The sequence below is a fragment of the Brachyistius frenatus genome, unplaced genomic scaffold, assembly GCF_029030835.1.
Source record: "Brachyistius frenatus isolate BFR_SWC_R1_liver_20210118 unplaced genomic scaffold, ASM2903083v1 Contig_13, whole genome shotgun sequence".
In the NCBI taxonomy this organism is placed as follows: Eukaryota; Metazoa; Chordata; class Actinopteri; family Embiotocidae; genus Brachyistius; species Brachyistius frenatus.
The window spans coordinates 294,655-438,833 of record NW_027210612.1 but is presented as its reverse complement, the minus strand read 5'-3'; the positions used below and the strand labels follow the sequence as shown (position 1 = coordinate 438,833).

The window sequence follows — 144,179 nt, the reverse complement described above, 5'->3', positions numbered from 1 at the left end:
ATTTACGCATTAACACTGAATGTCTCATGACACAGCCATATATTTTAGCTGCTGTTGGTTGCAGCACATAATTGGAGCTGTCAGTTGCCAGCAGCAGCAGACGACTTGGAAGTACGAGTGAACTGTGCATAACTGAAAGAGTTTGACGTGTTCCATAAGACCACGTGTTCTTAACAACCCCTGGCCCGATAAATGAAGGTAAGAACAAGCTCGTTAATTGTTAAATACAATGGTGCTTTTCACTAATGCAGTGGGCAGACATGCTACTGTACTGTGTTAGTGGAAGAACAGCAGTCTCACGTTGGCAGCGAGGCCACTGTTCCAAACCACCTCATCTGTCCTCTTCCAGTCTGGCTACCATAGACCTATGCTAGTTTTGGACAACACAAACTTTGGAAGAAGAAAAGCATAATTTCCTCCTCCCTCTTGCTCTCATGCACGTTACCCCACACATACCAATTTGCACAGATGAAAAATGTCAAGGGCAGACCACCTGGCTATTCCATGCCTGGTCAGAGGAAAATCTTCCCGTCTTCATCAATGAGGCGCAGTGTGCGGAGTGTGCTCTGTCCCACTCACATATCACAGCCATTAGACAGGCATGTGTTGGGCTGGTTCCAGGGCAGGGCCTTCTGCTCCACTCACTGAAGTCCCATTCAAGGTAATCCACACCAACCCAACCAATTTTGCAGGTGCAAAAACGTGTAACAAGGAGAACTTGAAACATTATTGCACTGTTCAGATGATCCCTGGGTGAATTCAGCAGGACGGAAAATGCTATTTTACAGCCCCAAAAGCTTTTGCATTGAGAACGAAAAAAAATAAATACATGGGTTTCCTTAAATGTTTCCACTCAATGACGCAGCATTCAGAAATGTCTGTCATATAACAAAGAATCAAAACGGTAAAAAATAGAATCGTGAATTTATTACATTTCTGTTCAAATCACATGGTTGGTGAATCAAAATTAAATATGTTTTTGTTATTCTGCTCTCCTGCTATTTCATGAAAAACATGAAAGAATAGCTAAAAAGGTCTGCAATCAAATTTGTGGAAAGTTAATTATTTACAAGGTAAACTAAACTAATATTAAAGTTGAATTCATTGCCATATTATTACATTTAAAAAAAAAATCATTTTACAACATTTGATACCTTTTCTATCCATAAACAAATAGTTGTTTCTGTCAAAATGTCAACTTAAAGAATCAATGATTAATATTTTTTTCAGTAGGAAAGAGATCATTTATAGTGATGAACTTACAGAGAATTATCAGCTGTTGCCCCCCTCAGCTTTACACATCTTTATGGTAAGTTCTGACAAGCATCACTGTCACCATTCCCGTAGTTTTCTTTCCAGCTGCATTCAGCAGGTCTCTTTTAGTGAGAAAGCTCCAGACATGCACTGGTCTCTACCTGCTCGGCACTAAAAGAGAGAGTGAAAAGAAAGCAAATATTGTACTTATATTCACCCCAGGTATCAAGAAAAAATTATGTCAAATGAATTATAATGTGATGTTAGTGTGTCTAAACCTTATTTTTGCCGGCCACTAGTGAACCAGAATAAGCAGCTATTGTGTATTGTGTATTGTGTATTGTTTGAGATCCTATGTTTTCAAATCTTGATGCCCTCCTGTTAGCTGGTCAATGGCCGGTCTGTATTCATTTTTGGAATTGTTATTGGTAGCAATGATTTTATACCACACCATGTCATGTGACTCATACTGCCCACCGTCATGGTATAATTGCCTTTTTTTGCGGCCACACATACATGTAGATACTAATACAGACAGACACACGTTACATTTTCCTTTCCCCCACTCGTATTGGTCGACATCATGGGTGACCTGAATAAGCATTGAATACAAAGAATAACCCTCCGAAAAAAAGATGAAAACCGTTTAGCTTGGCAAGAATGTGTGCATATTTACATCTATGAAAATGTTCCTGTGTGCATGTGAGGCATGTGGGTTGGCTTAACATGACCCAAATGGTACACACTGTGCTGTATGGTGTTCTGCCCCTGAGCCTGCAGTCACAGTGTGTCCACACAGAGTGTGTAGATGTAGACAAAGTGCTGCAGGCTCTAGAAGTCCTGGTTGTAAACAGCTGTCTGAGCAAGGTGAGAAGAGAACCTGAGCTGCTGTGGTTCCCTCTTACAGATGAAACATTCTCCAAAGAGCCAAAAATCATACAATATATGCTGTTTTTGGATGGATTTGCAATTTGGCACTGCTGGCATTTCTCAGACAAAAGTTTAAGACTTTTTCTGTCTTGCTTTGTCTTTGTGTCATATCATTTTAGATTAGCAGGCTAAACTCAGTACTCACTGTAATTAATCTAAATCCATCCAGATGGGGAATAGTTTCAGTTTCATCTACAAGGAAGAGCTATTAGATGCCATGTCCTTCGGGTCCTTCCTCTCATTCGCTCTTTCTTTTTAGTGACAAGCACAAGTAATTTGAGGACAGGCTCTGAGTCACAAGACAACTGTCCTCCTCTCTCCAATTATTCAAGTCCATTTTGAGCACTGACAGTTTCTCCTTCCTCTCTGTATATGCTTTTCTTTTAGCGGGTCATGAAGAGGTGTCTTGATCTTTCTCCTCACCCTCATCCCTTACCCCATCCTTCCTTTCCTTTTTTTTGTTCCACTTGACAACTTCTCTGCATGTGACTGCTGTCGTCCTGTCTGTATGTTTTTAAAAATGTTTTTTTTATAGCTCTTATTATTTCCATTGGATACAGTACATTATACATTAACCATGTTGCTGTGAACTATGAATGCACAGTGACCACTTTGTCCTGTTCATATGATCAGAAACAGAAATACCCATTAGGAAATTAGTGGAAATAAACCAGAAAAAAATTTCAATCTGGATTCACCTCCTCTTGCATATTTTGCAGTTGCACAGAATGAGACGATTTGATTCGGAGGACCGTCTGGAAAACTTAATTGATTAGATTGATCATCACTTCTGGAAGCCAAGCATTCGCCTGCATAAAAACTCATTCTTTCACTGCAGACCTTTCAAGTGGAATCTTGGCAGAATTTGAACCCCTGCACGGCTACAGAACCACATTCAATAACCGCTTCTCATGTTCTGCACAATCCCAGACAAATTTATGAAGGTCTCTGTGCTAGTTCCAGATCGAATGGACTCAGCGTTGGCTCACACAGTGAAACAATCCCACAGTTTCTTTGCATTATCCTGCTATGATGCTAACATGTGGACACTAATGGGGTGCTGCCAAAACACAAATCTGTCTCCTTCTCACTAAATTGTGGTTCCTTCCTTTTTGCTGTGGTCTCACAACTCTTTCCCTTCCTCTACTCCCTGTAAATAGATTTCTGCTGATGGATGAGGGGTCCACTAGTTTGTCTCCATCACAGTGAAGGTGATGGGACATTTGGAGGACAGTTAGAGCTCATGTTCCCTTTGAGTCAGAAAACTGGAGAAGGTGTAATTTCCTGATTTTAAGACCCATGTGGGCTCTAAGAATAATCTGGGCTCACTCTTACAGTTTGGAAAATGACTGGTTGATTAACAGTACCTGAGCCAAGAAATTCTCTGATCTGGTCTGGGGCCACCCTGTGCAGCTTGGTGGGTAGACCGTGGCACAGAGACAACCAGGTTTAAGGATTACAATAATAGAGATACTCCAGGAAAGAAAATAAATCATAAGCACAGAATATTAATGACATTTCTAGGACAATCTGAGAATCAGAAAGGAGCGCGATGTAGCAGCAAGACTGGGGAATTGATGATTATACACATGTGCAGGTACTCACACAGGCACAAATACACACTTGGCTGTAATCACCAGAATATCTGTGTTTGGCCCTTCCATGTCAGGCCTGGGCCAGAGCTCAGCACAAGACTGGAAGGCTGTCTGAGTGTGGAAAGCACAAAGCACTTTAAAGCTACAGAAGACTGGCAAAGACAGCGAGATGACTGGGGAGATAGAGAAGGAGAGGCAGCATGTCAAGAGAAACAAGGGAAGAAGAATAGCTCTCTAAATTGTACTCAGAAAGAGAAAAAGGAGAGACAGGAGAGGCTACCCGGTGTCATGCCAAAGCATGTTACACACCTGTCAGTCCACTAGACGATACCGTGTCAGTGTCACGTTTTAAAATAAGATGCCTTAGGCACCAAAAATAGCTTGTTTAGGTTTAGGAACGGGTTAAAATAAGTAACTTAACATACATCATGTAAGTCAAATATGTGACGTTACGTAAACACCTTACTTGCGTTACTTTGTGACTAAGTGACTTTTGCTTCCTCATCGACTTGACAACATTAATCTATGCGTCTGACCACAATCATTTCCAGTGGTTGCATCCTAACGAGTATAAACCTTTTGAAACTATTGGAGCAGTCTTTACCTAATCGACATTGACCACCCAAGCGGCAATCAACCGTGACGTCACCCACTGGTTTGTGAACTGCATATGTGAAGCCTCGAGTTCGGTAACATATTTGGACGAGCCGGGGCGGAGCGAGCAGAGGATCGGACTTTATCTGCAAGGACACTACGGCACCACCGGCATGTCAATCAAACAGAAAGGGCCCCAAACATGCAGTTTTTTTAATGATGGGATTATTTTCAGACTTGACTTTGTACTTCAATAGAGATGTTAAATGAGAAGCCAGAGTCCTTTTTGGAGCCAAACCCTAGTGGCCCTTTGTGGTATTGCAGTTTATGGCACTTCTGTACCAGAAGCTACGTCCAAACTTGCATACAGTGGATGTGACCACCAGATGCACCGAAACTCTACCACTGCTGCAATAAAAAAATAATTAAATCCCACCAAAAAAAAAACGCTCGACTTCACCGTGCTCGTATTTCGCCCTCCGGTCACTGATTGGTCCACTGTTTTAAACTATAACGGCAAAGAAAACTGAAGCAGTGAGCAACAGTCTGCTGTCGTCAGGCCATCGAGTACCAGTCGTCCAGGTGAAAGTCCTGCATTTTACTTCCATCTTACATGCATCTTGGACTTTATCACTCTTTGTACTTTGTCACATGACCTCCTTCTTTGACCCTGCTCATACGTGCTTGTATGTGACACTGACACAGTATCTACCACTGGACTATCATGTATGTTTACATACTTCCTTGAAGAAGGGGGGAGAAATCGAACACTGTGAGCTGAAGCTATTTGTCTTTTTGTTTGTGCTCTGTGAGAACTGATGTTCGTTTAATTGGGGGAAGCTTACCAATACATGATCTACCCAATTGACTTAAATTACCGTAAATAGTAATGTGCATGCCTGGCCCTTTGTGTGCCTCTGTCTCTGTCTCTGTCGCTCTCACACACTCACACTCTTCATCTCTGATGAAGCTCGAATAAAGTAGCCAGCAGTTCTGGGAAGAAGTGAACAGGGTTGTGGTTTGTGTGGCTGCTTCCAAGTATCTGCGATAATACAAACCCTGTGTGTCTCTGTGGGTGTCCATGTGTGCATTATTGTGTGTCTGTGTGCACTTATTCATTCATTCATTCATTTGTGCTCACGCTTGTGTGTGTGTGTAATGAGGCCTGACATTCACCTTCCAACAAAGAGTGCAGTGAGTGTTCTTTATTTCATTTTTAAAAGCCTGTAAGCTGACAGCAGTTGCTGTTGTTGTGCTTGTCATCTTCAGTTCAGTTTTTTTTTTCTTTGCTGTCTTCACAGATAAGATGTGGATGCGTCTTTATTTGTTTTTTTTTTTTCTTCATCACTATTTCTGACTGAATAAGAGCTTCCTCAGGGCTTCCTCTCCATGTAGGTGTACAACAGAAAGAAAGTACTTTGACCGCATCATCCCTAGTTCCTTTCATAATAAGTCTGATAGTATGAATGTGATTTTTCAAACAAAGCATTCAGTATCACTGTTTCTCTTTAATCTTTCAAAATATATGTTTCTATTAAATCATTAAAACATTAATTGTGGCACGCAAAACAGAGGATGGCGGTTTATTAAAAACAGGCAACAACAGTCCTGTTTGATGTATTAAGTTCCTTCAGTATTTTCTTTCCCAGATGAAATGAGCCTTTTTGTTCTTTCCGTTATTAGTCTCATGTTCTGCTGTTTTCATGTTGTTCATTTCCGAAACGCTGATACATGGAAAAGGATTACACATATTATGTATCAGATAACCAATCACTGATTAAATTTCTCTTTGTCTGAACAATTTTTTAACAAACACCCAAACCACAGGGCTCAGTATTAGCATAGATTTAAGGAAAAAGGATAAACTTGCATGTATTGTGTCATTTTGTCCTCTTCTTCTAATTCAGTCCATTTGTATGACTTTATCTGTGCTTGCCCACTAGAGGGGGACAATGGACACAGCGGATCTTTGTCCTCTGGCTAACCTGTTTTGCCAGGATGACTCTGGATCTGAGGACACTTTTTTCACAGTACACATTTACATTGATACCTCTGTAACAATTGAAGGGATTAATCTAAAACTTACAGTAATTACTAGAAAAGTTTCACGCCTGGTGCTTTAAGAGGCAAACCGACCTCGACATACATTGTTTGCGTCCTTGTGTGTGCAGTTTGTGTGCATTTTTAATCAGAAAACACCTCGTGTTTCTGTAAGCATTTCTCAGTCATATCTGTTACTTCTCAATGGTGAGGAAGTCGGTGCTGATGATGGAGAATTGGCTGTAGTATCGGCCCTCAGGACTCGGCCATCTGCTCTGCCATCTGAAGGCAGGAAACAGGGCTGGCTTCATCTTACCTTCTACTACAGTCTCCACCACTCCCTTCTGTACTTCAGCCCCAGCACGAAATAAGCTTTCCAACAGCCTGAAATTCTGCTCTCACTGTGGGCTACTACAAGGCGCATTTGGCAAACAGCCTGAAGCCTCACTTTCATTTAAGATTACAATCATTTTCATATGGCAAGAGTGAGAGTGAGGTTATTGTCTGATATAATTTAGGAAAAAGTGCAATAATCTGTTTCTCTGGCAGCTGATTACTTTCTATTTAGAGGATTGTTTTATGAAAGTTATTATTGTGACAGTAGTAAAAAAACAAAAACTCTTCTGCTTTACCAATCTAACACCTGGTGCTGCATGCATGCCAGAGCTCCTCACCAGCAGATCAGCACAGACCTGCTCTCAGTCCTCATTCGGAAAGAGCTGAATCCTCCCACCCGGTAAACAAACAGCAGCTGGATAACTGGCAGGTTGCTTTGCTGGACGTTGATGGAATAAGTGCATTTTAATCTGAGCAGAGTCTTGGCTGCGAAAAGCACATCTCCAGCCAAACTGCACATCAAAACTTCGAGGGGGGGATTTTTTTTTCTTCCGTCTCTGTCTTTTTCTTTTCTCTCTCCTGACAGGCTCATTTTTCTTCTCTCAGCAGGATGGCCTGCTGGTAGTGGTGTCATTACACTACACACCACATTACAGAGCACTCTATCATGGGGCTCAGTCCAACAGCTTTCATGCTCGTTGCTGTCAGTATCACTGACAGGGCTTTACTGTGCAAAGTCCTGAAAGCTCATAAATTCTGTATGTTTAACAAGTCAACCTTTTGTGTCTGTTGTCTCGCTGTGTGCTGCCAATATTCTCAGAGAAACGCTCCAGGAGGACAGGAGCTCTTATCTACACACAATGCATAAAAGCCATGACTGTCATTAAGTGAGTGAGAACTCTTTTATTGCAGTGTCGGTGTCCTCTGCTCACCCTCGCATTCATTCAGGACGTGAGTGGACGCAGGAATCCCAATACTCTTAAAATCACCTATTATGTAAGAGGAACAAGAGTCTTCTCTCTTTCTCTCTCTCTCCCTCTCTCTCTCTCTCCCCCCCCTGTCTCTCCTTCCACTGAGGGAAGACAAATGCAGCATCATCTGCCTCCTGGCGGGACCCTCTCTCTTCATTATTGGAATAAGGCCCTTTTTCCTGTCATGTTTCCACTTCACTGCAAGTCGAGCTCCATGTGTATTCCTCTGTGTGTGCATTCGTGTGCGCACACGCACACACACACACACACACACACACACACACACACACACACACACACACACACACACACACACACACACACACACACACACACACACACACACACACACACACACACACACACACACCATAATCAATGCTGAGCACAATCTGATTTAATACCAGCAGGTGGGAAATCATAGATGCTGCATTCTTGAAATCTTGAAGCTGTTTTTATCTGGTGTCACTGCAAAATTAACAAAATTTAGATGGAAAACAATTCACATTAACACAGTAACACTGTGTATTTTGTTGGACTGTGTATCACAAATCTTTAATCATATTTCTTTTATTTCTTGAAATCAACTATTTATAATCGTCCTTCTATGATGCAGAACAAACAGAAATTCAAAACAATCCAACCTAATTTAAATAAATCCGCTACTTCAAATTGCCTGGCTCTGTAAATAGACACAAATTTAGCCAACATCATCTGAGAAGAAAGCAACAAAAAAAAATGGTGCTTGCAATCTTCAGAATCCCCCAAACAAAGCAGGAAATCACATTGTTGCATTTTAGCCCGTAATGTGGCTTTTTGTGAGTTCATGGCTGTTGTTTAATGATCATCATGGCAGCTTTGATGCTTGTTCCTGAGGGAGGTTGCATTTGATCAAACAACACTGTACAAGCAAAAAAACAGCACAGACACAAAGCATTTACTTTAGTTCTGTGGCTGAATTCTAACAGTGCTGAAAATAGTGGCGCATAATAGTCAGCGAGACAGAAACACTGTGTGAAGTTGCAGGGCATCACCAGAGTGAATGTTCTCTCATTGATTATTCATAAATATTTATATATTTCCTCTGCAATAGGAACTATTTTTAAAAGGAAAAATCCCCTCATGCCTCAGTAATACGTTTTATTTTGGGGATTTTTACAAGGCAGGAGGCGCTAAGGTGAACGAAACCATGGCAACAAACAAGACATATACCTATGTGAGTTCCACTAGCTCAGTGGGTAGCTATGTGTGTCTCAGTGTCCCAGCAGACAGGGATGTTTTTTCTGCGGTGAAAGCCTTTCCACGTGTGTCCATCTCAAACCGGCAGGTGCTGCGAGATGTGTCGGTTTGTTTTTTGAACACGGCCACAGAAAAAGAAAACTCATATCACCTCTGCAGTGATTAGCGAGGTCATCATTTAATTGGAGCCTGAAGTAAGAAAACAAACCCTGTCGATTCAGGATTTGAGCTGTAATCTTGTTTACAAATCTAGTTTCGTGATTTTACAAAGCTCCAGATTAAAGCTGCACTGAGTAACAACGTGCCAAGCCTTGCATGCTGATATTGTGATTGTTTCAACAGGGAGAGACGGTTATTCTCTCCCATTAAACAAAGACCAATGTGTCTTTACTGTGTATGGCAGTGCAGCAGTGTACGCATGAATGATCTAGGCAGGAATCTGTTGGCTCATCTCATTTCAGCTCATCAACTTCCCTCTGGCGGTGGGCATACTGAGGGACCCCATTCATCAACACAGCTTACAGTGAGAATATTTGTATTCGATAAGACAGCGAAAAGACTGTGAACCATCATTTTAATGGGAGCGCGAGGAACACAATCGATGGCCTTTTACTGTGGGAGTAAGATGGAGTGTTTGTGTCAGTTTTTATCAAAATATAGACTCATAACCATCGCTTGTCATTTGTCATTCAAGTGAGGATGCCGAGCTTATAAATCATGGCTTCACAGTGCAGTGAGCAACACGCATTACAGTAATATTTCTTATAACTGAACTCAATTCGTGACAAGCACGTTTAAATTAGTGTCATTTCTACTCTATTTATTCAGACAACATTTGCATAATGTCAGTTCGTTCTGGAGCCTCAAACTACCTTGAACTGACATGGAAATTGCATTTGTTGCACGTTATCTGCATCACCTCTAAATTAACTATATTGTCGCTCGCAAGGGATTACTTGCACACAAATTACATCCTCTCTGTCTTTCTGTATTTGTTTTTATCTTGTCCCCTCTCCTTCCCCCTCCTTTCTTCCTTTGCAACCTCTGACAGCTCAGAGGAACTAAATCCTGCTGATGTGTCTCCCTTGATCTGAAATTTATTAGAGGAAGATCTGTTTTGCCTCTGGCGCTTCATTCTGCCTGCCCAACTGTCCTATTCAGTGGCATTGTAATATTTTTTAGCATGGCTTGGAATGAATACACATTTCTATACAGATGGCTTAATACACAGTTTGGTTTGTATTGTCCAACATTTCATTGTAAATCCACCTGCCAGCCAGTAGGAAGCTGTGTCTCAATTTGTGTACTTCCGTTAGTACACCTGCATGTTAGTACACCCGCATGTTAGTACACTTATTTGTGTCATCAAAGTGTACACAGCCGTTGTGCACGTACCAGAAATGACTGTAACAATTTGAATGCATATCTGCATAACATTTCTGCTGGCTTTTTTGGGGGTATTTTTTCCCCCCAAAAAATTGTTTTCTTGCCCTCTGTTTCATGCACACATTAACATACTGATAGTGGTACTTACTGAAAAATTATCACTTTTGTTTGGATTTGTACAATTTGTACATTGTTCTGCATCTGCAGTTTCGTCGGCTGCTGCAGTCTGAAAATATGTTGGTGGTCCTCCCTTTCTGCAATGTAGCCATACTGGCAACTGTTAAGGGGTAAATGTGTCCAGTGTTTCATATTAAATTGCTCAAACTATTAATAGTAAATATGCATATAGAATATGTAAGTATGCAAATTTAGACACAGCCAGAGTGTCTGTACCTGCCGGCCCCTTCGCCTTACCTGTTACCTGTTCTCCTGTCTCCAGGATTACCTGCCTGCCTGCCAGACAGTTCACCTCTCCTCCCAACCCCACAACCCTGCCTTGCTTGTATTAATAATAAGACTCTTTTTTATCCTACCTGCTTATATTTTTGTGTGCATTTGTGTCCAGCCTTGATACAAGACACAAAGAGGACGTTTTTATTTCTTCTGATTGTGATTTGGCACAAGCAGGCAACATATGAAGTTGTCAGCCTCTTTGGTTTTTCCGTCTGCCTAAGCTGCAGCCAACTCTTTCATGTTATTCCTCAGTTAGAAAAGCAGGCCCTCCAATGCTCACTCTTTCAGTCTGAACCGCAGGTCCTCCACCTCTCTCTAGGTGTCCCCACATCCCTTTCTCTTTATTTCAAATATCCTGTAATTAGCCTCTTTCTTTCTCTCTTGCCATTCGTTCATCCTTTTCTTCAGTTTCTCTTCTTTAAATGAGCATTTTCTTTAAAATGTCTTCCTCTGATTTCTTTGAGGTTTTTTCTTGACTTGTGAATCAAGATGATGAAGTTGCTTAGACAGAATCTTGTTTTCCCAGCTCATAAACCACATTTAACTGGACAGCACTGATATAAGATATGAGAACATCTGTTGACTCTAAAATGAAATCTTCAATTCAGATTTTATTTACCAGCGAGTGAGACAGATTAACATTTCTGCAGGAGCAGACCAACTGCTGAAAGAGCAACCAAATAATCCAGCCTGTGTTTAGGAAACATTGAGACTTGTTGAGTTTTATTTAGCTCGACTTTGGTATCCAAACTATTGGAAGGCATTTGAGGAGATGTTTATTTGCCTTGAAAGATTCCAAGTTAATATATTTTTTTGGTTTCAAAGTTCTCATTTCCTGTCATGTTGGAAGAGAACAAGATCTCTTTCACTGTGTCCCTCTGACAAAAATCTGTGTATTTGTGTGTGCGAGAGATTCTCAACTTGTGGTTAAGTCAATAGGAGAAGGGTGTTTGCTGTGGCACAAAGCCCAGATGTCTCCGAGATAGAAACCCCGGCGTGCATGAACACAAATACCATGCATGTCCAGGTAGCGTGTGCATACAAAAGTAGAAACGGTTGACGCTGTAAGACATATACGAACAGCGCTACATAAACAAATGGGTTCCAGTGTTCAGATCTCAGCAGCAGCGGATAATTCAGACTGCCTGCTTTAGGAATGCAAACCTCCCAGGAAATACAATCTGCTGTAGATGTTTTTCAGCTCCGATTGGATTGCCAAGAAGGGGGACAGGTCAGCATTCCAGAACGGCACGGTCACACACACACTTACACACACACATACACGTACATGCGCACACACACACACAACACACATATGACAACCAATCAAATATCATCTAATGCAAAGTTTGCAAACACAGACACAAATAAACTTTGCACAAAGATATAATTGTTGATTGCAACATTTCTTGGTTATTTGTTTATTTATCTAAAGGAGTATCTGTCTTAAAAAAAAAAAAGTTAAAGAAAATGCTACATCAGAGCAGAGTACCACATAAATGATCATTTTTACTTACTTTTATATTCCATACTCAGGAAGAATAAAGTCAAACAACATGAAATATAAGGACCGGTCAGCTCGACAGTCTTCCACAGTACAGGTGATGATTTGATTAATTTGACAAGTCAAAACCACATTAACCAAGAAACCCTGACAAAGTGTTTAATCCTGCCTTAACACTGTGAGTTTAAGGACCCGAAAGCAAAGAAACCACAGTAATAGTTGCTGTTTTCTTTAGTTCTTTTATTCATTGCAGGGTCGATATCACCATCCTCAACGTTTCACAGCACAAGCTTCAAATAGAAACTGGCAGTTTTGGAGTGAAGCAGAAACCAAGAATGCTTTGCTGAAATAAATATTTAATGAAATATGAAAAAGGCAATATTTGTGTGTGTGTGTCTATGTACAGTGCTATGGGTCATTATGATAATTTAAGGCTGCGGCAAAGTTATTATTTTCTGCTGAAGTGCAGATTCAGACACACTGAAAGACCAGAATGAGATGTAATATGAAGGCATTACTTTCTCAATATGAATAGGAATGCGTATGTTCAGCCACGATGGAAGTTTGAATGTAACAACCCAGTAATTTTCTCCAGTCTGCTGACATCCGCTGCAAACCCAGAAGACAATCAACCCAAAACCAAGACCCAATACCTTTCCCATCCCAGTCCACATATACCCAAATATATATTTCTGTGTCAATCTTGTAACCAAATGTAAACACACACACACACTAACACTAGCTAGCAAGCACAGCTGTGTCCAACAACCTCACTGCTGGCCCCATCTGCTCCTTTGTCATGCCACTACCCGACAATATTCCTTCTTAGGTTGCTAGCAGCATTGGGGATGGTGACGTTAGTCTTTAAATTCTCCATCTAGGTTCATTACACACCTCAACAACTATCTCATGGATTGTGTAACTGTATGGCAGCACTTCCCCTACCATTGTAACCCTTAGGTGCAGCACCCAACTGTTTTTTCACAGCATCTATAAGCCACCATAAGTTTTATTTTACCAATGTTTGGTGATTATAATTTCGTATGGCCGACTGAAGTCTTTAGACAAGTATGGTTGTTGTTTTTGTTTTTTCAAAATTAGGTAAACATTTATAGTTTTAGGTCATAAAACTGCTCACCACCCCCCATTGCTACCACAGCACCTAAACCCTCCAAAAACCTAGACAAAACCCTGCTCTATGATACAGGCATTCATGGTCCACTGAGGAAAACAACAATTGACTTTAGATACCTTTAAATTTAATGTTTGCATTCTTGTCTACCTCAACTACTTTGAGATCACTACCAGCATAGCACACCAAAATGCTAATGAAGGCGTAATATCATGCTGAACTGGACATTTTATCATGCCAGCCATATGAACATAAATGTTCCATCATCTGGGCTAACACTGTTAACATTCTGATCTCAGTATGTTAATATGTTAAACCTAATTACAGCTAAAAGTGATGATGTTCACATCACGTTTTGCTTTTTTTTTATTTATTTTTTTATAAACAGTCTGTACTGAAAAGAAACACTATCACATAAGACATTTTCCTGGCAAGGACTTCCAGTGTGACTCATGAGTCTTTCCTGTCAGGAGAAAAGGTGGAGGTAGTCGGACTCACCTGATGTAGAATGTAGGTGTGAAGATCTGTGTGTACCATTATAAAAATTCCTGTCACAATGGGAAACAACAACATCTCAGCTGGTGAAATACTGGCTGAAAATGGTAAGTGGCACAAGGCTTTTGGTCATTTCCAGGGTTGTATTCACTTTAATGTACAGTTCTCCTCTCCATGTGCAAATGTTCCACCGCAACAAGCTCCCCTTGACACTATTTTGCAAGGGCACTGGCACTGCCCTCTGGACCTATGGTTATGATTGGTTTAAAGTAAACAACCCAGAGCACATTTACCCCCTACAGCAGAATGATATACATCATGGATGCAGCTAGACCTTTCTTCATCACTAGCACAGAGCAGTGGAAATAGTTCTGTCTTTGCGAGACTAAGATGGAGGTAGTAGCATGCTGTCTTATCACAACAAAACTTTGAAGGGAGGATGTTAGGGTGAACAAATGTGTTACTTTCACATGACGGACAACTGTTCTTTGTTACAGTTTTTCACAGTCAACATTGTTTTCTGTTTTAAATATTGCCAGAGTTTTTATCAAACCTTACCCAAGGGCTTTTTCTAGCAACCACAACAACCACAATCTCTTCCTTTACCTAACCAGGCAGTTTGGTAAATCTAATCAAATCTAACCTTGTGGTGACAGATCGTAAGAGACTCAAATATTCATTGTTTGATGTTATTTTGAAGGCCTGTTTTGAAAGACATTTTTTCTGCCAGGAGCATCAGATCAGAAAATGCTTGTATGGGTGGTTGTAGAATGAAAAAATCCACTAATTGTGTTGTTTGTTTGAAAGGACTTATTGTTTTTGCCCTAGTGCAGTAAAAGTCTTGGAGAGTCATCCGACTGTTAAACTCCCTTCCAATAACTTTGTATTCTGGTGTGTAACGAGCATTACTGCCTGCTGCAGGCTTTCACTTCTCTGCATATATAATAACCATTTATATTTCAAGTTGTATCAGAAGAATAGGCTTCGGCTTATCTTTATGCGATGCAGTGAGTGTGTAGTATATGCACGCGTATGTGCGACTGAAATAGTTGGAAGAATGTCAAATGCATAATACACACACAGATTCACACACATATAAAAACATGTGAATGTGGATATAAATACACACACCCCAAAGGAATCTGTGCCAGTGTGTGATTAGATACGCATCTTTTCAAGCAATCTGGAGCAAGCAGCGGGATCCTGGCAAATATATATTAGTTCTGCATAATTCTAATTTTGTTAAAGCTCTTCCGCCTTATTTGGGGATTCTGTTTCCATTCATAAGCGTCGGAAGCTGTTGTGTAAATATATTTATGTGTGTCTGTGTGCGATATGAGTGCCTCTGCCAGCAATGTGATCTCGGCTCACTCCAGGGAATGTTCATTGAAAAAGTGACTAATTTCAGCTCGTCGTGGCTCGTGGTGTCAAACCAGCAAAGGAAAAGAAGAATTTCACCCCCAAAGTAGCATCAACCCAAGTGGTTTCACTCACTGGGTTTCAGGTCAAAAGCACAAAAAGCACAAGCTTTTATCTGGCTGCCACATTTTCACTCACCTTCATTTTAAGCCAACCTTTTAAAAATTCAAACCAAGTAAGACCTTGATCTGTTCATGAACTGGAAGAATTTGCTGTTCTTGACAGGAAAAAAATGTGGCAATATAATACATCCTCTGTTAAATGTTTCATATGAGCACTTTCTAGTGGTGCATGCACATGGGCTACCGGATGAGTCACTGGAGGATGACCACTGCACCACAACCAATCTGCTTTTAAAGGATAGCAGAGCTGGCTGCAGTAAACACCTATCTATATGCCTAAATATGAAAACAGGCTTTGATTTGAATAAACAAGAACCTTGCTGCATGCAGCAGTAACAAGGGATTCATGTTTAAAAATTAATTCACTGTCATGTTTCCCTGGGGACTCACTTTGTCATTGACTGCTGACTTAATTATGATCCAATATATTTCCCCATTGGGAATGAGTAGAGACTTACGCTTTGATACTACTTTTACAAGCATTATAGACACACTGCAGACATGTAGGGCAGCATTTGTATACATTAATATTATTATTATTTCTATATTTGTTTGGACACTTGCTTGAAGCTCTGAAAGAAGCAGATGTTTGATACTCCTGGTTTTCTGCTTTCTTGTGAAGACACGTGAGCATTTGTGCAGAGTGGTCGCAAAGGCAAACGGAAACCAAGGCTCTTTATTTGAATTATTGATAATCCATGAAATTATTAATAGCGCGCAACAACGAGCCACAAAAAATAATCCCGAAGCTAAATAAACCGCTGATGCTTGAAAAATCAGCTCCATGGGTTTTGAAAGTCTGACCGCGAGGACTGAAAGCAAATTATTCTCGCTTCATAGAAATTCATAGCATAGCCGGCTCCAGCCTCATCCCGCGGATACAGTCGCAGGCGCGCAGTCACGCACATACGCGCATATGCACGCGTGCTCGTGCGTCCAGCCTTCCTGCCAGGCTCCACAGTCGCGTTTGTCCCGCGCACAACGCGAGCAAACGGTTGTCGTCTTCAGCACGGGACAGATCCTGCACCCCCTTACTGCAATATGGCGACAGAGGTAAGAAACAAGCTGCCTCTTTCTTTTTCATGCACTAAAATCTGAAGAATGATTCCGAAGCTCCTTCTGGTCAATTCCTCTGAGAAATGCAGGTTGAGAATTGCAGCCTGGTAAACTGAATGGCTTGCTTGTTGTGCCTCCAATGGCTGTGGCATATCGCGATTCGGATGTTTGCTGGCTCAAATCAATCAACGGATGAATAAGAAGTCTTCAGTGTCACGAAACGTTATCTTTACGCAGAAAAAAAAAAAAATGTTGTCCAGGAGCTTTAAATCCACTTACTTTCATCTGTAATTTCTATAATTGCAGACATATATCCTCACACATATAACTTTTAGAGGTTGTTTTTTTTGTCCTTCTATTTTTAGCAAACATTGCTTTTTCTTGCATTGCCTCAGAAACACAGACAGGTGTCATTGAGGTAGAGCATATGCAGTAGGACTCAGCTGAGGAGACTGATGAGAGTGGTGATGATGATGATGAAGCAGTCAGCACCATGGACAGTGACAGTCTCTGCTTGTCTCACCTCCTGTCACACTTCTGAATCAGCTTGACACACACTTCCACTTCCACACACTTTGGTGACCCTCTCCCTTCATGCCTGTCGTACATGCAGTTGTTTGGAAACTGTAAAAGGCACTAAAAAGAAGATGCATAGTGCAACTAGTTACTCCAACCAGCTTCAACAACGTTTGCTGATGTAGTTTTAGCTTCATTAATGCCTGGTAGCTCTCAGGCCAGCAGCAAGTCCTCCGCTCCCCCCCCCTTGTGTCCTTGGTGATGTCACCATAATGCTGGAGACATAACTGCCTTAGTTATCATAATGATGATCTGAGTAGAGGAGACAGCTATTACTTACACTCATGCATGCAGTAATGTGCCTGCATGCTAATTTATATGTGTGCACTGGATGTACCTGCAAGCCTCCAATTTATGAGGAGTTGAAGTTGTAAGTCAAACATAATGACGCTGCAGGTAAAGGGGGCAGCGGACAGGAAGCTGGACAAGAATCATGATTATGTTTTTTTTTTTTTTTTCTTTGAGCCTGAAAGACATGGGCAGATTGGCTTTGATTTCCTCTGGTGGTTTGCCAGTATCCCTGTCCAAGCCCCATCAATTACACACACACATACACATGCATGCATGCACGAAAACACACAACAGTGTGTGGACCCGGGACAGGTTTTTATGTCCAAGACCCATCAATTATCCATGGCATATTTAATGTGAACAGGCTGCTGCAGTTTGTAACCATCAGTGATTGGAGTCTGAGATGAGCACCACAGTTTGCTTCCTCGCCATGCATTTATTCATCTGCCTCTCTCTCCCTCCATGTCTCTGTCACATATTATTTTAGGACTCACTCTACGGCATTTATTGTATGCCAAGTCAGCAAACAACCGCGTTAAGTGAGTGAGCAACAATCAGCTCGCTCTGCAGACTCTTGGTGCTGCATGGACGCTCTCTTGATCCGCAAAGCCCACTCACTACGCGAACAGATCTTCTGCTCTGAGTCAGTAGACTCGCTCTGGCTCAGGTATTGCACTGTTGAGGAATAATGTGTCAAAGCACAGTCATCATCTCACAGACAGGCGCAGGCTCAGCTCCCCACTGAAACAATGTTCCACCTTTTTCCAAAAAAAGATTTCTTCTTTTAGCTTTGCTCCCACAGTTGCTGATCTTCCTCCATGATGTCATGGAAATGTCACTGTTTTGTCAACACCGCCTAAACATCATTGATTTATGAACCTCTGGCTAACACAGCTTGGCAGTAAACATGAGAAATCCTGCTCTCAGTGGCAGGGGACCAGTTAGGTTCTGATGGGATGAAAAGAGATAGCTGACAGTAAGAAAAACACTGAAACAGAGACTGACTTTTGAGTGCATTTGCTGTGCGTGCTGTAATTGTGTGTGTACCATTTGCGGAGTCTGCCCACTGGCAGCACTCAGCAATGTTGTCGCTTCCTTGAGTCGGAGTGACTTAACTAGGAAACATGTCATAGCAGTGAGCCTCACACAGACCCACAGATCCAAACTGGAGGAAGTAGAGAGCGGGATAGTATCAGAGTGGAGGAATGAAAATAAATGACAAAGGAAATATGTTTGCAGTTCATACAATATCTTGTTCATCTACATGTTCAGTCGTTATGATCAAACTTTTTAATGAGCTGTGTATGAATTGAATTACTAATTCGTCTTAAAAATTGGTAACACATAGTTTATGGAGTTACAGTTTATTAAAGTATTTTAATTAATTTAATGTGCATTGTTGCCGTTTCAGATTTAAACATTTGGTGTCTTTGTACTTTGGTGTTTTGTTCACCTGTTTGTTTTTACAAGATTCCTGCTACCTGATAAAATCTTCCTTCTCTAACATTTTTTTTACTTTGTGTTTAATCAGTGTGCAAGCAAACATTAACAGAGTTAAAAGTAACAGAGGAGTGGGTGGAAGGAGAAGTCAGATGGTGCAGCGAGATGCAGAGCTTCTTAATATAGTCCTGTGCGATCAGTATGACACTTTAACATTGCCGTCTGCCTGCAGACTATATTTAGACGCAGGAATAGACCAGATTTGAACCCCGATCTCCCACACGGGAGTAAACATCAACAGTCTGCCAACAGAAATCACTTATTTTCAAGGTTTAAATGGACACAGACAAGTCTGCCAGTAACATCAAAGCCATGTGACAAAAGAAATAGTTAATGGAATAACTAGGATCAATGCAAAGTAGATGACTTCTAAGTAACTTTAAGAGAGTACAAACTCCATGGTTATTCAGAATGAGGTTGGAGGGAGGCAAGCCAAGAGGAATTTACTGTTATTAAGCTGCAGAGAGTGCATATTCTTTCCTTCATATGACAGATCATGAACAAAGGATGGAACCTGTTTGATTTAGAAACATTTGTGGGTTGTGAATTTGAGAGTTTATGTGTCTGAATGTGTGTTTTTAGCAGTCATTGTTTTTTCTCTGCTCCCTTTACCATATTTTCACCCTTTAAATCCACATAACTGGACATACCCAGGTTTACATCTGGAAGCAAAACTGAACTCTTTACTCTTAAAGTATTTTTTAATGTAAACACATTTAGCCACTTCAAGTAAATCTCTGAATGCAGGACGTCTACTTTTATTTCACCCTGTGGTATTGTTATTTACCTAAAGGATCAGAGTACTTAATTACCAATGCCTCACATCACATACTTGCATGTATATGTGGCGCTGTCACGGTCACAAACAAAGAACCTGTGTAATCCTAATGAACCTGACTCGTCCTACTGATTCCAACTTGGATAAATGATGCTCAACCGTGTGCTGATAATTGCTTCTATTATTAGAATGACTTGTTCATCATGATAGCCCGAAGATAACATGGGGACGAGTAGGGGAGCGGTGTTAGACATGCAGAGAGAGCAAAAAAAGAAAACGGATATTAAAAGCTCTGACTGTGATCTCATTGTGGCTGTTAGCAGCTGAAAATAGCAGCTCTGATGCTATTCTTGGCTGTGAGTGATATACCCCAAATAGAGATGAAAGGCTGCCACTGTACCTCATCTGCTTACATGGAATTGAATCTCTTTGGCTCATTCATGCAAGTAACTTACCTTTTGATAACAACAACAAGGCTGTAGCTCACCAAACTTTAGCAAAGATACACACTGAATAATATTTTGTCAAAAAAATAAACAGCTGCAGAGGTGTTGAACTGATCTTGTAAAAATATGGTGTTTTTCTAAAATGATCTGAGGCACTGATATGAATACATCCTCATATTTCTCACTTTTTTTTCTCCCCTTTTTGTAGCTTCCTCCTCCACTTCCTCCCTCCCTCTATACTCTTACTGTTTCTCTCTAATTACCATCCTCTTGAGGAGAGTAATTTACATCAGCAGGGGACACGTTTACACTGGCCCACTTGCTTTCTGCTGTATGCGTCTAAAGCAAATGACTGTTTGGGTGTAAAACATTTACCACTCACCACCAAAGTGATGTTAAGAAGAGTGTTATTACAGCAATTGGGTCTATTGATACTGGAGGAATGCAGTGAGAGTGTGAACTACAGTAAGCCTGCACTGCTGTTGGCGTAGTAACATCTCTGCCCCTCTCTCATAGTGGAGCTCGGTTGCACCTGTGTTGTCTGGCAAAAATACAACTCCAAACTGTCCGGAAATATTAAATCACACTATTAAATATCCTATGGGCCTCGTTATTGAGAACTTCTGTGCAAAAGTTAACTTTAAACTATAATGGTGGATAATGAGACAGGCCTAAACTTTGACATATTGTTTAATAAATCCAATAAATCTGTTGCAAAAGTGAAAAACATTCAGAAAGAATCAACGGTGCAGCTGTTCTATGTATCTTGTGTAGAGTCACAGCACAGCACAGTGCCAAAAAACATTATTAAAAGGCAATTCTCATACCTACATGGATTTAAATGTATTTTAGGCCACAGATGTAACATTTCTGTTTTTCTCCTTGTGTCACTCCTCAGTTTCATAACCTTCAGGAGCTGCGGCACAGTGCATCGCTGGTAACAAAGGTGTTCATACAGAGAGACTACAGCGAAGGCACCGTTTGCCGATTCCAGAGCAAGTTCCCGTCAGAGCTCGACAACAGGGTGAGCACAAACACACACACTCGCATAATATGCAAGTGTAATATGCTGGCAAAATCCCAACTCGCCTGAAAAAACTCACAGGCTTCAACTCAGTGAAACGGATAGCTCAATAAGGCTTTATAAAATCCCTGCAATGGTGTATCCTAGATGACAAAACACAAGAGATGGATTTTGGCTTGTGCAGTAACTTAAACACTAACACACGTGCTTAGAAGATACTTCCGATACTGAGCAACTCCTCACTCCTGCCATCCTTTCAGGTCACAAAACGGATATTTGAAATCCGAATAAACAGAATCACAAAATAGATTTACATTACAAGATGCACTTTTTCCAACCCATCCACAGAAGGAGTGACCTCTAATGTTGTACACTCCTGACTGCAGAATAAAAGTGTCACAACTGTATTGAAAGTGTGAGTGCTCAGAAGAAAGGTGAATCAGGAGAAGAATAAGTCGTAGTGCCTTGATTTTTCCACTGAGCAATAGGCGGGAATGTGCCTTACATTCAAGGTGCAGATTTGCACTTTTTACCCTGCTGTATTGGCACCTGTGAATGATATTATGTAGAGGTATTATTGTAGATTTCTCTGGCAATTAGCATGTGAAGCAGACAGACCACACACAGAGAGCAAACAGTCTGAGTCGGTGCAAAGGGGCTGTTAGAAAATACTTTTTTTTAAATCTGCATCACTGTAAATGTTCTCCCTGTCAGCTGCTCAAACCACTACCCATTGCTGTCATACTTCGAAGTCATTTTTCATTTTTAGCCACAAGTTTTTCCATATCCTGCAAGTGAGGTGTGTTTTCTAAATTGCTTGACAAAACAGGACTGTTTTTGTTTGAGCTGAATGCAGCTGATATGTTTGGCAGGTTGTTTTATAGCTGAACAGCTTGCTCCCCGCACTTATGCCAGAGCACTTTTTTACTCGTGCAGTGCATATGGTGTGTGCATGCCTCTGTGTCTCTGTCTGAATGTTTGTTTGTGTTTGTAAGTAGATCGAGAGAACATTGCTTGAGGAGACGGTGAAGACCCTAAACTCCTTTTATACGGAGGCTGAGAAAATTGGAGGTCAATCGTACCTGGAAGGATGTCTGGCTTGTGCAACAGCTTACATAATTTTCCTCTGCATGGAGACACGCTATGAGAAGGTAATAAATCTGTGAACACCTAAATGCTAAGTGCACAAAGTGGCCATATACTACATGTTGTCCAAAAAAACTGTTCGCCTGCAAAAGGCAGGGTGGATGCACTTTCATAAAGTTCGGGATTTAACTGAGAACGTCGACACGTCATGTCTGTATGATGTATGTGTCATGACCTCAGTTTTTTTGTTTTTGTTTTGTCTTTTCTTATTTGGCTTTCTGCCCATCTACTCTATCTGTCTCCTGCTACACTAACCTCACCTGCTCCCTGTTCCTCAATCAGCTCGAAGCTTTGTTTGTGCTCCCTACGAGTCTGAGTCTGAGACCAACGAGTCCGCAGCCTATATTAACTAGACTTTGGATTTTTCCTCAGGCTGGCATTTGTTATTTGTTTTCCTTGTTTGTAGAAGTGCATTTTAGCTTTTTTTTTTTTTTTTTTTTTTCCATTTTCCCAATCTACAAACTGCCTCCTGTGGCATGTATGGGCCCTTCTCCTTGTTAAAGTGTAACAACTTAATAGAGCTAAAGTCAACAGATGTTTAGCTTTGCTCAGCATAAAGATTGGAAGCGAGGGGATACAGCTTCTCCAGCTCTGAAATGAAAACTCCCTAGAACTTGTAATGTTTACATTTCAGTTTATATACCAATTATTAATTAATAAGTGAGCTTTAGAGTGTAAATAATGAAACTTTTCAAACGTGGACAAATCCAAACTTGCTGCTTCCCCTGCCTCTTTCATGCTAAGATAGACTAACTGCTTTTGAGCTGCATCTTCAAACTCATTCACACTACAGACATGAAAGTGTTACCAATCTTCTCATCCACTCTTAAAAGAAAATGAATGGGCAAATTCTAAAAATGGATTATTCCTTTAAGCTTCCACAACTTTTGTAGGTCAGTGTTAGACCTTCTGTTTAAAAATACAATCATTATTCAGAGGCCACAGTCTTGAATAACTTTGACCTGTTGTTCATTGCAGAGAAAACCTAACGAAGCCTGAGGAGAAAAGCACTGTTTGGCCCAGTAAACATTTGCTGAAAATATGATAAATAAATAAAAACTCAGTCTTCTAAATAATGAATCCTATCAAGGGTTGCAGGGGTCTATAGAGTCAGCTTACACTGGATGAGAGGCAAAGGGCACCCTGAACGTCTTTCACAGTGAATCTACTGTGTATAGTTAGATAAACAGCCGTTCACTCCCAGAGGCAGTTAATCTGTCCCTGCAGGTCTCAGGACTGTAATGGAGACCGAGTCACCTGGAAGAAACCCACATAGACCCCGGCATCAACATGCACATGTAAAAAAGATCCTGACCCAGAGCCATCTAAATGTCAGGTGACAGTGCTCACCATGCAAACATTGTGCTTTCAATTTAATTCCAAGATTAAATCGTTTTTAATATTGAAATGTTAAGATTTAAAGATAATTGAATGGATCAGGATCCTTTTATTGTGTACTAGCAATCTGCAATGTGCATCTCCAACTTATTTCATGCCCTATTTGTTCATTTTAATGGAAGCCAGCTCACACACACACAGAAGAAGACATGTGTTTGTATGTATGTCTCTAAAAGCAGAACACACAGTTATTTAGACTCTCTTACAAGAGGGAAGCCGAGCCAAAAAAAACAGGAGATATGATCGGATTCTCTCTGGCACAAAGTTCCCCCCCAGCTGTCCGTCCACTCCATTTTCAAACCCGCTCAGAGGGCCACACCTGTGTGCCGGTGGGCAAGGCACGGCACACCAGCTGTAACAAGATATTTACCCTCAGCACAACCAAGATGTCCATCTTGAGAACGGGACAGGTGGTGAAACGTCTGTACGGCTGCGATGCTGCTTGTTAGTCGCTGAGATGGAACAAGAACACACACACACACACACACACACACACACACACACACACACACACACACACACACACACACACACACACACACACACATACATAACACAATTCGCAGAGTTAGTGTGCTTGATTAATCCTCTTGTGATTTTGTGTGTACCTGGCAGTGGCCTCAGATGAAACAGGAGTAGCGTGAAGTTCCAGCATGCCCCTTGGCTCTGATCTCCGTCACCCACGACATTCATCTCCTGAGTCTTGTTTGCTTTTTGTAAACATTTCTTTATCAAAGCAGCACAGATGCACTGGGAGCTTGACCAAGAGGCACAAAAGAACGTATTGCTGTGATGAAGCCATGCAGAAATGTCTTGGTCTGAGGCTCCTTTCATCTCCCTGTCAGCTGGGTGCTGCTCCATTGACATGCTCAGATGCTATCAGCTCCACAGGAGAGTCGTTTATTTACTTGTTTAACTTCATCATCTTGGCTGAATGACGCTATGACTGACGATGATAAAACATACCCACCCAAGTAGAAGCTGTGTGTGCGTGTACGCGTGAGAGTGCCACACAACGGCGATCGTGGATTCATCGCAGCACCTCGCTGCTCACATCTCGCACCATCAAAAGACACTGATTGCTCTCAGCATGTCAGAACAGCTACATGTAAGCACAAGCATTCATAACACTTCCCTCTCGCTCTCCATCTCTATTGTTCTTCTTCTATTATTTACAAGAATGTGGCTGTACGGCGTTGGACTCGCACGGAGGCATGTATACGCACATGAATACTTTTGTATTGCATTTGATAACATAGGCAGAGGATTGTGTAAATATCCTCACAACCACAAAGCTTTTTTTCAGATAGGCTTCCACATACACAGCAGCAGAACAGAGGCACAGCTTGGAAACTTGACTGTCATAGTATTATGCTGAACAGGACTGAGCTGCCCTGAGAGCTGGAGGGACCGGCCTTTTCCTTGGACCACAGTAAACCGATTAGTCAGGGCTCCACTCTGAGTCTCTGCCTCTTCACTGTGATGTTTGACCCTCTTTGATTGAGTTTAAAAAAAAAAAAGACACCGCTTGTATTGTGTTTAGAAATGTACTGGTATAATGACATTGTTCCAAATCCAATATTGATTACTTATTATTCACACAGATCGGACCGATTGTCGAAGCGCAACGAACCAAACCACTGCCGTTTAATGGCCTCAGTTCAACTGCTTTTCACTGTGAAATCTATGTCTTAATGTTTCCCAGACATTTTATTACAACAGTTTCTTATTCGTCTTCCAACGGGAGACAAAGAAGGACTCTTTTGTTGTTTAGTGTCCACTCGCAGGGGTCACTATATCAGCAGCTGTGCCTGCAGCTGTAACAGGCCTTTGACATCCCCGAGGTGCTCAGTGTGTTGCTGAGTCTCTGTTGTTTTAATCTCTCGAGGCCGAGTGCTGCAGTGACCTTTAGTTAACTCACAAAAGAGGATGCGAATCTGTCATGCTCAATAAATCAGAGCGGGAATACCCACAAATGTGTTACATCTCCATAGAGCATGCGTCAAAGGATGTTTGTAGCTTGTTACAAATTCAATTCTTTTGTAGTTTTAAAATGATATGTACAGTATGAAGTTTCCTGACACATTGACAGACACTCATACAGGTTTAACGGTTTAACCAGACCTCCAGGTGCTGTCCGTTTTGGTTTAACCTCCTAATAATGTTGTAGATTATGTAGCTAAATGTTTAGACTAGATACACAGATGCGATAAAGATTGCACCTTATTTTGTAGGAGCGGTGGCTGCCTTCTCAGTGTACTTCAAGCCCAGTGGAGTGTGGTTTAGCTGACTGACATGATTAGGAGTTTAGGAGAGGCATGGCACATCAGCATTGTTGTTGCCCACAGAGGCATAGCTGAGGCTGAATAAGCTGTCCTAATGATGCCACTTTAGCTAATAGCTGTCCATTTAGCATGACTGGCCATCAGTCTGCAGTCATTTGGTTGCTATCAGCAGCAACCTCAGACCACATCAGTGCTTTCAATTTGTGAGACACTACTCTTGTCTCCAGGGCAAACATTGTGTGCAGTCGTGAGGCGCAGGAGAACATATGCATGCTTGTTTGAATTTGTGTGTCTGCACTGCACAGATTCACTCCACTGCTGCTCTGTGGCTTTTGCACAGTTGATGCAATACTCACTTCCAAAACTGAGAAATACATTCGCTGCCAATGCAATCTAAATAAACTGTTCACTTCACATTTCAGAGTGGTTCCAAATTGTCCCGACAGTTAACCAAGGCATGACATTTAGCCTGAGAGAGCCATCTTTCAAATTAGGAACTAAAGCTTCCAAATGGAAAACTTAAAAAAAGAGAGAAGCTCGTGCTCATCAGTTTTAGTAATTCAATTCATACAGCCTTTCTTGACATGAGTGGCTTGGAAGTATGTATGAAAAAAAAACCAAAAAAAAACTGCTGTACTTGGAGCATAATGGAATTACTTTGAGTTTGGATTATAATGCTCAGGGAAAATAAAGACGGGCAGTGACTCGAGAGAGTTGGTATCATATGCCGTATGCTAACTATGCACAGAAGGACTGCAAACTCATTTCTTCCATTTTTCATATTTTCCACTCAAGACAGTACAAGAGAAGGTTAAATTAGCTGTAGTTTGGCTAACGTTTAGCCTCCTTTAGGTATACGGTTATGACATGTAACACAGGATTCACTTTAATAAGTAATATGCAGGTAATGGATCCCCAGCTGGAATGTCTGTTCAGATTATCTTCTGCGAGACTGCCTGTTCTGCTTGTGTTGTGCATCGTACCGCCAATGATTCTAATCAAATCTGGATTACCTCTAGATGTACCTCAGTCCTGTTCTAATCCCTCTCCTCTTCCTGTTTTATTCCAGGTGCTGAGGAAGATATCAGGCTACATCCAGGAGCAGAATGAGAAGATCTACTCTCCTAGAGGTCTGCTGCTCACAGACCCCATAGAGAGAGGAATGAGAGTTGTATCCTTCTTTCATCTGCTGCTGTGCTCTCTGTTCACGGTGCAGAAAGAACAGCCTAGCATGTAGAAGACAGATTTGAGGTGGCACGTGAAAAGACAGGTTAGAATCACTGCTTGAAACATCTGGATTGGGTAAATGAACAAGAAATACCTCCTCTTCCTCATAAATTACCATCAAGGTGCCATTGAACAAGGCATTTAAACTCCAGCTGCTGTAGACTTGCTGCTCAATGGTCAACTATTGTTCCCGGGAGTAAATCTAAATCAGGACAGGGCTGCAAAAAAACGGCATGGCAGGTCAATCAGGAGCCTAAAATGTGTATCCACTTGTGATGTTGTGTTTTCTTTTCTCAAGCCATCGAAGTAGTTTTGTCATTCCACAATAAGATGTTACATCACAGCCTGTTCAAACACTTCTAGCTCTTTGTGAATGTTCTTTTATAGATGAGTTGTGTCTCTCTTTGTTGGTTGGAATGATCCCAGCACAGGCAGGATGGGAGAGAAAATGTGTCCAGTAGACCATCACACAGGCCTGGCCCAGACTGGCTCAAAGCACAGGCTCCAATTCAAAGGGCCAGCCTATTACCAACAATTATAAGTCAATGCACTCCTATACACTTCGCAGTCTGTTTCTGAAGGCTCATTAGAGACTTCATTCTCCCAAAACACAGCACAGCGCGTGTCCCGCTTGGATCACTTTTTTATTGTTTGCATGAGCTCGTAGCCTGAACCTTTATAATTTAAGTAAATTAAACTTGTTGTCCTGTTAGCCATCATTTCATAGCCTATCAGACTCGGTCCGATGGTTCATCTGGGGTGCAACTAAGCCCAGCCCTGTGAAGACAAAAGGACTTGCCATGATTTGACTGTCTACAGTAATTTTATGAGATCTGAGTTTTGTTAGAGCTGTATTAGAGATATGATGACTTTGTTTCAGGCTTCTCCAAACCTTTTCAAACATGTTGGATTTGATCAAAGCTGTGATGTGATTGTATTTGGTGCGCTTCGGAGACCAGCCTCAGACAGGAGAGAGGCAGTATGCAGTGAGAAAGAAAGCAGAAACTGGAGACACAGTGGAGACACTTATTGTGTGTTTTCTAACATTCACACACATCTACACATCCTCTGACATCAGTTGTCCAGGTTGCGAGATCTCACATCGAAACACTGTGAGCAGCTCAGAAACTGAAATTGTTTTGATAATCTTGTAGGCTGCTGGGGCCTCATGCATTTAAAAGGGTTTGGATATGACAGGATCCAGAGCTGTGAGGCAATTGTGGAACTGTAATGCTTTCGAATCCCCCCTGCACTTTGGTACCCTTTTCATCTTGATGATCCTTGACATTCATTGTGTCCTCAGCTCGAGATCAGTGTGTTTGAAGACCGGGGCTCTGGCGGCTCCAGTCCCAGCAGCACCATGTCGTCTGGCAGCAGCGCTCGGTGACTGGAGGGGCAGCACCAGGCTTACGGGTACCACCACAGGGGCAGCGGGACACTTACCAACATCCGCATGCTGAAACATGAGAGCACCAGGTTCTAGGACGAGCAGAGAGAAAAAGGCGAGGAGGTGATCTAGAGCATTCACACTCTCCCTGCTGGGGCCTACGATGTACCGCCTTGAGAAAGAGGATCTGGCTAACACAAACATACTGGATACAGAATAAACACAAGTGCAACAGAACCCACACTTTAGACACATACCATCATCCAGAGTGTCTGTGAGGTAACATCCTTCAGTCTTGAACACATTCAAACCAAAATAATCATGATATCTTTTGTTCCATTTTTTTTTTTTCCATCCACCTTTTCTCTCATTCCTTCACGTCTGTTTCCGTGAGTCACACCATCTCTGTGTTGTAGCTGATTCAGCAGGCTTAGCCTTTATTCGACTGGCTGTCAATGTTTGATTGTTTTCGTGGCGGTCACCGTCACTATGCCTATCTGCTTACCATTGGCAGCGCAGTCTTAGGTCTGAAGTCTGAAAGGAGGAAATCGACCAGCCTCCCAGGAGACCCAGTGTTCTCCGTTCTCGCTGAATGACTCCATTCTTGTCAGGTGGTTGAGGTCAAGCCGCTTGAATGCTGGCAAATTGGGCCGGCTGTGGGACTGCTTGGTTCTATGCTCTGTTCACATGCATTTGGCTTCAATATCAAACGGCTAACAGAGAGCACCTTGAATTATTTATCCTTCTCATTCACAGCAGTGGATACTGGTGATCCACAACACAGCTGTAAGTCACACTCCTACATGCACACACACACACACACACACACACACACACACACACACACACACACACACACACACACACACACACACACACACACACACACACACACACATATGCATTCAAATGCACACAACCATGCACAAGTACTCGTACAAAGAGGACATGGGTTCACGTGCATATACACTGACACACACCTGTAGCTAGTGACCGTGCATTCCTGCATACGCACACATATTCTGGCAGACGTGGAGTTCGAGTCGAGCCAGACAATATTCTCTGTGGTTTCAGCTCATTGAGAAGGCAAGCAAACCCAGACCCTGTAACGCGTAGTCATGCTAGTTTTGCCTGGACGTGTGTTCATGCGTGTGTGTGTGTGTGTGTGTGTGTGTGTGTGTGTGTGTGTGTGTGTGTGTGTGTGTGTGTGTGTGTGTGTGTGTGTGTGTGTGTGTGTGTGTGTGTGTGTGTGTGTGTGTGTGTGCCATCAGTCCCAGCGAGATGAAAGCTTGCAAATGATTAAGAAGACATCAAAGATCAAGGATCAATGCCCTAAATGAGACCCCAACACTCTGACATATTTGGTTCGGAGATAAATGAAAGAGCGTGGGCTCTTTTCAGTATGGGTGTTAATGACAGACGTGTGTTTACATGTGAGAAAAGGTACGTGCAGGTGAACACACAGAGGTCAATACTTAAACCTCTTTTATTTTTTTATACAGCTTTCACATAAATGTACATTATATTTAATTATACAAGATACTAAATATAAATAAAAACAGGAATGACAAAATAGACCCCTGAAAAGAATTTTATATGACATTGACACATCAAGAAATTAAGAAAGCTGTTGATTTCACATTTTGTGTCATCAAAGTGTTTCATTTTGGTCTGTGAAATACAGCTGTAGCTCCCTCTAGGGTCAGACTGAAAAAGTTTTGAACTTCTGAATGAAAAAATAACTCACCAAATTGAGTTTTAAGACAAGAACACTATGATTTGGATTGTTTTTAGCTACTGATTCAAACCTTAGATGAAGATTCATCTAACACAGCATATCCACATTATACCGCACTGCTCCGCAGTTAACTCATTAATACAAAATAATAAGTACAGCCTGGGGAACATAAATTCTGTCTCTCTTTGGGGAAATGTAGCATCCTGTCTGACTGTGTGTGTGTGTGTGTGTGTGTGTGTGTGTGTGTGTGTGTGTGTGTGTGTGTGTGTGTGTGTGTGTGTGTGTGTGTGTGTGTGTGTGTGTGTGTGTGTGTGTGTGTGTGTGTGTGTGTGTGTGTGTTTGTGTGAGAGAAGGCTGATGAGATGAAAGGTGATCATTATGTAGCAAAAATGTTGATGCCAATAGACAGCACACCCGCCCATCATCTAACAAAAGACGAGATCCTCTGAACAAAAACATATACCTGTTTCAGTGCCTGCATATTTTATTTTCGTTGCCACAGTTTGTCTTCATCTGTCTTTTACCATTGTCAGTTTTGTGTTCTTTAGACTCATCGCATGATCTCTTAACTAAGTCTGTAGTGTACCCCTTTGCCTCTCTTTTTTTTTTTTTTTTGCATAAATAGCTATTAGAAAAGCCCTCAGCAGAGCCACAGCCTTGCAGCTTGCTTTTACAGTGTCAATGTAAAGTTAAACTGCTCACTGGAAAGTGACTGGCAGAGCTGGTGATGTTTCGCTCCATGCCAGTGGATAGTTTATTTTCAACATGACATTATACATGATGAATGAGATGCACCTACACAGACATTTTACCACAGCAGCTGAGTTCAGTTGTGCTTGTGTTCGGCCTCCTGTGCTTTTTTGATGCCTTCATGTTTCATCCCAGTGAGGTGGATATCCGACCTGGGGCTGACGGACAATTTTAAAATGACTCAACACTGCCAATAAGCGAACAAAGGAGCTCATTGGACAATGTATGAAAGGAAAAAAAAAAAAAAAACAATGAGTGTAAATGAAGTGTACAGGACAAGAACTCTACTGCTTGTCGATGTTTATCCACACAGAGTTTGTGAACTGTACAGACGTGGATGGAAATGCCATCAATTTATTTAATTCTAATACATCACTGATGCCCAGTAACAGTCCTTAAAGTCATGTTTAATGTTTTGATATCCTCTCTGATTTGGGCATCAAGTGTATAAGCAGCTACAAAAGCATATTGTCTGTACAGCTGTAAGCTGCACGTAGTATCGTCTGCCATAAAAAGGGTATGTTTCGTTTTGTCTTCAATTTTATTTTAAGTGTTGAAAATGTAACTTCTAATGTTAATATTAAGAACGATGTCAGTTACTGTTGGAGGTAAACAGAAGGGTGACGATAGTGATTCTCAGGGGAAAGTCTGAAATGTGCCAAATTCAAAGGCCTCTTAAAAGATAGGTTCATATTTGTGGCCATGCTCGCAGCTTTAGTGATGTTTCTCCATCACGTTAACAGACGGAAATATTTCAACAGTCATTGGATGGATTGATAAGAAACTCGGTGCTGATGTCCAGGGGGCCCAGAGGACGAATCCTCCTGAATTTTCTTCTACAGCCACCTGCAGCTCAGTCTTTCCAAATGTTAGTGGTATACAGTATCAGTTCAGCTACATGATGGATCGACACTGATGGATCGGCATGTTACCAAGCTAACATCAATATTTATCTCAAAGCACTGCTGTGCCAAAGTACAGTCTCATAAAGCAGCTTGCATGGCTGTTGACTGTTGTTTTAAGTATGTCTGAAACTTTTAAAGAATAGCTGGACAGGATAGCATCTTATTAAGATTAAATCTGAACCTACCTTTAAAAGTGAGGTGAAAAAGACGCACCATGTGCCACATTATGCTTTATGTAGCTTGTTCTTTCAAGAAAAGTGTTTGATTAATGAAGACAGCCATGGGAGTGAAGATTATGATAAGGATTTAAACGTATTCTTGTAAAAAGAAAAAAGTACATTATCACAGAACAGATTATACTTTGGACTCTATAATGTCTCTGCTAGATAAGAAGAAGATAACCTCATTGCCAAAACATGTCTTTGGAGGAGAGGCTGAGATATAAAACCTGAGCCAAAGGAAGATGTACAGCCTCTTTCCGTATGTAAATTGTCACATGCCATATATTTATCTTGTACTGTATTTGAGAGTGCAGCAAGTACACTCAGACACGTGGAAATCATCAGTAAGCAGATACTGTTTGTGTGTGATGCTGTTACAAGTGAGAGACTATTCTATAGTGCAATATGATGCCTTCCTAAAAAATATAAAAGACGATGTGTCGAGTCTTGGTACAGCCTCTTTGAGTTGCTTCGAGTTCTGAGTTGTTTTGCTTCAGGGAGACTAAATCTGCATTGATGTTTAATGCTGCATGATGTGTGTGTGTAAACAAAAGTGAGTAGCAGATGACAAGAAGCGAAATCCCTGATCAACAAAGTCCCCAGTTGTGCTGCCGAGAAAGAGCAATTTATATCTTATCTTGATGCTATTTATGTGTTTACATTGGGTTATTTACAGATTCATTGAAATGGATTCATGTATTTTTTTCAAAGCTGATTATTATTCAAAGCCTGTGGAGAAGAGTTTTAACTGTTTCCGAGGGTTGAATAAAGTATCTGATAAAAGCTGACTGACTGCGGGCTGCTGTTCGGATCTAAAAGGTTGTTTAGACACTCAGTCCACGATGTGTCTCCGCTCTGAGTTCACGAGAAGTCGACATCTCTCACGTTCTTACGCACATTTCTCACGATACCTACTGAAGGAAACTCCACAATGAGGTCAAGTCATGTCACCTGAGGGCCCGAGCTCCAGGTCATCGGTACTGGGAGGTGAACTCTTGGGAGTCCATGTGTCTTGTTTTCCCTTAAACTTTGGATATTTTGTTCTGAACATACATGCATAACTTTGGGTAAATATTCCAAGAGTCTTTGATTTAATTCAACTAATCAGTCTTAAAATCTCAGAATAACTGTTAAGCAAGTGAAGAAAGTTCATCTGTGGAATAAAATAATATTTTGGGCCACTTGAGGCAGAAGCTGTAAACACAAAGTGACACTGAGAGAGAAGGTCTTTGTAAATGTAATCGTACATAAACAGAGACAATATTAACAGACTCATTCAAATACAACACTCTCCTTTCATCCCTGTTTTGGTCTCCCGGTTTTGTTGATAGGCTAGTCGTTAAATTTCTCCATCTGCCATTTAGTGCCAGGCTGGTTGCTGTTTTTTGCTGATAACAGCTGTGTGCTGCTGAAAATGATGCTGGTGAGACAGATGAGAATGAACTATAACAGGGGAGTTACTAAAAGCCTGAAAGCAGTCAGATGAAACGAGCCTGAACATAATCATGGGACTCAATGGTAAGTATTGACTATTGCAGCTTTAAGCTCACATGGTTTTAGTTTTGAGTGCATTTCTTCCTGTATTTGTTCACTCATTTGGATACTTTCTTTCAATGATTGGATAAACACACTTATTGAGAGTCTTGTATGCATGAAAGTATTGCTCCTGGAGCCCAGAAAGAGACGGCTGAAGCTCATGACTGAAATCAGATTGGCTAATTAAACACAATGTTCAGCTGACCGGTAACCTGACGCACATGATCCAGTGCTCTACAAATTTGCCTCAAGGATCAATAAATGTTTGAGTTTTTTGATTTTGGAGAGTTTTGTATCAAAAATATCTCAAACCTTAACCTAACTACAGAAATGAATCAATATTAAGCAACCAGATAATTTTCCAGCAGGTGTGTCGATAATCCATCCTTCTGTTAACTATTTATGAATATTATTTATATATGTTTTGTAAGTTCCTCTTTATATGTTGGTGGTCGCAAGGTTGAGACAAATGTTTTGTTGTGCCTGTGACACAAGCATTATATAATTAATTTGACACTTGCAAATTCTGTAGTTATAAAGTTTCTAAGCACATTTTTGGACATTTATTTGCATCTCAAGATAAGAGTATTGTCAAAAAATGGTAAGTGCCACCCAATCTAAAGGCATCTTCAGATTCAGAGTAAGGTAACTGAGAAAAAAAAAAAAAATCCAATTTTTTTTTTTTTTTTTTTTTCATTTTTAATTTGCAGCCCATGTCCAGTTGGTAAACCTCAGTGCTTCCTGCCCAGCACCAAATGGCAGACAAACACCGTTGTCATTTCCCTCAGAAGTTGCTAGAGACACACACAAAAAAGATCTAAAGGAGATGTTTGAGGGAAAGTTGAACTTAAAATGTCAAGTGGGAAGAATTTAGGAGGATCTATTGGCAAAAATGGATTATGATATTAAAAATTGTGTTTTCATTAGTGTATAATTACCTAAAAATCCATTGTTTTTGCCACCTTTGAATGATCCCTTCGTTTCTACATAGGGAGTAGGTTCCTTACCACACAGCCCGCAATGTTGCACCATCATGTTCCTACAGTAGCCTTGAAAGGGACAAACCAAACACTGGCTCCAGAGAGGGCCTTTCAGGTTTTCCTACATGCCTTGAAAGAGAAGGTGAGATGAGGGGTGCTCAGTTGGTTACAATCTCCAACCTCACCACGAGATGCCACTAAACCCTACAAACTGCTCCTTTGAACTCAATAAGTACAGTGAAACACAACCCCAAGTTAGATGGACATCTGTTTGTTAACAGCGACAATCTGCTCAACTTGTTTCAGTGAAATTCTTTGCAGGGATGACAGCCTGCTTTTTATATCTGTGTGTGTGCGCGCTGTGCGTTTGTGTGGGTGTGTATGAGAGGTGTACAGTCGATCAATCATAGCCTGCTCATAAAGCCAAAAATTAGCGATAACGTTCTGGCAGACACTGAGGCTTAGTTAAGATCACAAGAGTGGAGACAGAGGAGGAGCGGTGAGAGTGAGCTGATATTTTGTCAAAGACAGCAGAGGAGTGAAGAAACATCTCAACACCTGTGGCCAAAGGTCATGCTCATGCTAACAAGCCACTCTCTCCCACACAGACCTCCTTTCTTCTTTAAATACTTTTTTTTTCTCCTTTATGTTTTGCTGGAAGGTCGTTGCTCCAATTGTTTTGAGTTTCCAAGTTTTAAGATTTGTTGTTTTTTTGGCTGAACAACAGTGTTTCTTTCCATTCTACTCCACACCCTCTTCCTGCTCTTTCATTCCTTGTTCTCTCAACAGAAGAAATGTGGCCTGCCTCCACTTTTTCTTTTCTGAGTCACAGACGGCAGCAATGGAAGGAAGTCACTTTCTGGTATTGATTGGTTTAAAATGTTTATTCCTGCAAATGACAGAAAAACCAGTATCCCGCCGCTGCCTCTGTGTTCCAGAAATATTTTGACTGGCAGCGGTGCCTGGCAAACGGAGAGCACTAGCTACGGTGAAGTTTACAATTGTGTGCTTGCGTGTAATGCGTTAAACATGGAGCCCCTGGAGAGAATTGCTGGCATCAGAGTAAAGTCATGCCTGTAGTGACATTAGCGGAGGACGTTCTCTCCTGCATTCAGCTATTGCGACTCATCTGTGACTGAATTCACAAACAAATACACATTTATTTCCGTTACATCAACAGGAATTCAGTGAGATAAATAATGTGTTAACTCTGGCAGCATCTCATGAGGCATCAAAACTCTGACTGTGCTCACGCAGTTCATTTCTCCACATCTGCCCGAATTCAAGCTCACGGTGGGTTATGAGTGAGCATTAAACCGCTGTGATGCAACAGAGCTTCAGTCCGGATGCTCTGTCGCACCTACACAGACCTTTATGGCTTATTGTTTGAGCATGTCTACATCTTGTATCTGATTTTGAACATTTGTTTTGAAATGCCTCCACGAAAACCGCAGTGCTGAGACACCCTTTGAAGAGTGGAGAGAGGTATGGCGGAAATGCCAGGATTGGTCTCTGTATTTTGGCTACACTTCATTTATTGTGCTTGCTCCAGTTTTGGGGTCTCTCTTTAATGCAGAATTTTTTTCCCCCCGTTATACTGCCGCCCTGCCTGTTGGCTTTGGCGTGACTGTCTGCTCAGTTTGTTTAACCTCAGCATGATGGACAGCTCTTGTGGTGCGTTTGTTGCAAGTGCAGCCCAGAATGCTAAGTAAAAACACAATGGAAAGCATCTGAGATGGGGATTGTGTGTTTCCAGTAAAAATGCCACATCAGATCACGCTGGCTAATTGTGAGACAGAGGATTTTGTTTGTCCTTCTTATTTGATCTATTGTGAAAGGAAAATAAATAGTACTGCGTCAGTCAGTGCCCTCCTAATAGAATTTAAATGAATCAGGAATGAGATCCTGCAGAGCGCAGGGGTGAAATGGAGATAAAGGGCGGCAGAGGAAGAGCTTTGAAGCATTGTGTCTTGTTTTTTATTCTCAACACGAAATAAAAGGCCAAGAGCATTGATAAAAGAAGATAAATCAGAGTATTCACATCATCCATACGAAGCACAAAGCTCTCCCACGGGTTAAGTGGTAGAGGGAAGAGGTATTCACATGGGAATCCATGGGAACATGATGGTAGTACGATTGGCAGTGGTCCACATGTTGAAGTGTCCTTGATTAAGACACTGAACCCCAAGTTATTCCCGATGGCAGGCGAGCGCCTTGGATTTGGATGAGTGTGTGTTAATGGGAGGCAAAACTTGTAAAGTGCTTTGTCGACTGCCAATGCAAAAATATTTACAACTGCTGACCATTTACCATAAGAAAACTGCAAAGACAGAAAAAAAAAATAACTGAATGCAGTCACTGATTTTTTTTTTTTTTTTTTTCTCAAATCACATCTAAGCTAAACAATGGGTTGCATCTGCAACATGTCTCTGTCCACCAGATGGATTGAAAAATTCTTATTTTTGTTGTTTGACTCTTTCTTTATTTTAAAGGAGTAAAGATCTGTGATAATACTCAAAGGCTCTTTGCTGCAGAAGTGGAAAAAACATTGGTCTCTTTGTCGATCCAACAGGGCAAGAAATATCAGAAATCACAAAGTCTTAAAGCAATCTCGCCGATGAGCACAATCTATTTTGGAAGAGAAATTGAAGGCAAATTGTACATAATACAAAAAATGTCTATATCTATTACAACCCGACTTCCTAGCTTAGCTTTGATGTTCTTGGCACAAGTGCTTTTTCTGTGCATTGAGAGTGTTACCAACATTGTGGATGTTTTAGTTAATCTGATTAAACTGTTGGCTGCTCGTGTTTCTTCCCCCGTCAGACTTGTCGCCCCTGGGTTTCCGCAGTAACTTCAGTGAGTGCAGTGTCCTTATAATGCTCAGCAAAGAAAGGCCAACGCTACAAAAACAAATTATGAAGAAAACTGAATTGTCACAGCAAATTGCTCCACCCTCTTGTGACCCTACAGATAAAGAAAAGCATTTTTCTGTCCTGTGCTGAACAAATGACTCGACATGAGCAGCAATTACAATAACCTACAACCGAGTTAAGCTGTTCACTGTGATGCCATTCTTGCTTAAGTGGTTGTTGAAGTACCTGTAATGTTATTGACTTATTTTAGTGTTCAGGCACAATGAAATTAGTTTGACAAATTGAAATCAAATTACTTTAAATGTACTCAGGCAATTACAAGCACAGATGATAAAGCATTCATTTTCATCTAAGGCTGCAATGAACCCCAGAGGACCCTTACTGGAAGTAGGCTTTTGTTGGCCCGAGCAGAGTTTGCACACAGCGTTACTCTACTCGTGAAGCTCTGCGGAGACAGCTTGCTTGTTTGCATCAGGACAGGAGAAAATAAACATATTCTCTGGCTGCAGCTAAAAAGAAATGACCACCACAGTGTATACATCCACATTTATACAGGTTTTTTTTTTTTTTTTTTTTTCTTCTGGTCTCCTTCCGCTCCTTTTTTCTGGTCATTTCCGTACAGTACAAATGTTTTCTTAACAAATCCGTCCATATCTGATCCTGTGTCATTTTCTGTGAATGCTTCACGGTGTGTGAACATTGTGCATTTGCTGTTTGTGGGACATTTGCTGGTTTGAAGCAGGAAAATAAGGCCTAATTTAGATGATCTTTCCACATGGAGCGAAATGCCTGCACGTAAACACACACACACACACACACACACACACACACACACACACACACACACACACACACACACACACACACACACACACACACACACACACACACACACACACACACACACAATCGCACACAGCCTGGATTCCCCTGAAACACATAAATTGAGCATTGTGTTCCAGGTTTTATTTTGCACAGGGACATCTCCAGTCACAGTTCATTCCGGCAGAGAGAAACACATCTGGAGCCGCTGGGACGCAAACAATGCAGTGCCACTGACCATGCCAGAGAGAGAGACACACACACACACACACACACACACACACACACACACACACACACACACACACACACACACACACACACACACACACACACACACACACACACACACACACACACACACACACACACACACACACACACATACATTTGTTTGGCTATCTTTGTGAGGACATTCACAGATATAATTAATTATGTTGCCCCCTAACCTATACCATCATAACAAATTGTTGAACCCAAACTTCTAATTCTAACCTTAATCTTTAAACAGCCCTTTTTTGAATGTTATTACTTCAATGGTCAAAAATTAAAACTGGTCGTCGCATAGATAGTTGTACACAGTCATACACACACACACACACACACACACACACACACACACACACACACACACACACACACACACACACACACACACACACACACACACACACACACACACACATGCATGAAATCAGAGCATTCTCCCTGCTGGTCATTGGGCATCATTCATTTGAAATGTTCACTTACATTATACAGATAAAGAATTTCTTATAAAGCTTTAATGTGTTCTTTTCTCTCCTTCTACTCCATCCCAGAAATGTGTGCTTACAGGTATGATTGAACTGTATATTCTACATTTTATTTATTTTCTTCAGCATTAGCTCATCCCTTGAATAAACTCCAGTCTCACTGGACACAGAAAAGCTCCACATCTGAAGTGACTGTTTTATAATAACCTCCAATTTCAGAGACACCCTGCATGTTTACGTGTGCAGAGTAGATACATCAAATACTGTACACAGTATATTTAGTTGCATATTGCATGTACATATAGTTCAGAGTTGCCAAATAGTGAACCATTTTCAGTTTCCTTTCTCTGTTTACAAACTATAGAATAGGCTGAAATCCCACATCCAATTTCAACACATTTATAGGAAAGTATACAAACTAGATTCACACAACCAAGTCTTTGACAGTGAATGACTACATTGTTGTTAGGACTGTGGAGATTGAGTGGGAGAATGTTAGCAGTAGGGTTAGAAAAAAACGCAGATAAGCTTGCAAGCGTGCAATATTGATAAACACTCTTATTATTCATGCAAACTCTGAGCTTACATATCAGTCTTTGTTCAGGTCAAGTCCGACCCAAGAGTGTGATTCAAACTACAAAAACAGTTTCCACTCGGTCCTCATAATGCAGGAACATCTCAACAGGAACCTCAGTGAAACCTCTTTGACATATTTCGGAGAAAACATATTAGAATATTTGACTTGAGACGACATGGTCTTGCTGAGCTCTCACGCCGCAGATTCTTTGGCTTATGCAGCGCACATGACAACATGGTCAGCATGGATCCAGCAGAGATCCATGGTGAGTCATTTTAATTGCTTTAACACATCCATCATCATTTGTTTATTAGTTTTTCATGCTCTGATGCCTCTTAGTTTTCATTAAAAAAATGTCTCTGAGAAATTAGTTCAGTCTCTAAATCTCAGCTGACATGTTGAATATTTACAGGTGGCATCTGTGGTTCGGGTCCAGCTCATTAGCGGGCTGAGGAACTGGTGTCAAGGGGCTGAGCATGGTGCCGTATCTCATATGGAATGTGTGAGGTTTTTGGCTAAAAATGTCCTGAATATATGTAACACTTGCCTCAGTGATTGAGTAAGGATCCATCCATGAATCACACACACAGACACACACACACAGAGTTACTACTCTGGAGGAATGTCCTGGCCAACACTCGATTACGAACATTATCCCCTGCTGTGATATTGATCATGGGGTTGCTGAGATGAGAACTCGTGCTCCTCTGCCCAATAATGAGGAAGCAAAAACCTGCCAGTCAACATCTTGTGGAGCAAAATGTTTTCACTTTTTGGTCGTCTTTTTTGCCAAAGTATTTATTCATTTCATAAAACGTTTCAAGAATCGTGGCAATGAGACAAAAGAATATGCCTGTCATGTCTAATAAAAAAAAAAAAGGCCTCCTAGTGTTTTATGGCCTTTAGTTCACTATGGAAGGCTTGACGAAACCACTTTACCGACATTACATTAAATGGGCAAGCAAGGTTTGTTTTCAATTTCCTAAATCCCAACCATCCTTACAGAAAAAAACATACCATTATTTTCCACATGGGAGACATGTGGACCACATGTTGAAACATATTATAACGTGTAAAGTCTTCCCATGGAAATCTACATGGGCTTCACACATTACACCACTGATATGTTCCAAAATCACATTTCTCATGAGCAAAATACATGTTTCACATCACAGTCACGTGTGTACAGGTATATATGGTGCACGTACAGGTGTATGTGGTCACATGGTGTTTTTTTTACACGTGAAATGCATTCATTCATCTTCTGTAAGGGCAATCAGAGATCCACATCGTCTTTCTTTCTTCTATATTTTATATTTTTTTGTTACTGTCTACAAACCTCTTAAAAAAAAACTAAATCAACAATAAATTGATCCTCGTTACAAATATTTTTTTCCTCAGTGCAATTGTTGTTCAGAAGTTTTTAAAAATGCATCAGTTGCATCCAGTGTACATGGGAACTGTACACTGGGTACAGACACTGCTTCACACCGCATCTGCAGCTGAAAATTGTTTCCAACATTATTATGTTTTATGCATGTGCCAGTAAATATAAATTGCAGCTGTTTTAGTGTTTCAGGAAGTCATTTATCAAAGAATTAATACATAAAATGAAACTACATATATTTAATGTGTTCTATGGGGAACAGAGTGGTTGAGTAAGAATACCACAGACAAAGGAAATTGGTAAGTAGAAGCATCATTGATTTTGGTCTTTTCGTGAAATTTGATGACAGTGAAGAAAACGAGGAATATTAGCTCATCCTTTGAGGTTTTGTATAATGTACAGCTTCAAACTGTAATTTGTACATTTTTAATTGTTTATTTGTGGCAGTTTTTACTACATTCTCAGGACGTTACTGTAATGAAGGTGTGAAACGTCACCAGGCCCACATTAAGTGGACTGCTGAGTTTTAGTTCAGGTGTTTCTCCTTTATCTTTACGTCTTTATGCTCTTGACACTTGCCTCTTATTTTCTGTGGTATTGTATTATTCATAGGTAACAAAATGTAACCTACCATCGAAGACAGATGATCCGCCATATGTTCCTCTCCCCGACTGCCCCTTTGAACCCAACTCGCACGCACGCACGCACGCACACACACACACACACACACACACACACACACACACACACACACACACACACACACACACACACACACACACACACACACAAAACCTAAAGTGTTCCTCACCTTGCCAGTAAGCCCATAATAACAATGACGGTGACACTGCAAGGACTAGCGTTGCGACATTGTGGAGATACAGATGGGCCCTCAGCATGTTTCTAATGAATGTGGTCTGTGGAGCCAGTAGATCTGTCTGCTGTATGTGCAGTGGTGTATACACTGCAGCTCAACTTTTTGACTTGGCTTCAGTTCAGGTCCCACTAAGATAAGTGCCAGGTGATGACGTGAGGGCTCTGCGGGTGTGACACAGTTAGTTCTGAACCCCGTAGCTCCCAGCAGACATGCTCCCTGTATGTTTCTTTATAGTCCAGAAGGGGCCGGGAGCCAAGAGGCAACGTATGACAGCGGTGACGAGGGAGGGCAAGACTGTAGATAACTGATGGAAAAAGATAGCAGAGATCCAAAGAGGAGAAGGAGTAGATTTTCTTTCTTTTTTGTGTGTGTGAAAAGTTTGCTCTGAGAGTTTCTGTACATCCCCGTTCAGCCATGGAGAGAGTTGGGAAGGGAAGAAAACAACAACAGCTACAGCAGTCCAGTGTGGAGATGGGTAGAGATGAGTGGCAGCATCGAGACAGAGAGCAGCCAGAAAGAAAGGCCCGGCCACGTGTGCTCCCCAGAAGACCGCGTGCCCCCAAAGTAAGCAACCTGGGCTGCAGAGAAACAGATCAGCGGGTTGTTAGATAATATGTACGTCTTCACGGCTAAAAGACAGCTCGTTCACATGGGGGAGTTAGTCATGCAAGACAGCGGGGTACAGAGAGGGAACACGGTCAGAGGAATGTTAGCACCTCTGAGCCTTTACTCAAAACCAGCATAATTAAGGCAGCTCAATGCATCTCGTTCTCTGGCAGTGCTTCCTTTGTTCTCCTGATGTTAATGATCCAGCTAAGTCTACCCTGACTCGGCCAGGTCCACTCACCCACGCAGGCCGACCCATCATCGTTGGGCTCAAAGCCCTGGTTGCATCTCCTCTTGGCGCGGCACTTATAGCTGCCGTAGGTGTTGGTGCAGACGGGGCGGTCAGAGGGGCACACAGAGGGGAACTCGGTACACTCATCTTTATCTGAGGGCGGGGGAGGGGGTGAGGAAGGCAAAGACTCTTGACTCAGGGATTTTTAAACGAGAAGACGAGCACAGAGAATTCAACAGGTGGGTAAAATGTTCCAGCTTACCTGTGCAGCGGCCATTCTCATTCAGAGCAAACCCATGACCGCACTGTAAGACACAGTCAGTATGAAACAAGAGTCTGTTACTGAATGGTCTGATTCGTATTAGAAACAATTAGAATCACATGCTGTAGCACAACACTTGTGGGAATTCTGGGACCAGTGTTTAGACAGCTCCTTCCACAACCATCATCAAAACACTAAATCAGGGGATTGTTTTTGGAAGAGATATCGTCCCTTAAGTACGGTTTCATGGCAAGGAGCACTGAAGCTGCTGTGGCAGCACAAAGACTTACTGTAAGCCACCTAATGCTGGGTGTTCTTTTTTAAATTTTGTAATCCATCTGAAGCATCTTTGAAATTATTCTGAGCTTTTCATCACTGGAAAATAATATTATCCCAGTGAATATCTGTATGTTCTCTGTAGTGCTATTAGCCTCTTCTCGCTACCAGTGTAACTGCACCACTTGTGGCTGTTTAAACCAGACATCTTCAGATGCTATGCGTTGTGTCTCGTGTCTTTTAGAAGATCAGAAGTTACTATGAAGCTAACAATGAAACACTTCTCTACCTCTATTTCCACCGTAGGAGTGACCTCCTCGTCGTCTCTCGGATAGTGGATCTCCAGCACTGAGTTGATCTCTGAAGGCTCCAGCGGTCGGGCAATTGAGCGGCCGTCTGGCCAGTACACCTCGACGTTGGTGGCCACGTCCTTGCCTGTTCAGGTTAGGATCATTCAGGATGGACAAAACACACTCATCACTAAAGGTTTATTGATTACAGTACCAACTGTATGTTGGCATGAATTTTCATCCTCCTCTTTTCCCCTTGGCTCACACTCTCCTCTCTCCATTAACTATTTTAATCAGGCATGGAGAAAGCCCCTCTCCAGAGGCCCGCTGTAGCCCTTAATTAAAGTGGCATTTCTAATGTAAACAGATCTTGAGTTACCTTGCCAAGCAGCGACCCACTCGGCAGGTGTTCTGCCTGAGAGCCAAAGAATATTTCGCCTGTTCTGCACCCACATGACACCCTCTCATTTAGTGGTCGGAAGTGTATCTCACATGTCTACCAGGGGTGATGCTTTTTACCCCAGACTGTGGACTTTTCTAAAGCCACAATGATGTGGCGAGTTGAGAGTGTATTATGAGGGTCAACAGAGTTGATCGGCTTGGACAGTCCTGGTACAGAACAGGTTTAGTGAACAGGGAGCAGCAGTGGGTGGGCTACCAGGCCTGGATGGCCACCAGCTGACTGTCCTATGGGGCCAGGAGGAGGACAGGTAGCCAGTTACTCAGAATCCAGGCTGGTTTCCAGCTGCAGCACCTGTCCACCGGCTCTCTCCTCGCTTTGTTTCAATCCCATGGGTGTCTAATCAGGCTGAAGGTATAAAACAATATTTTCCACGTTTTCATTTTCCCTCTCACTGCTACTCTCTGCAATGCTTATCCTGCCCAATTCTCTCTCTTATTATCTCTCCACTCCATTTTTTTTTTTAATCAAAATAAACTTTATTTCTATGACTCATCTGTAGGTCAGCTGAAACAAATTTCTGATTCTTCAAAGACAAAGAAATTAATAGATTCATTTGTAATTGAGTAATTGTTAGTCGCAGCCCGAGTGACTAGCACTTGTGGTCAGCCAAAAGGTCACAGGTCGGATGCCTGCATAGCTGTGTGCGCCTTTTAACTGCAGTCTTACCGAGGCCAAAGTGTGCAACAGGCTCCATCTCACACAGGTATCCTGAGCCACCATCGATGATCCGTGTGTGTGGGCCACTCTTTTTTGTGTAAACCACCACTTTAGCTCCTCTGGCAAAAGCACCAAACTTGGTCCGAGGAATCACTCGCAGCCAGGAGTTGGTGGTGCCCTGAGACACAGGCAGAATAAGAGAAAGGGAGGGCTGGGTTGAAATGATACCACCTACTGAGTGTCAAGTGTTATTTAAAAGAAGTGTCAGAGACACTCACCTGGTTGACTTTATAAACTGAGAGCGGCTGTGCAGCACTTTCACCATGAGACACCAGCAGCTCCAGACGCCCATCGCCATCGAAGTCTGTGGCAACAGCTCCTAGAGATCCATCACAGTAGTGATGCAGCTAAACAGCCTTCAAGCATCAACGTAATTCAACAGTCATAAAACCTAACAATGCAGAACGTTTCTACTTTGAAGAAGCATGAGGAAACTCAGATCCTAAGCGGAGCTCTGATGCCATCTAATGGTTTCATGCAGGAATAGCAGATGTGAGATGTGTCCCCATGCTGCTTATCATCATTAATACAGATGTTAGACAGCTGTCTGTCCTGCTGTGCTCACCGGTTCCTCGTCCTTCAGGCTCTGATGCATCCCCAACATTCAACTCTTCTATCTGGGGGTCCCCATGTTCTCTCCTGCTCACCCTATCAAAGCAATATCATAAGTCACAATTAATATGCAACCCATGTTGGAAACATCCTAAATTAATTTACTCGAGTACTACAGTTAAGTGCAAGTTTGAGGAACATGTACCACTTTATTCTTCCACTCTACTACATTTCAGAGTGAAATTTTGCATTATATGTACATATCTTTATCTGGCATTGATAGTTACTGCAATATAATAATAATACTGAACACACAAAACATATGATCAGCTTCTGAAATATGGTAAATTATTATCGTACACGGGCCACTTGTGCAAAAAGTAGGAAATATTTGCTCCAATCGACCGGCAACAACATTAAAATGTTGCTTACATGTTAATTAATTAATGATAATCCAGTTTATACACCCAATAGTGGCTATTCTGTCTAAATAATGACAATACTTTCTCACTTTCATTTGAGTAGAATTTTGAACAGAGACTTTTGGAGTATGGTATTTCTACTTTTACTTAGTATTACTTCCATTACTTTATATAAGTAAATGTATATATACATTTAGAATGTATGTATACATATAGAATATACATAAATCGTAGTCTTTTTTTTATTCTAAATGCTACATACAACATAGATAACTCATGTAGTTTATGCACTTTAAAACTAAAACAAAATAAAGTGCACAAGACTTTCTTCTTTATCTTCACCTTAAGATACGTTTATTTGTCTCCAATCGTCCACATCTTGTGATTATTAGGTTTTTTTTGGACACTTCCTTAAAACGACATGTTTTCTCAAATTAAATAATTATATTACTTCCTAATTCCTTCATCATTGTTATGTTTCTGCTTGTATCTGATTGTAATTATCTTTTTGTTTGGAAAAAAACAACAACATGTACTTTAGAAGCTACTGTGTACCTTTAAAGCATTTCTCGATGCAGCTTTCCATAATAATTTGATATCACAGTGCACTAATGTGCTAATCCTAGCTGTTAAACCCCTCAGCTCAGCTAAATATTGATTCGTTGTGTTGAATTAATTAGCTTGGGCACAATAGTTTGAACTTGCTTTTTCAGTGCCAGAGAGCAGAGTTAAATTAGCTGATTCATCTTCATAGAAGACAATGGCAGAGCCATGGACTGCGGAGCAGTGACCCCTGTCAAGAACATCAACGTGTCCAGAAAGATAAATTTTCCCCCAATGACCTGGTGCGCAGGAATATACTATACTTAAACTGATTATTGATATGCAGCATGAATTGACCCAGCAGCTCATGGCAACATTCATCTGTTCAGACAAACATGCCAGATCAGATTTTTATTCAGACAGGATGGGGCTCATTCTGCTATTAAGTCCTTAAAAATTGATATGTATCATATATTACACGTTGAGAGCTGAGTTAATTAATATTATCTGGAGAGGAAGCCAAACCATGAGCCAAAAAGAGACCTAAAACTGTCTTAATGAAAGATTCATTCATGTGTGGAGGAAGAGGCGGGATGCCAGACTAGATAAGTATCCATGGCTGGTAATTTTGAATTCTTCTCAGCTTCCAGAACGGCTTTGGAATATTAAATCAAGACACAAGAGCAGTCCATTAAACTCATCATCAAAGTGCCATTACAACTCACTACCATACTTGTACAAAATCTATGTGTGTGTGTGTCTTGTTTTATTTCTGTGTTAATACCTAAAGAGTCTGTTGGATGACGGGCCTCTGTAGGCGATGTTATTGAAGAAGACCTCCAGCTCGTTGTCGTTGTCAAAGTCTGCAGCGATGACGGTCCGAACCGGGGACGGCATGGAAAACTTCTGGGATGCTATGTCCTGCAGAAAGAGGTACATCAGTGAAACACACTCATACATAAAAAAAAATAAAAAAAATGTCTGTGTGTGTGTGGAACGAGGACGCTTGAATTGATCCTTTGGAAGTAAATTAGAAAACCAAAAAGAAAATTCAGCAGCTGCAGCAGCAATGATTAAACATATTTGAATAGCCTATAATCAAATTCTGATCAAAGTCTTTATCTGTATTAATTCACAAAATTGTTTTTACTGCCATGCTCGCCACATGTTTGTGCATAGGGGCAAATACACAACACCTAAAATGCTCAGTTTGTATTAAATTCCTTTAGTAATTGTGTTTTTTTTCTTCTTTCATGTTGAATGAATGCTTAATTGAATTGTTTGTTAATAAAACGTTTTTTTTTTTTTTCGGTTTAGATGTATTTAGTGATAAAAAAAAATTAAAAAAACCACTTTTACAAACACAGAACCTTTTTGTTCATCTCTTTGCTTGTGAAAGCCAATTTTAAAATTCTATTGAATTAGCTTTGTGTTTAATGGGACAGACGAGGTACGATACAATAAGATATACTTTATTGTCCGCGTTGGGAAATTACGTTGCTGCATTTCATAGAATCCTGCATTTTGGACATAAAATAACATTATTCATTACAAAAAACAAGCATATGTGTTCCATAAGTAGAGGTTGATACACAACATTTATTTGTTTAGTCTTTTGTATAAGTCCACTGTCTAGTCAGGGTTTACTGCTGAAGTTTGATTGCTGCATGAAGTCTAAGAAGACTTCAGAAACTCTCCTGAGCATTTCATTCACTTGAACATTTCTAAAACTTGCTGTTATTACATCCTACAAGTGTTTCGTCCAACATGTGAACATGTGGTGCGCACCGAGCCACTGGCTCGAGAGCCTCTTCCATCGCCTGAAGGTCACAGGTTCAATCTCCACAACAAACAATATGTCCATCAATAATCAGTGTCCAGTCCTTGAGTTCAACTGCTGTGGCTGAGAGTGTAATGTAAAACCAAAAGATAAGAACAAAGACTCTTTTTACATCCTCCGGCATGAGAAACATAGAAAGCAGCTCTCCTGCCTGAGAAAAAGTCTCTGCAGCACAGGAGTTTTCGAATGAGAAAGTAACGGATATCTCCCCGCTTCAGTGACACGGTGATAAGTCGGGAAAGAGTTATAGAGCAGCCCTTCACTCCCCCCAGTATTTACTCCCTGTTTTAATTATAAGGCTCATAAAGCTGCAGAGGTGGGGGCCGCCCACAGTGACCTCTGCTTCTCAGGTGAAGGAGAGGGGATGGCCAACTGAGGCCATGAGGCAGGAAGGCAGGGAAAGCTTTACAATTACTTTATTACCGTACGAGAAGCATGAATAGGTGTGTCATATGAAAAAGAAAGAGACTCTCATCAAAACTAACATGAAGCAGAGACAAAAGTTTTGGATTAAGTTTAAAAAAATACAATCAATTTGATTTGGTACATAAAATGTAGGCTGTATAAAAATGGAAAATCACTATTAATAACACTAGAAGATTTAGTGCAAGGAGGGACAATTTTAGACTGTAAATAAAATTTTGAAATATTTTTGCACTTTAAAATTCTTGTTACTATGGCAAAAGTTGGAATAAAAAAACACTTATTATTAAAATGAAGTAATTATTCTAAACATCAATAATAACTTTTATATTAATTTATTACAAAAGGAATCCAGCTTCGATTTGAGTAAACGGTAACCAAGAAGACTTTTTTTTTTTTATCTCTATAAATATGTATTCAGTATGTATCTGTGTATGTGTGACAGATAATGTGTGTATGTGTCAGACGTGTGTGTGTGTGTGTGTGTGTGTGTGTGTGTGTGTGTGTGTGTGTGTGTGTGTGTGTGTGTGTGTGTGTGTGTGTGTGTGTGTGTGTGTGTGTGTGTGTGTGTGTGTGTGTTAAACCTATTGCAAGGAAAACCTGTGCTATGGATTTTAATTAAAACACAAACAGGCCTAATCTGCACTTTCCACAAGCCAGGCAAGCTGCTGGTTCAGCCCAATTTAATTGGAGGTTTACTGAAGTGATACAACAGCTTCATTATGTATGCCAAAGGTCAACACGGCTCACAGGAGTGTCAGCTTGTGTGGGCGAAAGGGGTCTTAAATATGTAGTGCGTTTGTGATTTAACAATCTTGGTTAAAAAAAAAACATTGTCCGGCTAATTCAATTTGTCTTCTGTGTGATTGTGTGATTGTGTGTGTGTGTGTGTGTGTGTGTGTGTGTGTGTGTGTGTGTGTGTGTGTGTGTGTGTGTGTGTGTGTGTGTGTGTGTGTGTGTGTGTGTGTGTGTGTGTGTCACACTGATGGAGTTGTCTGTGGGTTAAGCATCACACATTAACCCCTTATTTGACCTCTATAAAGATGTCTCCTGTGACGTTTATCTCTTTGGTAAAAGATGCGGGTGCAGCCGGTGACAGATAGATCACTGTGCAGGAAACCTCTGCAGATTTACACGCAGCCGGGACCGTCTCTGACTTGGCCGCTCTTAAATGTGGAACACAAACCGATGCACACTGCTGGCTGTCTTGCGGGCGTTGTCTATAGAGTCATTGATCGAGTGAATCGCCAACCATGCGCCTTTAAATATCACTCAAACCCACAGCGGGCCAGAACTGAGGAGTGCTAATTCACCAGGCAACTGTTAGGATTGAACACACGGTGATTCCCAGTGAGAATAGGTCAGGCTTGTTCTTTTTGTGCTGCTTGTTCATTAGACATTGATTTTGGGCAGAGGAAGGAGGCCAATAAAGTCTCCCTCAAGCTTTCTTACATCAGCAGCTTTAACTGGTAATTTGACCATGAATCATGAGACACAGATTGCAGATTATCAGAGTGCTGGTTACTCTGGATTATCCACAGACATACATGTAAACAGTTTTCATTGGAGATACTCTCTACCAAAAAAAAAAGAGTCCAACCCTAAACTGCTCACTTATTAACAACCTCAGGTATTACAACAGGTATGGAAAAAAAAAATGTGTATCTTGAAAATTGGGTCAATCAGTCCTTTAATAAACAAAAGCTTCAGGATGCCTCAAACAAAGTCAGATTGTCCAATAATGTCTGAAGTCGTCTTCATGGCAGTGTAATCCAAAACCAACAATCAGACAATGAGGCCCCCTTTCTTCAGCAGTTGGCGTGTGGAGTAGAGTGGGTGGAGATGTGAAAGTTGATCAAGTTTAAATTTTTACAACTACTTCTGTCTCTCGTTCTTGTCTCCACACGCTGTCCACGTCGTATGTACAACTAAAAGTGTTTTCCCACATATGTCATTGTGTTTTGACTGTCTGCATGACGGCAGCCTTTTCACCTTGTGAACATTAGGAGCAGGTCGATACACCTCTCAGGCATCACACTACCATGTTTGTTTGAAGCATACTCAGCTGATATTGACACAAGAACAAGACGTTTTTGCGTATGTGCGCATGTTGTGTTGGACCCACCTTGAATTTCTGTTTGCGGTTATTTAGCTGCATGTACAGGCGATGAGGTCCATTCCAGTTCCCGTAGACGATGTCCGTCTTGCCGTCACGGTTGAAGTCTGCCAGAGCCACCCCTCTGCCATGCTGCATGGGGTCTTCCACACCTAAAATGATACGGTAATATGCTCCATTATACAATAAAGCCAACCTTTTGTATTGTTTTTGCACCATGTGTGGATTTTACTTAACCACAAGGGAATGATCTGTTAAATTGTACATGATTTTCTTACCCGCCTGCTGAGCAACATCAGTAAAAGTTCCATCTCCGTTGTTCCTGAACAGGAAGTTGGGTCCGTACTCATTGTCGCAAAACACATCAGGCAGCGTTTGACTGACAATGGGCCCCACTACGACGCCTCTCCCTCCTGCACAGATGGAAACAGAGAGACGAGGCTCGGGGGTAAGAGAAAAGGCGGCTAAGAAGAGGGTGAGCAGAACAGTTTTTAGAAAGACAAAATCAAGCAGAATGGGTGAAACAACAGAGAGAACGGAGGGAGAGAGATCAGCTCCATAACAGAAGTGAATGATAAAAGATCATTACTGTCTTTCCGGGCCATTTACTCTGAGCAGAGCAGGTCTTTCTGCTGACACAGACACTGACTGTCATGGCTACATACACACAAATACAGGTAAACACACCTCGTCACAAAACAACGACGCAACACGTGCTGAGAATCTTCTGCATTCACCAAAAGCTAACAGTAAGTTTCTCCTCACGAAAAGATCGTCATGACTGTTCTTCACACTCTCAATATCACCGCAGGATTTTCCAATGACCTTCTATAAAGTAAAGTATCTCGCTAAGTTGTTTCATCTCAGACCAGCAGAGTTTAATTATGGACTTGAAAGGGCTTTGATTGCCCTTCCAGTATGCAGAGTCAGTGCTGTGAGTCAGAGCTAGCTCCTGATTTACTGGCCCGCTCCATCAGCCCAGACAAATATCACTCGCCCCCTATGGCCATAAACCACTAATGTCTCTCCAGAGATATGTAACCATTAGATATACAACTTCACTGTCTGTCCCTCTGCTCTGATTTACGGCACTTTGATGACAAAGCCATCCACCGTACATCATTCACGGTAATTCTGAGCCGGATCTCTCTGTCCCCCTGGTGGATCAGATGATTTCCTGCATGTAAAAAAAAGATCTATAGATGATGAAGATTCATTCCTCTGCGCTCAAATACAAAGTCATCTCCCATTTTCAAAACTTAGAAGAACATCAGCGGCAAGGACTTCTCAGTGATTATAATAAAGTATCGTAAAAGTCAAATTCTTTTTGACTCATGATGGTTTTTGTTATGAAGAAACAAATCATCGTGAAATTGTGCATTTTGGCATTTAATGTCCTACCCTTCTATATGTCACTGAGTTAACTTGATCCAGGCCACGGAGGTGTGCCGAGGTGTGGCAGTGAATTTCAATATCATTCAGATGCTAAAATTAAACATTTCCCCATGACAGGAACTTTTCTGGCAGCAAGGCAGCTTAAAATAAATATAGCATTGAGACTATAATTTGCATTAAAATACAAATATACTCTTCACACTCAAAGGACAAAAAATAATGAAATAATATGTAAATAACCCAATTTATGTCTTATCTCGAGCTAAGGATAGCCTTGTTAAACAGTTGTTAAGTAGTTTTATTTTGTACTTTTCCATCTTCGTTTTTGATGCTTTTATTCTGAAAGGGACTCACTGTAGTTACATTCGTGCAAAACTGAGATTTAAAACTGTAAGTATAGTGCTTATATATGAGAATACTGTAAAAGGAAGGAAGAAAGTGAATTGTTTTAGGATATTAGCACCCCCCAAAGATGTACAAGCTCTTTAAAAAAAAAAAAAAATCATCTATTCAAGTGCCAAGACCTTCTTTCGGAAGGGTATGCTACATAAAGACAACATTAAGAAATGAAAGCCTATGCAGAGGCAATGCACGCTACAGTTATTTGAAATGAATGTGTTTACTGCACCTGTTACAGCATAATCCTCACAAGGTATTTCTGGCTCAAGGAAAATTCCTTGAAAAGAGGATAAAGATGGATTTTCTAAAGATGACTGTATTTGACATTTTAGCCTTCATTTGAAAGTATGACCAGACAGAAAATGTGGGGAGAAATTATCTTTGAGGTTATACAGCATGTTACGTTGTTTTTACCAGTAGTTTGACTAAAGTTGTCTGACAAGCTGCTGATCAGAGATTTTACCAACCACTTACCATACCATTAAAGACAGGCTTGTAAAATAGGACCATGAACGACCCCGTCAACATTAAAACCATTTAACCGCCGCAGGATATAAAGTCTTTTTTGTCCTTTTTGACAAGGAGTACTTTGATGAGAAGGACTCTGATGGCGGTTGTTGCACATAAAATACAAAGTGTTGTATGAGGCTAGGTAAGGCTGTGATCAATGCCATCTCCAGGCTGTTGAGCTGGTCTGATGTATGTGTGTGTCGCCCTTCCCTTTGCTTCCCCGTGACTTTGACTGGAGTAAACAGCTGACAGGGCCAAAAGAGCCAACGTGTTCTCTTTCTTCCTCTACCTTTTTCATTTTTTTTTTTTCTTGCCTGGCGTTGCTCCAACTCTCTCTTACTCTCCCGGGTCTCACTCCCTCAGTGTAGTAAAGTCCTATATTTCAGACTCCATGGGTACAACAAGCACATGTTCTTCTGCAGATGTCTGTATAAATCACACTGAAGGTCCAAGTCGTGCTGGCTGATCATAAGGCGGATGTCACGTACGCAGTCAGTTCTTCGTACCTACCAATGAACTTGTTGACTCCAGCCTGCTCTGCCACGTTGGAGAGAGCAACGACTCCCTGGGACAGGTCACTCGCCGCCTCGTCCATTTCTATGAGAGCATGAGGACCCACGTTGCCGCTGGCATAATTAGCTATGTAGATAGCATAACGGCCCGTACCCTGTACAAAAACAAGTATGGTTCGCATTTGTTAATACATTTATTGATCTACTTGATTTAGATTAACTGTATAGCATAACAAAAAAGGCACGTGTTGCTAGATTTTAGCTGGTACTAATTTCAACATTCACCAGAAATTCACCATTGAGTTTTGTGGTATTTTACACAGGTACCACAGAGGTCATTTTATTTGTGGCGCTTGTGGCACTTAAAACTTATTTAAAAGTACAATATGGAGATTTTTTTTGTTTGTTTTGTTTTGTTTACAACATTCAAAAATGAACTAATATCTGAGTATTGTCTTGCACAGATGTGTACTGAAGTTTGCACGCTACCCAGCCCGCTTTGTCTTTAATACCACTCTGCGCCTCAAGAGGCGACGGGGAGTCACCGCAGCATCATCCAGTCGGCCCTCAGTTGAACATGAGCGCAAGAAGGAGTATTCCAACTTCTTGTTAATGATGAATGAAACAGTAAATGCAAACGATGGCGGAAACACTTGACAACACAGTAGCAAAACAAGTGTTACCATTGGTGTTGCTTTTCACCACTGGCGACAGCTCTTGGCGAGTAAAGGAATAACGTTTGATGCTGAACTTACATTGTTTCTCATTTCAGTGACGCTTGACCGCATCACTGCCGTGCCAATAATGACATTGGAGCACACCGTCTTGTGTAATGTCGCTTAAAAAGCCAACTACTAACTGACGGCATGGCAGGTACACGCAAAATTAGCCGTGCGTGAGGGCAGACTGGGGGCTACAATGACTCACTGTCGCCTCTTTAAATAAAAAGTGGTACTACAAGATGGGGTGTAAATCTTGCATATTTTATGGCACCTTTTAACAATTCAACACCATTGTCTCTTTTCAGACATGTTTTAAGTTTTTAGTGGATGTCCTTTTTATCACTGGAACAAAGGCATTGTTCCTGGAAATGTTTCTTTCTTTTAGTTCTTTCATTGCCATCGGTACCAGCTACAAAATTGAATTAGCCTCCTCTGCATGGGAGTTAAGGCAGCGAACGGAGACAAAACTGGGACTCAATACGTATATCTGTATATTTATATCAAGTATATTCTTTGATATAAACCTGCAATGGCAGGCCACTTGGGAAGATCAAAAACAAGCTGTGAAAATGACAATAAAACGGTACATGTGCAGCCGGACAGCTAAACAATGAGCTGAAACCTATAAAGGTACTTAAGGCTAAAGGGAGCTGCAGATTGAGATAATCAGCAGCATCTTTCACACTGTGCCATTCATGCGTTATAGTTACTTCAGATGAAAAACCAAATAAATAACAAAGGTTTATCACTTAGGTATTTATCAAACTAAAACAGGATTAAGTAGGTTATTTGTAACCCCAGACTAAGCCTTGAAATATCTTCTTTTATTCTTTTGCTCTCTCTGTGAATATTATACACCTTTCCCTAATCAAACCTTTTCTCCCCCCTTTTTTTTTTTTTTTTTATCTCCCTTTACCCTATTTCTTACCCTTTACCCCCTTTTTCTCAGCCTCTCTCCCTACTCCTTCCTCAGCCTCCCTTTGGAGATTAATTTCACACTCCATTATCAGTCAGAGTCCCTGCAGACACAAACTCAAAGACGGAACCACACTAATAGACTACACACTCGATCCAATGAGCTTTCCCACCAGGCCGAACATATTTCAATCAATACAAACACATGCACATATGCAAACGCGCACACACACGCGCCATTTGTGTTAACCTTAGTATATTTTTACAAGACAAGGAGGGTAAATGAGTCTGGCTGATGTAAATGTCATTAGGTGTCACATTATGGCATGCTGTGGGAAGAATGGGGTTCACACACCGCACACACCACACACACCACACACACTCAGAACTTGGCAAAAATCTAAATTGAACTACAACGAAAGACCTGAAGGCCACTGGCAGTTACTTAACAAACTTAAAAGTCAACGATTTTTCAATAAGCCTTCACCCAAGGCTAATTTCTGTCACCTAGATTGGCATTGTGAATGGTGTGACATGCATGCCTGCAGAGTGCATGTTGGTGCAAGGACTGCACACAGTTTACATCAATCTTTACAGCCATCACTAAGAAGCCTGAATAAGCTACCTTTTCTAATGCGGCATTTACATTCTTTTGTTGTCAGGAAACATATAGTGCTTTTATTGCACTTAACTGTGATTTATTTGAACATATTTCAATTATTCTAGCTTTTAAAATCCACTTATTTTCTCCTCCCTGCCAGTTCAAAGTAAAACCGATCCATCAGCTCAATGCGAGACTCAATATGTCACCTTCATCAGTTTGTAGAAAAATAATGATGGGATGTCACTTTCAAGGAGACTTGGGGGAGACGAAATGGTTGGATGAAAAACCCATCCTTTTTTCTGAAAAATAACACTTTATTTATGAACAAACCAGATCAAACACATTTGCCACTCAGCTGACTCTACAGCATACTTAGCTTTTTGGCCTGTGCAACCTTCTGCCATTGTGCCAAAGATGTTCTAATAAAACTTGTGCAGTGACAGGAAAACGTGTTCTCTGTCTGTCGGTCTAGTGGAACTAGCATGCAAGAATACACATCAGGGCTCTGGCTTCTTCTAAAAAGAATCATGCCATTAAAAGCAGATATCTTTCCAATCGGTTTGGCAGCAGCGCAACCTATCAGTGCTCACTGGGATGGGACTGTGGTTTTTAAAAAATCTATTGTAATCTCTACTGTCCTCTTCCCACTATAACCTTCTTTATCCCGTCCCTGATTGGAAGTGAGAACTGCATGCGTGTGTTTAAGATAAGAGACAAAGAAAGAAGTGTGAGTGCGTCAGTCACAGAGAGAAAACAGGGGAATAAGTAAGGTGGAAAAGGATAGAAAACAATGGAAAAAAAGGGGACTGAGAGAAAGAGAGAAAATGCTACGGGCAGAAAGCAGTACTGTGCAGTCATCACTCCTCCCCTCGTACGATGTTCTATAAAACAAACGAGCCCTGGCTTCTGTAATTACACTGGTGCGATGGACAGAAGAGAGAAAATGGCGCACCATTCCCCCAAATGAACTGTCATAGCACATGCTGAGAAGGGCGGCGTAGGCAGGGCATGAGTTATCACTGGTAAACAAACAGAAGCACCCGTGCATGTACGCAGAAGACACTCTGGTGTGTGTGTGTGTGTGTGTGTGTGTGTGTGTGTGTGTGTGTGTGTGTGTGTGTGTGTGTGTGTGTGTGTGTGTGTGTGTGTGTGTGTGTGTGTGTGTGTGTGCGTGTGTGTGCGTGCGCGCGCACAGTGCAGATCTACATATACTCTGTGTGTGTGTGTGTGTGTGTTTGTGGAGTACCTTTCTGTCCACACAGGCCACTGAGCGGCCAGCCATAGGGTTGGCTACATCCCTGTGCTCATTAATATCATCGCTCAGCAGATCTTCAAAGCGTCCATTGCGAAACTTGAACAGCTTGTCAGAATATGTTGCTCGACCTTGATGCGGAGAGATACAGAGTTCAGGAGAGGGAAAGATTGTGCGGAGTAAAGAGGTGTTATGCAATACAAGAACCGTGGGTGATTGGAAACAGAAGAGCGGGTTGCTGTGGATGAAAGTGAGAAATGTGATACAGGAGTTTTTATAAAAATGATAGAGGTGAGGTGCTGCGGTTTTGGCACTGTGCGCTCTATAGCTCTCAGATTGATTAATAGCAGCACAAAGCTTATCTGTTATCTGATGAAGACTGAGATGAGATAAGTTCAATATTTGCATACAGATTCTCCTGTACAAGAAAAGAGGTCTGGTGAGTGTGTGTGCGAGTGTGCACTTAGGCATGTGTGCTTTTACAAAAGTGTATCAGCTTGTACTGTACCAGAGAAGGCATTATTGGTGTTAAGGACATAAATCTCCTCCCGTCCATCTCCATCGATGTCGCACGCTGTCACTCCGATGGCGTTGCCTTGACGGTCTCTCAGGGCGTAGAACGGGGAACTACGGTTGTCAACAGCGATGTTCACAAGCCGTCTCCTCTGCTTGTCGTACTTCAGCACCAAATTTGGGCCATTGTAGCTGTCAACAGGCAGAAACAGGAAGCTGTTTATTACGTATAACTGTTAGCAGGAATTCTGTCTGTTTTTTTGTTTTCCTTCATTTCAAGAGTTGTGGCTGATCGTGCTGCCTAAAAATGTTGAAAACAATGTTTGTATGTTTGTTGCTTCATTTTGTAGATTGCAAATTATTCATGACAGAATCTTGATGAAGTTTGAGGCACCTGTGAATTTAGTTTTAAGTCTTAAAGTGGAACCTCCACCTATTGTACACCAAAGTCTATGGAGTACTGCTTCATATGTGAAAAAGCAGTATAAAGCCTAAAGTCAGATAAATTTCCACTGGTGATGTCACTTAAGAAAAGTCATTAGTTTGGAGTTACAGATGCAACCTTAAAAAAATGAGAAAGGAGGGACCCTTTCACACCACTTGAACACGCTCCTTATCTCAAGGCCTACTTGAGGCTATAAATAAGTTGATTTACGTTATGGGTGATGTAGACATGGGGTTTTAAAGCAGAATGAGAATGCACGGCTTAAAAAATAGTTCGTCGGATACGTTCTACCTTTTTTTTTTAAACGAAAAGAAAGAATTTAATTGACTTTTTAAAACTGTCCAGCATGAGTCCAACAATGTTACAGTATGCAAGTACACTGCTAGATCTGTGGAATACTTTTACATATTTCCCTATAAATCATTTATGATTAATTAAGTAACAATCAAATCATCATCAATTCAAATAGTCTTGACTTTCCCGAACACAGAAACGCGGGAATCTTACTAATAAATTAACAACCCTATAAGTTTATGTTATCATCACCAGTTTTCATTATTTCCACTTCTCTAAGAAATCATGTTATGTCTGCCATGCTGTCTCATGTAGATTTTATAAAGCCCTGAGCTCAGGTGTTGTGGCTATAGAGAGGAAGCCATTCAGAGGTGTGAATCAGAAAGGTGGAGAATTTGGCTGCAGATTGTGCTGTCAGTCTTTCAGCAATTGAATCCCTAGTTTATGAGTGGGTCATGTGACAGAATGTTATGCTCAGTGATTTGATGTTTTTCATGCCTAAATGCACATTTGGAGTTGGAGTTAACTTCTTGTCTGAAAATGTTCCACTCTGCTAATCTGCTACATGAATGCGTGGGTGAAGTTAAATCCTGATGCACATAATTATATTATAATTACATTATATCACTTTCTGAGAGAGCCAGATACCAGCGAGACAAGAATACAGAAAATTGGAACATTTAAATATGTAAGAAAACATTTTGTGTTCATGGAGGCCAATACAATACAATATAATACAATACAATAAGAAGTTAGCTGAGGTTGTGAGGGTCTTTATAATGACCAGTCTGCATTTTTTTTTTTTTTTTTTTAATTATTACCAGGATAGGTTTTTATATTTGGCATACCTATAATCCAGAAATAACAAATAATTCAATATTTTTTGGGGGCTACAAATTGAATCAGTCATCCTGTATTGCACCAGGGAAAGGTAAAGCAACATCCTGCAGTCAAAATCTAGTTTTGCCTAAATATTTAGATTCCAAAAATCTGTAAAATCTTACACATAAAGCTTTTGAAGTTGTTATAATGCTGCTCTTGAGTACTGAACTTTAGTAACATCAGAGCAATATTAACTATATAAGCAGTCCAAAGGAAGATTATTCTAATGAAAAATGAAATGACATCCTCTATGGGGTTTTGGGATGGTCTTCTGTCCAGGATACCTGCTGAATAGGATGTTTAGGCTTAATGACATGTATTAAGCAGGGTCATTTTGGTTAATCTATATTCTATTAAGCATTGAAAATGTATTGCTGCTTCACTGGATATAGGCCTGTAAAACCATTCCCATCAATGGCGCTCTATTCAATGACATCCATTTTCGTGAGCCTCAGGGAACCGTTACCATCTATTGTCTTTCAGTTTTTTTGCCTTTGTCTTCAATCTTTAACTCGGGGAAAATGACAGTGTATTTTGATTTTAGCCTGAAGAGTTACACTTGTAACCCTGTCAGTGGAGCACGAGAACATGAGGGATTCAGAGGTGTTCATGATGATGGAACAGAGACAGTTGCAACACGCTTTTCTACACACTCCTTACCCAGCTACAAAAATCTCAAGGTCTCCGTCCCCATCCACGTCAGTGACTGCGACGCCGTAGTTGAGTTGGGTGGGGTTGTTTTCGTAGTCCGGAGGTAGGACGGTCTTGGTTACAGCTGAGAACATGGGCTCTGATCGCTGAGCCGAGGAGAGGGCAGGCAGGAATAAAATCAGCCACAACAACATCCTCACCTGAAGGGCGAAACACACCGTTTGCAACATCGAACTGAAGACAACCATCTTTTTGTCTCATTTGCCCCTGCAAAAATTTCTGACAATTTTTCTTGCCCAATAATCAGGGGCTCAACAAACATACTGTGATAGTTTGCTCTAAAAAGCAGAATGATGCAAAAAGATTTCCGTAGAAAAACACAAAGCAGCACAATTTCCATCAATCAAATTCGCACACACACACACAAACACACACACACACACACACACACACACACACACACACACACACACACACACACACACACACACACACACACACACACACACACACACACACACACACACACACACACACACACACACACACCGCTCTTTGCACATTTGCCCTGTCTGTTGAGGTAAATGGGAATCAAATAAAAAACTGTAAGTCATACATCTGCAAACTGCAACACACGCCCTTGTTGCTAATTCTCCAAATCCATCGCAAGGCCAACATCATTGGCCGAGCTTTCTGCTCTACTCAGACATAAAGATGAAGATATACCACTGCAATCAGCAGCGTTCTGCAGGGTTAGATCTGAACAACCCATCACATGCAGACAGGCTGAGGAATTACAGGACAGAAAATCCATACATGGAGCAGGGCATTAGCCAGAGGCCAAGTGAGCACAGAGGAAACCAATATGACCTGATATAACAGATCCGAGGGGCTGTTATTGCAGAGACAGTGACCAACTCTAAATTGGAAAAGGTTTTTTGGGGGGATAAAAGGGCTTCTTGATGTGCAAGTATCCTTTTAGTGTTAAGCAGATAAAAGGTGAACAAGGTCGAATTGATCCAATTTGATTTGTGAAGTGGAGGTAGAGGTGAGGTTTCTGATGCTCATAGTGAGAAAAAGAAAGAAGTGAAACATGGATTAGAGAATAAAAAGGAAGAAAGGAAAGACGAGGGTCACCTTCTTAGGGCTAGAATAAGATGCACATCGTCAACAGCACTGCAAAACTTTACACACACGCACGTTAAATAGCGTTTATAAGCTGACAACTTGATTTTCTCCGCCTGCAGATTTATGAACGCAGCCTTCGTCATAGTACTCATTCCATCTGTAGTGCCACCGAGAACGTTCCCATCTCTGCCTCCACACCGCTGCAGATTCTTCCTTTCTGCTCTGAGTGTCCAGGTGATGTATGGCTCTTTAACATCTCCCTCAACAATTCAATTTAAGATAAAAAATAAAAAAAAAAAAAACCCAGTGCTGTTTGAGTAATACTCTCAAAAGCATATCGGCAGGGAGAGGAAGCACCTCCGCTGACACCTGCAGAAATATGGCTGGGCCGCTGCTGGCTCTCCAGGCAGGCAGCACGGCGATAACGGCCCGCTGGAGAGCTGGTGGTAATGTAGACTGTGGTTGTTAGCAACAAGGGTTAATTAACAACTCGAGATGAGGATGTTTTTCCCCATTAGAGCAGGATGTGATGACAAATGAGCCGGCCGCTCGCAGACTACACGAGGCAACTTTGCAGACTTGCTCATATACTCCATGTTAGATAGGGGCTGTGAACTATAAATTAAAAAAAGAGGAGGAAAAAGAAACTTGAAAAGTAAAAAAAAAAAAAAAAAAAAAAAACGGGGGGGCGATAGAAAATGATTGCAACATTTTTCTGTGAGAATGCACAAAAAAATACACAAAATAGACTCAAAATGGAAAAAATAAACAGTTGTTGGTAATACAATTTTGACTAAAACTCAAATACCATGTATAATACAGGGCTTTATTCCAGTGGATCAGATTTCCGATTGCCGTCAGCCTGAAAACAGAAAATTTTAAGTATTCGCCTTAAGTACAAAGTAATAACCAGATAGAAGAGCGTGGTGGAGAAAGGACAGATGAGTACTTGAAACCATTGGGGATTTGAGTTTGATAAAACTGTGAGGTACTACATTCTCCAGTCAAGGACATGCAGTCATTTTGCCTCACATTCACTGCAGTAAAGACCAAGACATCTCGCTTGTGTCGTCAAGTAAAGTCTTAATGGGACTTTTCTGCAAGGATTCACAAAACATTCGCTGCCCTCTTTTATGCTGCAACATCTGCAGTGTCAAAAACAATGACAGGAAGCATCAGTTAAAGTTGTTTATGTCAAAGACCATGAAATAGCCATTGGAAAAAAAAAAATAGGTGTTTGGAGCAGAGAAATGTTTTCAATTTGGTTATTTATGTTGGCATTAAGAGGCCATTACCACAGCGTGCAACATCAGCATGTGCTTCGTGGAGCGTTCCTGCCCAGCTCTGATCCTGATAACACTGCGACAAAGACCCAGCAACATCTTCAGTTTCAAACACACACTTCCAGAACCTCTTCCCTGTGAAGGACACCCTCACTGCAGAACACACTCACACACTCACACACACACACACGCACATGCACGCACACACACACACACACACACACACACACACACACACACACACACACACACACACACACACACACACACACACACTCACATAAAGTGCTCTACCAGTCCCAGTGAATTGCACTTCAGCTTTCAGCGATCAACAATTGACATTTTCAACTCCAATTCGTCCATCACATAACGCAGTGAATATAAGGCAGCATTAAAACTCTTTCCAGTAAAGACACACAGCACAATAAAAAAAAACTCACGTCATCAGCTTAAAAAAAACACTGAACAAACAAGTAGTTTAAAACATTAAGTACTGCATCAGAAAAACTTCATGATGAAAACAATTTGGATTGTTTTGATAGTAGTTTTTGTAGAATTACTGAACCAATCATCCACACAATGCATTATATTAAATATCCGTTTAACTTATTTACAATTATCTATCTATCTATCTATCTATCTATCTATCTATCTATCTATCTATCTATCTATCTATCTATCTATCTATCTATCTATCTATCTATCTATCTATCTATCTATCTATCTATCTATCTATCATAAAAATTTATAAAATACATATAACTCCAAGTGAATATAGGTTACCAAGTAAAAAAAAAAAAAAAAAAGCACCTCGTTTAAAATAAGATAAGGAAAAATGTACCATAAAAATGTGCAACCATGCAAAAAAAAAAAAAAAAATTAAACCACATAACTGCTGCAATAATTAGTCTGTAAAAACCCTGCTGTCATTTTTTACTATCTGCTCATCGGCATCCACTTTATGTAAAGCAGCACTTAATCCGTGGCAGCTACTGTTACTGCAGGTGATGATTAAACAGTACTGCTGATAAGTAAGCGTCTTAATCGGGATTTATTATTTGCTCAGAGAAGAAAGTTGCTTTCAAATCGGGACGGAGATCAACTTTTCTTTTCGTCTCTTTCCGCAGCGGATCCCAGCGGAGCGCTACGAGGATGCTGAACCCGAAGGAGGACAGCAGCAGCTTCAGCAGCAGGCAAACTCAGGTAGTACTCACAGATGCAGAGACGCGCGGAAACTCCGACAAATCCTCCAGCGACTGACAGCAGAGAGAGAGGGGGGAAGAGAGATACAGTCTGCTAATTGTGCTGTGGATACCCGCCGTTATCTCAAGGTTTTTTTTCCCCTACTTATTCCCTTTACACAACTTCCAAAAGATTTGCTTTATGAAATCACTTGTGTGAGGTTTGAGCCAATCACCGGGCAGCGTCCTGAATATCTAAACAGGCGGCCAATGAGGGAGCTGGGAAACAGTGAGTGGGCGTGTCCCCAGGTGTTCATTATAATGTGGCAGAGGGGCGCAGCTGGGATAAAGATGCGGAGTTTACTCGGTTCAGTTGGGATGCTCTAACTCCTGCCCCATCATCCACGTGTGATTACAGATGAGAAGCTCGTTTCCTCTTTTTAAGCACAGGCGGGCTGGTTTGAGTTTGTAGTTTCAGTGTCCTAATTTAAACATCATTGCGTAAGTGGGCCAACAAGTACATCAAACCAAGTTTAATTGAACCCAAGTTTTTATAGAAAATAAGGATTTAATTAAAATTATTTGGACTTCATGGGTCACACCGCATTTCTGGGATCAAATCTTGATGCAGTTATATGGTTGAATGGTGGATTTAGTGGGTCACAGACAGAAGGCCAAATGAAAATGTTTGGCAGCCTGTGTTGTTCATATATCATCAATAATAGTTCAGGAGTCACCTTACATGTTATCATATTTACTGAAGACTTCCCCCCAAACAAAGCAGTAAACTACTGTCTATTTTTGTATATAGTTTAAAAAACACAAAATGTTTATTTTCATCTACATAAAATAAAATCTTCAACTTTGATTATGAATCTATGAATTATATATTTATATAGACATATAATATTTTCCGTTTTTGATGTATCAATGGCCTGACTGAGGCAAAAGAACAATTCGATTAAGTAAATACACACGCACTAATAAAACAGGACTTAAATCAACTCTTTTATATTATCTAAAGAGAACCAGAAAGCTGTTTTAGCTCCATGAATGAAACAGCATCACATTAGCACTGAGCAGACATCTATAGCTATGATCCTCAAAAATAACCCTCTCTGAGTGATGAGCAAAAAGTTAGTGTTCAGTCTCGTAACAGTCACAAGTGTGTGTGTGTGTGTGTGTGTGTGTGTGTGTGTGTGTGTGTGTGTGTGTGTGTGTGTGTGTGTGTGTGTGTGTGTGTGTGTGTGTGTGTGCATGCGTGCGTGCGTGTGTGTGTGTGCGCGCGTGCGTGCGTGCGTGCGTGCGTGTGTGTGTGTGTGTGCGCGCGTGTGTGCGAGAGAGAGAGAGTTTGCGGGTTTACTGCTGCCAGATGTATAATTCTTATGTCATGCTCCACTGAGTCCAGCCTCCCAGAGACCCCCAATGAAATGAGTTTGTGTGTGTGTGTGTGTGTGTGTGTGTGTGTGTGTGTGTGTGTGTGTGTGTGTGTGTGTGTGTGTGTGTGTGTGTGTGCGCGCGTTCGTGCGCACGCGTGTGTGTGTGTGTGTGCGTGTGTGTGTGTGTGTGTGTGTGTGTGTGTGTGTGTGTGTGTGTGTGTGTGTGTGTGTGTGTGTGTGTGTGTGTGTGTGCGTGCGTGTGTGTGTGTGTGCGGTTGCGAACAGGCTGGTGAAATGAGATGTTCACATCCCAAGGACGTCTCCCACCATAATTTAAACTCACTGGTGCTGGAAGACTTCAAACTGAAAATGCTGAAGTCATAAACCAGTGCACTTCTGTCTTTACTGTTATTGTCTATGATCTGCTGGTGTAAATCTGCAGGCAGGTGACTGTGACTCAAACAATGCAAATACGAGGACGGAGACGTTAAGCTTTTCCATGTTGTGATTACTGCATATTGGCTCCAGGCTATAAAATGAAGTTAAAGACCCAAAGGCAACACTGCTTTTACATACAGTGTTTCGATGCTCTTTCGTTGCAACTTACCTGCCCCGTTTGATTTACAGGTTGCGGAGTTCTCCGACACAGTCACGAAATGTGAAGGGTTGGAAAAAGAGAAAACCCTCCAGGCTCGACTCCAGGCGGCCCATGATACCTTCTTCTGCTTACTCCCTGATCTACAGTCTCTCACACTGGAGACCAGGGTGTTTTTATTTATGTGGGGACAAAGAGACATCTATCAGCACTCAGCTGAAGCCTGTATAGTGTGACTTTGAGGTGGAAAGCGAGTTGTATTCCATCCCCAGGGGTGAACTGGGACAAATCCCAGACACGATGTTGTGGTTGGTGACTGTTTCCATCAGCTCCTCACCGGCTTACCTCACTCTCACTAGTAGTCAAGGTCGTGCCCCCCTCCCTCCTTAGATGCAATGATCTTAAAATAGAGCTTCTTTAAGTGAAGATGAGGATTGTGGAAAGCTCGGGGGAAGGAATGAGGAAGGGAGGGGCTTTTACTACCGCAAGAGGAGATGTCCCCTTTCCTCTTTAAGGGCTATTGAAAGATGTATGGCGCTACAGCGTCGTGATGAATCCCCTCCGCGGTGGATAGGAGAACACTTCTCATATCATTAAGCTTTAGTAATGGTCCCAATGTCGTGTCCCTCCTGGCAGGGTTGCCTGGCATTTACTCCTCTGGCTAACAGGCCTGCTGGCTACTTACAGTTTCCCACTGCTTCGCTGCTGCTGCTGCTGCTGCTGGGTTTCCTCAGATATGACTGACTGAGTAGAGTCAGCTTCCTGAAACAATGTGAAGCTACGAGATCCAGAATGGATCTTTATCAATTCAATTTTATTATACAAAAAAAGCAGTTTTATGCTTAAGGTATTTGAAGAAAATGTGCTTTTATGATCTCAAATAGCACGAACGTAATGCAAAATGTTCTCAGTTTGTATTTTTTTTTTTTTATCACAATAAGCAAGCTAGTTGACTGACAGGATATCAAATTGGCGGGGATATAATCTTTTACAGATTATTTGAAAGGCGAATTAGACAATTTACTCCCACACTTCACACATGAAAGAAGAGGCCAAAATATCATGAATTTTAGTCACTAGAACGGGCTCAGCTCCAAAGCACTACCATACCTACCAAAACCTACCATAATGGAACTTTATACCATAGTGTGATGCTCCCTGAACGGTTGATGCCCATATGTGGTGCAGCAACCTTATCGCATTCCCTGGGGCAAAGAATGACAATTTACTGTAGCTTCATGGATGCACAAGGCACCAAAACCCATGAGGGTTAGTAAAAGATCATAGTTTGGGTTAAAAAAAAAAAAAAATTAAAAAAAAAAAGTGCTTTTTAATTCATAGTGTCACATAAATCACATAAGTGTACAAGTTACATTAGTAACATACATTATTTAAAAGAAATCCGTGTTGACTTTTGTTTTTTCACTGACCTGAACACCTGCCTCCCAGATGAACGTCCTTTGTTTCTTCCATCCAACCATCCCTGACCTCCTCTCTATATGGATTTTAATCCCTGTTTTAGTTTGTACTTTGTCACATGACCTTCTTTGACCCGCCTCATTATGGGGCATAAGACATAAGGTCCCTTGTGCATATGTTTTAGGCGCCAGAGAGCCTCTGTCACCTCTGAAGCCAACGGCTCTGACACAATGGCAGTATTTGACACCCTGGGAATGAGAAGGGGCTTGATGGCTGCAGCCACACAACAGTGACGCTCTGACACTCTCACCTTTGTTTCTTTTACATTTGCAGTTTATTTTGTCCTAGTTCAGTGTACTTGATCTTAGGTTAATCACATTACACTTGAAAACAAAAAGGTTTGGTTTCATTCATCATGTGTACTTTAGCAGTACATCAGTTCTCTATTTACACCTTTGCACATTCAGTTAACTATTATGCAGTCAACACTCTAGTTTATCTTTAATGTTTTCATTCCCTGAGATACCAGCTCTGAGGGGCTGCTGCTGGTTGTCTCTACTGGAGGACATATTAGCAGGCCTAAGCCAAAGATGAGCTCCAGGAAGCTGAGCTGTTGAATACAGGAAGTGACCATTCAGACTCTACCAAGTGCTGCCACGTCATAGGGGGGAATGTAATTCTCAGTACAGATATTTTGTTTGTTTCTTTAGAATAAATCAGGTTTTGGTACATTTGCTTTGGATGATCTTGAAATAAGTAAAAAAAAAAAATAATACAAGGAACTTTGTTGTTTCTTGCTGTTTGTAGGTCAGTTGGTAGTGTTGTTTGTCTGTGACCCCTTTTTATTTCCAGATGGTCTGATCAGCCCTCATATGTTTCTCCATTTCGGTCTCTCTGTTTGGTTGGTTTGGCATGTTCAGCTTGTTCAGTTGACAAAGCCAGGGTTAAGTCTGTTCAGCTGATCTATTGTGAAGGCCAGAACTTTATAGGTACACATTGTTTGTAAAGTATTGTCTGTTTCAAGGTAGATAAAACCTGTTTTTTTGTTTTGTTTTGTTTTTTTTCTTTAGAAAGGCTGCCTGTCACTCCTCTCACCTGCCAGCTCTTTCCCTTATATCACTCAAGTGATCCCCAATTTTTAAACACATGCTGTCTGTTAGGATGTGTCGTGTCCCAGCCTTAACCAAGCGATGCCTTTTGAGTGCTTTTCTTAGACTTGAAATGGCAACAGACAAAGGCACATTTGAACATAAACACCATGCGACCATTTCACATTGTTAACCACGTGTCTATCATTGTTATCTCGACACACTGCCTGCGTGGCATGTGCACAGCATGTTACAGCAGCACAGTCTGCATGAGATATCCGCATCATGCTTCGCAGCTGCAGCGCCTCATCTAGAGTTTTGGTGTGTCACCTTATTTGTGAAGCTGGATGTGCACAGATCTGAGCAAAAATGCACTGGGAAAATATCTGTAGTCTCATGTTGACTATATAGCAAAGCAGAAATCAATGTAGGCTTTATCTGTATGATGTAACTAAATGAACAGGTTAAGGGCAGTATTTTGACACCGCGCTCTCTTTCTCACTCTGCGCGCAATCAAAAATCATGTGATTGCCTTTTGTTTACAATTCGTTACTTGCCAGACGTCAAACATTCGATTACTAATGGCCCTTATCAAAGGGAAACTCAGTTTAGACGGATGGGCATGGCATCAGACACACTGTCAGTGTGGACACACACACACACACGTGAGCGAACAACAGCGGGTAGCAGTTATGCACATTCCCTGCAGGCAGTGTGTCCCAGTGTAACCCTAACCCTAATCTAACCGAGTCCTCACCCCAAAGTTTTATGGTTTATGTTATGGGGACAAAAGGGAGTCAAGTTCCCACAACGTTACTGTGTAAACAGATTTATGACCCCGCAACATGAGTCACACAAGTACACACACACACACACACACACACACACACACACACACACACACACACACACACACACACACACACACACACACACACACACACACACACACACACACACACACACACACACACACACACACACACACACACACACACACACACACACACACACACACACACACACACACACACAGTGCTCCTTTGCAGTAGGGACAAAACCTGTGAAAAGTCGGGCAGGCTGCCATTGTCTGTATCCATTTAAAATAAGCCTTACAGATAAGATTTCTGTGGCACCATTTGAAAAACTCTGAGCAATTTAAATCTGGTTTGTTTAATATTATGACAGAAAAATAAATAGAACATGAAACTGAACTGGACCTTTTTTTTGTTGTTGGTTTTTTTTTTACCAGAAGACACACATTTGTTTGCAGTTGAGCAGTTTATCCCTTGTTGTTTACCCCACTGTTGTTTTTCTATTGTGTGTTTCTGTTCATGCTCAAAATGAATACATTTGATTTTCTGTGCGGATGGGCTGCGGCTCCGTTCTTTGAACCTGAGCTCTGAAACTCCACCGTACGTTAGCCTCCAGGGTGTGAGTGCATGTGTCACAGCATGCACCGGTGCGACTGCGCTTGTGTTTTTCCCCAGCTTTCTCTCACACCCGTACAAAAACACACACATAGGCTCACATGCTGGGATATAGGTTTCGCCAGAGTCCTTCATAGATCAGCCTCCGCTGACAGCTCTCTTAAATGTCCTTGGCAGCCCCCCAACCCCCAGCCCTCGTTCCCTCTCTGTTCCTGCACCTTTTCCTCTTTGGCAGAGCCTCTGATGGATGCTGACATATTTCTCTGCCTCTCTCCTCTGGAATGCTCCCATAACCACTGGGCCCTGTAATGCAAGACACAATCTGTATATATCCCATTAAGTGTCACTTTGTGAATGAACCTGTTTCTCCACACTCAGTTCACCTCGCAGAATGACATGCACAGGATGGTAGCTGGAAGATGACCAGCTCCTCATAAAGTCGAGATGAATGTCTCCAGGGTGCCGAGTTAAGCCGCTCTTACACGTAGCTCATGTTTCTATTTTCAAATCTGTCCTGTAACACCGAGTTGAGGTTTGAGATACTTATTTACATGATCTGCTCCTGCAGCTACACTTTTGAAAAGTGTCCGTTTTCCTCTTCCTGAACTCATCTCCTGATGGTGGATGTCCTGCAGGCTGTGAAGAATTACTCTTAAAAATAAAATACAATGTTTGTTTTCTCTTCACCCTCTGCAGTCCCCAACTAATATTTGTTTTTGTTTTTTTACATCGTGAAGTTTTATACACTCTCTGCTTTGCTATCAATCACATTTTTAATTTAATGTATGAATATGTGATTTATGTTGCCCAGGCAGATGATATAAATCTATTTTGCAAAGGGGCGAGGGGGAGGGAGGGGGTAAGCGCGCTGTTGTCCCTTTATTGATTGGCTGGCTTAATAGTGTTTGTTCTTTATAGCTGATCCCAGGAAATAAAGCAAATAAATAGTTGAGAATGAGTTCAGTCGCTGTGATGCTCACAAGGATGGGAGAGAGATGGAGTGTCGGGGAAGGAATAGAAAGCAATAGATATAAAATCAAACGGTAGGAAAACGGGGGAAGAACAGCCGATAGGCAGAATCATCATCAAAAATAAAAAGATCAAAACAGACCACGAGGCATATTCATATAGTTAAATTGACTGTATGAAGTCAAATATGATTTCAGTTCATCTACAGTGAGGGAATAATTACTAGAATTAACTTTTCATATTTCCTTTAAGTCTAACTGTAAAATCAGGGCGTGAAGTCGCGTGACGTTTTCATCACTTTTAAATGAAGCTGGATTGAGCCGGAGGTCAGAATCTTTGTGGGACAGCATCGAGCTACATTACAGTTTGCTTCCAGGTGTCGCTGTCCTTTATGTGTTCGAAATGCTAACTTTTATTGACATCTCACCATGAGTGACAGAACATGATGTTTCTTTGCAGACCCAGAAGCCACACGCTGAGATGTCAGTCCTGAGTCATATCTTTTCTGTTAATGCAGACTGTCAGGCCATTATATGCTCTGAGACTGTTTTTACAATTCTCTGAGGATTTGTCAATTTGATTTGAAAACCAAACTGTGGTTGTTGCCCGGCATCAGGCTCTTTGTAGGAGTGAGGGATTCATTTGTCTTGACATGTCACATTAGGGGAAAGGTAAGAAATCCATGTCTAAGCTGAAGTGTGCCTTGATTGCTTTACATAAATATATGAAAGTCATAACCGTGCTTGTTGATTTCTCACGTTATCTGAGGCGCATGTTTCTTTACATTTCTAATAGATCTTGCATCAGCTCTCTTAAACTTTAATCATAACCCATGTAAAAAAAATGTTTTAAAAAAAAAAGCTGAGAAGACTCCAGATCAGTGACTTCAGCTTCTTTAAACTGGGTCCTCACTGAGAGGAGGAGATGCAAGCATAAATCCAGCCCATTAGTCCTCAGCTCTCCTGATGACAGTTCCCGCCCTATAGCTGATGTAAACCAAACTTCCTGTTTGGAGATGAAGAAGCCTGTCATGCTGCTGCAGCCACCTCAGCCCCTGTCACCCTCCCTCTGCGACGCTCGGGCATTAATAGCTAATCGATTTTAAATGAGGGACAAAGGAAACAAGAAGGGGAAAAAAAGGATGTGGCCACGTCCGGTGGAAGCAGGTGCAGAGAAGAAGGTGCTAATGGACGGGCTAGTTTGAGGGAGCTATAGGAGGTTTATTAGAAGCATGAGAACATTTTAGATATCCTTAAAACTCTCTACAGCTATATCTCATGCTGTGGATGAATAGGAGTGGGTGGTATGGACACAGGACAGATACCACAGTATTTCTAAAACACAGAGAGCTGCAGGCTTCATATTTGGCTGGCTTATTGTTTCAAAAATAACTGCAACCATTCGGGGTATAAAACTGACCATAACTTAGATTACAGACTGCACATCATTACTGCACCTTTGTAACAGACCAGCTCTCTATACCACAACACTTCTTTCTATGGGCCTCATGAGCTTTGTCCTCACCCTCACATCTTTGTTTATATATCGTGCTGTTGCAGTGGAGGTCTCACCATGTGACCAAAGTCTTCCCGTCTACAAGGTTCTCCAAATGACCTGATGATAGAAGCAATGAGCTCTGTTTCATCTCATCATGCCTAATAGTATATTGATCTCAGCCGGGGAGAAATGACTACATCATCTCCTTAGTTGGCCCGTGTCACGGTGTACAGCCGAGACTTGCTACGTTACATTAAAGACATTCAGTATTAAACACACAAAACACATAATCTCCCAACATTGATGCACTAATAACAAATCATTTTTCTGCCGACCAGATTCATAGTCTTAGGAGGTGCAAGGAGTGCAAGAATTCTTCAAGTTAAAGTTTATGTTTAAGGGCTTCTTTAAACATGTTTTAACGTACATGCCATGTGCTATGTGGTCTTGAGCTGTCTGCGTCCTGGCACTGACTGCCACCGCAGCCAGCCTCAGTCAACAAACTATCCCTCCTCCTGTGTTTCTGTCGCTGTCTCCTCAGCGGGGTAATCAGCCATTCTCCTGCAAGGTAATTCCTGCTCAGGAGTGCATGTGGCCGACACTGCGGAAATTCATTTTTTGGTTTAATTTCAGGCCTATTGATCGTGGAGCGCTTTACGACTGCATGACATCCATAATCACAACAATGGTATGACAGCACAGATAAATAATGTGGCGAAGGCAAGGAGAGAAGGAGGGATGTGGGGACGAAAGGGAAGCAGAATTGGAAAAAAAAAGAAAAAAAAGGAAGAGCCAGGTTTCATCTCTTACTGCATTCTGTATTAATTACTGAACTCCACCCTATTACACTCTCCCAAACCCAACCCCGTCAGCTGATTGATCTCCCCTCACAGGCCATAAATTAGTTTTCTTCCCAAAGTTATCTGAAATCTGTTTGTTTAAGCATCCATTAAAGGACAGAAGCTAGTGCTCTACAGTAATTACTAAAGCTACTGTAATATCTGTGATTATTATGATTAGTGTAGTAGAATTAAGTTACTGCTAAAGAAACCACAAGGGGCCAAAGCTACAGCATAATGAAGAGGTTTTGCATATACTGATGTGGGCGAGTGCAAGCCGGAACGATGTAACTGAATTGAATACAAGTTGATTCAGGCAACAGTGGATGCATAATGAAAAGCGAAGCATTTTTTTATATTATTTTTTGGGGGCATTTATGGCTTCTTTTTTTTTTTTTTTTAAGTAAAGTTTAGAGGTAGAAATATAAATCAAAGGACAAGAGATGGGAATCAAACCTTGGATGCAGAAGTCACGTGTATGCACCTTAACCACAAGACTGAGCACGCCTTGAAAAGCAAAAATGATCAGACCAAGTACTAAGATTTTAAACTCGGAAGCATGAAATGTATTTGTTCTGGCGGAGCGTATTGAGCAATAAACAACACGCCGCTAGCTATTTCATTTAAAATTAGATGCTTCCACATTACTTTACACCTTTTACAAGATATTTGTGGAAATATGCACACATTCCCGGCATGCTGTTGAGTCATTTTCTCCTCAGTAAGCATAAACGTCTATTTCAGAGACAGCATGGGGCCGGTGCGGTCAGCGTTTGTGTGGGCAGAGACTTTAAGAAAATCAAGAGAGCTGGTTTAGGCCGGCAGCAGAGGCCACAGCAGGTCTTCTGGCTCGACTAGATGTGTACACATAGCTGTGTTTGTGTGTAACTTTACCACAACTTTACCTAATTTTAAATGCCCCCAGCCCAGAAAGTGGTTTGAAGCTACATTATACATATACAATGAATGTATGTGCATGTTATAAACTGAAGTCCGAAATGTGACCCTGCGTAGTGTACATGCATTTAAATGATAATGGTGTCTAGTAAACAGTGGTGCCGGTGATGCAGCAGTGCATAAAGCTGCCCTCTTCTTACTGTTGGGCTCCGAGGGGATTGACAGCGCCCGCTCATAAAATGTCTCAAGTCAGGAAGGCGATAAGGATGCAGGGTTAATGCGACTTGGCACACGGTTTTATTTGTGCGGAGGTGGAGAAGTCCTGCTCTTCTCCCCCCTCTCTGGAGAGGGTTAGAGCGGAGTAGATACTGTTGCAGGACGGGGAGCGGTGGGGCGTTGGAGGATGAAAGAGAGCAAGTAGGCGTGAGAGCGAGAAACTGACCGTTTTATTATGGCCAAATGAGAAACACTACGCGGGGACTGAATCAGTGGATAAGTTGAGCTGGCCAAAATGACACCTTCTTTGAACTTGCAGTAAATAAAAGAAATTGTCAATTAAAACGAATCAAACGGGTTATTGAAACAGTGGAATGAAACACCGCTTTGAGTATATGTACAGTATAAGGTTCTGTTACATTTCCTGTCCCATCAGTCGTAACATCTCTTGATTTTTGTCGACCAGCAACAGGATCTACTAACCAGACAGTTGTAGTCGGCAGTTTTGATAATGGTGGTTGTAAAATGCAGCAGAAAATCCTTGTTCACTTAACCAAAGATGTCGTTGATGGGAAATGTAGGATTTTGAAACTTGACCCATACTCAGGACTAGATATCTCAGCCCTGCTGCTTTTGCAAGTCCCTGAATGTCATCGGACCCAATTCTCAAGTCACTGGGATATCCATCGGATATTGTATGGATGTGATTTATTCGTGATGTGACCAAAAGCAGTAAACTTACAGAGATATTACTGACCACAAGATGATTTTCAGTCATGCTGCATGTAGTCACTGTAAAATCTCATCAATTGGTTCCTTTATCCGGAGCCCGAGGGATTCTCTGCTGCTGAACGCATACACAATGAGACGAGACTTGGTAACAAAACTGTTTCTTGTTGGTGTTAGGGATGAGCACCACTGGGAGTGAGTTGTACTACAAGGCTCCACACCACTGCTCAACTATAGCTATTTGTATGTGAGTCAACATCCAGCCTGCTGTCTTTTGAAGGGAGGGCGGGGGGCCAGTGACCCTATCATGGACACGACCTGTTAAGAGAAGCAGCCTTTTCTTATCTGCATGCCCTTGGAGTACGCACCCATTGATATGCCACCTTGACTCTATCTTCATGCCAAGATGCTTCCAATTATGCGAGCCGCTGGAGTGAGGCAGAGCGTGGGTTTCTGTACGATGAAAACTGGTCTATGGGTAATGTGATCCTGCTGCTTTTCCCCCCATAGGGATGGTTTCCGTACACGCAGGGTGGGGGGGGGGGGATTATTAGAGCAGCCATTTTTCTACTCAACGCTTCCCAGTTCACCACTTTTTCCCACAGTCTCATGACCCCATAAGGTAGACTGATCTATTTTGTAAATGGCTCATCAACAACCAGCATCCATTATATTCCGCAGTTCAATACATCATATGTGGAGATTTTCGCACATGGGCTATCAGTCTTTCTTTAGATGCATCTTTTTAGGCAGCGCGATGTCGTCAGACAGCCTGACCGAGGTGAACTCGCAGGGCAGCCCTGTCACTGACGGCAGGCTGTCACTCATATGTACTGACGTTCACAGTGTTAGATAGCCACTGGGAAATTGTGAGACAGAAAGAGAAGAGAGTGTTTACAGTTTGTGGAAGCTTCTTCACCTGTGAGGGTTTGTGTGTCAAATATTATTCTCTTTTATGTCTTCTTTCTTGTCAGGCTCCCAGAAACCCTTCTTTACTTGTTCTGTCATCCAAGTTTATAGCTTTCTGTGGACATTTCACCAAATACAGGGATCAGCAAAGACATTTAAATCTGAATCATTTCAGTGACATTCTTTTTACTTTTTTTTTTACAATTTCATGTCCTCGATCATATTCCATTTGTTTAGTTTTCCAGAAGAGGGCAGCACTTCTTTATCAAATGTTATTGCAACTTCCTCCATGTACTGTATTCTAGTATTCAATCCTGCTGGGTAATTTAGTGAGGAGAAGCATGCAGACAGAGGTCACAGTCCTGACTCTCTCCACACACAGAAAAGTCCAGAGGATGCTGCTACTTCTCATCCCTTTAGTGTCATCATCCCCATTCTGAAAAAGAAGTAATTTGGACTAAGACATAGCTTGTCATAAGTACTGTGATGTCTGAAAAATGCATGACACAATTCACAGCAGACTTCAGTCACCTCCAATTGTGCTGCCAGTCGCCGGTCTTCACTCTGTCTTCCTACCTCTCCTGCTCTCTCCCCTTTCTCTCTCAACTCGTCTCGTCTCTTTTCGTTTCCCCCCCTCTCCCTCTTTGCTCCTGCTCCACCCTATAATCACGCCAGTTCATGGCTCTCATTTGGAGTGGTATATATAGCAGTAATTGTCAGGGTGCAGTACAGAGACTGGGCAGAGAATGTGTACTCTCTCACAGGGCTGTTTTGCAGTAAATCTCTGAAGGGAGAGGAGAGGAGAGGAGAGGAGAGGAGAGGAGAGGAGAGGAGAGGAGAGAGGTAATGTAAGTTAAGTTAGAGTATGTAGGTACAGTATGTAAGTGTGCAGGAACATGCACACACATGAAGACAAATTCATTTATACACAATACCTATTTGAAGATTAAATTTTTACAGGCACCTAAGAAAAGCGATTGAGCTCATTTGCAAGCATCCTCCATCCTGTTAGTCAGTACATACCCCTGCTTATTCATTTACTCTCTCAATGGGCCTGACATGGAAATTGAGTGCGTCTTATAATGTTTCTCCCTCAACAGGATGGGACAATTATGCAAATACATTCAGTATTCAGGGGAGCATCTCCTTATCCGTAAATATTAACAATCCCAGGTGATGAGCTGTTTGTCAGGTTGTAGGTAGATGATCCATGAGCACATGAAAACATTCACACACTGTACACATATAGAGTGATGAGAACAGGCAATTCATTTTACGAGGCAAAAAAAAAACTAATGAGCATTCTTATCAGCTTCTTAGGTTACACAGCAGCACCTCATCTCCCCACGCGTGATAAAAAAAAAAAAAAAAAAAAAGCAAGTCATCATTGAGGCAAAAAGCTGCCGCGTGGCTTTCAGTGACGACATTCTTGCTCAATAATCTGAAGTTTGATCACAAAAATCCCCCGTCACGTCTGCCTGCTTTATAAAACATGGAACACTGCCTCCAAAAGAGATAACGGCAAAACTTGTTATGCTGTCCAGCTGTTTGTACGTGTGTGTGCGTGTGTGTGCGCGCGTGTGTGTGTGTGTGTGTGTGTGTGTGTGTGTGTGTGTGTGTGTGTGTGTGTGTGTGTGTGTGTGTGTGTGTGTGTGTGTGTGTGTGTGTGTGACGGGGTGGGTTCCTTATAGCTTGTATGGACAGGTATGTCATTCAGAGGACACACACAGTCCCCCATTGTGAAGCTGTCTGTAGTCCCCAAGGGTGGGGTGGCATGGGGGGCCTCCCGAATAAAAACACGTGCCGCAAACAGGAAGTGGGCCTGTTAGGATAAAACGAGAACTGCTTGGCTGAGTGTTTACGTATGGAGTGTGCTCATATTTCCCCAACGCTTTTTTTTCTTTCTTTCCCCTGAAATTTCTTTCTCTCTCCACTTCTGATTCATCGTGTTCAGTGATAGCTTGGGTTTCACTTGAGATGTTGGTCCACCCATGTCCACCTAGAAGAATGAATGAGCCTCCTTGGACACGTAATCAAGCTCTGACTTTCAAAATCCTATTCTCTTAAAGCAAGTTCCAGACACTAGTATTAGTGTCTGCCAGTATGACAAGATAATTTAGGTCCCTTCCAAGTAAATGACATGTAAAACTGAACAAGGAGCAAGTGGATTTATCTCATACTTGCATTTAAAAAGCTCAAAGAGAACAAATTTCAAAACTGATATAAGCCCAGGTAATGAAGTTCATTATACCTGTTTACAGTATGTGTGCACTTGCATGTATATTTATAGGTATACAGTTTGCTGAAAGTGCATGAAAGGATGCCGAATGTGTGCGAGTACACTCCATGAACCCAGGTGCTCTGCTTTCAAGTATTCCCTTCCTGTTTGCACAGCAGCTGTTTCATCCCAGCGAGTGACCACTTCACAGCGCTGCTGTTTTCTTTCTGGGTGGATTTGTCAGCTGTGATCAAATCAGACTTTTGTTAAGAGTCAATTTTCTTTCCAGACGTAGCTGATTGCTCCACCCGACTCTACCAGATTTGATATGCTTGAATTTAGTCATTAATTCTTGTGTATTTTTGTTTCTGGAATCATTAGGTGATTTCTCAGTTCCCATGAGAGGTACTATTTGCAGAGGATTAAGTCACAGAAAATCTCAGATCTTGAAAGGGTTGTCTTTGGGCAGACTAGTCATTTTAGGGGAAACCTTGTAAAAAAAAAAAAAAATAGTATTCCACCAGTTTTTAAGATTCTAAAACGTGAGAGCGCAGGATGCCTGAGGAACCAGAGCATGTCTCAGAGCCGTTGGAAGGAAAATGTCACAGGGAAAACATACATTTTAAAGCCACAGCAAATATTTTGTGGTGTAATGCATTAACAGCAAGAAGGAGGCGGGAAGCAGGGACGGATTAGTATGTGATGAACTTTTATTGATTCACAGTAATGATGAATGAATGGCTGGTGATTTGTTCTCAAACTGAAATTTGCCTCTGATTCAGCCAGTGTCTACCCACAGTCGTCCTAACACGTCGCAACAAAGCTTATCACCTTCATACCTTAAATTTTTTTTACCTGAACATGCTGGTACAGATTACTTTTTATGTAAGAGTGCTGACAAAAGACAAACAAAAACAGCTCCAGTTCATTGGGTGTCATCATGTACGCATCACAGCTAAAAGCGAACTAAATCACATCATATGAAATGTCTTCTTTTTTTTTTACTCTTTAGATGAGGTCAAAGTCCCTGAGAGCACAGCTTTAGATGAATATGGTTGTAGATAAGCGCCACATAGATCACACTCTCAGCTTTAAAGACAAAATCAAAGCACAACTGGCCATCGAAAATATCCCAGTGCCTACAGCATGGGTGCTAATACAGTAATATGATGAATATGAACCAACTTAAGCTATGAAATGGCATATAGTTTTAAATAACACAGAACAGACCATAATATGTCAAAATCAACTGTACATAAGCACAAAACAGAAAAGCATATCAGCAAACATTTAATTTAGACTTGCAGGTGTATCTACGAACATTACCTCCAAACGACTTTTAGTGATACGACTGACTGTGTTTGGCCACGTGGGCTTGATTATACGAGGTTATTGTCTTGAGCTACAAATTATGTCCAATCCTTCTTTGTGGAGTCAAAATCATGAAAGCCCCGGTGAGGATTAAAACACTCTGCTAAAGAAATTAGTTACGTCTGCAGTTGTGTTTACAAGTGACGTGTCCCTTCCACAACATGTCCTGGAAACTGTCCATTAGAAAACCACCTTTAACAGGTTTAACCACTAAGACAATAAGCCAAACACATCAAACACATTAATGGGTGAAACAACATCATTAACGCGTGTTCCATGTTGTAAAGAAAATGGAGCTGTATCATCGCTTGGTGTTTGAAAAGTTACTTATTCAGTAAAGTGTAGAGGGATACAGCACATTTTTTTGCAGGCCGAGCTTTAGTCAAAATAAGGCCACTGTTTACTGTGTTGAAGCGTGAATAGAGGAGTTTATTTTTTCTCCCAGACAAACATGTTGTTCTCGTTGGGGAGCTGAAAAGGCCAGCTTGTGGTCTCAGTATGGCTGCCTACAAAAAAGGCTGCTTTGGTAGTAAAAACTGTACGTCTGCATAAGTCTTTCTCCAAACTTGATCCCTCTCTGCCTTTCTCTTTTACTTTCTCGTTCCTTCTTTCAGTCACCGTCTCCCTCCCTGGATCTCTCTTGAGAATCTGAATCTCGGTCGCAGTATGTGTAAAGATGGAAACCCAGGTTCCTCGTGCTCTTTCTATGTTTCCTTAAGTAACAATTCCATAGTTTCTTTGTGAAGCACATGCTATAGCCTCAACCTTAACCGTAACCTTAGGTCTAACCGAACAGACGTAATTAAAAGGCTTTTTATATGCTCTCAAAACCCAGCCTGCCTGCCTACCACAATACGGTGGTTTTGTCAGACCACTTTTCCCTCCCATCAGAGAGGCTGGAAGAGAAATAAATGTACAGTTACAGTTGTTTTAATAACTAAAATAAAATAAATCAACAATTATCCATCTGCATCGTGGGATCGTTCTGATGCTGTGTCCTGTAGCTACTGTATAAACTAATTATTTTCTCCCTGGTTAATTAAGTCAGAAAAAAAACATATAAATTTGTAATTAAATGCTAGCTAACAAACTCTCGACTGAGGATGGTGTGTGAGTGAATTTCATGAATAAATAAAGTAATAAAGTACAGCATAAATAGAACATTGAATATGAAAACTAAACACAAACCTTATATTTCACTTTCTGAGATGTAAAACACAATAAAGTAAGTTTTGGATAAACACCCTAAATAGTCAATTTGGTGGCTAAAAAAAAAAATGGGGGCAAAAGTAGAATACTGATGTTTAAAAGATAAAGTGCTTTGTTCCATAAAAATAATTTGACCTCTTTGTTTCTATCTTAGTTTCGAAGCATAACTAGACTTCGATAAAACGATTGAATAATAAGTAACTAAGTAGCTGTAAAAGAAAACTATTCAAAATGTACTGTACAACACCGTTCACCTGAAACAAAGTGAGGTTAATATAACGACAAACAGTATTGTTAAAGAGCACCAATATTGAAAGATTGTAAAAGCACCTTAATTACAAATGATCCAATTGTGAATGTCAAGATATTTTGGAGATGAATGCTAACGAATCCACTTTTTACTTTTTGCAACATTGGCATTAACTCAGCCTTTTGAGACAAAACTACACAAAGTCACAATATCGTTATTTTTGAGATTTTCATATCTTCCAGCTTGGGATTTTCCAACAGCACCGGCTTCCCTGTTGTCTTTGCGACAGATGAGTTACAGTGACATTAAGGTCTTTGATGAGTATATGTTTTGAATAACTAATTTAAGTTAATAGTAGTCCACATTCACAAAAATCCATCTTCTTATTTAACTAGAGTAAAAAATAAAACCGTGTTGAGCCATCCGGCACCTGTTCGAGTTGAGAATAAAGTCTCTGCAACGGTCACTGCTGTGATATGATGTGCTTCTGAATATTTGATCCACATCTGCAGAGGATGAGATGAGCAGGCGCCATTTTGCGTGTTCTCCGTCATTGTGAGTCCTGAGGTCCCGAGGGCCTGGGGCCATCGACCTCAGCCCACCCTGAGTAGCCTCGGGGCCCCACTGGAAGGCCTTCGTGCTGGACCCCGGGATGGGCTACACAAAGTTGTTGGTGATTTGCCTCTGGTGCTCAAACAGGTCTTCAATCTCTGCGCTGTACGCATCACCTGGGGAGAGGGGAAAACATTTTTTATGTTACTATATGACGAGAGAAGAAAAATAATAAAAAGGAAAAGAGGTTTTTGGTCCTCACCTGCGTGACATCCGTACATGTAAGCTCTGTGGCCATCATATTTACACCGGCATCTCATGACATTGTTCATGAAGTCTGACTCGGCCATGTCCATGGAGGGGTTCACTTCCACCTGCAAAATGACACAAACATGCACGATCTCATTTGTTGTGAACATGGAAATGTATCACGCTCATCTAACACTGCATCTCCAGCTGCCCAGCCTCATGGACAAACAAGGAGTGAGTCATGTCTCTCTGCACACTGGGAAAGCCATTTTAAATAAAGAGCAGTTGGATGTTAAATTTGTTAGAGGGGCTGTTAATAAACAGCACCCGTGGCTGGTATTGTTTTTATAGTCAATCTGTTTCTCATCTACAAAAAGCTGGATGACTTTTCCATGCACTATTCCTATTTGCAAAGATAAATAAACTATACAGCGCTGTTCTCGTGGACCAACTGCTGGAATGATGTTCGTCTACAGCTGAGCATATGGACTGAATGCCAAGCGGCAGTAAAACTCTTGCTTTGATCATGTGTGACGCAAAAAGGCACGAAACACACTGGTGGAATTCTAAGGGAAGCCCGTTGTAAAAAAAAAAAAAAAAAAAAAATGTTTTATAATTTGTACAAAAACATGTAACAAAGACACTTCTGCCCACACGAAACATGTCAACCGGGTGCATTAGAGGTTCTGCATCTTCACAGGGGAGCTTCATGGAATGTGCAGAAATCTGCCCCGCCCCTTGACACCAACATATTTTTGTGATAATAACAGCCGAATTAGCTTGAATATGATGTGTTGTGCAACACAGTTATTACGCATAAGAATGTTTACGTCTGAAATCAGTCTTATTCGGAGTGCTGCCACACGCTGTACTAATAGTCTGTCATTTGCAGAGCAGCTCTGCAACTGCTGATACAACCATTCTCTTAATCTGGTCTGGTGATAATACTGAGAAGTCATTTACTCTAATAGCCGCTCTGTAAACTGCTACACCCACTTTAAGTACAGGTTAGAAACAGCTTCAAGGGAAAAGAAGGTAAACTACAGTCCAAAAAAAAAAAAAAAAAAAGGCAGAAAACTTTTAAAAAACACAGTGAATGCACAAAAAGTATGTCTTAATTTTTCTGCGTAAATTACAGTGTTAGACCAGAGGGCATGAGGCTCTGCAGAGGGGTGCTTCAGAGGCAGAATGTGTTGCTCGGTGAGAAAGTGGCTATAAAAATAAAAACAGGGCAGAAGGAATTCCTTGGTGGCAAATTAGCCGTTCCTAATGGAAGGGGGCGACTAGGTGCTGTTTGACTAAAGGGAGGCAATAGTTAATTTGGGTAATTGGTGTGTTTCATTAGCACTGGGTGGTTCAAGGGCAGGCCTGCTGAATCCTTCTGTAAAGCCATAGGATCAGAAAAGTCAGGCATCATCTGCACTTTACTAGATAAATGAAAGAACACAGCGAAGAGAAGGAGAGCTGCTGTAAAAGTTGTTTGTATTTTTCCAGTTCTGCAGCCTTGGTGAATAACTAACTTGCTGCTTGGCTTCCGTTGTGTTTTCTCGTTTTTTCTTTCTTGTTCTTCTCAGTTAAATTCGGTTATGTCCGTTTAGTGCTGGCCTAAAATGACCCTGACCTTTTTACTTTCAGTAGTTCTTCCAGTTTCTCTCTCTCATTTATCTTAACTCCATTTCTGTCCTCCTCTTTCATCCATTCCTTCTTTTTCGGCTCCTCACTGTGTGTTAGCAGTGTTTCACTTTATAATTATATTCCGCTCGACATGCTGAAAATACACCCAGCGTGCACATGCATTTATATACGTGTGTGACACGTCAATTATGAGTGAATTAAAAAAAAAAAAAAATCCATCTTCAATAGAGAGTGGAGACGTGTTAATTACAAAGGTTGAGTGTGACCTCTCAGGCAAGCTGGGTAGCAGCAATAATTATCAAACAGTGAGTTGCACTGAAACCACAGCTTAGATCTGAGGACTCCTGCATACCGTGGTGGGATCAGAATTCTGAACTGGAAATAGGGGATAATGTGAGATGGAGTCTTTGATGTGTTTTAGTCTGGTAGCCACAATGATTCGACTCGACAAAGAAATGATAGAGAGGAATGGTTGAGGCGATGACTGTGATGTTTTACTGAAATAGATGCAGAAACCCCAACCAGCTTCGACAAAGTCCACCTTGAGAGCCTGTGAACTTTCTTTCTTTTTAATCAAACTTCTGGTCTTGAAGAAAGAGTTAAGCGTGTTGGGAAATTTGTGCGAATTTGTGCTGAAAGTTACCACTGTCACGACTGTACACTAAGTATAAAGCTGCAGTCAGCAGTCCATTAACTTAGCTTAGCTTAGTTTAGCTATCAGAAAGGATAGAAACAGGGTCAAACAGCTATCCTGGCTGTGTCCGAAAATCCACCAGCACCTCTAAAGATCACGAATTAGAATAGCTTGTTTGTTTACCCCTTAAACCACTGGTTCTCAACTGGTGGGTGGTGACCCAAGAATGGGTCACAGTGCCATTTTGAGTGGGTCATGATTGAGGGGGGAAGAAGTCGACAGAAATTCTGATGCTGAAGCTTTATTTTGGGGGGCATATAGTACCCATTTTTTTTAATTATTATTTCATGTTTTTTAACAGTCCGTGATGTAGTGCAGCACTATTTGTTTTTCCAATATATTTGAGTGGCACAAAAATTCGGGTCGTGACTTAGGCTGGTCTCAAGGCTATAAACCACTTCAGAACCACTCAAACGCAAAGTTAGTGGTGTTTCATTTTTGTGAAATAAAAATGTGCTCAAACTGCCAAAGAGGAGATGTGAGAATTATAAAATGACTTCTAAACCTGGAAGATGTAGTCTCCAGGCCGTACGTCTGTCACGTCAATCCACTGACAGTCGATATCGTGGCGATAGGTATCCCAGCAGCCCACAGAAATGCCCTGATCACCCATGTTATAGCAGGAGAAACGCTTCTGGAGTCCTAACACACAGAGACACACACACACACACACACACCAACAACATTATCAGTCACAACATCAAAGCTCATTTAATGCTTGGCACTCCCTGTTATTTTTAAGAGCCTTTAGCTTCCTGATTGCATTCGACTGACTAACATGGTGTATGAAGGCGGCCATTTCCATGAGCTATTTCATCCATGATATAACAAGTAAATGGAGAGTGAACAAACAACAACAGCAGCGATCTAATACATTAACCACGAAGTAAAAGTCTGAATAGCTGTAGCTGAAATATTGATATTAATTTCCTTGTCACTAATGGGAAAGAGTATTTCACTGGGACTCGTGAATAGTGTTGAACATTACCATCAGGGCAGTATGTGTCCTCCAGACAGAAACTGGCCTTGTGTCCCTCGGCAACCCTCGTGCCATTCAGAGTCAGCAGGTCGTAATGCGTGAACACCTCGATGCTGTGGTAGTGCCTGGGACGACAGAAGGGAAAGTCCAGGTGAGTGTGTGTGTGTGTGTGTGTGTGTGTGTGTGTGTGTGTGTGTGTGTGTGTGTGTGTGTGTGTGTGTGTGTGTGTGTGTGTGTGTGTGTGTGTGTGTGTGTGTGTGTGAATGAGTGTGTGCATTTACACTAAGTGAACAGTGGCTCCCTATGGCTCGTATCCTAATGACCTCACTGCTTGAACATGAGCGTGGGTGTCACCGTAACACCTCTCACAGAAGCTTGTTTTAGCGGCGGCCTGGTTGAGCTGTTTACTCATTCTGAGTGAATGGGGGGCTTTGAAACTCACATCCATAGCTCTGATGTGTTGTAATAAAGTGAGGCGGACCTGACCGTGCGTGGGCTACCCTGTCCTTTGTATCACACCCGACCTGCGGTAATGTGACTGGCTCAACCGTCATTTCTACAGACCCGTGCTGAAGGACGGCTAACGAATCTGGAGAAATGACAACACTGCGTCAGGTCACCCGTCCCGTACTGGGACACGTCAACACCGTGAGCTTCAAATTGCTCCCCGCTTGTCGTCACGACAGGCTTAAAGTGCTCTTGTCATCTGAAAATAAATTTACATACGCAAACTGAGAGGTAAAACGCTGCTGAGGCTCAGTGACAGACAAAGCCACTTATGTTTATGTTGCATGCTACCAGCAGCGCCCTCACCGTATGTCAACTGGCATAGAGACCACACTTCAACATGTTTTCTTTCCTGGTAGTAATTTAATGCAATTAAATTAAATATAACTCGAATTGCTCAATGTTGAGGCAGCTATGTCATTAATCCACATAAAAGCCATTTTGTTTGAAAAACAGGTGTCTGTAAGAATAGCTTGTATTCAGGACATTTAAAACCACAGTTTTCTCCGAAAACACTTAGAATGCCCACGAGGACAACCACAACATCCCACATATAGCAAGTAATTACAAAATGTTTCCATTGCAACAGCCTACATACTTAAGAAATGCAACACCTCCCTTTACCTGTGACACTGGTGCCATGTCCAGCTCTCTCTCGTTGCTTTGGGTCTGAAATCGGACCGACCCATGTTCATGATGCGGGAGGAGAAGCGCAGGAGGCGTCGGTGGCCATAAGGCCAGTTCATCCTGGCAGCAGACGATGACAGACAGTTCTCCTCGTTGGCGCAGGTCAGCAGGTGGAGGGGCCGGTCTTCCAGGTAGGCTGTCTCCTGCACCAGCTGGGCATCCAGGACGAGGTCAGGTGCAGCTGAAACAGGTGTGAGAGGTTATGTTGGGGTTCACGGAAAATTCGAGGAGAACATGTAGAGCGACAGGAACATAGCTCAGCTTACTGTCGGAACAGCTGACCCCAGCAGACTTCGTTCCACCTCCACGAGGGCAATGGACATGGTTGTTGCGACGACACTGTTGAATCGAAAGCTCTGTGCCCACGCAGTGAGTCCCACTGAGGATCACATCACCGGCATTTGGGTCACCAGTCCAGTACCAGGTCTCCTGTCATAGGAAGGGGAGAGGACAAAGTGAGATGGTCAGGTTTTCTATCAGTGAGCAGTATCATAGCTCACTGTCCACTACAGTGAATGCAGGGGCTGCGACTATGGATCGTCCTCCATGGTTTCATTTTATTCTGTCATCAATATCTCAGACACTGCTGATGAGATTTTGACAAATCCTGGAGAAAGGATGCCTCTGACCAATCTTGTCTGAGTTTTTCTGAAGTATACTAATTAGGTTAGAAGTGGGAGTTGTTTTAGACAGGGGGGGGTTGTTACCTGATGGGCACTGGCAGCGAAGCCCAGGCCGAGCTGTCTGCATACCACCATGGCCTCATTGATGCCCCAGTTCTCACTGCAGACAGAGCCCCAACGTTTACGACCCCCAACCTCCATCAGCACCTCCACGCGGCCTTCTGATGGGACTCTACCACCAGCGAGTCGCACCTGGAAATCCATTCGATTACAGGGATTAAATGCGTGATTCATTATCAGCAAAAGCTAACGAGGGTATGGACTTGCGATGGTGTAGTTTTTGTACCATGTTCTCTGTGCCGGTCTTGGGAACGTTACAGCGTACTGAGGCGTCCTGGCTGTGTTTGAATGTCCACGGCTGGACTTCCTGGAAGAAGCAGTCTACGATGGAGCGCTCTGACCCCATACACTGTACGCTGTTCATGTGAATAGGTCCTGTACCTGAATAGAGACGAGGAGATGTGGAAGCTTTAACGACTGCTGACAAAAATAACATAGCGGGTAATATGGAACCCACAAGAGCATGTCCACACTGTAACTGAAGGGCAATATTTCTTGCGACTGTCTGGGGCCACCCAACGCAGACACAGTGGCGTTACGAGACATTATCACTCAAAGGAGCACAAAGAGAGGCTCTGTAATCCTTTCATGTGAATGAGCTTTCTCGACTGTAGCATCAGCCCCACAATGAAAAGTTCCTATCTGTCATGATAAACTGCTCCTGCAAGCTAAGCAGCAGCATCTACTTTGGGCGTCTGTCACACCTCATTACCAACATTGTGTTGCTTTACGCACAACAGAAACAACATTATGTGCAGTCCAACGCCTTGGGTGAGCAAACAAGGCTAAATCCGCGTCAACAAAATAAAAGACTTTCACTATTTGTTTGTTGTTTAAACCCAGATAATCACTAAACAATAGAAAAAAATGCAAACAACTGGTGCGATAATGATAGCAGGATGCAAAAACACAGAACAAACTATGGCCTCAGTGTTTTCTTAAAATAAAAGGGACAAACTGAAAACTTGAGGTAGGCTTGAAATAAGCACAACCAAAACTACAAAAACTGCAGGAGAGGAAAAAACCCAAGAAAAAGGGCGTAAAGGAAGATAGTCGGGACAAGATTGCAGCCTAACCCAATCTGTGTCTGTGTTGGTTTTGGTAGATTGTAGGCCTGCTTCCATACTGCTCACCATGCATGGGTTCACAAGTATGAAAAAGACACATGGAAACCACTTCTGCCTCCATCTGAATGATAAAGGCCACAAACTACATCCAAGCTCCCACTGTTTAACTTATCAAGACAAACACAGGGGCCTGATCCAGGGATCCTCAAAATGAAAAGTGGCTTTCTCGAATTTAAACTTTAGTCAGGGAAATCCACAAAAACCCTAAATATATTCCCAGAAACCGGCCACACACACTTTTACATGCACACAAATACATTCGGGGTGTTTAACTCCCTCATGTATGCACACTACTATGTATATGTACTTCAGGGGCAAAATTACACGGTAAAATAACAATGTTGGTCAAGAAAGGAAATAGAAACAGTGTCCCTGTAATTTAACTCACTGATGGTGATGATAAATGTAATGATGGGAGTCTGAACAGAACCGAATATTTTTCTTCACTTTCATTCTCCCTGACATCATTTTCCCAAATTAAACCACGAACTTTAGCGTAAAACGTCCAAGACTGACAGCAGATATATTTATGAGAGCAAAAATGAAGCATAATATAAATGTGGTAACTTAAATTTTGTATTTACAAGAAACAGGTTGAGCTTGATTAGTGTGTAATTAGAACTGGCATATGCCACTGATCATTTGGACAGATTAGAAAATTGACTGTAGGGGATGAAAACTGGGTAAAATCGGTTACATTCTTGTTGAGAATAGCACAAATAGTTGGTTGGCGGTCACAAGGGAAACCCTGTTCTTCGCCGCTCTGAAATTACACTCCCTTTTAGGCACTCTTAAACACGTGCAGTGTTTTTCTTTCCATGGAACGTCTCCTTCTGAGCCTCGAACAAGAACGTTCTGTCCCCAGATCTGTTTCTTAGCAAAAAGCATTTAAGTCTGTGAGTAAACCTTCCAACGGGCGTTTAGATGGTAGGAGTCAACCAGCTCCAAAGCCATGTTTCCTTTGTCATCAGAATTTCAAAGCTTTACGTTATGAGGTGGCACTTCACTTATCCAAGAGGGATCCTCTGTGCCCGTACAGATAAGTACACGTGTAATTGTTTCAGAAAGAAATCTGATTAGTTATACCGCAGTCGAAGCCAGAAGCTCTGACAAGCAGACTATCTACGTCCCTCTGCAGTTAACCAGCCAGTCAACCGCAACCATTATCACAGTATCTCCTGTTTATCATAAATATTTCAGTGCTCTCCTGTGAGGTCCTGCTGCTACAGACTGATAACTCAAAGATTTGATAGAAGTCCTCAGGATTTTTTTTTAAATTTTTTTTGTCACGCATGCTGCAAGTGTACTGTACCACCACGTATGTACACAAATAAAACAAAACTACATTTCGAACAATTCACTCTTTCAGGATGTCAGTCTCGATGAGACTTCGTTCCATCAACGAGTTAAATGAGGCCCTTTCCAACGACTTACAGGCCTGTATTTATACGGCCTTTGAGCACATGGAAAATTATACTGTATGCCACCGTAATATGTCTAACAGGCTGCATGTTATAGAAAGGAAGCTGTGCGAGGACTTTGAAGTCCAGGACAACTGCAATGGCAGTGCACATGTAAGTGAGGCAAAAAGGGAGTGTACTGTATGTTTGTGTGCGCATAAATGTGTGTGTGGTAATGTATGTATGTATAGGGCACATGTACATCTGGACGGCCCCAAGCGTAACTACTATTTTGGTTCATATGTGCAGCACTGTAAAGTGTGAATGAGCTTAAAATAGATGGGAGTGTGTTGTCATTAATAGATACACTCTCAGCCAGTCACATCACTGGTCTCATCACTCTAAAACAGCTGAGCCAATCACAGGGACACATGATGTCAGCTGACTAACCTTGATGTCTTAAAAAGTGTATGGGGCATAGATTGTTCATTAAAGTGGATGCAACTTCCTGGTCTGAAAAATTAGGCCAAATGCGGAAGTGCAATGAACTGCAATACCACCGAGGGCCACTAGGGGTTGGCTCCAAAACCCTCCAGCTTCATAGACTCCCATTCAACTTCTCTACTGAAATACAAAGTTATTTTGGTGTCATTCGCTAAAGTCCCTCCTTCTTATTAGTGTTCTGGCGGCCCATGAGAAGGGGAGCCCGTCATTAATTAGAAAATAACACTTGTTTTTGGTGAAATGTCTGTTTGAGTGACGGGCCTGTGACGCTTTCAGGTTTCAGCTATCAGAGTGCAATGCCACGTCGATAAATGATTATTGCAGATTTGTTTTTAAATTGTTAGGGATTGTTCTCGTTCCAGATTCAGTTCTTCTATTTGCCGTTTGCCGTCCGACTCATCGCTGACTGACAAACTTTCATGCGAACAGGGTTGCCAGACTATAATCACAGCGATGACTTAAGATGTGAGGAATGGACGGCTGGAGCCATGCTAGCAGCCTTTTGAGGTAAAAACATTGGGCACTGTGCTTAACTGTACTGTGCTGCGGTGCAGCGATTCTTAAATCGGATGCTTCAAACTTATAAGCATGTTTTTCAGATTTCAGACGGCCACAGCGATTCAATGAACCGAAGGAGAAGTTTAAAGTTATGGACAGATACTGTAAGAATTACTCAAGGCAGATTGATTCACCAGCACTCCTGCTTTATCCACATTAAACATTGTTGTTGTTGTTGGGTTTTTTTGTTGTTTTTTTTAAATGCTTGCAGAAAGTGTTTAATTAAATAAAACATTTTTAGCACTATTTCCTTATTTTTGTACATTTGCTCAAAGTATTTAGTTTGCTAATGCTAACAAAAAAGTGTGCCTCTGGTACCACTGTGCAACCGATCTAGGCAGAAAACTACCAGACGGTCACGAAACATAAGGCTGTAAATGAGTGAATCACCAACCGAGGAAACAAGCTGAAGGAAACCTGCATTTCCATGAGTGAGACAGGAGTAATATGATTTTAAAAAATATGGAAAGACATAAAGAGGGGTAATCTGTCATTTGTCAAACCAAACTGCAGCTGCTGAGCCACATTTTAATCTAAAAATGTTGCGGCTGATACTCGCTGGTTCGACGCCAGCACATACACAAATGTAGCTTTGTGGTTAGATCAGAGAAAATCGAGTTTAGTAAGAAAATTGAAATGTTTTTGGACCCGACTAACAAATTAAACACCGTCTGTCTCAGACTGCTGGAATTATGCTGAACCTGAACCCTCTCAAAATGACTGATTAAAACCAGACGACTAGCAGTACTGATGCAACAGTCCCCCCTTTGGAGAGCCAACTAAACCAGATTATAGTTGTCAAACTCATCAAAAATAATATACAATAAATGACATCATCAACAGAAATCAATCCCAATGTAAGAGGTTAAAAGGTAAAAGGGACCAATCCAACACATAAAAATATGCTTTGTGTGATCAACTGAACAGCTAAACCAGCAGAATATCATCCCACATTTCATCTCCATCAGCATGATTAGAGACTACACCCTAGCCTGAGGCTCGGGGAAGCCGTTCTCACATCTCTTAAGGGTGGAGACACCACTGGCACAGCTGGATACTGACTGAATCAGTGTGTGTCACCAAAGCTTCACATTTGAAATTGAAGGAAAAAGACCACAGCGCGCAGTAACTGAATAAAAAGCTTGCCCGAATCGAGCAAGATTATGTATCTAGCTGTAGTTACCAAATGCCAACGTAAACCACCAGGGCTTATAGTATTTAATTTTGAGTGTGTGTGTTTGTGTGCGTGCACATGTGTATGATGTTTGGGCAGCTGGGAGGCCTGGCACAGGACTCGCATAATCACAGTTGGCGATACTGCAATCAACACATTTGCAGCTTCACAAGGTAACATGCACAGACAGACGTACAAACACACATGCCCACACATTATCTGATCAGTCAGGGCAGACGGGCGCGGTGTCTAAGATCAGCAAACGATAAGCAAAAGACTGGAAAAGTCTCCCCACCATGATGCATGACAAACACATTCAAACATCCAATTGCCAGCTCAAAACATCAAGATTAAAACTGGAGTTTTACAGACTATGCAGATAGTTGTATGAAAGCAATTATCTGTCCCTCACCTTGTCCCATAAAGGCTCCATGCAGGGCATCCTTGGCAGTACCAAAGCCCAGTTCTCTGCACACCACACTGCCTGCAGTTCGTTCCCACATGTGATCAACGATAGTCCCCCATTTTCCCTCTCTGAGCACCTCCACACGACCCTCACCCAGCCTGGGGCCTGCCTTCAGACGCACAGGCTGTACAGGGCAGCAAAGAGAATATTTCAGTTAGAATATATCAGTTTACACACACAACTATTTGATTGTGCTCGTGGAAATATAACTTTAATATTCTTACCACGATTGGGTAAGGGGCCTGGGGTCTTCCAGAGGAGATGCGAGCAAACTGAGGTCCTGGTACACACTTGACCACTGCATGTCGTCCGTTCTTACAAGGGGTGGAACTACGGGGGATTGACAGCTGAGCAAGGCACTCTGATAGGCTGTTCTCAGTGCCCTGACAGTGAACTTTTTCTACCCAGAATCCCTTCTTCTTTGCCATGACACTCAATCTAGAAAGAAGAGGAAAGCAAGCTTCTGTTGATATGTCTTTAAAGCTCCTAAAAACCTGGTTTTAAATTGTCCGTGTTTATCAAGAACATTGTTATTGTTTATTAAGAGTTTAACACTCATAAACAGATTGATAAAGCTAATGTGCTTCATCAGGACTGTGTGGTTTGATCAGATTTAAATGACCGTTCTGGAAATATAAGTAAAAGGCCTTTAAATGACATTCAAGTCATTAGTATGCAGGTATATTACATTGTTATAAAACATGGCATGGTAGGCTCTGACTTTTTATTACCTTGTTGAAGGATCTGTGACCTTGGTGTCCCATATTTTCCTGTAAAAGAACAAAAGAAGAGAAGTTAATGTATGTCCTGTAGCATCTGCTGTTTCACATATGACCTGATCAGCACAAACAAATACCCAAAGGCTTTTGACTGGAAAAAGTAGTCCTACTGGGGTACCAAAAAATTAATCATTAAGATCCGAATAGAACTTCTGGATATAAAACCAGAATGAGCTGTGCATGTGACTTTGTGTTGAATGTAAAGTTTGATATATTGATGGCAATGACTTGGACAAGTCTCAGGAAGAATGTACTGTTCTTGTCCTCTTTCAGTAACTTCCCTTTTAAATCTGTCCATCTTTTATAAGTTCAGTCACATGTATTTCCATCTGGAGTGTGTGCCATTTGCTATTTACTCCATTTACTATGTTTAGAGCAAGTGACCAGTGTATCTTCCTGAGCTATAAGGCAACAGCACTTCCTGTTCCGACCAACATAAAGAAGTGTTAACAGGAATGTGGTGGGTAAATTTATCAAAAATACCTCCCTTTACATGAAATAAAGAAACACACACCCTTTTTTTTTTTTTAAATAACTTTACATTGTTTGTTGTGCCATTAAAGAGATTTGTATAACCACAGGGTGTAAAAACTATAAAAGGATAAAAAAAAAAAAAAATACACACACACAAAACAACACAAAGATATTTAGGACTGTGCTGTTTGCCTCCAAAGCCACGCACAGTCCAAAAAATAAATCATGACATTCAGCATCAGTGATGTACAACATTTCTGGGAAAACAAGGTTTGACCAAGCACGACATACAAACAAAAAATCTGGCAATACGTTGCCCTCAGTGTCCAAGAAATGCCAGAACCAAATAGTGATTTATGCAGCAGCTGACTTGGGAGAGCGGTGGAGAGGAAAGCCTTCTGTTCTCTTGGCAGACATGCAGAGCAGACATGCCACACAGACCATGCCAGGACCTCCTCAAACCACTGCAAAGTGCATGCACCATCACTGACATTCACATCAATTACAACAAAACACTCACAGATACACGCACGACAACCAGACTGACAAATGGAGAAAAAAAACTCCCTATCAATCTAAAAGCTTGCGCAGACTTTACCATCTTCTCCCGCAAACTTAAAAAAAAATGGATTTTAAATAACCAGACTTGTCAGCACTGATTTTAAATCTGATAACCTGTCTTTCTGTTAAGTGTATCATGTTGTGTGAGTATGTGACTGTGTACGGCTGCGGGGGTGAGTGTTGGTGGCCTGTTGGTGTATGTGTAGTAAAATGTTGTATTATTGTAGAATATAATATTGTTTTCTCTTTACCTCACGAGGGGCTACAGATGGAAATGAGCTGGTAGCTAAATCTGGTACAGAGTATCTCTTCTCTTTTTGTGATTAATGGTCCCTACTATAAAATACACTTAGACTTAAACATTTCAAAGCAACCTTTATCAGCCAACATTTGTATATAACAGATAAATACCAATAGTTTTACATGTGGTGGCTCATGGGCAAAACAATTACCATTTCATAAATCAGAACAAAGGGATTATAATTTAGACACTAAACTTCTTCATCAAGGATAAAAGGCTTAATTGTTAGGCAGTAACAGCCACACTCGCAGTATACAGCTGGCTTACACCCTATACAGCGAAACACACATACAGTATCTTTCCAAGTCATCAGCATCACAGGTACAAGACGCTTAAATGGTCTACGGTCTACTGACACACTGAGGAAATGATCACTAAAACATACTCCAGTGCTGATTTCAGTGGCATTCCCCTTAAAGAAACAAACAAGTCTCAGGATATTTGTATGAAAGTGAAACCGTGTCAATATTTGTATTTCTGACATGAAACTCCAGACATTCCCGTAAAGTCACGGTACGAACCTTAAAAACAAACTGAGGATGTTGGAATCAAGAGAGTCATTGTCGCTGACATGATGTTATGTTGATAGTTGCGTGAAGTCACGGTCTGCTGACTGTACACTTTCCAGAATCGTATAATAACTTGTTTACTGATGCTGTGAGTAGTCAGTGAGACAACTTTGCTCTTAAGCTTACAAAAAAAAAAAAAAAAAAAAAATCCTCCGGAAAGTATTTCAGTCTTTAGAAAGGACTTGAAAAATGTGTTTGTGGAAACAGGTATATTTCTCCTTCAGTAGTCATTTGGTAAATGGAGGTGTTTTGCAATTTTCAGATGTTATTTCTGAATAATAGGTGACAGCTCTCTCTTTATTTCTCTCCAAGTTACCCTTCTAGTTGGCTGTGTCCTCTAGGAGAGCCAGTGTTAAGAGGTCCACCAGAGTTATCTGGCTACACCTGATGAGTGACCTATAAAAGACCTCTTTTACAAGTACTCAGTTGAGCAGTCAGGATGCCACTACATGGCCTTCACTTTAGATGAATTTGCTTTTGTTATTTTCCTTTACTTTCATACTAACCTAACATCACAAAATGTCCCTATGGGCTGTTAAGCCTGATTTAATAAACACCCTTTTCACCTTTATTTAGTGCTTGAACTCACTCCTTTGTTGCCAGATTTGTAACAAAGGTAATTTCTCTGGACCATTTGAAGCACGAGCTCTGAGGAGCTAAATACAGAGCTCAAATGATTCACATCTGTAAATGACATTCCAGTTGCTTAAATAGCCTTGTCTAATACTTAACTCTATATCAAACATGGGACTCGATGAGGAAGAAAACCCCCACAAAGGTATCATTTTAAATCCCTTGCGTAGCTCTAAATAAAGCCGTGCGTGATGTCACGAGACTCGCTGTAAACTGTGAGTGGCTCATTGTATAGAATTTAACACTTAGTCTTTACAGTTGCTTAAATTACACTTGTAAAAGATCTTAAATGTGTCTACCATGTGGCTATGCACTACCATGGGATAGACACGGAGGAGCATGCACACACATTTTCCCATGAGGCAAACATGTCTGTGACTTGTTTGTGACCTCACCACAGACAAATCAGCTAACAATTTTCCCTCTTCACAAACCAACAGGACTACAGGCTATAAATGATATCGTTAGGTCTCTCATTTGACTGAATTACAGCACCGTTTATGTTTAACTTCATTCGAAAGCATGTCATTGTTAAATATATCACATCAAATGATGAACAAGTGATCTTAGTTATGAATAACGACTCATTCTACTTTAATGCATGTAACTTATGTCACAGGTGGTATGAGCTGGATGAGAGCATTTCTCTGCTGTGGTAGCTTGACTTAACCTCCGCAGTATTCATCAGCTTTGTTTAACCAAACAGTGCATCCAGCACTTGTTGTGGAGCCCAGAGAACAGAAGCTAATGATAGGGAATCCCACCTGCCTTTTAAGACAATCATTACGCCACTGTTTGGGTTTCATCACACTCACACTCCTCACTGCCTTTATTTATTTATTTTTTTAAAATGCTTCAAAATTTGGCTTTAAAAAGCAATAATACAAAAATCAAATCAAGTTTAAAACATACTATTTGCAAATAGAGTGACACAATAAACACAAACTCTTTTAATATTTCTAAAATACATGGAGGGATTTATGATCAAGAAGATCTTACAGCCTACAACAACCTTTGGGTTCTTGGTAACACTTAATTAAGACCATCCCTATTTTCAGTATTATCTTTTAGATTGATAATCTCCTTTGCTTTAAATGATTTTTTATTTTTTTTGCAGTGCAGATCAAGAAGCTATTTTCACACTATGCCTCACACTTGGCTAAAGAAAAGCCAAAAGAAGGCCAAGATAAAACATGATTGCTCCTCCAGAGCATATTGAAGCCAGTAAAACATATTTCAGAAAACATTTGACATAAAAATCACAATGCTTCAACTCAGTCTGAAATCTGCTCCAAAACCAAAGATTAGCCACTGGCATGCACACAGAAACTAAAAGATGGGAAAATAAATTAGAGAGAAGGTCAGTGAGGAAGATCAAACAGGAAAGCCAGATTCGGTCACAACAAATGTCACCCAAGAGCCTGAAAATGATACCCTCATCATATGAATATTTCAGCTGAAACAAAATGCAGGTTAAGTCCCCAAATCACTACAGTGACAGAGGAAGACAGACAGCTGCTGACGCAGCGCTGCAAGCTGCAGCTGTAATTGGCCATATTTCACACGAGCAAGCGAAAATCTGGCTCCTCTGACTGCTGCTCTCCATCTCATCTTTCTCTTGTAACTCTCTTCCGCCTTATTTGCCAACTCTGTCTTACTCTCTCTCTCACACACACACACACACACGCAGCTATAATTGAGGGTGTTTTTTTCACTCTCAGCAGAAACCCTGGAGAGCTTTGGTCCTGACCAACTTGTAATTACAGCATCTTCAGAGTTTCATCCAAGAGACACATGGAGCTGAGAGACATGGCAGGGTTGGGGAATTCTAAGAATGGACTGGGAGACTTGGGCAAGAAGGAGAAACGGGGGGAGGGAATGTCACGGGCTAAATTTGGTCAAACCATGCAATACACTCCGAAGCCTGTTTGGTAACTAGTGAAGTGGAAGATGTAACCTGAGCAGCAAACATATCATCTCAAACCCAATTGTTTCTCTGTGAGTCTGCTCGCATTTTGTAATCATAATTAAACAGGGGTAATTTAAGTCAAGTCAAAAGTGCAATCCTTACATTTACCCATAAGTCCACACTGAAAGGCGATTCACTTTTTTTTCAACTGTTTGAGTTGTTATGTTCTGTTTTATGTATATAAACATCACATTCATAACAACACGTCCTGATTTAAACTTTATAACAATCCGTCCCGGTTTTAGAAACCAAATGCTGTAAAATGACTTGTTTATCTCACAGGCAGGTAAAACACTGAGGCATATGGACTCCTTGAACAGTCTAAAGTCAAAAACACATAAAGAAAACAGCTACAGATTTGGAAACAAACACACCATCATGGTTCAGACCAGGGCAGTGCCTGAGGCTTCAGCAAAACACCAGGTCAGACACAGGACAGGCAGACCGACATGTATCAAGTCGCAGCAGCTTCCATTTCAGAGCCTTATAATTTACACACGATAAAAAATTCGGTTTGATGGCATATGTTTGCCGAACTTTTCACTGTACATTTAGATTAAACCGTGTTACCCACTTTGTTGTGGCGTTGGTCAGAGATTAAAAGAGCAGGAGGAATACTGTTATTTAAGTCTGTTTTCCTTGACCTTCGTGGAGGATTTAAAAACAATGTCTTAAAACAGCCAGGGAGCAGATTGCCTTAAGATTCAATTCAAGCCCTTCAAGCTACAGCAGCCCCGTTCTCTTCTGTCATATCTCTCTTCTTGGTAAGCAGCCAGATCTCTTCTGTTGCAGCCATACAGATGTACCCATCGAATTCCTCCCCCTCAGCCAGTACACGTACTTCTCATCTCCACCTTTTTGCATCTGCACTGTCGAATCTATACTGCAATAGAAAATGGAGCAGATGCATAAAAAGCATCACACCTGCAATGCGGGAAAGCTCCGCTCTAATAAATGATCCTGCACAGATCCCGTACAGAGTCAGGCTGCTCAACGACACCTTACACTGAGGGCCTTTTATTGCTGAAGATATGATGCCTGATGATTCCCTCCTCCAGCAGTAGAGACCAGTTATAGCTTCACTGTGTTCCCAATAACACACAAGCACAACGGAGATAATTCAAGGGCAATGCAGGGGTTCTTTCAGTGTGTGAGCTTGCTGCAATAGGAACAGTTTGCAAAGTCAATAAAAAAGTTAGGAAAGTCTATAAAACAAATACGTTTTCCCCCACAGCAGTTAGCCGTTCAGTAGCAAGAAGAATCTAGCACCTACAGTAGAGAGCAGATGTTGCGGTCTGTCGCCAGTTGAGTCAGAAATACCCTTGCCAAGTGGGGGAAGGAATAGCTAAACTGTGAATCATGTATAGCTGGCAGCTCTCCAGGAGAGAGATCCAACTGGGTCCCTTTCCACTGTTGGTCAGACACTATTCATTCTTATAATAGCAATGGAGTAATTCTCTGCTAATGTGTGGTCCTCTTGTGGTTTAAGAGCAGAGCCTTCCCAAAAACCACTGTCAATGTTTTTTTGCAGCAGGAAGAGAGGAAGTGTAGATCCAAAGGAGCAAAATGTCTCACTGGAGCAGTGTGAGCACAAGAGTATGAACCCCATTGTTTGGAAAAGTTTGGAAAATCCGCTAAGAATTGGATGAAAAGTTTGATAGAACTCAACGGCCAAGTCAGCTAGCTTAGCTTTTCCCACTGTTTCAAAGTTGTTTAGATAAGATAAGATACCCACTGCTGGTTTTAATTTTAAAGTACAGACACCAGGGTGGTATCAACTTTCTCATTTAACTAAGCAAAAAAAATAATAATCCTTTTAGTTGCGACCAAAATAGTTTAGTTGCAGTATGTAAAAATGTGCCAAAAGTACCAAAACTGGCGATCGAATGTTTGGTCATTCTTGTTATTTCCAGAGTTTAATAATAGTTTTCCTGATTCTGGACCAGGGGTGTCAAACTCATTTTAGTTAAGGGGCCACATACTGCCCACTTTGATCTCAAGTGGGCCAGACCAGTAAAATCATAGCATAATAACGCATACATAATGACAATATTTCTCTATGTTTAAATCATTGGTGAAGGTTTTTGGATGATAAACCCTATTTTAAGGTCTTTCTACAATAAACTAGAAACATAAAGACCAAAAACTCAGACATCAGCCCACTGTTTATCTGCCCCGGCTCTCCTCTGCAGATTCAAACGCGTCACAAAGCGAGCAGCGAGCGCGGCTGCCTGTGGCACCGAGCGCTTCTTCCTCCGGAGCAGACGTCGCATTTGCGCTGTTTTTGAAGCAATTACTGGATCGATTAAAAATAAATAAATAAATAACAAAACGTTTGTACTCATAAACCTCCATATTCTTATAGAAATGCAATTTATGTCTTTCTGTAATTTTCACACTTAGCAAAGTCATCCGGCGGGCCGAGCTGGACCCCCTGGCGGGCCGGATCCGGCCCGCGGGCCGTATGTTTGACACCCCTGTTCTAGACCATGCAGTGATTTTACACCTCGGCATGACAATCTAAAAGTTAAAAGTGGGGCTGTTTGTCTGAGAGCTGCAGGCTGAAGATAGCATCGCAAGGAAAAAGGGAGAGCGAGTAAGAGAGAGGCAATGAGGTGTGGAGAGGTGATTTGCCTAGAGGTGCAGAGAAAGGGCAGTAGAGAGGGGACAGGGATCCCTTTATCATCATCCCGGGGTTCGGGGGGTTCGGGGGGTTGGGGGGGTGGGGGTTAAAGGGGGACACAAGAGAGAAGTGGCTGGGGGAGGATGATAAGCCCAACGCAAAAGCCCTTTACTCACAGTGGCTCTAAACAGGATGCCACTGCTTGTTTTATTCTTCAGAGGGTGTTTTTATTCATTTAACAATGGGATGAATGGCACTGCATGTTGCCCTTCTGAACCACAGTCAACGGCCCAGTGTTTTGTGATCTAGCAACTTGAGTTTCTAAAGGTGCATTGTGTTGCTCTCGGTGCAGCTAGCAGGAAGGAGTCATACTCACTTGTATGTTTTGGCATTGTGCTGAGTAGCCTCTGGAAAGCCAAGCATCCCACACACAACCCGGCTGCTGTTGAGACTCCAACCCAGGTCACAAACCTGTCTCCATCTCCCAGCATGCTTCACTTCCACCACACCCTCTGCGAGAAGGCTCTTCCTCTTGGTAGCCATGAGGATGGGACGAAGACGTACCTCCTCGATTTGCACCTTACTGTGACCCTGTTGTGGAGACGCGCAATGACATTCACTATTACATCTTTCTGGGAATAACACAGAAATTTGCCAGATGTAAACCGCTGTACCTGGTGGTGGTGGGCTCTTTGGAAATGTGGGATCTCACGTTGATGTCCATTTCCATAATATCCATGTCCTGGATGGCTGCGGGTGGCCACACGCCCCTGCCACTGAGGTGCGGGGCCGGCAACAGGCCTGCCGGCGGTGGTGTGGCCTCTGCTGGCTGCCAGATCCAGCCTTCGCTCAGGGGTGCACACGACCCCCAAGTCTTCAGAGTGTTTGCAGTCATTCACCCCCCAACCATTGTGTTTGCAGTCCTTCACTGACTTCTCTGTGCCGTCACAGCGTACGTTGTCCATCCATATCGGGCCTTGAGAGAAAATAAACCATTCATAACTTCATTGTGATTTGCATTGATTGTTCAATAGACAGATCGGGCAATGCATCTACACGGCAGCCTGAATCAGTTCCTAAACACCTAACACTTGACTTTTACTGGCACGCTGATTTAGGGTTGCACCTTAGCGGTATGTTTAGCAGTAGATACACGGTATTTTACAAGGCAAGGCACTGTAGATCCTGCGCCCTTAATCCACTCAACCTTCTCTTTAATTTGGATTTAAAAGCAGCAGTAAAGAATGTCTATAAACCACAGCAAGTGTTGTGCAACTCTGGCAAGCGAATGCTGTCATTATTCTAAAACAAATGCCCTTTTTTTCGGCCCATATATTTGCTCTGCCGGCCTGCCAGGCGACCTTCACAAGATGTCGACTCCAGCCCCACAACAAGTTATCTTTGTCACTTTATGATGTTAGTTATTTTGGATGTCTTAATTGATGGTCTTGTATGAAGCCATACATTTGAGTTGTCGGCCAAACACAGTGTAGCATGGAAGTTGGGGCAGGTTGGGATAAACTGGTCCAGTATGGCTGCCAGCCACTGAGTCTAAATTCATATACAATATAATATAATATAATAACTATGTTCATCTAATGGGCTTTTTCATGACAAGCAGGTAAAAGCACAGGTGTAATTCATGTAATTAATGATGGCTCTGTTCCAGTTAAGTGTGTCAGCAGGCCTGGTCAGTTAGCCTGCATGCACACTTGCATTGATGAAGGCCTCCAGCTCGTCGTGTGCCATAATGTATAGCTCAGCGCAATTTTTGATATTAGAAAAAACTAAATTCATATTCGATGGTGGCGATATTCTGACTTGTTAGCGTAACGACATCGTACCATTAGGCAGCATGACAATGTCACGTATTTAACTTAGGACAAGCATGGCTGAAAGCCCTGTAGCCTATATTTTATGGGACAGGATCTGAATCTCACTCTGATTTCCTGTTGATGTTTACAAACTAAAGACCCGGAGATCATTTTTGTTTCGTTTTTTTTACGGAATATTTGAAGGCAAAGTTACATTTATACTGACAAAACATTTTAGTTTAAATAGTAAATATCGTCAGTACTTTTTTCATTTCATCAAGAATACTGTGATCACAGAAATACCCTTAAATCAAGAATTTATTTTTGCATTTAAAGGCCAAATACCTCCCGCCCCAACCCTCCTGCCAAATGTTCTGTTTCATTTAAGGTAATTACACCTGTAGTTTTCCTGCTACGACGTGTCAAAATGTCAAGGCCTGTCAGAATGTGTTTTATCACTCGCTTACAGTCAAGTTTGGCTTTGGCTGAAAATAAAAACGTGACAGTTGAACTCGGGAAAAAAAAAAAAATTCTGACTCCAAACTAATTGTAATTTGGCACAGGAAGTGCTCTCACCCGCTCCTTCTCCGTACTTCGCGCTGTGAGCCCACGTTACGCCCCCCTGGAAACCCAGCTCTCGGCACACCACGTTGGCCAGTTTGATGTCCACTTCATCGTCGCAGACCGTCCCCCAGGTGTTGTCGTGCAGCACCTCCACGCGCCCTTCGTGCTCCTCTCGCGCGTAGTTGCTCGCCAAGCGCACCTTGGCGGTTGGTGCGCGGGCCGCTCTGCGCTGAGACGACGTGGTCCGCCGAGGTTCAGCGCGAGCGGGACGGGAGAGGGACAGCAGCAACAGGAGGAGGACGCTAAAGCAGAGGGCGCGGGCCATCGTGACAGAGGGAGGGAATCTGCAGATGAAGGATGAAATACCGCGTGATTCAGTTTGTTCTAGTTTGGTTCGTCCGCTTACAGATTCTTTTTTTTTTTGAGAATTTTCGTGAAGTTTAAACTGGTTTGTCAGTTAAGAAGTCGTGTTAAAACTGCATAATGATGCGTAACGAGAAACACTTATCATCAAACCAAGACTCATCTTTAAACAAAGGAATGTCATTTCTTTAAATACAAATCAAACATCCGGCCAATAGAGAGTCTGAAGGGCCTGATTATTAAACAGACCAATGGTGACATCCTCTGGACAAAATAGTTCAGGTATTCAACTCTAGAATAGAGTGCTCTGACTGTTATCAAGACGTGAATTACACACCGAGACAGTTATCATTGCAGTGTGCAGCGGGAAGAGATGCAGCTCGACTTGTTTTATAGTGCCACATTTTTTTTTATGTTGGTCACGGCTGCAGCATCAATCTTGCAGTGATGCAATTGAAGCCAAAATCCATAAAACAAATACTTTTCCCTCATGTCAAACATATAATTTAGAGACACTCTTGTATAGCAATTCACGTGAATAAACATTCCCCAGGGCTAACTAAGCAGACAGAAACATGAGGCAGGTTTTAACTGGAGGTTAACAAGTGTCACAGCCTAACACAGACACTGAAACACCAAATCACTGCAGGCCACATGACAACACTGAGCACAAAACACACAAAATGTGTTTGATGAGATTATAAAAGAACAAACCAGCAACAAGTCAATAGACTCAGTCAACTTGATGGTATAAAGTAGTTCTCAGAGTGCCACAAAATTTAACTTACAGCTGGAAATATTTTCTGCAAATGTTTGAACATTTGTAGCTAAATGACTTTTCAGATGTATTAACTTCAAGTAAAAGAAACCATGAAGATGTAAAACAACCTGCGCCTCCATTTCCTCCCTTAAAACACCTGTTACACGTATCCCTAATATATAAAAAAAAAAAAGAAATTGAAATAACTGATAAATCAGGTGAAGTTTGAATGATATTCTTGACTCAGACTAAATGTAAAAGGAGAAGGTGAAAGTTCACTCACCTGGCAGGCAGCAAACGTTGCAGTGGTGGATCTCACTGGCAAAGGGAGAGTGACTGAGTGAAGGAGTGTGTCTACTAAATGCTCTCCTTAGTCAATCCTCCCTTTTTCCCTCCTTCTCCATATATCCCTCCCTGCCTCCCTCGCTGCCTCCCTCCTCCTGTGCTGCCTTACTCTCGAGGTCTCTTTTCTTTCATATGGACGCGTTGAGTTACTTGATGCTAAAATATAAAGCTGCTTTATTAGATTGGAACTTCATTGCCTGCATAATGCTCAAACACGCGTCCTTGTAAAATATCCAAATATCAAAAAAAAGTGGGTTCCCGCCACTGATTTCTCATTTGTACAACTGTTGATGAATACTTTAAAGAATGATTGCTGAATGAGATGAGACATGTAGTAGTTGCTCCTTTTAGATAAACAAATCAGACTGAATATTTACGAAATTAGCCTCCAGAATCTCATTTTCGTTATTCAATCAGGTTTTTTTTTTTTTTTTTTTTTTACACCTCTCTTCTCCGATAGGCTAATGATGCTTTACACAACCGTGCCGTCAGCACGTTGCACAACTTTGACAGACGTGTGTAAATGTGACCAACAGGAAGGGCTCTGCTTCCAGAATAGTTTCAAACATCAAGTTCCAAGTGTCTTAAAGAAGCTCCCTATACCACAGGGTAGATATTTCCTTGTTGAGATGGCCGCAAACCACCGGCTCTAAAAAAAGGCCCAGCCTCACCGTAGCCATGGTGAACGTGACTGATGAGAATATGCTATACCACCCCTGCCCAGGAGTATGTTACTATAGTCTAACCTATCATCATGGTGTAGAAAGCATAAAGATTTAACTCATCAGTGGAGATCCATATATATACATATAGGAATAAGTCCTTTTTCAAGCCAGAGTCACTTCAGTGCTCAGTCCTGATCCAATTCAGGTTTCTCCCAGATGTTTAGAAGGTCTTTCTACATGTTTGAAAATTGTTTATTTGTTTTTGGAGTCATTTTGGGAGGATTTGGGACAATTTTAGCCACATGGAAATGTTTGGCCTCAGGGTGTTGTGTTGATAAACTGTATTTCAGTTTTCAAGTAAACCTCAATGGGCACCTCTCGAAGGCAGCCAGGTTTATTCATGGCCATGAAAAATTACAATTATGACAGGGGAGGTAGGAGGCCAAACATCAACTGTAAAAACACTTAGCCCTATGCCGATTTCTAGGGAGGCGAAAAGCAATCACATGTCACACATACAGTTTGTATTCATGTGCATGTGAAAGCTTTGAAGCAGTAATTGAGATGTTTGTGCGTGCCAGCGATGGTGCGACTGGGTGGCAGGATGGTGGTCCCTCCCTGACTGGTAAACCCGAACAGGAAGAGCAGACCCCCTATTAGCGGGACCAAATCAGAGGGATCTCCAAGGCCTCTCCAAGGGAGAGGAAAGAGAGACGTGAGAAGAAGAAAAAAAAAAAGGGAGAGGAAACAGGGGGTGCTAAGGTTAAAAAATAAAATAAAAAAAACTAACATTACTGTGTGTAACATTCGTCCATTATAAGTTATGGCGCACTGTGGCGTATCAGACTAATTAAACGAGACCAGACAGGTGTCCCTGCCTGTGCGCCCGATGCGTTTACAGCTCCGTGGGGATGTGTGCTAGTGAAAGTGCGTTTCAGGGCTCTCGGAGAGCTCCGAGGACCGAGAGACTCTCTGCTGAGGACCGAGAGAATCTCAGGTCTCTGTGGCGGAGCGCTCTCTCTCTCTCTCTCTCTCTCTCTCTCTCTCTCTAATTACGCCAACCGAGCCGGCTCTGCCCTTACCCACAATCTGTGGAGGCATGAAATAAATACATGCTATCCAACAATAAACAAGTGCCTTTTCAAACGACAGCACCTCCTCAGGCTCACCCCCACTGCCGTCTCTCCAGGCTTTCATAATGCTTTTTTTTTTTTTTTTTTGCTCTGGACTGGCTATAGGAGCACGCAGGCTCGGATTGTATAAGGATTTGGTGCCGGGGGTCGTGGCAATGAGCGTGCAGAGAGCTACATGGAGGTTTACCTCGTTAGATGTAGCGTCAAAGGTCATGTTTGGTTGTTTTTTTTACTCTAAAGAGGGATCAAATTGGACCCTCGGGTAAATTTTTTTTTTTTATGTAATTCTGTTATAATAAATGAACAAAACATGATCATGTAATGATTTAAGATCCTTAGCAATATTCACACAGCTTAAAATGAATGTCTTTAAAGGACATTCTGGTCATTTTAAAGGGATAATCCACCAATTTAGTATAACATTTACATAATTAGGTCTATTTGAAAAAAAAAAAAAAAAAATCAGGATATCTTGATTTTTGTTCCTGGCTTAAGATCCAAAAACACAGTCCTAAATTTCCTACAATCCCAGTTTGGGAAAAAGGCTTTTTTTTTTTTTCTTACATTTTCCAGTCTTTAGCAAAAATGATATAATCTTGATGACTTTAGGGTTACTTTTACAACTTTACAAAGTGTGGGTAGTATTCATTTTGACAACTAAATTAAACTTCGTGTAAAGTATGTACATATGTGGAGCAACCCTTTAATTTTTGCAGCATATTGCAGTCTCATACTTGCAAAGATTACATATGCATTTGCAGGTGGCATCAGGCCTTAGTTTCTCTCTATTTAAAATGTCATAATGGTTGCTTTTCCCCACATTCTCAGCGCTGCTTCCATCTACCATCGGTCTGGGTGGTTACAGATTTCCCCACGCATCTTTCATGCTGACCACACGAGTGTCTCCTGCTAGTGATGAGAGGGTTACCATGTCCCCCCCCACCAGCCTGGCCCGCTTTGATTTACTATGTCAGGGTTTGGAACATCAGAAATTACTTAAAGCAACATCTTGGTTCCTGGTGATCAAAAAGGAAGAATAAACTGTATATGCAATGCATAGGATGGTGAAGTTGGAAGCATATTTCAGTGCAAACCTTTCAGGTACAACTCTGCCACCTTGTGGAAGGAAGAAAAATGACATACCACTACCAGGAAATTAATGTTTACAATTTATTAGCAAAATAAAATGCTTCAGACCATTACTCATGTAGAGACACAGACACAGGTGGTGTAGGTGGTTCAAATATGTTTATTAAATATAAAAGACTCTTTTTTTGCAGTGCAGTAATGATAATACAAAATATTTGGGAGATTAACAGAATTGCAGTGCTCTGGTTATAAATGTGTACATTAATTAATTAGAAATACATCTTCCTGAAATAGTTTGAAAATGAGTAAAGAGACTAAAAAACACCAAACAACCAACATTGAAGGGGGAAATGTTTGTCCAATTTTACATATTTATACAGTGAAATTTAAAATTTGCTATGGTAAAAATCAAACATTTTTGCAAGTCTACAAAAATTAAATGCACTGTGAAACAGCAGTCAACAGCACCAATCAAATGCGAAGTATGTCAACTCAACAAGTGCAGTCTTCAGGTTTGGTGTCTCGTTCCTTTTTCACAAGTTTTAGACGCAAGACAGAAAGTAATGCAAGAAAAGCAGAAGTGCAGCATGTGACAGTGTTTGCACCAAATGGTTCTGAATAAGGTTTGCCTCTTAAAGCCAGAAATAAACAGAAGATGGGCCTTGGGATTTACTATAAATTTATATTACTCACCATAAAATGAAAAGACAAAATGGCCAGTAAATCAAAAAGCTAGATTGAGTTCCCAAAGTATGTTGTAAAACAGAAATAGAAAAAAAAAAAAGATGTATAAATAGGAAAATAAATACTCTCACAATGCTGTGCATAGTTTACTAGTGAATGTAGTGTGGACTGAAATTGTTGTCTGGTGGATGATACAAACACATGCCAATGGGCTTTAATTCACTGTCTAGTGTTGAAACTCGTGAAAGGTTGAAGCTGTTTTCACTGCAGAGCCACTGAAATACTGAATCGGAGCCACTCAGGTCAAAAACACTGCTTCTTTTTTCCATCATTTTAAACATATTGTGAATGTGTGTGCACAGGATTATTTGTGCCGGAGATGGTAAAGTGTGTGTGTATGTCTGACAATCAATGCGGCACATTTCTTTCGCATAGAGATGAAGCACTTTGATGTTTACTATGCAAATGTTGCAGGAAAATATTGAATATTCTAATGCTGAGATAAAACCAATTCATTTTTGTCATTTGAATTTGGTATACAGATAAGTGGCACAACGGGCTCTCCTATTGTTCACCAAGCAGGAGGGAGAAGCCTGCAGAACTAAAGTACTTCACACCCGAAATTTCATGCAATTCAGACCAAAAATACCCTCATAATTACCATAAAGATAATACAATACATCACGGATGCAGACTTCCCCAAAGTCCTAACACAACGCCATCCTAAAATCAGGATTTATTTTTTTCCCCACTCGGTCACATAATATTGTCAGGTGTAGCTATTGCTTCTACCAAACCATAAAAGCATGGTTAGTATGAAAGACAATGAATCCTCCATAAGTTGTCAAGACACCTCAACAGACGTGCAGTGAGAGGATCCAATCTTTCAAGAAACGGGCAGCCATTGGTAAATAAAGTGATCTTTGAATTAACAAAACAATTTTGCATTTCTTCAAGTCCAATTGTGGCTCTTAAGTTTACCAACATATGAGCATCTTAACTAAGGCTACATAGTACAGTATAAAGGCACCCCTCTGGGTCTCTGTAGTTTATTGGCTAAAAAAAACAAAAACTAATCTGCATAGGGGAGGCACTGAAATGTCAAGTACATCCATTGGTAAGTCTTTGGTCTGGTGGACATTGTGCTGATACAGGCACAAGTGTAAAAGGAGCCCCAGGTTCATAAACCGCAGGGTAAATTTACTGTCCTGTAAAAATGGGGATGAACACTGCTTTGTGGTAGAATTTTTAAAGAAGGAAGGTCCCCAAAATAATGGAAAGTCAAATCCATTCTGATTCCTTTCACTACCTCTGTACATGGCAGGGAAATAATGGTTTTCTCTAATAGTGGACCAAGGAAATTTCACTTCTTTATGTTGTCGGCTTGTGACGTGTCCCTCAAAAGAGAGAATAGGTCACTTGTTGCTATTAAAGGGAAGCAGATATGAAGGTTTTCATTCAAACAAAGACTACACCACTGGGTTTTTGTTGCTGGTTAATTTTGTACTACTGAGGAAAATCATCCTGCCTGCTGTTTGGTTGAAATAAAAGCCTTCATCCTCTCAGAGCTTTGTGGCACGTGTGTGACTATCCCTCCCTAAGAGTCTTAGTTCTGGCTCTGATATCCATTCTGTCATAGTAAATATTTATAGCCCAGAGTACCTGGTCCAGTACGTACCAGCTCCATTGGCACAGTCGGTGCATCCAGTTTTCTGTACACTACAGAGGCAGAGCGTAAGCCGAGTTCAAGGCTGCCAGGGTTTCCTGTCTTTGCCTTTCTGATCGGGAATGTGTTTGTAGCGACATTTGTCCCCAAAGTGGCAGCCAGTGGTTCTCCAGAAGTAACACTCGTCCCCGTTTACCGGGCCACGTCTTCGAGGTCTATGCAGGGACGCAAAAAAAGGCACATTAGTTATAAACTAAAACTGCGTCCTGTTGGAAGAGTGACTTGTAGTTTTTAAAGTGCGTCTGAAGTGCTTCTTACCCAACAGCTGCCCCTGCCTGCTGTGTGATCGGGAGACAAGTCTTAAGTGGAATGGGAAGGACCCTTTGAGTGCGACGGTCAGGGTAGCGCACCACTAAACGCGTGTTCTCAATACAATAACCCTGTGAGAGCAAACACACATGCATCTCTAAGCCCACAAAAGTGTTCTTTTAAAAAAAAAAAAAGCACAAGATTGAGATGGGTGGGCCAAATATGTTCGTACATTTAGTTTCTCCATGGCAGCAGCTGCCATAATTGCATTCTTGAAGTTGACAAAGGCACAGAATCTCTCGTGCAGCACACGGATACTCTCTATCTCGCCGTACCTGCAATAGAAAGCAACCAAAAGACAAGGCAATGACACCATGGATGAATATTAGATCCCCATGTTTCTGTATACAAACATTGTGCTTATATGAAATGATGTCAACTCCCTAATTAGGTTAGTATCAAATATTGTACCAGACTCGGATCATACATTTTGAAAAGGTCCCATAGGTGTTTCTCAGTTAACCCAGTTGTCACGTTTCCCACCCACAGAGACGGGCAAGGGCTTCTAAAAGAAAAAGAGGGGAGAAGAAGTGACTCAAAGTAGAAAAATCACAGTTTAATTAATAATTAAAAAAAAAAAAAAAGTCAAATACAGTAATACCTTTGCTACAAACCCTCCTAAAACCTAGATTTGATTGGACAAATAAATGGTCACCTACCCTGGTTGCAAAACTGACAAATCTTGGCCCCCAGCTGCAAAACAAGAAGACCTTTACCACTAAGGTACATAGGAAATCAGCTGTATGATTTCAGCAAATAGCATATTGTATATCATACAATGCTCCTCCGGTTTTACAAAGAGAAGATGCTGGTCCTTTTCTGTAAAATATTTACATGTGGTCTTACCTCTGGCAGCATCGGAACAAGACGCCAGAACAGCCTGTACAGTCGATAATTTCTCCAGCAGTAGGACACATTGCATTTCTTCAAAACCAAGCTCCTGAGGAAAGAACAGAGAGAAAAAAAAATAATGAGCAGTCATGATAATAAGAGTCAGAAGAATATCGCAAAGAAAGAACAGATAAGTAGCTTAACAAAAAAAAATGTTGCTTCTAAAAGTGGAAAGTTCAGAGGAGACTCTAGTTGGTTTCAATCAGCTCTATCAAGCTTAAAGAAAACACTTTCGCCACTTTGTTTGCTTGTGTTTTTACCATTAACTGCAGCACTTTGCAGTTAAAGAGGTCATTGACAGCCTCCTCACAGTCTTTGTCCAGTTTCAGCACCTGCTCCATCGCCTTCTCAGCCTCACCGTACCGCTGCAACACACACACAAAGACCCACAAAAACAAGTCAGTCAAGGCTAATTGTATCGCACAGGCTTAAGCTTGAAGCGATTGAGTGGCTAGTTCTTTGATTGGATGTCATATCCCGTGACCACAGCAGCCGGTAACCGACCTTCATGCCCATGAGAGCGCTGCCCTTACGGAAGTGTCCTTTGGGCCAGTCCGGGGCCAGCTGAATGGAGCGTTCAGCATCCATCAGGGCCTGAGGGTACTGGTCCAAGCAGTAATAACAATAAGAACGATTCCCAAAGAACCTACAGGGTGTTTCATAAAAGAAGCAAAAAGGATTACGGCACATGTGTCTGAAATGCACACACTCTTTTTGTAATAAACTAAACCCCAGAGGACGTACCTGTAATCCGTTGGGTCACATTTGATGGCTTCTGTAAACATACTGACTGCTTGTGCATACTGCCCCTCTTGCACCAGCTTTATCCCTTTTTCTGCAGGGGAGAAAGAAAGCCTGTGAATGATTCTCTGGTGAGAAAGCAGCCCAAGGGCTCAACTGACTGCTCACTGACATGCTTGTACAAAGGAATGTGTAGACAATAATGTCCTTGACGCCTTTGTTTTTGCTTCAATTAATTAGCTATTAAAAGGCTGGTTATGTGCTGTGCAGTGCCGAGATCCTTCCTCACCTGTCAGCGACGCGCTTTTCTTGGTCGTGGTGTCAGTTCCATTTGTCTGGAAGCAAAATATTATTTTCATTCCTTTATGGTCACGAAAATGCAAACACGCATATGCACACAGAGAGACACCAACAACTGTTATGAAGGCTGTCATGGTCCAGAGAGCACTTTTCCGCACATCACACTTTGACACTGGTGGAGGAAAACGCTGCCGCCACAAGAAAAATAGTGGACACATTCTGGCGGCTTCTGCTTCACCCACTCATCTTACATTATCCATTAGCACTCAATCACCTCTCTCCTGGCCTCGTTCTCCTTGTTTTCTTTGGACTTGCGATGTGATCCTTTGGGTTTGATATGGCTAGCAGCATTAGCAAAGAAGGCACTACTCACGTCCCATTCTGGCTCCTGTGGGACACGGAAAGTCAAACGCTGGTGTTAAATTATCCAATACAAATACTACACCAACTTATTCATGCTCTCGAGCGCTGTCGCTAATGACTAGAAAATGACACACGGCTACAGTGCCCCTACCTCTTCAGTGGTTCTGGTTTTCTGATGTCCTTTGATTCCCGACGTAGTCATGACGGCACCAGAATACTTCTGTGAAGCTGCTGGTTTTGCCTCCCGTTTCTCTTCATTCTGCGCTCTTTGCGTCTCGTCTTCGGAACCAACTTCTGCCTCTGACTCACTCTCATCCAGCTCAGACTCGGCACCTCCGTCCTCTTCTTCATCATCATCATCATCATCATCCTAATGTGTAGGACCGGATAAACATTTAGCTGTTCACAGGAAAGGCAAATCTAAAGTGCATTTCTGGAGGGAACAGTGTGACTTTTACCTGGTCAGCACTGTTGTTTTGCTTTATCTGTTCCTGCTTCTTACGTTTTCGGCGGCGCTGAAACCCATGCAGTACTTTACACATTAAAAACACCAGAGCAGAACAGACTTTGCATATTAAAAGTGCGACGAACACCATATTTAAGGTGCGTGAGGATTTGCCTGCTCACCTTCCTCTTGGCTCTGCGTCTCTCTGCCCTCCGTCTGACCTTCTCCTCCTCACTCAAGTCCTCCTCTCCATTTAATGCATCCTAAACAAACACACACAGAGAGGGTGAATATTGCACATTATAGCATCACCCTTGCAGTCCAGGCATTGTCATGTCAGTCTGACACCATTTGTTTACCCGTGACAAAGTTGCATGGTCATTCGGGTCAGGCGAAGCGGCACCACAGTCCATTTGCTCCTCCTGCTGCTGGACGGGGGGGCCTTGGGGGAAATAAGTTCAGGAATGATTACATTGTCTTAATTTTTTGGAGAACCAGACATACTTCTATTCTAGAAAAGACAGGAAAATCCCTTCCTAAGAACGCCATGGATCTGTTCCTCGGCTCTGCAGCAGGGCTTGACGAGCACAATTTCCTATTAAAGTTCTTTACCCTGCCCACGGAGGGGAATAACTCTCCAACACTGTGAAAGTGTATAATGCTTAGTTCCTGTGAAATACGAGACGGGACAGGCTGCACTATCTTTTAATATGATGGCATGCTTGTCTTTGCTTCTTCTTTCACTTTCCATCAGCTGTACATATAAAACATAAGCTGCAAGCATCCCTTATAAGGAAAAAGGGGAAAAAAAAACCTTTTGTTCAAGAGCATAATTTACTTCAAAAGAGAACAAAAGATAATTTGCACACCTGCAAGTATGCAGAGAATTCTGATATTTGTGAGTGTCCTAAATGTAAAACCAAAAGTAACGTGGTTATCCGGAAGGCAAATGTGCGTGACCCTCAGTCACGTTCAAGTCTAATTACTTTGATTATCGACAGCAAAGCGCTACATTTTAAATAACACTGGGTGGAGACAGGAAACATTACATAATGCTCTCTTGTAAAAGGAATCAGGCTCAATGTGAGAAAAAAAAAAAATCCACACGGAACAGAAAACTACTCAGGGAGACTGACTCAAGTTGGTTTTTTTTGGTCTACAGAGAGAAAGGTGTTTGCTGTAATTTTATCACTGCCAACGTGTAACGCACATAGCTGCCTCCTCAGGGACACTGCTGTTTGAGAACATCTCGACTCAGAAGCTTGGCTGAAAATGACACCAAAAACAGCCACTGCCCTGATCGTAGCACATGTGTGCGTGTGTTAGAGAGGGCGTAGATCAGATCAGATCAAACCAAAGCCCTGCAGTTGATTTAGGCCCGATGGCAGCAGACAAACGACAAGATAAAAGGAAGCAAAACACTGGATCATGCAGCAATCTATCTGGTGTCAGATTTCCATTTGTTCAGCAAAGACGTCCAGAGGGTGACAAATCCATTCTTGGTCTGTGACTCATGTTGCGACTCGTGAGGCATCGATGGGAGAGCTCAGTGCAGTTTTACTCTTTAAGAACAAGCTTTGTGGACTGTGGACTTTGTGGACTTTGTGGACAACAATCCTCGTGTGGAAAAAGAAGACAAGTAGCTAGTGGACTTCCTCACTCTTATCTCTACATGTATACTATCTCAGGTGCTCGCGACTCTGGTCAGCAGTTTGGACAATACTGATGAACTAAATCAACCAACCTGCTGCCAACACCATCCATCCGTGTTTATCCCAGCACATTTATTTTAATCTGTCAAACTAACTCTCAATGGATTTAGTAAAAGAGTCTCCAAACATACACGGAGAGTGTAAATTACTTCAGCTGTCCGTGTCCGGCTCTCTACTCAAATGTCAAGAAACAACCACAGCTAAACAGCTCCATCCTTTCAGCTTTCAGGCTTTTTTTTTCTTAAATCTTTACTATAATGGAATGTCCTCCTAACACATAAATGATCCCAGATCTGTGGACAAAAAGCAACAAAAGAGCCTCTGTTACTTCTCTTCGAGGAATCTTCCTAAATTAGTGTTGAGCTGAAAGGTGAGCTCTTTCCACAGGAATGCAAAATAACAGTGTAGCATCGTGAACTGGTGTGTTAACTTGGATATAAACTCCACAGCTCTTTTCACTTTACTGCTCTTCAACACACAGAGGCAGAGAGAGAACACATTCTTATCATTAAAACAATAACTCATAAATCATACGTCGGTGGTTGTATGTGATTTTTGTGAACTCACTGCAAGGTGTTTACACAACTTGCATGACTGCAGGGGAACAGCTGTTTTAATGGACGTGAGACTTTAAAACCAGTGACAAAGACACTCAAAACGAGAGAAATACACAGTCTGGTCTAGTGTGGGTTAGCCGGAATCCAATTCCAGTGATAAACCTGATAAATGTATCATTTAAATAAACTATATATATAATATAGTCAACAACATCAGTTTCCTTTTTGAGTGTTGAAAGAGGCCTTTCAGGATGCTCAGCTTCCTGTAATGTCATTTTAACAGAGGGTCCTTAAACTAACCTGCTCTGCTGGCTGTACTACTAGGAAATCACACACACACACACACCCACACACACACACACACACACACACGCGGAAAACCAAAGAAGAGGAACAAAGTGCGGGCACATGACAAGTTTAAAGACACATAACTGGATGCCCGTATATTCATAAGCAATTAACGGCTCAGCTTGCAGGGCTTTTGTCACCTATTTGAGGCATTGTTATCATACCAACGCGCACCAGGGAATGCACTTCTGAGTTATGGCCTTAAAGGCACACGTCGTGTTGTGTATCTGGGATACGTATGCCATACTTAAACTTGAAAGCTCTTGTTAATTATTTGCTTCACGAATGTAAAAAAAATAAATAAATATATATATATCTCTTAGGAAGTGTTGGTAGATATTACGACAACTGTACGGCACCTACTTCGCAAACTTGGAAGCAGCGCAAGCAAGAGGGTGTAACAGGCAGGAGGGGAACTTTCATTGTCGGACCACGAACTCAACGTAATCTTCACGACAAAGACAATAACGCAACACTTTAACGACTCCGAGCAATGAATCACGCGTTAGCTGTTATCCGGAGTTTCCTTGTCACGCGCGTTTCACGATCACTTTGAAGATCGGCGTAACTCGCGTAAAGTTTTGAAAAGTGGGACGTGTTTCTTACCGCTCCCGAGTCCCAACAGCCTGCATATATCTCTGGTGAATTTCATCAGCGCAACCATCCAGCATTATCGTGTCGAGTATTCCCACAAACGATGTATTTCAATAAATGTCTGCAGCCGCGTGAACACGTTCGTATCGTTTGGGACGATCGGTATCGAATCTGCGGGAATCTTTGGTGGTTTAATCCGCTTCCTGAGCGTCAAGCGCCGACGCTGGGTCCACCCTGAGCAGCGTCTTAAAGGCACAGGACACGCTCTCTATTTATTGGAACAAATTCAGTTGTTATCGGAGAGGAACAATAAAGAATGACGTGTATATATCCTTATTATCGATAATTAAGAAGGGTAATGGTGTCAATATAGATGTCACACCTTAATAACTGTTATACATGTTCTATTTTCATAATATAATAATTTACACATAATATGATAGTAATCATGTACCACAGTGTGGAGCTTCTTTTTTTTTTTGTCAAACTTCAATGAGCAAGCTCAACAGTGAAGTTTCAAGCTTTTTTTTTTGGTTTTTTTTAAGGTTCTAGATAAACAGATAAAAGTAATTTTGGTTTCCTATGCACAATTATACTATATCTATCAATAAAAGCCACGGTAAAAGATCATGATTTTCTGTCCAGAATACTTCCAAAAAACGTTGTAGGTCACATTCAATTAAACAGTTATCCACCATTATTTTCCTTTTCATTGACTTGATTGTTGCGTTGTGTTTATACTGAAACGCCGCATTGTCCTTTAGATAAAGCCTTTATTACGGGGCAGTTTACCATGTCACAGTAGGAGAGGTACAGGAGTAAATAATGAAATTAACGGTTGGATTTCTGTTTCATCTTCAGGGTACTTACTTGAGTAAAATAGTTCCATCCCTAATGTTATGAGTAACACCCTTTGTGTTTATAAATATACATTTATAAATGAAACACATTTGCTTCAATTCATTTGAATTTATTTAAACAAACTTGTGAAGTATTCGACTGCGCAACATTAAACAATTTTAGTTTATTTCATTGAGAGTATCTGTTATTCTAAAAATACATTTGTCTTTTAACAATCATGTTGTGTTGGTGTCAGTGATTTTCTGCTGGCTCATTTAGATGATTTTGTGTTTTTCCACTATGGGACTTTTCACATGGACGGCATATAAAGACCCTAAAAGTTGTTTTTATTGAGCCTCTCCCAAATCACTTGTGTTATTGAATCAACCATTTAGCCCATATCCATACAAACAGGGTGCTCAAAAACATACAGTAAAATGGTATACAGCTAACTGGAGCGAGTGTTGAAATATTTTTCTCAAACTAGTCAGATTCAAATGAAAGAGAGGTTGAGCACTGATGAGGGGACCACACGCTGATGCTGTCAGATGTCTCACTGGTGTTTCATGTCAGCCAATACCATGCGTGCTGCGTTCCATCCAGAGGAACCCATCACACCACCACCTAAAAATCATCAAACATATGGAATTAAAAAAGAATGCTGAACGGTCGGGGGGGAGATGACAGACAGACACCTGACATCGTCTTCATTTCTTTATCATCAGCAGTGAAGATGAGATTCAATTCAAAGCGCCAAGGTTCATTAACTGTGCTCTTCAAACAAACATACATTATTGCACATATTACTACACTACACTGCACACAACAAACAGCTACATCTTCAATTCAATGTTCAGCTGAGCATTAAAAACAAACCTGGATGACAGCCACTGCCACACAGATAGAGCCCTTTAACTGGTGAACGGTAGTCTGAGAGATAGGGTAAAGGTCGTGCTAGGTAGAGCTGGTCCAGAGTCATTGATCCATGGAAGATATTCTGTAAAAACAAGACCAAAATGGTTACTTTTTTTGATACATATTTTTATATATATAAATATGTTATCATGTATCAAAAAGTAGCCTGCCATTTGCCAAATGACTGCTTCTGTTTGTTGTGTATTTGTGAAACAAATGCAGATCAGTGAGTTAAGAATCACACAGTTGATGTGAACTTTGACTCCGACTCATGGTTTGTGGTAAAACTGTCCGTAACCATTAACTTCTTAAACAACAGGGCCTGTGCCTCCATGGGCAATGAATGACTGAGCGCTGCAGAGGAAGCAAATCACTTCCTCTTCCACCGAATAGCTGATTGTGTCAAGCAAATAAGCTACATGTCAACAGTGAAATTGCTCCTCAGTTCTCCAGTATCCACAGTGTACATACCCCTCCAGTGAGCCCGAAGATCCTCTCCAGGTCAGGCGGCGCCAGGATGTCCCTGCCCACTACTGATTTCTTAAACCCTGGGGCATATTGCTCCACCCAGTCAAATACTAAAGAGACAAACACATGATTTTTCTGTGAAATGGATTACTCTGAATACATTTAAAAAGCGTAATTTCTTAAACACGCTCTGCCATCAGTTGAAGATCAGCATTAAGCACAGCATCCTTGAACTAAATTTAGTAGTGATGTACACTTTAGGCACACTTTGAACTCCAAGAAGTCCTGGATTATTTGCGTTTCTGACCCGTGTCTGCAAAGGCCTCTCGGTCCTGATCAGTCCACTCCCTGCCCTCTATGTGGTAGGGAGTGAATTGGGTGAACAATGACACCACATGGCAGCCAGGGGGGGCCAGAGTAGGATCCAACACAGAGGGGATGGTCATCTCCAGCATCGGTCTACAGGAATAGAGGAACATGATTATGGCAACATGGTAGGGAGTGGAGGGGGGCGAGTTGTTGATAAAAAAATTTGAATACAAAAATGAACAAAATATATTTTTAAAGATACATTTTGCAGGCCTGAAAACAACAGTTAAATATTCAAAATTGTATAAAAGTGGCTTCTGACTACTTTTGGCTTAACGGTTACAGTGTCTGCAGTCTGCAAAGCAAACCAACTTTATGAATTGATGTACACACACACTCCAAGAAAACAAAGATCGAATCAGACTTGCATGAATGGGTTTCTGTCCCAAACAAGCTAACCGTGTCAGTTTACATCTGTGTGTGGAAAAAATACCTACTCTGGGGGATAATATCATAGTTGTAAGTGACACACGTGATATTGAAAGTCATTTTAATGTGCTATATACACTTATAATCTCAAATTTATGGTTTAAAGTGCTCAAAGTTTTTTTGTACACACTGTGATAGCTACTGCCTTTTGCAGCTGCAAGGTTCATCTGCAATCTACAATAACTATCACCTAACACTTTGCCCTGTATTTTCTATAGCAAGGAATCTATGACTGACTCTTATGTGCAACTTGCATAAAAATCCGTGCAAGAACATGAACTGAAATATGTTTTTCCAGATCAACCCTTCCAGTAGTATCTCCGTTTGGTCAGCTGAGCATCGGGATGATTTGGTTTCGGAGCGTATATTGCTGAATCTTACATAGAGTGTGTTTTGTGTGTTAAAGTGCTCATAAATGTTGAAGTGTAAAGCCTTATATTTGCCTTGATGAGGGGCGTCCATTCATGGCCTCTTTGTATGCAGTCTCCAAGACCTCCACGCTTTCACAGTTTAGATGGATTGAGCACTGATGGTGAGGTCCAGGTTTATCGTCTGGTGTGGGAGATGCTAGGAAGTTTGGAAGCTTGTCTAGTGCCACTGTAAAAACAGGGCAAACAATAAACAAAGAAAATGACATTGAATCAGTGTGTGCTCTTCGCTTTTCTGTAAATTGCTATTTTTGGTAGAATAAAGTGCTGCTTAACTCAGTGTGTTGTATTTAAAACTACTTAATTCCTTCACCTTGATGTAAGACTGTTAATGATAGCCTTGTGTGTTTTGTAGAATTCAATTTAGGTTTAAGAGGAAATGTACTATAAAGGATCAATTAGGAGGAAAGACTTCCTGGGTAATAAAGTCTTTAACAGCTCAGGCTCTGCTGTAATTAACAAGCAGGAGATACAAATGGCACCACACAGGCAGCTGAAGAATCCTAAACACCTTCTTCGTTGAGTGTGCTTTACAGTTTTATAATACCCTAAACATGTGTTTTCAGTACCAAGAGCTTAGGAAGGGATCTCTGTAATAATGTACAGCACTACAGTAGCTAATACACTACACCTGTTTTCTATCTTCCAACTTCTTCACGGCTCTAACAGTGCTTGAATAGAGGTTCAATACACAGAAAACAGCTCTCCAAGTTTGACTATAGAATGAACAGTTTCACCTCAACATGTAAAACATATGGCATTTGATATATGCCAAAAGACAATACGCCTGGCAGCTATAGCAGTTTAAGTGTTCCTTTGAGACTTACTTTGATGTGAAATATTAACATGCTCCAAGGCAGCTTTAAACAGAAAAAGATCTCCACTGTAACTCAGAGGTTTTAATGTTTTATGTTATCTTGCCATTGGATAGAATTGATTTACAAGCAGCATGATAATCACAGAACAGACCTACCATTGATCTTAGTAACAGGTGAGGTGTAGTCTATCTGATCTACTGCTTTGATGAACTCTGGAGAAAGGGCAGCCTGCGATGAAAACAGCAGCCAGAATAAATGATTTTGTCTGCTGCAGTGCTTACATGTGCCGTTTATTTTGTCTTTATTACCTTTGGCGTGAGGTTCTTGAAGGTAACGTATGGGGTAGCATTTGACAAAACAACTTTACTGTGGATCTCTGTGCCATCCTTTAGTGCCACTCCCTTCGCAGTACCGTCTGAACCAACAAGGATCTGTCCTACATCCTGCCAAAGGCACATGTTGGATAATAAAGCTCATGCTAGAAAATCATTATTAAAATCCATAAAATAAACAGCATAAAATCAATAAATTAAACATTACCGTTTCAGTGAAAATGTCTACACCATGCGATCGAGCAGCGCTGGCAATAGCCTGAGACACACCTCCCATGCCTCCCTCCACGTAACCCCACGCTCCCTTCTCTTTCTCCAGCTCTCCCATCACATGATGCAACAGCACATACCTACAAGGAAAGGCCATGAAATCATTTTTTAAAGGTCAGTGTCTATTTCTATTCAGTTACACCTGTAATGATACGTGTTTGCATGCCACATTGTGCTTTAAAATGTGTCTCACCCACTGCCAGGATTACTGGGGCTGGTCATAGCTCCGATCACACCGTCAGTAGCCAGTGTTGCTCTCAGTGGCTCCGAATCGAACCACTGAGTGAGAATCTTTGACACGAAACATGAGTTAGTCATGATGGAGTCAATAAAAACAGCAACTAACACCAAACTTTGTGTCACCGATTACAAACCTTCATTATTGGTGCTGTTACAATCTCATACAAGTCAGGAATGTTTCTGCCCAGTTTCATACCTTTAAATTCAGAAACACAACATAATATCATCATGACTCAGTTGGCATACAAAATAAGTCCATAAATTGTTATTTGGACATAATAAAAAAAAAAAACGTAATATAAAAAGTTCATTTTCTAAACATGAATCCACCAACGAACCACATTTGATGAGAGGAGTCAGTGTTTTAGCTGCAGCCAGCTTCTTCCTCAGTGATCCAGCAGTGATACCTGGAATATCTACAGGCGGAGCATCCAGGAGAGGGTGGATAGCTCCTGCTAGCTTCTCAAGGTGTGCAACAAACTCTGGATAAGCCTGTGTACACATCAAAGAATAGGTTAAGATGTAGGAATGCAAAGGAATGTGGGATTGTATGGGGAAAAGGGCCATATAGAAGTAAAGGTAAAGACAACTTTTTCAGATCATAATGCTGTGTGTGACAAGACCCCAAATACACAAACGTCTATGCAGGGTCATGCACAATACAGCCAACCATTTACTGGAGCTGTCATAACACTTGAATCACCTTAGCATCCTTCTGTGAGAACTTGCCGATCTCCATCTGGTTCATCGCCAAATCTGAGCCCAGGGTGAGAGACCGGGGTGGAGCTCCTTTCACCCCCTCCTCCAACATGGGGGTGAAAGCATTGGGGTCCCTCATATACACCTTCAGCCCATGTTTCTGAAAACAAATAAGACACAAAGATGAAGACAAGAAAAATGAGTCAAATGAAGAGCTGAGAACAATGACGGTCACTATAAGCCATTCTAAAATCCGCAAAATCAATATGGTTGTAAAATATTTTTGTGCGAGACGGCTGTGAGCACCTTGAGCTCCAGGTCTGTGCATATGTGCGGTCGTAACAAACTCAGCAAGTAGGAGCACCTGGAGAAATGGAAACCTGCGTATACAAGAAGAAAACTCATATAACAGTGTATGAAGCCTGTAAAGATAGGAAATGACACAGTATGACCAAGAACACACATTAATTCAGTCTCTTCTAACACATTATTTTATAGTTTATATGCAAAACCTCTTCCACCAGTAAACAGTGGGTTCAACCAAATTACACAAAACCTGTTTTTCTTTACATAACTGTGGGGGGTTTCTAGCAATGCAGATAAATGTGTGTTTGTGTTCCTCTGTAAAATGCGCAGACCAGTTTTCCTATTTCTTAGTTCATAAAGTTGTTCCATAGCTGTGCAGTGAGATACAGAATAAAGTGAAAAAGATAAATTGTTTGTTGTTGTAAGGGTTTTGTTTTGCTTTTGTTAAATTTGGTTGAACTGTCCCTTTATGGCCAGAGTTGAAACAAGACTTTTTTTTTCTTTCATTCCAGGGCCCATCCTACCAGGGAAGAGCTCCTCTGAAACAGCGGCTCCACCCAGTACATGTCTGCGCTCCAACACTGCTGTCCTCAGGCCTCCCCTCTGGAGATAGGCAGCCTACACACACACACACACACACACACACACACACACACACACACAACCTCTTTACCCTGAACCATATATTTAAGCCTATTATAGCATATTGGGTGTTGAGAAACAAATGCATGAACTCACTGCCACCAGTCCATTGTGTCCTGCAATGAAATGTAAAAAAAAAAAAATCAGTTTTCCAAAACATATTCCACGTAGAAATTACTTTAAATTTCTTAGAGTTCTACAATTCAGCTTCCCTTTAACAACTGAAATGAAAAGTTTGAAAACAACAATTTTTTTTTTTTTTTTTTTTGTGCAAGCTGCTGTGCAGTAACTTTGCAGTCAACTGATGCGTCCAAAGTTGAACAATTAAGCTTGATCGTGCAACTGTGATCTCCCGTAGATGCACAGACAAAGACAGAGCTAACACTTCTCTGAGAAGGTTAAGGTTGGGTTTTTTTTGACAAGTGATAAAGATGCTCTCACTAATTTCTTTAGCAAACTTAGCTGGAATGTTGTGTCAGTTGTGCATAATGTAGCGCAGCCTGCTGCAGCGCAACGCAGCGCAGCGCCTTTGTTTCATTGCACTGCGTCCACAGATCTCACCTCCGCCGATGACCAGCGCGTCATATTGGGCTTTTAAAGCGGTGTGGCTCGATCTGGATCCAGTCACTGTCCCCACCAGGGTCACAGCCCTGCGCCCTCGGTCAGTCCACGCCGCCGCAGCCATGGAAGGCGTTCGAAGTATTGTTCCACATCAGTCCCTCCCCCTTTTTCTCCCCAAGAGGTGGCGTAAAGTCCGGGTTTCCTGTTGGAGCAACGACTGTTGCCAGTGAATAAACTCATCAGGATTTAGGAGCTGGAAACTCATCAATTAATAAGGAAGGCAATGATGGTAATTATTTACGTAGGCTTCCTACATATTTGTTAAGTGTAGTGAAAGTGCTCGTGTTTGTTCCACTGACCACAAACGCAGTAAAATGACACGTGGCAGGCCCATGACCAATCTGACATTTGAATTAATTTATTTAGAGTTATTTTTGACCAATTTCAGTTTACGGTCATATTTTTACATTGTTATACGTGACGTTTTACTTTGCTACAATTGGGTTTTTATGTAGGCTCTCAGTCTCTGGTCGAACATCTATCCGTGACGGGATCAGAAAACTATTTAATCACAAATATTGTGTAAGGAGTTGGGTATTACTTTTAAGACTTCTAAAGGGGAATTTACATGATTATTAGTTATCGGTCATATTACATCGTTGTTCTTCAAATGTCCACTAGGTGGCACAGTTGTTCCATTAAATCGTCGTTTACAATCCCCCCCCCAGTTTTCTACAATCAGCTTCTCTAACCACTTTAAAATTGCGCCAGTAATGTCATTAAAGCTTATCGAGTCCACGTAGCCTCGTGGTGCAAGACGTATCCATGTCCTTTACTAAAGTAAAAATACAAAAACCTCACTCTGAAAAAAGATCGACAAGTGAAAAGTCCTGCACTCAAAACCTTACTTAAGTAAACTATGTAGGCCTACATATTTTTTTTAATTTTTTTTTAATTTTTTTTTTATACATGGACTGTTATTACAACTGTATTAATGTGTTGTCTGCATTTTAGTGCTGTCGTTATTTAAGGTTGTGCTTATTTTAATTACTTTATATACTGTTGATTTGTTTTATCGATAGTAATGCACCATATTCTTTAAAGTAAAATCATCCTGTGTTTGTGTTGATGTGCTGTGAGAACCACATATCTGTAAAAACTCAACAGGCTCATGAAAACCTGTTTTTGTCTTTGTGTTAATGCATTTAACAGCCCATTAACAGCTCAAGTGTGTTTTTTAATAGAGTATTTAGCTGAAGAAGTAAAAGAATACCCACAACCCATGAAGTAACATTTAGTCCTTCAGTTACATCAGAAATATTTAAAGTCAAAATCACCAAATTAGGTGATACATGCTTTTGACTGTACAGGAGGGGCATACACATTTTATTCTAAAAAGTAACTAAAGCTGTGAGACATTGTAGTGGAGTAAAAAGTACAGACTTTGCCATTGAGATGTAACCTAATAGAGCAGAAGTAGCCAATAAAGCTGCATAAACAGGAAGATACTCCAGTGAAGTACAAGTACTTCAAATCTGTAATTGTACTTGCAATAGATTTAACCACCAATTCTAATCTACGTTAGCATTTTTTTATTAGAAGCTAAATATTTTGATATTGGCAACAGCTTATAGGCTACTATCTTCATGCTGTCTGACAGATCTTGGGAATATGCAAATTTATAAAATAAAATAAAATAAAGAAAAAAGCCAAACATGTGAAAAGCAACATTTGCTCCACAAAGTTCATGGGACTTCTTTGTAAATGTGTTTTCACACCTAAGAAATAGTTTTCAAAAAGTTAAATAACGAGAAAGTGCTGTTCAAATCATTGTTTCTTAGCTGGTTTGGGTTTGGGCCCGAGTCATCTCACGGTTAGGCCCACCTTAAGAGCTTTAAGATGAGCTCTTAACACAGAATGGTTTCCTATAGTGCTGCTGTTGAAGATGTCATGTTGGCCTAGTGGTTCATTCACAATGCATTAATGAGATAAGAGGCCATAGATCATACTGTGGACCAAAGCAGCCGTCCTGGGAGCAGACAGAGCTGGAGAGGGAGATTGTCTGCTGGGATCTGAGGAAGGGAGGGTTTTAATTGGTACAAAAACAGCCAAACACAGCAAAAGATAAACAAGTTATCTTCTCATCTTGTCTATATAATGTGGATTTTTTTTTTAACATGTTTTGCTTAGACAGTGTAAAATAATTCCTGAGGTTTATACAGACTGTGCACTCTCCTGGTAGAGGGAATGAAATGAGGTGTTATGGTGATCTAGAGTTTCCTGCTAGACTTAACCTGCCTCTCCCTTGGTGTATTAGTGTAGCATTAGTCTCAGGGAAGGGAAATGATCCTGATATGCTTTCTGCTTGATTTTTCTTTAAGGAACGTCTGCGGACAACAGCCAATCAACCATAACTAGATCAGAAGATCGAGGCAGGAGATTTTGTTCTTGTAAGCAGAAATTAACACTTCATTCCCCTTTGTCGGCAGAAATTCAACACTGCACCCCTCGAAGGCTCTCCCAGGCAATAAAGGAAAAAATTAAATTATGTTATAACAGCTCCGCACCAAAACACAATTATCCAATTTTCTGGAAAAAATGTGATCCCATGCCTCCAGGCAGAGAGGTTCACTGGTGAAGATGTTAGGCCTCTCAGCATTCATGATAATGAAATCATAAATGACTGTCTCGCAGCAGTCCATAAAAGGTGTTACGGTGTAGAATGAACATTGAAGGGTCAGTTCTTCTTTCCTTGCTGGAACAAACTAAAGACACATTTAATCTTTACCCATAATGAGGAAGTAGATTGTCAGTCAAGAGGTAGACTCATTTAGATAATTAGAAAAAAACAAATTAACTTTTTATACATTTTTGTAGTGACAAAAAATACAATTGGTTTCAGGTGTAGTGGTGGTGTTGTGTAAATATTTCTGTTATAGGTCTCCGTCATGGAGAAGCTGAGGAAAGATTTCTGCTGAGAAAACCGGGGGAAATGATCAGACAGGCAGAAGCGTGGCTTCTCATTCAATGGCCTCGCGACCTATATATTTATTCAACGATATCAACAAATTTCAAATGTAAACAATAACAATTTAAAGTGCAAAATCATTCTCTAATGTACCCTGTTCACCGTATTTACACTGTTTCTTATTCCCATGTTTAGAACATGTCAAAACATTCAAAGTACTCATAATGGTAAAAATGTGGGAATTGTCTGTAGACTATATTAATTCAAAAGTCACATTTCCATGTGTAGTACTTGGGCAGCTGTCATGGAAAATGAATGAGTAAAAGAAAAACTGCAACAGGATATCGAGATAGGACTCGGTATTAATCAAAAACTCTTTGTAAAGTTTAAACTTTTGGTCAAACTATTTAAAAATGTGTAGGGATCTAGGATCTGATAAGCATATGTAAAAAAAAAAAAATTAAAAAAATTCTTATACTCTAATCAAAGCATAACTGGTCAGTTACATATAATATGAAAATAATTGCTAGTTGTAGTTCACTACTTATCCAAACCAGCCTGCAGTATTTTATTGTCTCACTATATTCTTAAGTGCAAATAAGATTTGTTTTTGTGGCTTATTTGTATCTTAACATGAATGTTTTTTTCACTTGATTTGACATAAGTTACTCATAAATTATGTTTTGTTATCAAAATTCAGTTCAATTGTTGCTCAATATCTGAAACGGTTGGCTATTTTCTCTACTAAATGATAGCTATATGTTTGTAAATATTGCACATTATAAATTTTGTAGTGACAAAATAAATAAATAAATAAGCTTAAGTTAAAGTACGGTGGTGTGAAATAACCAAGCCCTAAAAAAAACCAACTGATTTTGTAGTGTGTGTGTGTGTGTGTGTGTGTGTGTATGAGAGTGTGTACATGTTTTTGTTACCTCTTTGGGACCTTTTCTGTCCCAAACCAGTAGTCCTCATAGGGTCCAAAGACAGGTCCTAAAGAGGCTAAATGTAATTTCTGAGGTCCTGGTTTAAGGTCAAGGTTAGGCTGTCCACAACGAATGGAAGTCAATGCAACGTCCTAACAAGGCAAGCTGCACAATCGTGTGTGCATGTGTCTGACTCAAAAGGCTTACAACCTGTTGGCAAACAACATGAGCAAATGCTACATATCAGACTGTTCACTTTGGATTTCTTAAACACTAGAAATGACACTAGAAAAACAGCAATAATAGCCTGAGTGAAACCTAACGAGTAAACAAATGTAACTGAACTCGTGATTTTAACCTCATTCTCCTCGTTTGCTTCTCAGCTCCATAAATATATATTTTAGACTGACCTACAATGACTTTGGGGTCTTTTGATCGCTTTCACAGATGTAACAAGACCTCATGTTAACTGCCACATGACTGGGTTTGAAGCCTTTACCCACACGAAATCACGATTGGCACGTCTGTCGCCCAATAGGGTGAGTAGGACTTGGCTCTTGCAACCCATCAGAGCGCACTTCCTCATCGCGGCCTGCGGTGGTGCTCGGTGTGTATTTTTTCCGTCACGGCCTCCCTGGCTGGGCTCCCGGCTGGGTTTCAGGGTAGAGGTGGGGAGGGAATGGTGTAGCAGGGAAGAAGCCGCGAAACCACCCCGAGGGAATGTAAAACTCCAGTGCGGAAATCACCCCCCCAGGAAGCCGCGTACGTGAGCCAAAAGACTTTTAACACGTTACCTTGTTTCTCATGGAAGCAGATGGATATGTGAGGAGGCGTCGGATGACAGCGGAGACTGCGGGCAACGATCCCGGGGTTGCTGGAGCCTCTGCCGGGGCAGAAGTTCGATGGCTGGGGGTACGGTTCTGGGGAGTTTCGGAAAGTATCGTGGGCAGCCTGGCGCCCCGGATCGGAGGAGAAACGGAACTACAGACTGCTGATTTTATCCGCAGTGCACAGGATGCACAAACGGAGGACTCTGAACCAGACTACGAGGGTTTACCGCAGGGAGCTTCCACTAGCACCCACATGTTGGCTGGAGCCGTGGCCGGGATCATGGAGCACTGCCTCATGTTCCCCATCGACTGCGTTAAGGTAACATAGCTCACCGGCTAAACCCCACAACTTTGACTTGAATGCAGAGTGCTTTCACCGCCTTGGCCTCCGTTGTGTACTATGTGCGTTTTTTTTTTTGTTGTTTTTTTTTTTTTCCTTGGAACCAGCAAGCATGTTAGCATTGCGTATTAGCTAAGCTCGCTAACCCAAACACGCTGCAGAGCTGCCGGCTGTGAGCACCAAGGTCAGGCGGCTCAGCGAGCCTCTCACGTCCCTACTGGCTTATCTGGTTCAGTGCTAATAACGTTATAGCTGCGTTGGTCAACATTGAAGAGTCAACCGGGAGCCGTGTAAGCTACCCTTTCTTTTTTTTTCTTTTTTATTTTTTTTTATTTTTTTTTTATAACCGCTAACTAATACATCATTAAATCAACGTGCTGTAAGCGGATATAATATTACATAACTGTGTTGCGTGTAAGTAGATTGGAAATAAGTTGCCTAATTCAAGTAAGTGTGCGCTGATAAGAGGAACCACAACGGACCGGAGCTCTGCTTTCTGTTTAACCCACAGTTAGGTTAGGTTAGGTAGTTACTTTATTAATCCCCGAGGGGAAATGTTTTAATTATTTAATTATTAAATTATTGAAGTCTGGAGCTCTCTACTCTGTGATTAACATCTGGATAAACCAGAGTTATACTCTCTCCCCTTTAACGGGAGAGAGTATAACTCTGGTTTATCCAGATGTGTGTAACAACAGAACTGGGAAATTAGAGCTCTGCTTTGTTTAACTACTGTAAAAATTTTTTAAAAAAAAAACAGTTCTGGGAGACAAGAGCTCTTCTCTGGTGTTGTGGTTTCATTTCGTTGCCCGCTGCTTCACTGCTACCAGTTAAGTTTTGTTCGGAGTTCACTTTCAACAAAATATGTAAAGGAGGCACGAACTGTCGCCCGGGAGGTCAGTTGTGTTACAGGCAGAGGACCAGAGAAATGGGGGCCAGTGTCAATGAGCTTCGTGTCGTCAGCTGTCCATGTCAGACTGAAAAGCTGTTCACATGCTCTCACTTCATCCATGTCTCTTCCACCTGTAGCCCACTCTCTGTTGCAGCCCTGCTGCCAGGACCTGGACCAGCCTGATGTTCAAAGAGCCTTCTGTTGTTTAACCGTGTCTGCTGCGTAAGCAAGGCAGCTCGACATCTTTCCAACTAAGCCACACAACATGTGGGACATTGTGATGCAGCAAAATGAGGCCTACTGCACATACGCGCGGAGTACTCGCCCACTGGATCGTTTGCTGCCTGAGCATAAACCAGCAGACGGCTTCGTGATAAAGACATGTACCTATTTAAAAAAATAAATAAAATAAAATTTAAGATACAGCTAAAATATTCTTTTTATGTGCATACAGAAGCAGCCTTTCTATTTTAAAGGTCACCCTTCATAACAAATAAAGGCTTTTCCTCCTGTGCAATAAGCCTCTCGCTTACAGTTAGAGATTGTTGTGTAATTATAGTTTACAATAGGTTGGTATTCTTTCATAAATCCCAGTAATTTGCTGTGGATCTAAAGAAGCGTGCTCCGTCCGCAGGTCTGTCAGGCACCGAGCAGCACTTATGAACCGAATTTGCAGTCATTGAAAGTAACCCCCAAAAAAACCGTGTTTTCGCGGAAAAAAAAAGTGGTGGATTTTGTGTTTACATTGAGCACAAAGGTCATTGCTTTTTTTTTTTTTTTTTTTTTTTTTTTTTTTTTAGTCACGCAAACACATGCAGTAGATAAACGTGGCAGACCGAGCGCTGGTGTGGCGTTCATGCGTGTGTACGTATTGGACAACTGTGAATGATGGGGAGCAGAGTTCTGACATTACAGCCTCTCCTCACTCATACAGAGAGAGAGAGAGAGACTGTGTGTGTGTGTGTGTGTGTGTGTGTGTGTGTGTGTGTGTGTGTGTGTGTGTGTGTGTGTGTGTGTGTGCGTGCACGCGCGCCATGTATCATACTGCAGTTAGCCAGCTCGCTTTAAGAACTGCATTCCACAGCCGTAGTGAGTGACATGAGGCCATGCTTGCACTTTTCTAGTGCAGCGCACGCACACACAGTGGGGTCTAAGTTTGTGCATTCAGCTGGAAGTTTGGTATTTAGGGGATTATGTCGCTGTGAGTTCCTCAAACACACTCACCCAGTCCTTCCTCAGACAGCCCCCTCTAAAAATCAAATAACGGGCGCGTTTCACTTGTCAGCTAGATATTGTTTACACAGTCTATCATTTAACTGTGTGTGTGTGTGTGTGTGTGTGTGTGTGTGTGTGTGTGTGTGTGTGTGTGTGTGTGTGTGTGTGTGTGTGTGTGTGTGTTAGGAGGGAGAGAGAGAGAGAGAGAACAGTGTGCTTCAGGGTCAGTGGGAAAAGAGGCTTAGAGGAAGTCAGCTTATGTCCCTTTGTGACCTTGTAGCTTGTAACTCCCCACTTCCTTCTATTCAATTATGCATGTACACCAACACACTCCACACACAATATCAAACCCCGAATTTCCCTCATGTGACCCCTCATTCACACTGCAGTCTATTCAAGGCTCTTTTCATTGCTATTTTTTTTTTTTTTTTTTTTTTTTTGCAGCGATAGGCAGATATATGGAACAACTTTAATTATGCATCACATTCTATTTTTATATCAAATTCAGGTCAAATTCATTGAATGGGAAACTTGTATCAGTTTTAAATGGGTACTGAGTAAGATTGAGTTTTTTTTTACATTTCACCAGTGTTTTGTCTTTTCCAGACACGAATGCAGAGTCTCCAGCCCGACCCCGCAGCCCGCTACAGGAATGTGATGGATGCTCTTCGCCGAATCATAGCCACAGAGGGAGTGTGGCGACCAATGAGAGGCCTGAATGTGACAGCAGTCGGAGCGGGACCTGCCCACGCCCTCTATTTTGCCAGCTATGAGAAACTCAAAAAGACTTTAAGTGATGTCATTCATCCAGGGGCTAACAGCCATTTGGCTAATGGTACCACAAAACATGCATACTATTTACCATAAATGTACAGATCATACATAGCTATTTGAACTTAAGAGATCACCTTAAGATCAGTTGATATGTAGGTCTGGTCAGACTCCACACCTAAAGCCAAACACCCACTGTGTGATCTCTGTGAGGCTGCTGACTCATCCTAATCAGTGCATTGCCTGACCAGTCCAAAAAAAAAAAAAAAACCTGGCAGGCCTTCAGATCAGAGAGAACCTTTTCATAACTAGTTATACAATGTAAAGACATGCCAGCAACAGCTGTCAACCTCTCACTGGCTTTTAGTTTGCCCTGATCAGGTCAAGTCACCTCGGCTTAAAAAAAAATAGAAAGAGATTCAAGCAAAGATTCAGTTTGGATTGGAAGCCTTGCTCTGAATGTCAACCTTTTCCTTATTCCTTGTTCTCCCAACTCTCTCTCTTCCTTCTTTTCCAGTTTAGTGGGAGGCTGGGTAAGTCCTCTTTCTCCCATGTCATCTGCTCTTTCCGCTGATGGTCATTTGTTTTTGTTTTTGTTTTTTTATAAGGTATGGGTTTTGGTTTAAATCTCTTTTTGGATGAATCATAAACGGCAGTGTCCACTAGGTGTCTCTCTTTGCTCAGGTTTAGCGTCTTGAAAAGCTGTCAGGAATGATCTTTGATTTCCAACTGTGCAGTTTACTGAATGGACACCAAAATCTGCTCTGATAACAGTTATGAGCATGACATCTGCAGCTTTTAAGAATAAGGCAGTGAAAGCCTTCATGATCGAACGGTTTCTCTCGCAAATGAAAAAAAAAAATCCTCTTTTAAAGCAGTTTCTTCTGGTTTTGTTATCCTTTCTGATTATGTCAATGTGTGGTAATTTTCGAGGTGTGTTTGTTGCAGGAACAGCAGGGTGTGTGGCCACACTGCTTCACGATGCAATCATGAACCCAGCTGAAGGTAAGGGGCAACATTTTACAGCACTGTGCCACAGATTTAAGATGGGAATAGAGACATTCATTCGCTCAGAGATTCAGTGACGAAGCGTACAGGTGCCACGCCTGGGCCAGCTCTCTTCACATGTCGGCTTCACCATTGCACACACTTTCACAGCTGTCTCTGGTCCACCTGCCCAAACATGTCAGCAGAAGGACACTGGTCTGAGTCCTCGTGTGCAGCTGTTGGAAGGGGTGCAGCTGTCCGAGCGAACGCTATTAAAATGACATGCTAGATGTGTTTATTGAAACTTCATGTATTTAGAAAGACTAATTGAATTGAATTTTTCTATGTTTTTCACCTCCGTTCTTCCAACCCCGGACACATTTGACCCCCTCCTCCATCGATACATCTCCTCCCGTGTCCCCAGTGGTGAAGCAGCGCATGCAGATGTATAATTCTCCCTACCGCGGCGTGTTGGACTGTATACGCGCCGTGTGGCAGAAAGAGGGCCCTGCAGCCTTCTACCGCAGCTACACCACCCAGCTCACCATGAACGTGCCCTTCCAGGCGCTCCACTTCATGACTTACGAGTACCTGCAGGAGCTGCTCAATCCCCAAAGACAATACAATCCCTCATCCCACATGCTGTCCGGGGCTTTGGCCGGAGCCATCGCAGCCGCGGCCACCACACCCCTGGATGTGTGCAAGACCCTGCTCAACACCCAGGAGTCTCTAGCCCTCAGCTCCCTGTCTTCTGGCCAAGGTCCCGGCCAAGGCCAAGGAGCCCACAGACACATCTCAGGCCTGGCCCATGCCTTCCGGACAGTTTACAGGCTGGGCGGCCTGCAGGGCTTCTTCAAGGGAGTCCAAGCGAGGATCATCTACCAGATGCCCTCCACAGCGATCAGCTGGTCGGTCTACGAGTTCTTCAAGTACGGACTCACCAAGCACCAGCACGACAAGAGGAGAGCGCAACAGATGGAGGCCGAGATGTAGATATCTCCTCTCATATTGCTGTGCCCTCCCTGTGAGGAAAAATTAATACACACCTAGAATCTGACTAAAATCCACCTCAGTTGTCCTATCCCTTTCAGACATTGCAGATAAGAAAGACATCTTCAAAGGCAGTTTGAGTAGTTAAGTTTCTGCTACAAGACTAGGTATGGTTTGAGTTCAGTTGTTTCTCTCTTTTAGGAGAAACATTTACACAGTATTGTACTAGTTCATCTCAATATTTTTTTTTTTTCTCTGAAGCCATTCTAGTGACCACTATTTTTGTCTTAGCTGAGGTAAATGTCAAGTTTTCAGCTGGACAGGTAGTCAGCAGGGGGCAGTAGTGTTACTTTGGTAACTCATGAAGCTTTGCTGTTACAGGACCAGATTTTTATTTCCCACATCCAAACTTTGAGTTTGATGATAACCCAGTCCTGATCCAGACCCCTCTCTGGGTACATGAGTAAATCATTTTTATTTCTTGTAACAGAGACGGCATTCGGCCCTTAATCCAAAATATGTTGTGTAATTTTATCCAGTTGAAAAACACTTCAGCCATTTGGCATCCCAAGAAAATTGTTGTTAATCCAACACGCGTGTTGATTTCCTGACGTGTACCAATATCCAGACTGAAGAAATTTAATCAAGACAGCCAACATGGCAGTTCAAGTAGTTGAGAACAAAAGTTAAGACCTTTTTGTTTTATATTGATTCATTGAATTGCGTAATTTGAAAAGTCCAATAATAGTTGATGATTTCACAGATTAACAAAGATGACCATAGTTTGAACAGATTTAGGGGGGGTCCCTTTTTGTTCTGCTATCAGCAGTTGCAATATATGAAGATTGTTAATCAATTATTTTTTTCCTTTTCAAATGTCATTGTTTAAGAAAGTGATGAATTGGACAGAAAAATATTTTTAAAAAATTAGCTGCTCTGAAGTGTGTGCTTAATTTATTTTTCATAATTTTTTTTTATTCCTTTAATTGTACTTTATTTCCAGCAAACATATGACCTTTGTTTTTTTCTGATTCTGAAATTAGAGTTGACCTGTTTGGCAGAGCAGATAAAATGGCCATTTTTGGCATCAACTGTAGCTATAAGTCTGGTTTCAGCTTGTGAACTACTGAGTTTCAGTCTTTGTGCTCGACATCAAATGTTGCGTACGATTTATTGAGCCTAAAAGAAGAATTTAACTCAGAATTTCAAAGGGTTCAATATCCCGCAAGATATGTATCTGTACCCCCATTAAGTACATTTAAATGGAAGCTGTCATTCTTACTGATTGATGTCTGATTGTTTCTGACACTGAATTGCACTCGCTGAATAAAAGCTTAGCAGCAAGGCTCTACTCGCTGCTCATAAAACATGGGAGACCTACTTTCATGTCTTTAAATGTTTCTGAATGTTTTGCTCACTAAATGAAGATAACGTGAACATTCTTGTTTATTTACTGGTCAAAGTCAATTTAAATGCCATTTTAACCTTCCTTTGTATGGAAGATTTAAAGTTTTTGTTTTCCCGTAGAATAGAAACCAAAGAATTTGGTGGATGCCCTAAGCCACATCTATACTGCCAGAGACACATGGTGAGTTGGTGTGTGTTTTCAGGTATTTATTTTTCGTTTGAGGCAGGTACAGTTGTTTAGTCTTGAGCACAGGTGCAGATTTCAACTTTGACCCTTAAGTCTGAAAACGCAATTTGAACTTGTGGGCACAAGCTGCATACAAACAGCTGGAAGAGGGACGCTTTAGAATTCAGCAAATGATGCACGATCAAGAAAACGTTGATAGCCATTTAAAGGATAACTGGTAGGTGTAGACCTGAAAGGCTGATGTATGTGTAAAACTGAAATTAGTGCCCCAAAAGAACATGAAACCAACCTGACAGAATGTGGGAACAATTACACGAGTACAAATATAGAGCAAAGTTATTAATGTGACTTTGAAATTAGAATTAACTAGTCAGTTCAAAACAAATAAAATTGACTTTGCTTGTCATCGTTCTTCCACTTTAAAATGTGGTGCAAACTCTCGTGGGTCTGCACAGTGAAACATTTGGACAAGTGATCCTGTTTTTGGTAAGTCTCTTTAGACGAAAAGAAGCTCCCCTCAGTGGAAAAAGCCACCGTATGCCTATTGGCAGGAATACAACGATTATCCATGCAGAATTACATACAAGACGGAGACAACAAAATGTTTTCATTTAAAGTGTTAGCAAAACAATGAAGACATTAAACGTGTGACTGCTGGTCATGTTGCCTCTTAATATGTTTAATTTAGTTTTTAAGTATCTTGAGAATGCAACAAAGTATCAGTGGAATAAAGTTGTGTACTCCCAGCTTTGCAGGAAACATCTAAGATGTAGTTTGCTGGCAAAAAAACAACAAGCCGGTCTAAGTGTTGTGTTTGTATGTGTACAAAATGACAATAACTCCTAATGTCTTTAATAAATCAACTGACTATGACAGGAGTGAGTAACTGCACCAGGCAGAAGTTGTAAATTGATAAGTTTTTCTGAATCCTGAAAAGGTTTGAGGTCTCCCTCTGGAATCATGATAGACAAGACTGGATGTGAAAAAATTTTGACATCACACCTTTACTCTTTTTTTTTTTTTGAGGGGGGGGGGGGAATATGAATAAAGTTTTACACATATACACCGAAATTCTTTACTTAAAATATAGCATGTGGATTCCTGAGTTTCAGAGAGGCACGTTTAACACTTCTGCAGACCATAGTGAGGAGTGACAGCTCCCCCACACCAGTCTCTGCATATACACACACTCACACCCATGCTTGTCAGGCAGACACCTGTTCAAACAGGAAGTGTTAATGAACTGTTTCTGTCACTCGCTCTCTCCCACTATGTTTGCATGCATGTGTACAATATGTGTGGTCTGTCATAGCATAAGCTGTTTGAATGGTGCATTTGTAACTCGCCTCTCTCTCATCTTTAGACAGACAGAGCTCGTCTACTGTGTCTCCGGTGATGAATCTCATGAGAGATTGACTGACAGACTTTACATGAGTAGGAAAGTCTTGAGTTGAAATGGCCCCATTATTGTGATAAAATATAAAGGGACATCTAGCAGCAGACTCTGGATGTCACGTCTGTATCCCCTTTTAAATTCTCTGTCTGTCTCATGTCTGTCTCCATCTGTCTGCCGGGTCTATACGTCTCTGTCTGTCTATGTGGGAGATTGAGACTGACCCTGTCTGCTCCAAATCTCAGCAGTCTGAGAGGAGTAAACTATTTAGTCTGGTCATTTACCCCTCTCCTTCTTACTCTGTTTGTGTAAGAGAGAAAGTGTGCGTGCATGTGTGCACTTAAGTGAAGATAAAGAGGGGTAGACAGAGTATGAGAGCATGCATATATATACAGTAATAATCCATAACAAGTCTGAGTAAAATGCAGACGCCAGCAGTGTCAGGACAGATAGACACAGTCAGTAGTTTGTTTTATTGGCTTTCTCTTCTTCTTCTTGTCCCAAGACATTCAAAAATCCCTCTTTCTCTTGTTTTTTGATGCTGGCCTGTAGTGCCATCTGTCCCTCCCCCTTCTGTCCTCCTCCTCATTGATAAAATGTTCTACCCATTATATAGGATGACCATCACCACAGGTTTTATGTTGTAAGTGGTGGTTACAGTTAAATGTAATAGACTGCCTTTGTTCTCAGAAATAATCACACAAACAGGTGTCAAACAATAGTGTCTCAACATCCTCTTCCTCTTCACTGGTGAGCTTGATGTGCAGGTTGATGTTATTGCTATTATAATGAAGCCAGATGTCAAATCAGTGAACAATCCGTTCTATTGTACAGAAAGTAAGTGGTGTTAGTACACAAATATGTGGCAGTCCCTACTCTCCCCGCTAACAAGAGGTGCTTCCTCTTGGCAGTAGATCCAGATGTTGGAGATACAGTTTCTGCTTGGTAAGTTTTACGGTTGGTATCATAAGTTCTGTGAGTTCCTGACATGTTTTAACATGTCATTGCAGAAAAAACACAGATTAAATTAATAATGTTAATAATGGCTGCACTCCGGTTAAGTGTGCCACTCTGCACTCTGGTTAATTGGAACGGAAACATTATGTGTATTGTTTGTTTTGATACTGTTTTTATTCACAAGCTTGGGTAGTCCACAGACAAATAGGCCTAATTAAACACAATTAGGCTACATATAGAAACGCACTCAAACCTACAATAAAATCCCCATATATCAAAACATTATGTTTCAATAGACTGTATATAAAATGACTTTTTCCCCTACAAGATTTACCGCTGCTGTCAAATTTAATAGTCGGGTTTGTGTTGCAGTTTTCAGAGTATCCAGTAGGGGGCGATAAACACGTGCAGAGAAGTCTCAACTGGGGTCAAAGGGTAAAATAAAGAGCGTGAGAAATACTGAAGGGAAACGAGCAAAGCAGGCTCGGCGTTGGTGTGCAAGATAGCTATGGGGATGCGATAAAGTTGTTTTACCACTTTATAATGTTGAAGTTATTCACATCTGAGGGACGATGTTTTGGTGTTTGACGTTCATACGAAGATAACGGAAGGCCAGAATTTGTTTTGATGATTATTCTCCGGTGAGTGTAGTTTACCTGAACGAAAACAAACAATCCCAGAGACCAATAATGTGTAATAAAAACCCAGCACTGTAGAAACCGCAGTGTGCAGGAGATTTAAATGCGAACTTGTCTTGCTTCAGAAACTTTTTTTTACTTTATTTATTTATTTTTTTTGCTTGTCACTGACAAACTTTTATGTTCATGTTATATGAATGTTTAAATTAGAAATGCCAGTTTTGAAGGACTATGAGATAACTGAAAGCTGTCTGCATGAAAAAAAGAATTGGACATTAACTGAAATCGAACTGGAACATTTTCAGGTTGGCTTTGGTTGACTGCTGAGAGAGGACCAGTAAGAGAGGACCACTGAGAGAGGACCACTGAGAGAGGACCAGTAAGAGAGGACCACTGAGAGAGGACCAGTAAGAGAGGACCACTGAGAGAGGACCACTGAGAGAGGACCAGTAAGAGAGGACCACTGAGAGAGGACCAGTAAGAGAGGACCACTGAGAGAGGACCACTGAGAGGACCACTGAGAGAGGACCAGTAAGAGAGGACCAGTAAGAGAGGACCACTGAGAGAGGACCACTGAGAGAGGACCAGTAAGAGAGGACCACTGAGAGAGGACAAGTAAGAGAGGACCACTGAGAGAGGACCAGTAAGAGAGGACCACTGAGAGGACCACTGAGAGAGGACCACTGAGAGGACCACTGAGAGAGGACCAGTAAGAGAGGACCAGTAAGAGAGGACCACTGAGAGGACCACTGAGAGAGGACCAGTAAGAGAGGACCAGTAAGAGAGGACCACTGAGAGGACCACTGAGAGAGGACCAGTAAGAGAGGACCAGTAAGAGAGGACCACTGAGAGGACCACTGAGAGGACCAGTAAGAGAGGACCAGTAAGAAAGGACCACTGAGAGAGGACCACTGAGAGAGGACCACTGAGAGAGGACCACTGAGAGGACCAGTAAGAGAGGACCACTGAGAGAGGACCACTGAGAGGACCACTGAGAGAGGACCACTGAGAGAGGACCACTGAGAGGACCACTGAGAGGACCAGTAAGAGAGGACCACTGAGAGAGGACCACTGAGAGTGGACCACTGAGAGGACCACTGAGAGGACCATTGAGAGGACCACTGAGAGAGGACCACTGAGAGAGGACCACTGAGAGGACCACTGAGAGAGGACCACTGAGGGTTCCCGAGCAGAAGGCAGGACGACGGCTGCCGCTGCTGCCCGTGGAGGAGCAGAAGAGCCTCTTCTGGATTTGGACTCCGGCCGGACTCCACTGCTGGATTACAGATAAGGTTGAATATAAATGTTGGAGTAGTGGTGGTGGTGGTGGGGGGGGGGGGGTTCTAACTTAACACAGAGTACATAGCTGATTGAGAAAAAAAAAAAAAAAAAAAAAACTAAAGTCCTTCAAGTAAAAACAAACAAAAACTTGCCCAGGTATCAACAGAATATGAATAGTGGACATTTTAATTTCTTTTGTTTACTTAAGTACCTGAATATGAACTCTAAAACACTTTACACATTAAAGTAAGCTTCTTTTTTTTATGTTAAAGGAATTATTCAATCAAAGTGAAACGTTGTTATATTTTGTTGGAGTAAATGTATCCTGTCTGATCAGATAGCCATTACAGAGCCCAGACTTAAACAATATTGACTTTTGTGTCGAACATTGTAAACAAATTAAATTACAGTTTATTAAGTCATCACCTGGAACTGTTTTCAGTTAAAAGGTGTGCCTTGTCAAAAGCCAACTGGGTTACACTGAGGGGTGTTCCCAATATTTTGTCCCTCCCATTTAGGAATGCCTCTCAATGTAACCCAGTACAGTTCAACAGTACAAAAATCGAAAGCTCCAAAAGGATCATTGAAATAAATGAACTTCTCTTTAAATCACAATGAACAACTGAACGTTGCAATCCTTATGCAGGGAAGACTTATTGCCGGCCTGTTGTATTTTAATTAATGCTTTACTTTACTTTTAGAAAGATACACGGACGTAATTGAGACTATAGCGTGACACCCTTCCCATTGTCAGTTATAATTACGCTGACGTGTTTACCCAGTGGGTGTGTATATTATTCATGTGGATCATAGCTGCTGCCCCCTAAACAAACCTGTAACAACCTTTTCTTCTGATGATCATCAACATGCTTCAAGGGTATCTTGTTTTGAATTTATTTGGACAAATGATGTAATAGTATAACAGTTCCTTGTAACTATGAATGACTGTGTAAATATGCTTAAGTCCCCACAACATAGTAATTAGAATACACACACACACACACGCACGCACGCACGCACGCACGCACGCACGCACGCACACACACACACACACACACACACACACACACACACACACACACACACACACACACACACTGTATAAATGTTTTCTGGTGGAAGAGGCCTTTACAAGAAGATGAAGGGCTGGCAGAAACACATGCATACTCTCCCTTGTGTATTAGCCTAGGCCCGTGTTTTGGAAACTCAAGCCCACGGTCAAAACCCCTTACAGCAAGCACCTGTGGAAGGGTGTTTTTCACACACACACACACACACACACACACACACACACACACACACACACACACACACACACACACACACACACACACACACACACACACACACACACACACACACACACACACACACACACACACACACACATGATCCTTGAGTTTAACTGATACACACCAAGGGATACAATGTAAATTAAGATTCTCCTCCCTGAAGCTGTTTCTCATTGAAACACATTTTTAGACATGTAAAGATAAAATGTACAACCTTCACCTGGACTCTGACAATAACTTTGTAGCGCCACAATTATGAATACAAAAACAAAACAAAAAAAGATTATTAAAAAGAATAGCTGCAATATTAATCACTCCTGATAATACCTGTCACTGAAGTTATTTCAGACAAGAGTGTAATAAAAACTTTTGAATCAGTATGAATGCTTTTGGGGAATAAATGAATGGCTTCACCACTCAGCATGAATTACAGAGTGATAAAGGATAATGCTATTTTGTCCACTTTATTCCTTGCCAGCAGCTAATGGATGAAGTGTGATTACAGGCTCTTCGTCTAAGTCAGTGGGATACACACAGACACATACGGGTTGTGATCTCACGCTCCTCGGGGGTGCTGCTGGATAAAGGAGCTGTTGTTGTAATCCCTTTGGCTGCTGCAGTCTCTCCAGCTCCAGGCACATTTGAGCGGAGGAGTAAAGCAGATGGTGGTAGGAGAGTAGAGTACGCTTTTGGTGCATAAATTTAGAAAATAAAAGAACGGATAGTAAAAAATGTAATGGTCGGATTCTGAAAAACCTGATTCTGCACAACAATCTTCAGACCAAATAACCTTTAATTTAGATGGTACCACTGAGTTTGGTTTTGTTTTATTTTCAATATTGACCACAAGTAATTTGCTAATTGAATTTTTGCTCTCTGATATTCATTGCAATTTTGGCAAAAGCTGTATTTTCTTTCACTGAAATGATACTGAAATATCATTCCAGGCCAGTTTAATCTCTTTTTACAGATATCTGCTATTTAAATGCAGAATCTGGCGGGAACAGGATAATATTTTTTTGGTACCATAGCAATTCTGTTTTTTGTTTGTAGTTATAGTAGTATTGACCAATCATGTTTGAGAGGGGCTTTGGTTGCATTCAGATAAAGAGTCCATGGTGAGAGCAAGAGAAGCGCAATGCATTGGCCAAAATGTAATTTCAGAACCCATCGGCAATTCTCTGACAACAATCTAGCTTTATTGAAAGGAAACTTGTTACTTGTGAAATCTGCTAGCTTCACCGGTTCCTCCGAAAATCTGTCTGTTGCACCCAGAAGCTTATTCTCATCAGACGTAAGTGGAATATTCAGTGCAGAAAATTTGAAATATGTGTAACAATTTTAGTAACTGATTGCCGGGTTTACACTTGTGCTATATTAAGGGAGTTGCATTGTTAAAACCACCGATTGTACATGACAGTGTGATGTCACCTAGTGGTTTGCAGTGGAGAAGGTTTGAAGCGCAGAATTGCAGTTCACGGCTGCAGCCAGGACCTTTCAAATATTAGTTTGGGGCAAATTTAGGGCTGTTGCCTTTCATTCTCTGGACGCATCTAGTGAGGCTCTTTAATTAGTGGGACCATAAAAACGCTGTCCTTTTTAAACAGAAACTCCGAAAGGATTCAGGATACGAGGAGAGCAGTGGACGAGCTAAATGTCAATCAATTGCCACTGAAAGCAATCCACTAAGTAAAAACTGGATTTTTATTTTTTAATTTTTTTTTGTCATGACCATGGATGTATTAAGGTGCCCACTCACTCAAATGATGTTTGCTTATTTGGAGCAGGGATGTGTTCAGTAGAATTGGATACTGGATCACAAAATGGTGCCTCCGAAAGTGCTTTCAGATTGGATGAAGTTTTTCATAGTTCTGAGTTGTTACAGGAAGTATCTTCTTTTTTGTGTCTGCACTGCGGGAACTGAGAACCGTCATAGTTGTTAGAACTTAATTTCAGGGACTGTTTGGTCTCCTTCGTCTGTGTTGGTACTTTCCCAGCACATGAGGAACTATAGTGACATTAGTGTACTGTGATTGGTTCACAGCTTTACCTTGCCGTGCTATAGCCATTTCCCACGGGGGAGCTGCGCTGTTATATCACTCTCTTCATAGCCACTAGACTCCTTTGACAAAAACAGTCATTTTACCTCGTAGTACACCCGAGTTGCTGGACTGCTGCTGCTTTAGTTAGTTTGTGTTATTGCATGACTTTGGTGGTCTTTTAACATGTTAGCTTGGGTCAAAAGTAACACCAAAGTCACCCAATAATGCAACAGTCTTCCAATTTCTTTCAGAGTTAAAAAAAAAAAAAAAAAAAGATGTTTACATGCAAAAATAATTTTTTTTATAAACACTTTATAAAACAGATCAAAACCAGGATACATGCAGTTAAACACATATTTTCTCCTCTCTTCTTTTCAGATGTTCTCAAAATCTTGTGGCTATGCCCTTTTCAACTATAGAGACAAGTGACAAATGATTCCTGGCTGTTGATTCATAGTTAACTCGGACATGAGTCCAAAGACGGCAACACCAGACTGAATTATGAAGCTCTGCAAAATGTGAATTCCAGATAAGGTCCGATCAACCAAAATAACTGCCAGATTATCAACTTTGCCTTGCCAGTTGCGGCTTGAATGTCTCCCATAATTTGTGCTGTGGAGAATATGGATATGGGGGAGAAACGGATCCTGTCATCATTTAAGAGAACAAGTTGGGGAGGAAAAATTCTTCCCACCACTGTCAAGGATACAAGATGATCACTAATACACACACACAAATACATCCACACACATGGATATAGTTATTCCTCTGTGTGAGAAAGCTTCAACCGAAGAGGGGGGGAAAAAAAAAGAAGCAGTTTGGATTAGAAGCGTTTCCGTGTGATGTGAAGTTAAAGGGTAACTTGGAGGTGAAGTGGGTGGCTTTGGCATGTATGTTAGTTTGAAACCGGAGCCGTCTCTCTTCTGATGCAATAAAAGAATATCTCGCAAGACTTGTGCTGAATAGAAAGCTCCTTGATAAATCCAAGTGTTTATAGTAAAATGTCATTGCTAATGAGCCAGAATAGGGAGAACAGGTTGATGCTTTCATAACAGGGAAACTGATTTTTTTTTTTTTTTTTTTTCAATTGAGCTGCCAAAGCGTGGCGATGAGAAGATAAATTAAGTTCCATGGGCAGGGTCTGATGAACTGCAGCATTGTTACAGACGATTGGCTTTCAAGTTCGACGGCAGCTCAAACTTTTATCTTCTGTATTCATTTTGTTTGAGAGTAAGTTGACGTATCTGTGTGATTAAAAATGTTGGAAACACCCGGTGGAGAAGTTCTCCAGAGATTTTTGCCACTTTAGCAGGTAAACAGTCTTTTTTGGTTGGTGGAGGTGGCTCATTGAATTTTTGATCCAGTAGATAAAAGATAATTTAATGTTGTGAGTAATAACGCTGCACTGGTTTTTTGTTTTTTTCTTTTGGTGGTACTACTAAATACTTGTGATCTTTTTAACCACTCCAGCACTTGCTCCCCTCTCCCCTTCCCCACTGTCTCACATGCGACAACTTCCTTTGAAAGGTAGACGAGGTCATAAAATCATCTTAGAAGCACTTTCAGAAAGCTGCAAACGCAATATAAGACACACAAAACACCCCCCACCCCCATCCGCCCCTCCACGCCCTCCGCCAGTGCACGTCCAACACGTGTGCAAGTGAAAAGACACACTCAAAAATTCAATCACAGGACCGGAGAACAAAACTAAAGTTGTCTGTCAGTGCAGTGGAAGCAGTGTGACCAGATTCCTTGCATGTGCGTGCCAGAGCAACACAGGTGCAGTCAGGGACACTGAGGACGAAACAGTCCTCCTGCCCTTTGAACTTGATCTTGAAAAGAAAGCTGCCTTTGCTTCCTGTCAAATAAGCTTAACTGCTATGCCTTCGAGCTCTAGTCAGTACAAACTGGTCTGGCAAAACCTTAAGCCATTCACTTATTCACCAAAAGCATTCATACTGATTCAAAAGTTTTTGTTACACTCTTGTCTGAAATAACTTCAGTGACAGGTATTATCAGCCGTGATTTATATTGCAGATATTCTTTATAATAATCTTGATATTTTATTGTTTTTTTTTGTTGGGTTTTTTTTTATTCATAATTTTGGCGCTACAAAGTTATTGTGACAGTCCAGGTGAAGGTTGTAAATTTTATCTTTACATGTCAAAAAATGTGTTTCAATGAATGGGAGACGGCTTCAGTGAGGAGTTTCCTAATTTACATTGTATCCTTTGGTGTGAATCGGTTGAAACTCAAAGCTTGTGTGCGTGTGCGTGTGCGTGTGGATACGTTGGTTCAAGGTTAGGACATATTTGTTGCTCTGAGTTTCGGTCACAACCCAGCAGCCTTGTAAAATATATTTGAGTTAATGATGTTTTAATCTTACCTGCCGTCAGGAAAGTGGACAAAAGGAAAGTTGAGCTCTAATTGCTGCTATGGTACAAACTTAAAGATAATAAGTGGCCTCACAAAACCTTGGCATGGTTTTGGATAGTCTCTGATTCAGCCTCCTTCACTGGAGGTGTAGACGAGGAGGAGGAGATGTAGTAGAAGAGGAGGAGATGTAGAGGAGGAGGAGGATTGAGAGGCCGTAAGTGGAGCCTGAGTAGTTCCTTTATCAGCATGCTGATAGGAGACGTCTCTGTGTGTCAGAGCTGCTCAATGCTTTCCTTGTCTCGGCTTATCACCGCTAATTAAAACATTTGGATTCC

The 144,179-nt window shown here is 41.5% G+C and overlaps 6 protein-coding genes across 8 annotated transcripts; 2 read left to right on the top strand and 4 right to left on the bottom strand.

Moving 5' to 3' along the window:
* Positions 1 to 16,420: 16,420 nt before the first annotated feature.
* golga7bb (golgin A7 family, member Bb) lies at positions 16,421 to 32,986 on the top strand. Its single transcript, XM_069692674.1, has 5 exons — positions 16,421 to 16,523; positions 21,016 to 21,141; positions 22,140 to 22,292; positions 27,040 to 27,141; positions 28,501 to 32,986. The coding sequence occupies exons 1-5, from the start codon at positions 16,512 to 16,514 to the stop codon at positions 28,582 to 28,584; spliced, it is 477 nt and encodes a 158-aa protein (XP_069548775.1). The 5' UTR covers positions 16,421 to 16,511; the 3' UTR covers positions 28,585 to 32,986.
* A 7,889-nt stretch (positions 32,987 to 40,875) lies between these two features.
* Positions 40,876 to 63,523, bottom strand: crtac1b (cartilage acidic protein 1b). Its single transcript, XM_069692629.1, has 15 exons — positions 63,467 to 63,523; positions 59,851 to 60,041; positions 57,565 to 57,761; positions 57,051 to 57,187; positions 53,562 to 53,718; positions 51,026 to 51,160; positions 50,757 to 50,899; positions 47,153 to 47,289; positions 45,417 to 45,499; positions 45,070 to 45,170; positions 44,801 to 44,969; positions 43,671 to 43,816; positions 43,106 to 43,148; positions 42,853 to 42,996; positions 40,876 to 42,583 (listed from the first exon to the last, which is right to left on the bottom strand). Exons 2-15 carry the CDS (start codon positions 60,033 to 60,035, stop codon positions 42,456 to 42,458), a joined length of 1,905 nt encoding a protein of 634 aa, XP_069548730.1. The 5' UTR covers positions 60,036 to 60,041; positions 63,467 to 63,523; the 3' UTR covers positions 40,876 to 42,455.
* A 16,739-nt stretch (positions 63,524 to 80,262) lies between these two features.
* Positions 80,263 to 103,610, bottom strand: loxl4 (lysyl oxidase-like 4). The gene is made up of 15 exons (XM_069692603.1): positions 103,588 to 103,610; positions 102,023 to 102,354; positions 100,307 to 100,608; positions 100,009 to 100,223; positions 92,455 to 92,493; positions 91,948 to 92,161; positions 91,670 to 91,847; positions 86,721 to 86,875; positions 86,459 to 86,626; positions 86,018 to 86,180; positions 85,689 to 85,932; positions 84,567 to 84,682; positions 84,084 to 84,220; positions 81,263 to 81,374; positions 80,263 to 81,176 (listed from the first exon to the last, which is right to left on the bottom strand). Exons 1-15 carry the CDS (start codon positions 103,608 to 103,610, stop codon positions 81,106 to 81,108), a joined length of 2,469 nt encoding a protein of 822 aa, XP_069548704.1. The 3' UTR covers positions 80,263 to 81,105.
* A 2,904-nt stretch (positions 103,611 to 106,514) lies between these two features.
* Positions 106,515 to 115,597, bottom strand: LOC138617548 (uncharacterized). 2 transcript variants are annotated; one of them, XM_069692628.1, is made up of 16 exons: positions 115,048 to 115,597; positions 112,184 to 112,266; positions 112,007 to 112,087; positions 111,838 to 111,894; positions 111,531 to 111,743; positions 111,390 to 111,404; positions 111,006 to 111,051; positions 110,720 to 110,810; positions 110,480 to 110,621; positions 110,236 to 110,340; positions 109,931 to 110,024; positions 109,744 to 109,777; positions 109,512 to 109,589; positions 109,257 to 109,359; positions 109,034 to 109,155; positions 106,515 to 108,930 (listed from the first exon to the last, which is right to left on the bottom strand). In XM_069692628.1, the coding sequence occupies exons 1-16, from the start codon at positions 115,103 to 115,105 to the stop codon at positions 108,795 to 108,797; spliced, it is 1,458 nt and encodes a 485-aa protein (XP_069548729.1). In that variant the 5' UTR covers positions 115,106 to 115,597; the 3' UTR covers positions 106,515 to 108,794. The 2 variants fall into 2 exon arrangements, with proteins under 2 accessions (XP_069548729.1, XP_069548728.1); XM_069692627.1 differs by having other exon boundaries at positions 111,291 to 111,404; positions 115,048 to 115,595.
* Positions 115,598 to 115,623: 26 nt separating this feature from the next.
* Positions 115,624 to 122,625, bottom strand: pyroxd2 (pyridine nucleotide-disulphide oxidoreductase domain 2). Its single transcript, XM_069692626.1, has 16 exons — positions 122,353 to 122,625; positions 121,888 to 121,907; positions 121,674 to 121,767; positions 121,150 to 121,223; positions 120,848 to 121,003; positions 120,483 to 120,636; positions 120,279 to 120,340; positions 120,098 to 120,195; positions 119,843 to 119,984; positions 119,611 to 119,745; positions 119,458 to 119,530; positions 118,500 to 118,653; positions 117,566 to 117,717; positions 117,262 to 117,368; positions 116,752 to 116,872; positions 115,624 to 116,499 (listed from the first exon to the last, which is right to left on the bottom strand). The coding sequence occupies exons 1-16, from the start codon at positions 122,474 to 122,476 to the stop codon at positions 116,429 to 116,431; spliced, it is 1,737 nt and encodes a 578-aa protein (XP_069548727.1). The 5' UTR covers positions 122,477 to 122,625; the 3' UTR covers positions 115,624 to 116,428.
* A 4,201-nt stretch (positions 122,626 to 126,826) lies between these two features.
* On the top strand, positions 126,827 to 133,642 carry slc25a28 (solute carrier family 25 member 28). Of its 2 annotated transcripts, XM_069692624.1 has the most exons (4): positions 126,827 to 127,395; positions 130,130 to 130,358; positions 131,243 to 131,299; positions 131,706 to 133,642. In XM_069692624.1, the coding sequence occupies exons 1-4, from the start codon at positions 127,051 to 127,053 to the stop codon at positions 132,272 to 132,274; spliced, it is 1,200 nt and encodes a 399-aa protein (XP_069548725.1). In that variant the 5' UTR covers positions 126,827 to 127,050; the 3' UTR covers positions 132,275 to 133,642. The 2 variants fall into 2 exon arrangements, with proteins under 2 accessions (XP_069548725.1, XP_069548726.1); XM_069692625.1 differs by lacking the exon at positions 126,827 to 127,395 and having other exon boundaries at positions 130,265 to 130,827.
* The last annotated feature ends 10,537 nt before the right edge of the window (positions 133,643 to 144,179 follow it).

Bases quoted from the DNA above. Each gene is read 5' to 3' on its own strand.
- golga7bb (XM_069692674.1), top strand. The intron at 22,293-27,039 runs GTAATAAATCTG...GTTTTATTCCAG, and splicing joins TGGAGACACGCTATGAGAAG to GTGCTGAGGAAGATATCAGG. The intron at 27,142-28,500 runs GTATCCTTCTTT...TTGTGTCCTCAG, and splicing joins TAGAGAGAGGAATGAGAGTT to CTCGAGATCAGTGTGTTTGA.
- crtac1b (XM_069692629.1), bottom strand. From the start codon at position 60,035: ATGTTGTTGTGGCTGATTTTATTCCTGCCTGCCCTCTCCTCGGCTCAG. The intron at 47,290-50,756 runs GTGGGTCCAACA...CTCTTTCTGCAG, and splicing joins ACCGCAAACAGAAATTCAAG to GACATAGCATCCCAGAAGTT. The intron at 42,997-43,105 runs GTAAGCTGGAAC...CCCCGCCCTCAG, and splicing joins TGAGAATGGCCGCTGCACAG to ATAAAGATGAGTGTACCGAG.
- loxl4 (XM_069692603.1), bottom strand. From the start codon at position 103,610: ATGAAAGAAAAGAGACCTCGAGA. The intron at 100,609-102,022 runs GTGAGAGCACTT...TTTTCTCTCAAG, and splicing joins GAAGTACGGAGAAGGAGCGG to GCCCGATATGGATGGACAAC. The intron at 92,494-100,008 runs GTGAGTATGACT...GTTCTTTTACAG, and splicing joins CACAATGCCAAAACATACAA to GAAAATATGGGACACCAAGG.
- LOC138617548 (XM_069692627.1), bottom strand. From the start codon at position 115,105: ATGGTTGCGCTGATGAAATTCACCAGAGATATATGCAGGCTGTTGGGA. The intron at 112,267-115,047 runs GTAAGAAACACG...ATTTCCCCCAAG, and splicing joins GCTGTTGGGACTCGGGAGCG to GCCCCCCCGTCCAGCAGCAG. The intron at 110,811-111,005 runs GTGAGGAAGGAT...TCTCCCCTGCAG, and splicing joins GAAAAGCGCGTCGCTGACAG to AAAAAGGGATAAAGCTGGTG.
- pyroxd2 (XM_069692626.1), bottom strand. From the start codon at position 122,476: ATGGCTGCGGCGGCGTGGACTGACCGAGGGCGCAGGGCTGTGACCCTG. The intron at 119,985-120,097 runs GTGAGACACATT...CTTTCCTTGTAG, and splicing joins CCCAGTAATCCTGGCAGTGG to GTATGTGCTGTTGCATCATG. The intron at 117,718-118,499 runs GCAAATATAAGG...CTATTCCTGTAG, and splicing joins AATGGACGCCCCTCATCAAG to ACCGATGCTGGAGATGACCA.
- slc25a28 (XM_069692624.1), top strand. From the start codon at position 127,051: ATGGAAGCAGATGGATATGTGAGGAGGCGTCGGATGACAGCGGAGACT. The intron at 127,396-130,129 runs GTAACATAGCTC...TGTCTTTTCCAG, and splicing joins TCCCCATCGACTGCGTTAAG to ACACGAATGCAGAGTCTCCA. The intron at 130,359-131,242 runs GTACCACAAAAC...TGTTTGTTGCAG, and splicing joins TAACAGCCATTTGGCTAATG to GAACAGCAGGGTGTGTGGCC.